This window comes from Hippopotamus amphibius, chromosome 1, assembly GCF_030028045.1.
Source record: "Hippopotamus amphibius kiboko isolate mHipAmp2 chromosome 1, mHipAmp2.hap2, whole genome shotgun sequence".
Taxonomy (NCBI): domain Eukaryota; kingdom Metazoa; phylum Chordata; class Mammalia; order Artiodactyla; family Hippopotamidae; genus Hippopotamus; species Hippopotamus amphibius.
In genome coordinates, this window is record NC_080186.1 from 121,250,281 (window position 1) to 121,394,459 (window position 144,179).

General features: G+C 38.6%; 7 protein-coding genes and 1 pseudogene across 9 annotated transcripts; 2 read left to right on the top strand and 6 right to left on the bottom strand.

The window, feature by feature from the left end:
* Positions 1 to 3,499: 3,499 nt before the first annotated feature.
* Positions 3,500 to 4,430, top strand: LOC130849342 (olfactory receptor 10Z1). The gene is given in 3 exon segments (XM_057728159.1): positions 3,500 to 3,677; positions 3,680 to 3,841; positions 3,844 to 4,430. Coding segments are annotated over 3 exon segments (927 nt in total).
* A 9,939-nt stretch (positions 4,431 to 14,369) lies between these two features.
* On the bottom strand, positions 14,370 to 78,137 carry SPTA1 (spectrin alpha, erythrocytic 1). 3 transcript variants are annotated; one of them, XM_057746800.1, is made up of 52 exons: positions 77,890 to 78,137; positions 76,470 to 76,709; positions 75,258 to 75,383; positions 71,948 to 72,088; positions 71,000 to 71,146; positions 68,433 to 68,566; positions 67,737 to 67,881; positions 65,780 to 65,934; positions 64,698 to 64,833; positions 64,495 to 64,596; positions 62,900 to 63,037; positions 62,196 to 62,306; positions 60,793 to 60,870; positions 60,498 to 60,653; positions 58,358 to 58,562; positions 56,783 to 56,964; positions 52,677 to 52,920; positions 51,108 to 51,230; positions 49,359 to 49,576; positions 48,400 to 48,492; positions 47,201 to 47,338; positions 45,825 to 45,976; positions 44,879 to 45,065; positions 43,577 to 43,678; positions 42,523 to 42,614; positions 41,491 to 41,635; positions 39,420 to 39,601; positions 37,366 to 37,465; positions 37,055 to 37,252; positions 35,817 to 35,960; positions 35,179 to 35,282; positions 34,567 to 34,729; positions 34,173 to 34,304; positions 33,513 to 33,650; positions 33,226 to 33,330; positions 31,964 to 32,172; positions 30,309 to 30,429; positions 29,591 to 29,712; positions 28,969 to 29,101; positions 28,343 to 28,441; positions 27,428 to 27,590; positions 26,735 to 26,811; positions 24,350 to 24,559; positions 22,048 to 22,344; positions 21,123 to 21,235; positions 19,925 to 19,942; positions 19,390 to 19,441; positions 18,044 to 18,231; positions 17,108 to 17,161; positions 16,585 to 16,731; positions 15,338 to 15,482; positions 14,370 to 14,829 (listed from the first exon to the last, which is right to left on the bottom strand). In XM_057746800.1, exons 2-52 carry the CDS (start codon positions 76,704 to 76,706, stop codon positions 14,704 to 14,706), a joined length of 7,227 nt encoding a protein of 2,408 aa, XP_057602783.1. In that variant the 5' UTR covers positions 76,707 to 76,709; positions 77,890 to 78,137; the 3' UTR covers positions 14,370 to 14,703. The 3 variants fall into 3 exon arrangements, with proteins under 3 accessions (XP_057602783.1, XP_057602802.1, XP_057602793.1); XM_057746819.1 differs by lacking the exon at positions 77,890 to 78,137 and having other exon boundaries at positions 14,704 to 14,829; positions 27,428 to 27,599; positions 76,470 to 76,706; XM_057746810.1 differs by lacking the exon at positions 77,890 to 78,137 and having other exon boundaries at positions 14,704 to 14,829; positions 27,428 to 27,595; positions 28,339 to 28,441; positions 76,470 to 76,706.
* A 13,076-nt stretch (positions 78,138 to 91,213) lies between these two features.
* On the bottom strand, positions 91,214 to 92,158 carry LOC130837980 (olfactory receptor 6K2). The gene has a single exon (XM_057710715.1). The coding sequence runs from the start codon at positions 92,156 to 92,158 to the stop codon at positions 91,214 to 91,216; it is 945 nt and encodes a 314-aa protein (XP_057566698.1).
* Positions 92,159 to 98,760: 6,602 nt separating this feature from the next.
* On the bottom strand, positions 98,761 to 99,714 carry LOC130837520 (olfactory receptor 6K3-like). Its single transcript, XM_057710538.1, has one exon. It carries the CDS (start codon positions 99,703 to 99,705, stop codon positions 98,761 to 98,763), a length of 945 nt encoding a protein of 314 aa, XP_057566521.1. The 5' UTR covers positions 99,706 to 99,714.
* Positions 99,715 to 103,129: 3,415 nt separating this feature from the next.
* LOC130838588 (E3 ubiquitin-protein ligase pellino homolog 1-like) lies at positions 103,130 to 104,104 on the top strand (annotated as a pseudogene).
* Positions 104,105 to 115,281: 11,177 nt separating this feature from the next.
* Positions 115,282 to 116,269, bottom strand: LOC130835626 (olfactory receptor 6K3-like). Its single transcript, XM_057707243.1, is given in 2 exon segments — positions 115,282 to 115,402; positions 115,404 to 116,269. Coding segments are annotated over 2 exon segments (942 nt in total). The 5' UTR covers positions 116,225 to 116,269.
* A 1,751-nt stretch (positions 116,270 to 118,020) lies between these two features.
* On the bottom strand, positions 118,021 to 134,045 carry LOC130838635 (olfactory receptor 6K3-like). Its single transcript, XM_057712081.1, has 4 exons — positions 134,007 to 134,045; positions 130,945 to 130,995; positions 130,021 to 130,887; positions 118,021 to 118,170 (listed from the first exon to the last, which is right to left on the bottom strand). Exons 1-4 carry the CDS (start codon positions 134,043 to 134,045, stop codon positions 118,021 to 118,023), a joined length of 1,107 nt encoding a protein of 368 aa, XP_057568064.1.
* Positions 134,046 to 142,040: 7,995 nt separating this feature from the next.
* LOC130838701 (olfactory receptor 6K3-like) lies at positions 142,041 to 142,991 on the bottom strand. The gene has a single exon (XM_057712203.1). It carries the CDS (start codon positions 142,989 to 142,991, stop codon positions 142,041 to 142,043), a length of 951 nt encoding a protein of 316 aa, XP_057568186.1.
* Positions 142,992 to 144,179: the final 1,188 nt, after the last annotated feature.

The window sequence follows — 144,179 nt, forward strand, 5'->3', positions numbered from 1 at the left end:
TATAGTGTGGATTTAAAAGCATCAATTTTAAGTTCTGTTATCTTGGACTGGTCACTTAAACTCTAGCAGGCTCATTTCTTTCTTCAATAATATGCAACTGCTAACAGTTTCTAAGTCCTTATAAGTTTTAAAATAGATTTAACATGAAAATGATATAATTTTCTTTTTGTGATATCTTTGTCTGGGTTTGATATCAGAGTGATGGTGGTCTCGTAGAATGAGTTTGGAAGCGTTCCTTCCTCTGCAATTTTTTGGAAAAGTTTGAGAAGGATGGGTGTTAGCTCTTCTCTAAATTTTTGATAGAATTTATCTGTGAAGCCATCTGGTCCTGGACTTTTTTTCATTGGAAGATTTTTAATCACAGTCTCAATTTCATTACATGATTGGTCTGTTCATATTTTCTATTTCTTCCTGATTCAGTCTTAGAAGGTTATACCTTTCTAAGAATTTGTCCATTTCTTTCAGGTTGTCCATTTTATTGGCATATAATTGCTTATAGTAGTCTCTTATGATGCTTTTTATTTCTACGGTGTCCATTGTAATTTCTCCTATTTCATTTTTTTTACTGATTTGAGTCCTCTCCCTCTTTTTCTTGATGAGTCTGGCTAAAGGTTTATCAATTTTGTTTATCTTCTCAAGGGACCAGCTTTCAGTTTTATTAATCTTTGCTATTGTTTTCTTTGTTTCTATTTCATTTATTTCTGCTCTGATCTTTATGATTTCTTTCCTTCTACTGATTTTGGGTTTTGTTTGTTCTTCTTTCTCCAGTTCTTTTAGGTAAAAGGTTAGATTGTTTATTTGAGATTTTTCTTGTTTCTTGAGGTAGGCTTATATTGTTATAAACTTTCCTCTTAGAACTGCTTTTGCTGCATCCTATAGGTTTTGGATTGTTGTATTTTTGTTGTCATTTGTCTCTAGGTATTTTTTGATTTCCTCTTTGATTTCTCAGTGATCTCTTGGTTATTTCTTTCTTTCTACTAACTTTGACATAAATCACAGCAGATCTTTTTCAAACTACCTCCTAGAGTAACGAAAATAAAAACAGAAATAAACAAATGGGACCTAATTAAGCTTAACAGCTTTTGCACAGCAAAGGAAACCATAAACAAAACAGAAAGATGACCTTCAGAATGGGAGAAAGTATCTACAAAGGAAGCAACCAACAAAAGATTAATCTCCAAAATATGCAAACAGCTCATGCAGCTCAATATCAAAACAAACAAACAAAACAACACAACCATCCAATCAAAAAATGGGCAGAAGATCTAAATAGACATTTCTCCAAAGACATACAGATGGCCAACAAACACATGAAAAGATGCTGAATATCACTAATTATTAGAGAAATGCAAATCAAAACTATAATGAGCTATCACCTCATACCAGTCAGAATGGCCATCAAAGAAAAAATCTACAAACAATAAATGCTGGAGAGGGTCTGGAGAAAAAGGAACCCCCCTACATTGTTGGTGGGAATGTAATTGGTAAAGCCATTATGGAGAACAGTATGGAGTTTCCTTAAAAAGCCAAAAATAGAACTACCATATGACCCAGCAATCCCACTCCTAAGCATATATCCATAGAAAACCATAATTTGAAAAGATACATGTACCCCAATGTTCATTGTGGCACTATTTACAATAGCCAGGACATGGAAGCAACATAAATGTCCATCAACAGAGAAATGGATAAAGAAGATGTGGTACGTATACACAATGGAATATTACTCAGCCATTAAAAGAACAAAATAACATCATTTGCAGCAGCAATGGATGGACCTAGAGATCATCATACTAAGTGAAGTAAGTCAGACAGAGAAAGACAAATATCATATAATATCACATTTGTGGAATCTAAAAAATAAAAGGGTACAAATGAACTTGTCTACAAAAAGAAATAGAGTTACAGATGTAGGAAACAAACTTGTGCCTACCAGAGGGTAAGTGGTGAGGGATAAACTGGGAGATTGAGTTTGACATATACACACTACTATGTATAAAATAGATAACTAAATAAGGACCTACTGTGTAGCACACGTCAATACTCTGTAATGACCTCTGTAGGGGAAGAAGCTAAAAAAAGTGTTGATATATGTATATGCATAATTGATTCACTTTACTGTACAGCAGAAATTAACACAATATTGTAAATCAATTATACTCCAATAAAATTATATAAAAAATAAAAATAAAAAATAAAATTACAAAAAGGTTTGATACATAAAGTGTATAAATTTGTTTCTGTTTCCTTTAAATAAAAATAACCTCTTTTGGGGAAAAAAAGGAAATATCATCTTTAGCACAAAATAGATATATAAATTATTGTTTGACTCACAATCTTAGCATCCCTTTGTTCACATTTTTTTTTTTGCTTTTCCTGGAAGAATATTTCCAGTTAATGACAAGCACAAATAGATGGCTTCCTGAAGCAGCACCCATTGGGACTGGGGAATCTTCAGAGAGAGAAGCTGTTTTGATGGAAGCAGATATGATTCACCATCTGGGGATAGGGGTTTGGGAGTTTCCCTGTTATCCTTTGGAAACATCTCTCTTTGTTTACAATAGGAGTTTCTGAGCTGGATCTCAGGTCCTTTCTCACTGTGAGACTCTTCAGGTGAGTGGAGAACCCCCATTTGTCTAATCTCTCAGAGACAGTGAAGCCAGACAGCTGATCTTTGGCTGAGGGATATGCAACTTGCCCTGAGCTCTGATTTTTCCTTCAGTGCTCTGCATAGACTCACATGAAAAAGGGCTTGTGAGAGGGGTGTTATAGATACAAGGGATTATTGTTGAGCAAACTGTTTCTGATTCTGTATTCATGTTAGTGAGTGTACTACAGTGTCTGAGGAGAGTTATCATTGTTTGGGGGAAATAACATTAGATTCGACTCAGGAACTTTTTCTCTGGTCTTGGCTTTTTGTAACTTCAAGGCGGTCACTTCACCCTCTAGGCCCTATTGCTTAGTCTATAAAATATTATCCATCAAGCCACCCAGCCTCAAGTTCTAACAGGCAATGTGTAAGTGTCCACTTGTGTATTGTGTGGCAGTGTCTAATGTTGGTATGCATGTATGTGTGGTGCACATATCTACACATGTATGTGCTGTCTGAATATACATGCATTTACGTGTGTGCGTGCCTGATATTAATGGTAAAATTGCAGTGCATAGCTTTGAATGTGTAAAATGTGCACAATTATGTGTGAGTGCTTTGCATGTCATATGCATGTATATATGTGCCTATATATGTGTAGCTGTGTATGTGTCTGCACACATGTGCATCTTGTGTATCTTTGTATTCATATATGCACAGATATGCATGTGAGAATGCATCTATACAGCCCTGTGTCTAATAAGTATATTTCTGAGGTTTATTGTTGTCTAAATAAGAGCTTTCTTTTTGAGTTACAATGGGTACAAGGAAATGAGAATCTACTTCAACTTGCCTTCTAAAGAAATGAGGCACTTACTGGCAAAGGGGAAGGAAGCAAATCTATCAGGGATGTCACTCAGAATGGAGCAGACCAGTGCGACCTCCTGTGTCTTCCCAGGCTTCTCCAGCTTTGGGGAACTGCAACTCCTGCTCTTTTCTTTGTTTCTCTCCCTGTATCTTGTCGCCCCAACCAGCAATGCCTTCATTATCGTCGTCATCAGGCTCGACAGCCATCTGCACACCCCATGTAGCTCTTCCTTTCCTCCTTATCTTTCTCTGAGACTTGCTTTATCTTGGGCATTATCCCTAGGATGCTTTCCGGCCTGGTCAGCGATGGGCAGGCCATCTCCTATGTGGGCTGTGCTGTCCAAATGTTCTTTTCTGCTTTGTGGGCCTGTACCAACTGCTTCCTCCTGGCTTTGACAGATATGTGGCCATCTGTGCCCCACTACACTATGCCAGCCGAAGGAATCCTATCGTCTGTGCCCAGCTGGTTGGCACCTCCTTCTTGAGTGGGTAACTCTTTGGGCTGGGAATGACACTGATCATTTTCCACCTTGCATTCTGCAGCTCCCATGAGATCCTGCACTTTTTCTGTAACGCGCCGCCAGTGCGGAGCCTGAGTGGAGACCCAGGCCTAAGTGAGCCAGGGATCCTTATCCGCAGCCTGCTGGCCCTCCTGGTCTCCTTCTTCTTCATCACCATCTCCTACTCCTACATCCTGGCAGTGATCCTGAGGACCCCCTCCACTGACGGGAGGAAGAAGGCCTTCTCCACCTGCGCCTTGCATCTCACGGTGGTCATTGCTCACTATGGCTGTGCCTCCTTCATGTACTTGAGACCCAAAGCTCGTTATTCTCCTGAGCAGGACCAGCTTATTGCTGTCACCTATACTGTGGTGACTCCTCTCCTCAATCCCATCGTTTATAGTCTAAGAAACCAGGCTGTGCAGGCAGCCCTGAGAAATGCTTCCTGAGGGAGATTGCTGGGTAAAGGATGACGGCTACCCTAATGAGACAGTCTCCTCTATGTAGGCTGGACATACACCAGAAATCCAGGCCAATGGGCCAGATATTCAGGGTCTTAGGCCAAAGCTACCCCAGTTCCCCGAGAGAGCCCCATCCTATCTCTTGCGTGTTCCCCAGGACTGCTGGGGAGTGCAGAGTCAGTGCTTCCTGCTCTGGTTACTGTGCTTAACTCACGCTGAGCTCAGAATCTGAAGTTTCACTTTCAGCCTCCCACATGCCAGCTTTAGTTCCTGAAACCCAGTTCATGAAGAATTTTCTAACTGAGCTGAACAAGATGAGGGGAGTTTCGAGTGCCAAGTTCAAAGCAGGGCTGGCTGGGGCCCTGCCAGGGATACTGTAGAGATTTCTGAAGTTGCTACATAATTAGACTACCCAACCAATATTGTTCTTCCAAGATCTGAAACTCAGTGACTCTCAGGTTGGCAGGTCAGTTTGACTGCTTTGCTAAATGAAAAGGTCAGCTATTATTATTATTTTTTCTCTCCCCCTGGGTGTCTTTTCTCATCTTGTGTAGTTGTCTTCTTTATCTTTGCCTCATTATTACTTTGCCCTTTGCTTTTTAATTGGCTCTCCTAGTTGGGTAGATTCTATTTCAGAAAGGATATTTATTTCCTGTTTTCCTCAATAATTGCTATTGCTCTCTAATGGCCTCCTAACATTGGATATAAACCCCTCCTCACTTGGGTCACTCCCTAGCATGGACACTACTCTTTAGCATCTGTGGTGGAACTCTCTATCTTGTGTGTTTTACTTTCCACCCACAGTATGTCATGCATGGAACCAGACATTTCTAGGGATACGTAAAGGTGGAATGAATTCACACAGCTCTCAGGTAGGAGTTCCAATACAGATTCTGCCACTTATGGTGTGATCCTGGGTAAGTGATTTAATCTTTCTCAGCTTCGAAGTCCTCGCCTGTAAAACGGTTGTAACTTCATAGTTTTCTGTTGCTGACTAAATAAGATCAGACATGTGAATAATTTAGTGCAATACCTGGATCATAATAATCATCCAATAAATGCCAGCTGCTACTATTAATAATGTGCTAAGCAAAGTGATTCTGTCTTTTAGCTTAGGGAGAGGTTATTCTCAGTGGAGGAACAGAGCAGCCTTCATGTCTAAGGTAGTACTTGAACTTGCTCCTAAAGAGTGGCTAAATGTTGAAAAAAACAGGAGTAAATTTTGAATGAGTAAATTTACTAGTAAGTAAATTCCACTTACTAGTGGAAATAAATTACATGTATTCTAAGAAAACAGAATAGAATAACTAAAGTCTCAGTGGCAAAACAATATAGGCCTATTACAGAGTGTGGTAAGTTGTCCAGAGGAACAAAAATATCTCACAAATGATAGATGAAGTTAACTTGGGTTAAGACTTCTTTGTGGACAGCATTGTGAATACTTTACTTCATACTTGATGCTTTTGGCAGTGGGAGATAGGACACAGTAAACCTTTGAGCAGAGAGTAGAGTCGAATCTGGAAGCGATTTAGGAAGATTATTCCAGCAGCAGAGAGGATGATAAATCTCAGCAGGCAGAAAACAGAGGCAAAGGGATCAGTATGAAATCCATTTCCATCATTTAAAGAAAGGCAAAAGGACATGAACAAGGATAGGGGCATTGGAAACCAAAGGAAATTGCAAACATAAGAGATTTTGAAAAAGTAGGAGTCATGTGATTCATCAATGAGTTAGAAGTGGGACAAGACTTAAGAGAGAGGGAAGAACTTATATTGGGAAAATATTTTTCAGGTAGGAATCCATATTTTTCCATGCTGTCAGGAAAAAAACACATCCTCTTGTGAGAATTTGGTGGAAATCAAATTTGGGAGGAAGAAAGCTATTCCAAGAGAAGAGAATAGGTTGTAGAGAAGTAGGAGAGTTAGTTAAATTGCAGAAAGGACTTGGGTCGGAGGAGAAAAGCCATGGCTTTTCTAGTCTCCTTCTCACTAGGTCTGGAAGAAATCTCCTCATTGCATTGAGGCTGTTTGAGCAAATTCATTTCCAAAATGTATGCAGTTCATCTAGCATAACATTCCCTAAATGCACACTCAGCAATGATGGGTAAACATATTCTAAAAATTGCTAAGTAATTTTTAGAATTTGTAATATTCAAAGGCCCATCTGCCTTCCAAATGTGGTAGTCTTAAATATGAAAGGGTATAAAAATCACATGAGGGATCTTTCAGTATATGTTCCTGTGACCTTGACACAACTGATCTGGGGTGACAGGCAGAAACAGTTTACAAAATCTCCCTAGGTGATTCAAATTTCCGCCCTTCATTACGAATATGGCCACGTGCTTAAAAAGAACAAATCCTCCTCCCAGGTACATACACACATATACACGTAGCAAAGCAGAGGTCCCTCTGATGTGAACATGACCATATATGCTCCACTCAGTTTCTTTAAAGAGCCAATTAATCCCACAAGGCTCTGGAGTCAGATTTCCTGAGTTTAAAGCCTAGCTTTGCCACTTTTTAGATGTGTGATCTAGAGGAAGTTTATTAACATTTCTGTGCCTCCATTTTCAATGGCAAAATGGAATTTTAACAGTATCTATTTTGTAGGGCTTTTTGTGGTGATTAAGATAAAATCTTTAGAACAGAGTCTGCCATACATGAAACACCCAATATGATCATCTATTATTATTTGGAGTTTCTAGGCACTTTAGGCTGACATATTTGTTACCTAGTTCATGCTGGCAGAAGCCAGTGCCAGCAGTGTCCAGCCTCTTATATTTTGTGATATAACCAGACAAAGAATAGAGTGCTGTTACCTGGCACAGTGTCTGACAGGAGAAGGTAGGAAGATGGACCTAGATCCAGAGACTTGAGACCGGTAGGTACTGAGAAATGGCTCAGGCTATAGGAAAAATGAATCAGATGGCTTCCAGGCAAATGTTTGGCATCAGGGAGGCCCATAAAATGTAAAAGGGGGAGCTCTGTTAAGAATGGAAGAGTTTTTGAGACCCAACCAAGCAGTAGGAATCATGAAAGAAAAATCAAGGATGTAGCCATAGGGCTGAGTCTCAGAGGCAGGCTCCATTCTATAAATTGTAAGGAAGAGAATTACCAAGAATAGAGCAGGGATTCCAGTTTAAAGTAAGCAAACCAGAAGGTCAAGAAAAGATAACTATGAAATATGAGGAACTTAACCCTGAGATCAAGTGTGGGAAGACATTCGGGAACCTTTTTGTAACCTTGAAAATGCTGAAGTATGTGGGCCGAGCGATGGGATTCAGGGTGTCCTGCTTGAGCGGTGGAGGAGCCGAGGGTGCGGGGCGTGGAGACTAATATCACCCTGTTTGGTCCTGAAGGATGGCTGGTTAGCCAAAGACGGGTAAGATTCCTCAGAGGAGGAACAACCTAAGACAGGCACAGCCGCAGAGGGGCCAACAGGGGTGGTGCATAGAACCTTCCTTATATCACCATGTTTGGCCCTGGAGGATGACTGGTTAGCCAGAGACGGGTAAGATTCCTCAAGGGAGGAACAACCTAAGACAGGCACAGTCGCAGAGGGGCCAACACGGGTGGGGCACAGACCCCCAATATCTGAGAGAGGTCTCCTGCCCCCAGGGCTGTTTTGCTCTCCACACCCAGCTCAAATCCACACCTGCTCAGCTCGGACCCAGGAGGCAAACAAGGATCATTGCCCCAGTCATGTGAGGCCTTTGATTGTTTATGAGTGTAACCTGAGAATGTTAGCCCACGAACTCAATAAAAGCAACCTGGGATGAGTCAGCAGGGCTCTTGATCCGAGAGGTCTTGAGCCCCCCGGTTCCACTTTTCTCTTCAGTCTGTGTCTGTGTCTTCTTCAAGCTTGCGGCACCCGTCACTCACCTCGAGTCGCCGAGCTGGTCTCGGCAAGTGGCGCCCAACGTGGGGCTCGAAAGGCTTGAGTGACGAAGGTTCAAGGAAAGTGAAATTGATAAAAGTAAAGAATTGGGAAGTGCCGTGAAGCCCCCAAGAGGAGAGTAAGAGGCCTCTGAAAAAATCCTGCCAGTAAGTAAATCTCTTGGGTAGTTTGTGTTCGGGGTAAAATATGGGAAATAAATAAAGTTTAGATTAATATCGACCAGATGTATGCCTGTTACGGCAGCTCCTAAGGGCAGGTGGAGTAAAAAGCAAGTGAAGGTCTTGTAAAAAGCAAGTGAAGGTCGATTGTTAAAAATTCTGTAAATAGTTGAGAATATTGTATATAGTTTCCTTCTTTAGGCTAACACTGGGTTTATGTACTTAGGGATAAGGTTGGGAACGAACTTAAAAAAACTGCATTCTAAAGGGACTCCCGTACCAGGTTCTGTTTGGTCAAATGTGGTCTCTGATTAAGTCAGTATTAAAGCCTTTATTAGAGCCTCTATGGGCTCCTGAAGGCTCAGATGATAGCTTTGATGAAGAAGCTGGTCCGTCAGAGGACCGATGGGCATGTGCGGTGCCAAACGAAACTGAAAAACAAAAAGGAATTAGAATTCATACTGAAGTGATTGATAATGATTATACTGGAGAAATTAAAGTGATGATATCAACTTCGGTTCCATGGAAAGCCCATCCAGGTGACAGAATAGCACAGTTGCTTATTCTGCCATATTATAAGATTGGCAATAGTACAAAAGTAAGGAGAACGAGAGGCTTTGGAAGCACAGGAGAGGCTGGAGTTTTCCTCTCTGAAAAAAATTTTAGAAACACGCCCGACGTGCTCAGTAACTATAAATGGAAAAGCTTTTAGAAGATTAATAGACACAGGTGCTGATGTTTCAATTATAAGCAGTAATCATTGGCCTTCTCGCTGGCCTACTTGTCCTGCAGACATTACAGTGGTAGGTTTAGGTAGAGCTCATGGCTTGCAGCAAAGTGCTAAAATATTGCCTTGTATTGGCCCAGATGGGCAGCCAGCCCACTTACAACCCTATATAGCAGACCTTCCAATTAATTTATGGGGAAGGGATTTATTGCAACAATGGAAGGCTGAAATCCACATTCCAACGATAGATACTTATAGTATGCAAAGTCAAGAAATGCTAATAAATCAAGGATATCAGCCAGGGTTAGGTTTTGGTAAATATCATGAAGGGAAACTATTTCCCATTCCAGCTGAAGGTAATGCAAATAGAGAAGGTCTTGGATATCAGTCTTTTCACTAGTGGCCACTGTTCGTAAAAGCTTACTGCTTCCCCCAGCACCAATCCCATTGACCTGGAAAACTGATACACCTGTATGGGTTGAGCAGTGGCCTTTAACCATAGAAAAGTTAGAAGCTCTAACAGAATTAGTGACTGAACAGTTAGAAAAAAGGATATATTGAAGAATCTTTTAGCCCATGGAACTCTCCAGTATTTCCAATAAAGAAAAAAACTGGTAAATGGCGTTTATTAACAGATCTCAGAGCAGTCAATGCAATTATACAATCAATGGGGGCCTTACAACCAGGCCTCCCATCACCTAATATGATCCCTGCTAATTGGCCTTTAATAGTTATTGATCTGAAAGACTGCTTTTTCACCATTCCATTACATCCCAAGGATAAAGAAAAATTTGCTTTTTCTGTGCCTGCACTAAATAATAAAGAACCTCGAAAAAGGTTTAACTCATGTAAATGCTAAAGGCTTAAAAATGAAGTTTGATATTACATGGAATCAAACCAAAGATATATTAAGAACGTGTCCATCATGCCAAATTATTAATAATCCTCAGCAATCTGAACCTGGTGTAAACCCACGGGGCTTGCGCCCTAATTCTTTATGGCAAATGGATGTTACTCACATCTCATCCTTTGGTAAGCTCTCCTATGTGCATGTAACCATTGATACATTTTCTCAATTTATATGGGCTACTGCCCAGTCTGGTGAAACTGCAAAGCATGTGCAAAAGCATTTATATGCATGCTTCGCAGTCATGGGGCTGCCACAAGCCATTAAAACAGATAATGGCCCTGCTTATATTAGTAAAGCATTTCAACAATTTCTTGATATGTGGTCTATATCACATTCTACAGGACTTCCTTACAACCCCCAGGGACAAGCAATAGTTGAAAGAGCAAACCAACTACTTAAAAACATGCTCCAAAAACAAAAAGGGGGAATCACCCAAGGGCAACAAACAATTTTAAATAAAGCCTTATTTACTATTAATTTTTTGAATGTATCTGCACAGGCTACAGATACAGCAGCTGAGAGGCATTTTCAAGCCTCGTCTAAGAATGTGACTCATTTTAATGATGCACAGCCGCTGATATGGTGGCAGGACCCATTGACTAATATCTGGTCATCAGGAAGGTTAATCACATGGGGAAGAGGGTTTGCTTGTGTGTCACCAGCACAAGGCCTGGAACCTGTGTGGATTCCATCTCGGAGAATTAAGCCATATCATGAGCGTTCCAAAGAAACGCCATCTTGAATGGGATGTAGAATCTCCGGAGATGAACTTTGTACATTTGTTTTCAGGTTTGAGCTTTGGATACTAAGTTTACTAATTATGCCATCCCTGATAGACCTTTGTGTAAAATAAAATGGATATGGGCTGACAGACAAGATCAGATTCTTTGGGATTTTTGCCGTGGGACGGAGGGTGTGATACTACTTAACGGTTCCTATGGAACAGGATGAAACTGGTCCCCTAAGGGGTATGCAGTCTCTAATGGTTTACACCAAAAAAACTCCTCCTGCAATCCCTATAAAAGGTTGTGATGGCATATACCAATATTGCCATGCACTCGCCCTATCCCATCTTATGGCTTAGGATTGGATTAATACTTCCTTGGCCTCAATTAGAGAATGGCAGAGCCCAAACAAAAATATGGAAACTTCCCTTAAGTTTAAGAACATTACAAATCTGGAATGGCCATGATGCCAGTGACACATCTGCTGGGATATGGAGCGGATGGTCTCACACTGGACATACAACAATTACAAACTAAAATAACTGGCATGCAATATGATTTTTGCAGTCTCTACACCAAAGTGCTACTTTACAAAGTATAGCTGATGGATTAAAAGCATTGCATCCATTGGATTGGATAAAAGGCATGAATAGCAGTCTCCTAAGCATTTTGATACTTTTTGTTGTCTTTTAATTATCCTATGTTTAAGTTCTCAGGTGCGCAGGAGGAACACTCCAAGGATTGACTGAAAAAGAAATAACTCAATAGGCTTATCTTCTCCTACAGGCTTATCTTCTCGGACGAAAACAAAAAGGGGGAGATGTGGGAAGACATTCGGGAACCTTTTTGTAACCTTGAAAATGCTGAAGTATGTGGGCCGAGCGATGGGATTCAGGGTGTCCTGCTTGAGCAGTGGAGGAGCCGAGGGTGCGGGGCGTGGAGACTAATATCACCCTGTTTGGTCCTGAAGGATGGCTGGTTAGCCAAAGACGGGTAAGATTCCTCAGAGGAGGAACAACCTAAGACAGGCACAGCCGCAGAGGGGCCAACAGGGGTGGTGCATAGAACCTTCCTTATATCACCATGTTTGGCCCTGGAGGATGACTGGTTAGCCAGAGACGGGTAAGATTCCTCAAGGGAGGAACAACCTAAGACAGGCACAGTCGCAGAGGGGCCAACACGGGTGGGGCACAGACCCCCAATATCTGAGAGAGGTCTCCTGCCCCCAGGGCTGTTTTGCTCTCCACACCCAGCTCAAATCCACACCTGCTCAGCTCGGACCCAGGAGGCAAACAAGGATCATTGCCCCAGTCATGTGAGGCCTTTGATTGTTTATGAGTGTAACCTGAGAATGTTAGCCCACGAACTCAATAAAAGCAACCTGGGATGAGTCAGCAGGGCTCTTGATCCGAGAGGTCTTGAGCCCCCCGGTTCCACTTTTCTCTTCAGTCTGTGTCTGTGTCTTCTTCAAGCTTGCGGCACCCGTCACTCACCTCGAGTCGCCGAGCTGGTCTCGGCAATCAAGAGGGAAATTTCATACAAATTCTAATTGTTTACAATATTATAAGCTGAATATTTATAGTCCCCAATTAAGTTATGTATGGTAATTCCCATATTGCCATTTTTTGCTTGAGTACATAGGTGGTCAGAATCTGATTTCAGAAGGTGCTCTACGTAACTCTGACAGTACCATCTTCTTAGGGCATTTTTGTTGATTCTTCATATAAATACTATCTTCTTTATCCTGTATATTATTAATTTCTTTTTGTGAGATGGTACTAATGGTCCTTTGCCTTAAAGACTCATCACATGCCTAAAAATCTGATTTAGGACTTACAGATACTTGGCAGGGATCAGGAGGAGAATGGAACTATACTCACCTTTGGCTTTGGTTATTACAAACATACATTTTTTAGACTTTTCCATAGTCGGTCAGTGTGATACTGTGATGCTGATTTTTGGTGGCCTACCATGTTATGAATATTTTCAACTGTAATCATATTTGGCAACTCATAATTTGGTAACACAATTTAGATAGTTATGAACATTTTTTGAAATACTTTTTTTTGATTGTCATATTTCATAGTATCCAATTGTTTAAGCAAAAATCAATAAAAACCCTTATACATTATTAGCAGCAAAGGTAGCTTTTTGGTTTTAACCAAAATTTCTTGAAATTGTTCCTGTGACAGGATTTGTCCCTTAGCAAGAACTAATTTCTATGCAAAGAATGGGACTGAGACTTGAAATGGTAATCAAGTGGCAGTATACGTGGATTGGGAGGTGGAGACCATTCCTGCAGGATACACAAACAGCTAGGCGGCTTCATACTGAGCAAAGACATGACATAAGCCTTCTCACAAGCAAAAGACACCATAAATTTGTACAAGTCAGGACAGACTGTTAGCATTCAAACCTGTTCAGATCAAACCTGGCTTGGAAATTATTTGGAAATAGCACCACTTGTTGCTTCTTTACTTTTTTTTTTTTTTTTTTGAGCTATTTTTTATCTGAGTATAATTGCTTTACAATGTTGTGTTAGTTTCTGCTGTACAATAAAGTGAATCAGCTATATGTATACATATATCCCCTCCCTCTAGGACGTCCCCCCCACCATCCCATCCTTCTAGGTCATCACAGAGCATCGAGCTGAGCTCCCTGTGCTATACAGTAGGTTCCCACTAGTTATCTATTTTACACATGACAGTGTAATTGTGTCACCTAATCTCACAATTCATCCCACCCTCTCCTTCCCCTCCTCTGTCCACATGTCTGTTCTCTGTGTCTGTGTCTCTATTCCTGCCCTGCAAATAGGTTCATCTGTACCATTTTTCTAGATCCCGCATATATGTGTTTATATATGATATTTGTTTTTCTGACTTACTTCACTCTGTGGAAACAACCTAAATGTCCATCAAAAGATGAATGGATAAAGAAGATGTGGTACATATACATAATGCAATATCACTCATCCATAAGAAGGAAAGAAATTGTGTCATTTGTTTTTTTTTTTTTTTCCCTAATTCTATAAAAATTCTACTGACTCTTACACTAATAGGAGAAAGAAGTAAATCAGACAGATTCTTCTTATCACATTAACATTTTGGAGAAAAATCAGGGACATACAAAACAAAAGGAAGCCCTACTATGCTCATAGTTTGCTCTTTTGAGAGTAGTAACATTTACTCTAATGGGGAAGTATGAAAAAAGGACAGATTAAGAAGAAAATGGGTGCTATGCTGGTCTTCTCTGTGTGGTTCCATTTCATAGACTAAAATATTGGGGTTTCCCAGAATATCAAATATCTCCATTTTCAAATGTAAGGATTTAAACACATTTGAAGCTCAAGAAACACTGTAAATTACTTTGGATCTTATATATCTACTACACCAAGGTCCTTATTTACAGTGTAATTAGCTGCCTATATTTAGATGACAGTACAATTCTCAGAAATATAGAAATCCAACTGAGTCAGGAACTATTTACTTCACATTGCCCGATCAAAAAGAAGAACTTCAAAAAATGCTTTTTTTCAAAAAAAAAAAATACTTTATTCTATAATCAGAACAAAACAAAATAATGATACACAGAACCCAACAAATGAAAAATAGAGATCTTGTTTAATACCCCTCAGCAGTGACCAGTTGCATATAAAATAAACCCATGGCCTCCTCTCCTCCAATTTTGTTAACGCCTTTATCTCCCAAGATTGAGGTTTTTTTTCAGGTCCTGCAATAAGTGTAACACACACACACACACACACACACACACACAGGACTATCTTCCCACCCTCCGTGTTTGCCTGTCTCATTCATCCCTCAATACTTCCCACAACACCAAGATTCTCTGACCCAAAAAAAGCTGCTTCTCAGTTGCCAAAGTAGGAATTGACGAAGCCAACGTAATCGTAGCCGGCAGGCGGGGTTCGGCCCCGTGGGTCCACGTATTGCTGCATGTGCGAGGCACAGAATGACACTTGTTCTGGGGTTAGAGCCTGAAACATTAAAAAGAAATTACAGTAATAAGAATTAAAAATAGCCGGCTCTTTGGGGCTTCTAATATGCCCTAAACTCAGGAAGTGGAGAGACTTTGGAAGAAGAACCAGCCCTGGTCCTATCACATGATTTTCTTATACAAAGAAATCTATAATTTCCAATGAATAAGACCAAGTCATCTCTTCAACTCAAAGAGTACCATCTCACTATGACTGTACTATTTACCCCATTCCCTGAATAAACAGGATAAAAACATAGCCTTAAAGATCAAGCAGCTTGTTTGGGATTGACACTGATAGTTATTAGAGATGGATTGTAGGTTTCTGAGTTGGGTCAAGACAACATGAGGTAGTGATAAAAGCACAAGACATCCAGTGCATGACAATAGCTGAGAAAAAACATGGGAGAGAGGAGTTGCCTGTAGTAAGTAGGCAGCCAGGTCTGAGATAAGCAAAACCTAGACTATGATGAGAGTGTGATGAGAGTGGATGCAAACTGGAATCTGACCTGGTTCATGTCGTCTTTGGTGATATAGGCCTTGCCCTCTGCCAGGGCTTGGAAAGCATCCTCTAGTTCATCGCTGGACTTGATGTTCTCTGACTCCTTGTAGATCAGGAAGTCGGTATAGTCACCTTGTGAGATATAGCCCTTTCTGTTGGAGAAATAGACCAGGAACTGTCCCCTCTCAAGATGGAGAGGGAGGCAGATCCCTTTCTCATCCTACTCAGTGTCTCAGAGTCAGAGAGAAGCTGGATTCTCCAAGTGCCATCCCATCTCAGCTCTCTGAGACTATGGGCTATGGTCTCTATTTGACCCCCGTCCTCATGCCCTTACAGCCAAATAAACAGTTTCTTAAGTTCCAGCCTCTGTTTCCACATGGGTCATTCAGCCTGACTCTCTAAGTAGAACTGGGGAATTTTTCACTAGCATTAGTCTCTAGGTATCTCACGCTCATCAAGTTGAGTTGAAGACCTCTATTTCTGATCTTCTTTGTTCCTTGGTATAAGAAAGAATTCATCCCTAGGGGCTTCCTAGGTGGCGCAGTGGTTAATAATCTGCCTGCCAATGCAGGGGACACGGGTTTAATCCCTGCTCCAGAAAGATCCCACATGCTGCGGAGCAATTAAGCCCGTGCGCCACAACTACTGAAGCCCACGTGCCTAGAGCCCGTGCTCCGCAACAAGAGAAGCCACGGCAATGAGGAGCCTGCGCACCACAACGGAGAGTAGCCCCCACTCACTGCAACTAAAGAAAGCCCTCGCACAGCAAAAGAGACCCAACACAGCCAATAAATAAATAAATAAATACTTTTTTTTTTTTTAAAAGAAAGAATTCATCCCTAACAGTAACGAATCCCTCTCTGACTCTGTTCTACCCTCACAAGCACACAACAACCCCATCTGCAGAAGTTGGCCTCTAAATAATTCATGTCTCCTTAAGACCTTACACAAGTGAAGGAGTTATTCTCTTAAGTACCTTTCTCAGAACCAGCTGAAGTTCATAGATCAAACATAAAGCAGGAATTGAACAAACTGCAGAGCTGGTGCCTGAGTTGGAGTTAGTGATGTGAACTTCTGAGCTAATCCTGAAAGGACACCAAAAGCTGCCCAATTCATTGATGGTAGTCTGTATCTTCCTACTCTCAAGATGAATTAATTTCATATTTTATGAACCATTTTACTTTCTGTGCTTGCCCTTCCCGCCCCCCCAAGCCCCATTCCCTGCTATTCCCTGGCCCTTGGTCTTCGTCCTACCTCCCTGGGTCAACGGCATCCAGGAATTTCTCAAACTTGGGCTCAGGTTCACCCTCCTCCACCATGGGCAAGTAGTAATTGAGCCCTCTTAGGCAGGACCGGAAATCTTTGTGACTCAAGCGGCCTGTCAAATTCTCATCAAAGTGCCTAGAGAATAAAACATTTTATTAAGTTCAAAAGGAATCAGATGAAAAAAGAAAATAACAGTTCTTGTGGTACCAGCTGGGGCTTTGGTAATATTTCATAAGGTTATCAGTTAAGTAGCGAGCTTGCCTGTGTTTCCACACTTTTTTTTTTAAACCTAATAGATGGAGGGAAATGAATAAAATGTTGAACATAAAATAAATGAAAGTCCAGGACTCTCACAGACATACTAAAAGCCATGACTTGAAGCTAAGTAGCATATCTAGATCTTCATGTAAGATCCCACTAAACCACACTGAGGGGGAAAAAACAGTTAATTGGAGATTCGTTCTGATTGTCTGGAAAATGGAGAACCAATCAACTATGAAGTTATACTCACCTAAAGGCTGTTTCAAACTCCTGTAGTGTCTCCTCACTCAGACCAGTGATGTCTCTGAAAGGAAAAACAAAAATTAACCCATGAAATACACAGAGAAGTAGAAAAAGACATGCCATAAGAATAAGAGAGGAATTTTAGTGAGTATTACACTAGTCAAGTGATCTAGTTCAGGGGTTGGCAAACTGTGGTCCATGGGTCAAATCCAGTTGGTCACTCACTTTTGTATAGTCAATGGACAGAGAATGGTTTTTACATGATTGAAAATAATCAAAAGAAGAAGTCTGTTTCCTTAAACATTAAAAATTATGAGAAATTCAAATTTCAGTGTCCATAAATACCATTTCATTGGAACATGTCCATGCTCATGCACACGTGATCAATAGCTGTTTTCTCTTCACAACAGCACAGATGAGTAGTTAAAACAGAGGCTACATGGCTCACAAAGTCTACAATATCTATTATCAAGATCTTTACAGAAAAAGTGTGCCAATCTCTGATCTAGATAACTAATGCTGCCAAAAAGGTATGGAGACCTAAGTCTACTTTGATACAATTAATTTATTTAGGAAAAAAATGAAATCTCTTCTGCTCTATAGTTTGAAACTTTCATTCTAGATATTTTAGTGGGAATTTTATAAAAGGGAGCACTTTCTGCAGAGGTCACATAAGATGGTGAATAGACTCTGAGAAATGGACAGTGAGTAGACCCGGGGGATGGGGGCACTGTGTTCCAGTTTGTAACAGGCACACATAAAAAGAGAAATGGTCATTCTGTGGGTCAGTAAAGAGAGAGAATATTGGTTCTGGAGATGGTAAGTATACTATCACTGAAGCAACTCTTGTATCCAGTACACCAAATTTTAGCTTTGGAGCTAAGTTTCTAATACCTAACACCACCCACACCACTGCCTAGCCCTGGCCACAGGTTCTCAGTACCTGGCTTGGATCTGTTGTTCCAGACTGTGTTGCCTCCTCATGCCAAGCTGGAAGAGCTGGTCCCACTGCTGAGCCAGCCCGATGGTGCTGTATTTAATGTCCAGGACCATAGCCTCTTCTAAGTTCTCCCCCAGGTCCTCAATCTTGGTCAGCTGACGCTTCATGGCCTGGATCTCCTTCTGCTTTCTCTGGAAAAAGGCAAAGAAGACAAAGTCACCCAGGGTACCAGATCCAAATCTAGGGATGACATAAAAGGTAAGAAGCTCATAAGTTTAGCTTTCCCTTCATGGCTCCTTTTCAGCTATCTTGAGGAATGTTCCTGTCCTCTGTAAAACATGAACTACTCAGGAAAACCACCTCACTTCTGTATTCCTCACTTATAAAGAGGTGGAAAGGTTGTGTGATATGACTTCTGTCATTCTGGTAATCTATAATATATAAATCTAAGGGTTAGCAGCTACACACTGTAGATAGAGAAGGGTAGGATTTCCAGGACCCATGCATTGTCAGCTCCCAGTGATCTGCATCATGAATTATTTGCACCATTGATGGTGGTTGAGCTCTGAGGCCCACTTAAACTTCCCAGTGTTTACACTTTAGTCTCCTTCATTGTCTTGGACAGACTTCCACAAGATGCTTCTGTTATTCAGGCACATTATATGCCAAATGTCTGCATTTAGGTCATGCCCTCTCAACAGGGGAATGTCTTCCTAAAGAGGGGAGAAGTGAATTGGTTGTGATGGGGGGGCTAGGTGTGAAAACATATTACATAGTACAATGGTTTGTGGCCCTCCAAAAATCAATCCTGCCTGGCAACATCTTTTTAGCATTAAGTTCTCTCATTAGGGATAAATTAGATTTAATTAGTTAAATTTTTCTTCTGGTTGGGGGGGGTGGGTATACAGCAATGAAGATAATGTTAAGGTTAAAAACACTGTTATAGCCCACTGCTTCCCTGAATTGTTAAGAGATAATCTAGATTCAATTTTATTGTCTTACCACAATCAAATAATAACAGAAATTTGTCAATGTTACAAGTTGTAGGCCAGGAGCTTTTTCATCTGTTCCCTTACTTAATCATTACAGTAAGTCTATAATGTAGATATTATTGACCCTGCTGTATAGATACAGAAATTGAAGTTGAGATTTCAGAAAACTGACATCCATGTCCATGAAGTGGTGGCCAGAATACAAATTGTTGGCAGGGTTGACACCAGAGCCTCAGGCTTTTTGACTTTTGGGCCAGGGGATTTACCTAAAAGAATCACCAATTTCCTCTGAGTAGCTTCTCTTGCACTCTTTGTACTTCCAGAAGTGTTTAGAGCTAATGAATAAACTTTACTTACTTTATTTGCTTCCAGCTGGGATTCCAGAGTTCCTGTTTCTTTCAGCAAAGATCTAGTTAAGAACCAGAGGAAAACATTGCTTATAATATCAGAGGTCAATATTTTACACAAACAGACAAACTCAAAGCCCCTACACTTCTACAGTTCTTCCAGGTTATATGGTCTTGCTGCAATGAATTTTCACAAAGCCAAATTTTAACAAAACCAAACTCTCACAAAACCAAACCCTCTGTGTTTATTGGCAACAGATGAATAGGAAAGCGAGGCTGTCCCGGTTCTTCTCTGCCTACAGGAAAGCTTTCATACTTCCCTCCTAGTTATTATTCTCAAATATACCCTTAACCTAATGTAGGTAAGATGCCAACTAGTGGGGTAGGGCCAGAATGATATACACTTTGCTTCTCCTTCTTACCCCACATTTTATTTAGGGACCATCATACTGCAATGGGATGAAGATGTTTTAGTAATAAGATCTCCTTAATTAATTCTTTCAGAATGATATAACAAAACAAACATGATAATAAAAAATACTGACCCGTCCAGAAAATAATCCCTGGATATGGGAGGTCCAGAACAGGAATCAGAAGAGAGAAAAGGAAAATCATACGTTAACATGGATTACTTCAATGAGCTTCTTTCTTCAGATTTATGATACATTCTAAATTCTTTGTACCTAGAGAGTTGAACCTGTTCCACCCATCGTCCCCAAAGTGTCCCCCATACTGAGAAGCTCAGAGCCTTCTATGCAGCTCTTCACTTTAGGATGAACAGCTCAGGTGTCAGGTGATATGCTCAGTGTTGAGCACCGGCTGCCAAGGGATGAGAGACCAAATTCAGAGGCAGAGGACGGTGAGCTGTGTATCCTCCGCTTTCTAGCATATATTTTTTTTAGCCATGATGCAGGATTTCTTTCTGTTCATTATCTGATTTATCCTTCCCAATGGGTTTGTAGAAACAGTAGCATGGATTGTCTAAACCAACACTCTAACTCTCAGAACTCCACAATTCTAACCACAGAATGGGTCAAAATTGTGAATACAGTCTACTAACTTTGACCATTTATTCATTTATTATACCCTCTAAGTCTCCTCTTTTCCAGGTCATTTGCCCCAGAAGATGTGACAAATGTTATTTTCAGGTATGGAACATTTGCATTTAATGAAAGCAATTAGCATGTATTATCGCACTTGATTCTCATCACAGCTTTAGTAGTCAAGCAACATAATAGTTTCCTGTGAGGTATTCACAGTATACTCTGCTCTGGTTGTGCCAATAAATACATTTGTAACCTTGAGCAAGTCAATTTATCTACTGAACTTCTTTCCACATTTGGAAACAGAGGTAATAAGATCAGCTCTGTACCCTTTTCAAGGTTGCTCTGAAGCTTAAGTGAAATAATGAATTATAGAAGTACTTTGTAAAGTGCAAAGGGGAAGGCAAGCATAAGGGACTATTATTTTTGGACTGTAATTATAAGCAAGAGGGAAAAAAGTGAGAGTATCAAGGAGAAAATACAGAATGGGCAACAAGATGAAAGTATCATTGCTCCATTTTGCAATGATTGATTTAGAACACAATCGATTCTAAATAAAAGCACAGACAGGACGTGGTGATTTTAGGAGAGCATAAATTCTGTAAGAGTTCCCCCTCCTTCCCTCGGAGATGAATTTCATCCCTATAGTGAATGGAAGGTGCAGCCTAGGGATCATGAGTTTGGGGGTATCACAGCACACCTGGTCTCCATGATCCAATTAAGGAAGGTACTGGCATTCTGTTCAAATTCCTGGCACATCTCAAAGTTCTTGACCTGTCTTGCCTCTTCATTTTCCAGCTCCTGCTCCCTTTCCTAAAACCCCAAATCACAGATAGTAGTGAGCACATTGCAGACCTTTCTTTGCAAGAAAATAAATGGTTCCAAGGCTCACCCACACATCTCCCCTCTTCCAGACCTCACTTATCTTCCAACACTATTGCATGTGTGGTCACATTTCTCCCAGCCCACCTCTTCTCATCTCAGAAATGTGAAAGAAGCCTATGCGACTTCCCATAAGACCTTGCAGGTGTTGCTAAGCCCAGTAACCAACAAACTAGTAATAAAGGCAAATCTTTCCTCGTCTCAATTTTTTTTTCCAGTTGAAATTTCGTTTAAATGAACATAAAAGTAGCTTTAAAGGAAAGGATAATAAGAGTTGCCATTTTAAAATTGGTGATTTTATAGTGAAGTTTTTCTTCGTAAACTTTTAAAATATTTTCTATAGCTTCAATAACGAGCATAACTCTAGAAAGACAAAAATTAAATACAAACACATTAAAAAGGCACTTTTGGAGGTGCAGAGAAAACAGAAAATGCCTTAGAGTATATAGACTGTAAAGATGTATACAAGCTTCATGAACTTTTCATAACCCATTTTTAGAGCCATCTCCCAGAGCTTGCGTTTGCTTCCCTGAATCCCCACTCAACACCCAGATGCTTGAGACCATCTAAACTGTAGGGCACAGGGCTATGCCTGTTATGAACATATTTCCAAAATTTTTCTTAGATTAACTCAGTTCATGACTGCTGTCCCAATATAATTATTAACAGTGTTCCCTTCTTTCTCAAAAATCCCCAAACTTGGATAATATATCAAGTACGCATGCTCACTGTAGCCAAGCTACCTTGATGGTGTCAGATAGGTGATTCCAGATTCTTTCTAGCACCTCTACTGTTAACCAGGTGTAGGGGCTAGAGGGCACATTTAAGGCCTTAATCTGCTGATCTAGCTCCAGCAAATAGTTGAAGTCTGCTCGGACCCCTCCCAAGGAGGCCAAGAAGTCCTCATGGTCCTTCTGCTGCTGCCGAATTGCATCCAGGGAGACAGAGCGCACAGGCTCTGACAGGTTCTCCTCAGCATTCTCACACCAGTTGTTGAAAGCTGAAGCCTTGTGTGCAAATTCCATGAACAGATCCTCAGCCTATAGAGGAAATAAAAGACACCTCCATCTTTTTCTGATAAAGCTCATCAGTAGAAAAGAAGACTGAGACCAAAAAAAAAAAAGAAACACTGTCTTCAAATACTTTCAGGGCCAACACTCTAGGAGGGCAGAACTAAAACCAATGAAGACCATGTGATCAGATGGATGGACATGAAAATTCAAGGTACAAGCCCTGATCCTAGCATTTTCTCTTTTTCTTCCAATACTTACAAATGAAGTCGGATGACTTCTAGGATTATTTTAGCTAAAAGATTCCAAAAGTGGCAAGGGTAGTTTTCAATGATAAGATTTCATGATTTCTTGTTCTGACATCTGTGTTCCAAGCCTACCTGGCACATAGTAAACATGCACAAGTAAGTGTCAAGTGAATGAATGGATAAATGATTGAATAAAAAATATCATTTTTGGGATAGGCACAATTACTTCTTTCTCTCCTGTGATCTTCCTCAGACCACACCTCTTTGATGTTTCTTTGTATATACTGAGTTCTCTTCCTACCTTCCTTCTAAACCTTGTTCAGGGCTCATCTCATGCCTGAATCCCCTGTTTAAACCCATTTCCTACCCTCTAACCTGTATCCTTATGCATGTAATACTCTCTGGAGTTATTCATATGCTCCGAATGACTCTGAACTTCTAAAGGAGAGAAATTATTCCAAACAGTAGGTACTAAAAAAAGTTTTGATTTAAAATACATCACATACTTTGGGTCAGCAGATTGTAGTTTCAAAGAGATCTATGTTATACAGATATGAAGATCAGTTTTCATCTCCACACATAAGGTTTACAAGGAGAAAACTGACCCAATGGAAGGGAGATTACAAACGTATTACATCATTACATCTTCTCTGTATTCATTTCAGCAGTCTATACACTAAAATAGACCAACACAGAGAAAATTAATACTGCCCCTACCCAGGAAGGACATGAAAACCAAAAAGTAATGTCATATTATTTTCATAATATCATGTGTCAACTGAATATTTCACAAACATTTAAAATCATAAAATAAAATAACAAAACTATTTGCAGTTTGAAAATTTAGTAAAATAGAATCAGAACATGAAGTATCTTCTTATGTAGGATGTGTGCATGTATATATATGTGTGTGTGTAGAGATATAGATATACAGTTGCCCATTGATTGCTTTAATTTTTCACTTAAGATTAATTTCTATAGGTTCCAAGTCCTTCAATAGAGTAGAAATTAATTAAGGGTTTGATTTTTATTTGTGTGTTTCCTGATTCCTCTAACTCCCTACCTTAACTTGTTGCCAGGTACAATACTTCTTGTGGTCTAAAGGTACTCAGTAATTTCACTGACCATCTTGACTTTCTTTTACTATTAATATTTTTATCATCAACATCCAATACCTTAGCAGTCACCACTAGAAAGAACATTTTAATAACTTATATCCATATAGAACATAGTGGTTTATATTGCATTTTCAGATCTATTATCTCTTTTAATAGTAATAACAGAGCAAGATATGATGGTGATATTACCCTATTTTACAAATAGAGAAATCAAGGTTCAGAGATATTAAGGGACATATGCAAGGTGTCCCAGCTAGGAAAGATAAGAACACAAGTTATACTTGTCTAATATTCCTCTTATTTGAGTTAGAAAAAAACACAAGGACAACCTTGATTCCTACATGCCAGTATTAGTTCTTTCATACATTAAGATCTTCTATCCCTTGTCTCACCTACCTGTTTCCATTATATGTGCCTGGCTTCCATCATAAGTTAGCTGGATAACTGATAAATCAGTCAAAAAAAAAAAAAAAAACTTCCTATCAATCTAAAAAACAATGAATTACTTCATGCCCATAAGAATGTCTTCCTGATTCTTTGTAATGTACTCATTCAAATGTCTACAGTATTCAAAAAATGATTTCCAGTATCTATTTCTGGATTTCATGGCTAAGGCACAGATAACCGAGGCCTGATGGTAGCTCATTGTTTGTTTGTTTGTTTTTTTACCTTCTGTAGGGGCAGCTGTTTCTCCAGCAATTCCTTTCTGTGGGCTTCAGAGGCTTCCAGCAGCTGTCCCCAGCGCCTCAGCAGGGCCGCGTGGCGCTCCTCAATGGCTTCGGTCTGGCTGTGCTCGGCAGCCACTAGTTGGTCCCTAAGGGCCGTTATCTCAGACAGTCTCTCTTGCTGGAAGCTCTGCAGACTGGCATGAAGTGTGTCCTGAGAAAGACCCATAGAAAAGCTGTGAGCAGAAAAATAATGCAGATTCCAAGGGGTCATTCACACCTGGGTTCCACCACACTGGACCTAGGCAAGAATTTAGAGTGATGGCCAAGGAAAAGGAATAGGACTTAGAGACTTTTGTAAACGTTTGAGATTAGAATTATAGCTAAATTCCAGTGTTTTAAAATTGGATTTTAGATTAGGTACAAAATTAATATTAAGGGAGTATTGGAACATATGTGATATTCCATTATTCCATTTTTTTTCCAAATCAAAACTAAATCCTTCTTAAGGCTCACATTCTAAGACTCTTTTACATCACTTACTAGATTTTGCATTCTAGTTAGCAGTAGTGCACTACTAGAAATCGTGGAAGTATGCAAACTAACAAAAGACATTTTACAGGTGCCAGTTATACAAATGATTGTGTGTGTGTGTGTGTGTGTGTGTGTAAACGATATCAGAATCACGAAATTCAGTATGATCTACTTCCAGCTTTAATAGGGTGGTGTGTATTTGACCAACTCATCCTTTGAGAACAACTTTAAGTGCTGGATAAAAGTACAAAAAATTAGCTGTTTGAAAGGGATCAGAATGCAACTCTGGTACCTATAACTTGAGGGATCTAAATTCCAGGGAGAAGGGAATAGTAGCAAACTAAGAGTAATACTCTCTGTCACTTTTCCCGTTGATGTACAAGCTGTACAGGGTGAAGGTGCAGAGAAAGCAGCTGCTCAGAGCCTTTGATCATCTCATGGAACTAAAGGGACAAAACTGGAGTTCTGGGAAACCGAGGCAACCACGATTTGAGGAAGCCATGAAAAGGGAACTGCAGAAAAAGAGGCTCAATGATCTCCCTGTACGTCCCCCTGAGGGCATTTATAGATTCCTAAACACAAGTGCTAGAAGTCCAGCAGAAATCAGTAGCTAAGAATCTAATGTCTAAAGAATATAAAGTCTAAAGAATCTAAGAATTTTCTGCCGTCACATAGTGCTGAGCTCAGGACACATTAAGTAGGAGCAGACTTAGTGAAAGAGGTTAGGCTAAAACCTCTAAAGGCCCTAGGTTTAAGAACAAACTGAAAAGGGCTAGCCCCCAGAAAAACTGAAATCACGTCTTGAATCATAACCAAGAAAAGTGGGGTTGGGTAGAGCATGGTGTGGGGGAGATGTTAAATTATAGCTTTAAATAAAACTCATGAATTAATTACTTTAAATGTAAATGGATTCACTACTCCATTAAAATCATCAAAGTAGATAATAAATCAATACTCAACTATATCATCTTTATAACAGACACATCTAAGACATATAGACATGCTGCATGTCTACCTATGTTCACTGTAGCATTATTCACAATAGCCAAGATATGGAAATAAACTAAGTGCCCTTCAACAGAACAATAGTTAAAGAAGATACATGATATACACATATGGAATATTATTCAGTCGTGAGGAAGAAGGAAATCTTGCTGTTTGCAACAGCTTGGATGAAGCTTGAGGGCATTATGCTAAGTGAAGTAAGTAAGAGAGAGAAACACAAATACTGTATAATGTTACTGACATGTGGAATCTAAAAAAGCCGAACTTAGAGATACGGCCAAATTTAGAGCACTTTGGTGGTTGCCAGGGGCTGGGAGGTGAGGGAAGTGGGAAGAAAATGGTCAAAGGGTATAAACTTCCATTTATAAGATTAACAAGTGCTAGAGATCTAAGGTACGTCATGGTGATTATAGCTAATATTTCTGTGTTATGTGCTTTAAAGTTGCTAAGAGAGTAAATCTTAGATGTTCTCACCTTAAAAAAGAAATGGTAATTATGTCACAGGATGATGGTGTTAGCTAATGCTATAGTGGTAATCATTTGCAATCTATAAATGTACAAAATCAACAATGACAAAAAAAAATAGAAATGTTTTAGAAAGGGATGGAAATAGATATACATTGCAAACAGCAAACAAAAGAAAATTGGTATAGTATACTAATATGCGAAAAAAATTGTGTTAAAAAAGATGTTATTGAAGATAAAGAGAAATTTTTCATAATTAAAAGAATCAATTCATAAAGATGATTTCATAATTCTAAATGGAATGAAATAATCCTATGTGAAGCTTCTGTGTGGTGTGGGTCTTGGACTTCACAGGCATCTATTAACAAGGCAACCCTGCTCTCACCTGCTTTGCCAGGAGAGTGAGGAAGGCAGCGAGGTCTTCACCATTGCCATTGGTCTTCAGGCTTACTTCTTTCTCAGCTGAAGAGCAAAGATAATTAATAAGAAGGGAAAGAGAGTTGGTCTTGTATTAGGCTTGGTAAAGAGAAAAGGAATATTTACTATAGGCCACAAGAGAACCTCCTGACTCTCAAGGTAGATGATTCATTGGAATATGGGGGCAGTGGGGTCCAGTGAGTTGCTCTTCTAGACTTATGCAGGATGAAACTGACTGAAACAGAGCTGGAGCCAAGAGGACTTCTGAATGTCTCATAGAACAAAGGAAAACTGCAGATTCGACATAAATTATAAGTAAATCAAATGGTTTATTTCCTAGAATGCTTTGCCATGGTCCTATTTTTCTGAATATCACACGTGAAATCACCAACTTCCAAAAAAGATGTTCTCTGAAATTATAGGACTCAGTTATCCCCTCAGCATGTGTCTCTGTGTGTTTGGGATATGTGTGTGTGTGTGTGTGTGTGTGTGTGTTTGCACATGCGTGAGTGTAACTGTAACTGTGTCCAGACAGGATAGGAGTAGGTGATGAGGGGAGCATGTTTCTTCCCATGGAAAGCAATGGAAGCCCAAGATCCATTCTATAAGTAGAATTATCAGCGTTTCTCAAACTCAAAACCCCAGCCCTCACATGTCATACCTATCCAAGCCTCAACCACATCAGCCTTCCAGTTGAACTGCTGAAAGGCATGATCATCTCCCAGTTGTAACTTCCAAGCAGCCATGGCCTTGGCCAGAGAAGGGGTCTTTTCATTTAGAGCCTCTGTCTTGGCAGAAATCATCTCTTTATACTGATTTTCCTCCTGTAACACGAAGGTTGAAAGGAAAAGAGACAGATATATGATGAGTGTCCAGGGCCAGAAATGTGAATTCTTTAGTACTATTAAAAAGCTTTCATCTCTCCCATTCCAAATATAAAGCTACTCTCTTCTAATCTAGTGAAATTGTTCTACTATTCATCTATAATAGAATAATATCTATTCTACCAAGATGATGATTTCTACCCCAGCACTTGGACAACTTTCTCATGTTTGTCTATATAAGTGTGATCTTCACTGGCATAATCATCTTGAAGGTACAGAGTCATCTCTGTTTAGGATTCCTTGTACAGCATTTAGATCACTGAGGCTTCATTAAGACAAGCATTTAAACAAAAGAATGATTCTCAAATTACAAAGACATTTCAAGCCTCATTTCTAGAGGCTTGCAAAGAAATTTCTTCACATTCTTGCAATACTCTATGACCAAAGCAAGTCATGTACAAGTCATGTAAATGCCATGCCATATTCTGCACAGGATAAGAGTAAGCGTGTCACCAAATGATATTTAAAGAATTTAAAAAGTGTACCTGTAAGAACTTGAAAAAAAAAACCTTCCAGAAATAGCAACTAAATAGATAATTATTTGCTGAAATAATAGCAACAATAACGAAAAGGCAGCTTAGAAGAGATGATCAAAGTTCTATGTATGATTTCGGCACTGCTCATGATTCTGCATTTGGGCCAATCCCTTTTTGAAAATCCATTTTTGACCTGGAACCCCTAGAGCAGCTCACCTTACTGAGGATGTCTCGTCCTTGAGCACACACGTTTTGCACTCGGATCTCGCGGACAGTGAAGTCATTCTCCAGAGCTTCGAGCTTCTTTAGCAAGCTCTGTGTAAAAGAGTGAGAATCAAAACTTCCAAGACCAGACAATCTCTCCCACTTATATTCTGATTCCCTTCGATGCCATTCACCAGGGATGATTCAACTAAATTGCAGACTAGATGAGTGTCCACTTATTCTTGCAAAGCTCCACTAAATTCCTCTCCCCAAACCCTCCATTTGCCAGAAAGGCAATCTTACCAGAAAAAGCACCAAAGGAATACAAGTGACATTGTTTCTAGCTTACCATGTGACCTTAGACTTCTATGGATTTGGGAATGGGTATTAATCAAGGTAATATATGAGGATTTCTCCATACTGAAATTTAGGGAATTCTGGGGAACATTCCACCTAGCAGAAAGATATTAAGTATCAAGAGCAACGTGTACTAAGAACTGACCTGAAACTTTTCTTCTTATTCTACCAAAAGAAAGATTCTAATTTTACAGATGAAAATGTTGACTACGTAAGAAAAGATTCCAATTAAAGATTCCAATTAAAGAGAAGAAAATGGATTCATTCAGCCTGTTCCTCACCTGAGTAGCAGCCAATGTGTCTCCAGAATCCCCTCGGGCAACCATAGCTTCCTTTTCACTGATCCAGGCTTCCTCCTCCTCAGCATTCTCCATGAATTCCAAGTATTCTAGGGACTCTCCCAACCGAATCCCTCTGTAACAGGAAAGCAAACCCCCAAAGATGAGAAAAAACTAATAAGCAGTGGGAGTGTAGCAGAGTGGCACAATCTTGTAAGATATGAATTGGCTCTATGGCTCTAAGGGAGAAAGATAGTCCTTCATTCTCTTATTACCAAGTACTGCATGTAATGCTAAAACTGGGGAGATGTGTAAAGTAAAACAAACAAGTGGGGGAATAACATGGCATGAAGGATAAAATGTAGGGCAACAATGATAAACGACAGCTGCAAGTAAGTGCAAGAGTAGAGGCGTAATCAGGACACAGAGGCAGTGTCATTTCTGCCTGGGGTACGTGGGGAAGTCTCCATGGAAGACTTGGCATTTGAACAGGGACTTACTCATAGAAGATAGATAGAGATTGCTAGCTGGGGAGAAATACTGAGCAAGCACTTGAGAATCTTCTCAACACCAACACAGTCCCTGCAATCCAAGAAGAGAATGGGGCCTCCTATCCCCAACTCACCGAGCCTTGGTCAACTCTTTGAGCTGGTCCCAGTGCTGAACAAACTGCTCCAGCCTCTCCTGGATCTCCTCTCGCCCCACAGCAGCCTTGTCTCCCAACCTCTCTGCCGTTCCCAGCACGTTCTGGAGAACACACCCCTTCCATGTCACATCACCCCACGACCTCTCCCCATTTATCCAGTTTCCTGGCAAACGTACCTAGCCCTGGCCCCTCTCTGGCTCATTTATAAACTGGAGGTACTCAAGGCGGTCCTGAGGATCCTGGGCGAATGAAGAAAGATCTAGCACACTAAACTTCACCAAGCATTGGAACAAATAGCCTGGTGTTTGTACTAGGCTACCTTCCAGGATCTGCTTTACGCTCTATTCATGGTCACAGGGTGACCCTGCTGCCAAGCCAAGACTCAGGGTTGCCCTCTTTCCATAACGGCTCAGCTCAGATGCAGCTTTCGCAGATGTCCCAACCTGAAACCTAATTGTCAGCGACTGTGCCCCGGACTGTTAACAGTGTTCCTTCCAGGAAAGAAAAAGCATGGGCTTCTAAGAGTCTTCTATTCACAGGAGACAAAATGTGAAGGAGAACACGTGTGAACTCTCTGACTAACTCTCTGTGTGACCTTGGCATGCCGCCTTCACATTTTATAGCCTCAACCTATTTATCCATAACACGAAGGACCACTAGTAGATCATCTCAGTCTCTTCAGGATTCACATTCCCACCTGGATGGCGGGTTCATGTGCCACCAACTCCCCTTCTAGGCGTTTGTGCTTCTTCATTAAGTTCCGAACACTCTGCAGATCCCTCCCGTAGTCCTGGGATTGCACTCGTAACAACTTCTCCCTGAGACCAAGGGAAAAACAAAACATGTAGGCTTTAGACATCTGAGGTCACCCTAAAAGGAAGGTTTTCTAAGAGTGTGTGTTTGGCAGGGGTGGGGTGGGGGTAAAATCCGTAACACTCTGGTGTCAGTAATCACAAAGTTAATTAGAGGGAGAGGCTTTGGGCAGAATATCTGACTTATGCCAATACAAATTGAAATAACATATTGATTTCTACCATAGGCCTAGATGTAACAGCCTTCCTATTATGTCCTTTGCCTGTCTGTATGTGTAGCTTCTCCTCTTTGTTTAAGAACTTACAGTAATGTTTCTCTTTCGGAAAAAGTGAAAATTAGAGACACACACCTATGTATATACATATACAAACATATATGCATATATGACCTTCATGGCCTTTGTTACTTTTGTCTATTAATATCAGTAGCTAATTTAGGTAAAACAGGTATAAAGAGCGACATTCACAGGAGTCATGACAGCTGGGTTGGTTCTGAGCGTAAAATGTTTGAACATTTTTAGACAAGATCATATTATCTTACTATTTCTAAAAAGGTTCAAGAATGTCCTATTACACCAAGTGGGGAAAGTGGGGAGGGTTGGGGGGGAATGAACTGGGAGATTGGGATACCAAATTGTACGCTCTAAATATATGCAGTTTCTTGTATGTTAACTGTACCTCAATAAAAGTTCTAAAAAAAAAAAAAAAAAGAATGTCTTACTAGTTGCCCTGTGCACATTTCTTTCCTCTAATTCAGGGATCCCCACCCCCAGGCCATGACAGCTGCCCATCTGCGGCCTGTTAGGAGCCGGGCACACAGCAGAGCGAAATTTCATCTGCCGCTCCCCGTCGCTCGTGTTACAGCCTGAACCAACCCCTGCCCTGCTCCGCCTCCAGCCAAGGAAAAATTGTCTTCCATGAAACTGGTCCCTGGTGCCAAAAAGGTGGAGACCGCTGCTCTAATTCATTGATTACAAGTAAGAATCAGCAGGTGTGTAGAAAGGAGCATGATGAGGCAGGGTGGAAATTGGGCAAATAATTTGATTTGCTAAGATTTTTCAACCATATTTTTTACAACAAAAGTAGAATTAGCAATAAAACCATAGCAGGTACTATGTAACATTTTCTGCCAGTGTCAAGTTCAGTGGCATATTACAATAGATACACAAGTGCAGAAAGAATCATGACAATGATCTCATCAGTCCGGTAAGTTGTAAATGTTCAGCTCTCACTCAGAATGAGCATCACACATTCTGTGAATTATCCAAAACAAACATATAAAGTTTCTTAATTTTCTTCCCAGAGTGTATGTGAACTGCTCCCAATTCCCTCCATGCCTGTCTCCCTCTGCCAGAATACAGTGAAAAACTCTGGGAAAAATAAAATCAGTGTTCATTTTAGGCTAAGACGGACATGATTAAGAAGTAATATGAACTGCAAGAAGCAGCTGCTTTTTTCATTTCAGCATCAAATAAGAACATGTTTGGTGAATTATCTATTTTCCTGGACTATCCATGCAATATGAGCTGGCATTACATACTCTATCCAGAATTCTTCATCATCTAGGTCCTGGAAGAACTGGAACAAGGCATAGGCCTCTTTCAGTTTCTCATGGTGTTCAGCTGCCAATGTCTGGACATTCAGGAAGCGCTCTGTGACATTATCCCTTTTCTCCACAATCTGATCAGTATTGAAAGTCCCACTGGAGATCAGATCTGTAGCCAATGTATTCAGGTTCTCGAGTGCATCCTAGAAAACCCAAGTGTCCTCAGTGAATAGTATAGTATAGGTATTAAATAGACCCTGAACTTTAACCACCACTAGTTCAAAGACTGGGTCAAATAGATCATTTTTGACGATAATAAATTTGACCTTACGCTCTTTTAACTCAGACTGGATAAGGGCAAGACCAGAGACAACATGGATAGCATGGCTACATTATTCAAATTATGCATTTGCCCTTGTGGTGTTTTCCCCTGTATTTTCTTCCTCTCCCTACATGGAAAATAAGACCTTGGTGAACAATCGCTGTGTCTCCAAACAGGACTATATTTTCACAATGCTGAATATGACACATTGATAGATTGAAATATTCAAGAAGATGCTACTTTACTGGTAACATTCTTATTGAAATATTCAAGAAGATGCTACTCTGTTTGTAACATTCTTAAGCTGGTCCCATCCAGAACACAGCCAGCCTCCTCTGTGTCTATTTGCATTCTAAGTCTGCCCCCTAGTGATGTCTCAGGGAATATCATCAAGTCCTGAAACTCAGAAGGCCTTTGACTTCTTGCCCTTTTTGTTACCCAATAAAACATAATATAAAATGCTCCAGTGTGAAATTAACACCTGTCTGAATGTTTATTACAGCTCCAGGACACATCTCTGCTTGATATTAGGATACAATTGGAATGCTTATACTAGTTCAACTCCATTGCATATGCCCCCATCTAATTTTTTTTCCCAGTGATCCTTGAAATATAGATTTCCATTTTCTCTCAAAGACAAGATCAAATATTCAGCTTCAGAAGAGAGTGAGTTTATACACATAGATCATTAAAAAGTAAAGAAGATCATTTTTAGGATCTACTTCTTGGAGTCTTAGAGTCTATTGTAATTTCATGAAAATAGGTTAACAGCTCTGAAGCCCATGGATTTGACCCAATTATAATGACTGATGGCTGAGAACACTAAGTTTAGTTTTGCAAGGCTGTGTTCTCAAATGTACTCCTAAGACAGGAGAGAGAAAAGTCACCAACATTTCCATTCTGGCCAGAGGAGGGGGATTCCAACACCACTTACCTTTCGGGCCAACATCTCTGTTTCCAGGAGCTGATGCTTCTTGAGCAAGTTTCCTGCCGAGGCCAAGTCCCTGGCCTGATCTTTCATGGACAGCAGTGTCTCTGCCTGGGAATGGAAGGTAAACAATAAAGCTGCCAAATGAAAACGGTTGTTAAGAAAACCAAGATTAGCAACTATGTCCTCCAACATTTCCCAAGAAGAGTCAACAAAATTGTTCATGCAAAGTCTGTTTATCTGACAAGTGTTCATTAAGCTTCCATGCCCACACCACTTCCAGGTATAATCACCTCTGAGAGCCAGAACTCAAAGTCCCGGATGCTTGTGTTGAACCTCTGCTGGCGGCTAGCTTCATTGAGCTTCTGTCCTTTGTCGACTGTTTTCTCAAACAAGTTGTCCCAGTTTTTCTGCAACTCTTCTACTTGATCCTAGTCCCCCCACCAAAAAAAAATTGAGGGGTAATTATGGTGTTTAGGGTCATGTGACAACTTGAAAGCATCATGTAGGGAGGCTCTGGAGTTAGGGTCTAGCCAAAACCTGTGAACAATTGAATGTTATATATTGACATTTTAAATCAGTTATGCTGGTTTAAATCTGGGAAAGCAACAGGAGGTGTTAGAAGAAATTTTGAAGAAAGGATCCTGGGCTGATTACCGGGACTGATGCCTAAATGTCAAAGCTCTTGGTAGCAGGGATAGAAAATATAAGGCAAGCATGATGACATGTAGGAATTAAGTCTAAAGCTTTCTTGGAGGTCAAGGTATTGAGCATGATGGGAGTGATAAGATCTGAGTGACACTATTTTCCTCCTCCTTTGTGCAAAAATCAAAGGGAAGACCATTAACTACAGAACATAATCCATATCCTTACACATGGAAACATTGAAAGACTATAAAAGATTTCTCTTCATATGCCTCTGTAGCCCGAAACCCATCGTGAGCAGAACCTACCTTCACCACCTCTTCCTTGCCATCACATGCCCTCCGCTCAACCAGCATGTGCCCCAAAGTGATGACTCCTTGCACCTGCTCAGCTCGGCCATAGACCTCCTCTTCAAAGCTCTTGTGCTTCAGATATTTTCTCTGAAGGGAAAGCAGAAACGAAATTACCATCTAATTCAGGAAGCAAGATAACATAAATTCTGTTTAAAAGGAAGAGTCAATGTTTCTATCATAACCAAGGTGATGATAACTTCTGAAGAACCCACTCCACAGTAGACTCAGAAGTCCCTGAAAGCAGGGACAGGACTCTGAACAGTAAGGGAGTGCTCAGGATTGGAAGATGACCATTCATCCAACAATCTGAGTATGTTGAAGTTTTCCAAGATTCTTATTTTGAACTTGCCTGAATGTTGGTGGGGTCTTTGTAGGATTCATCACAGGCTGTGGGCAGCATCTCACTGATCCATTCTTTTTGGTCCTCGAGGTCACGGTAGAATTGTTTTAGGTCAGCATAGTCTCCAAGTTTCGTCCACTCAGCAGTCAGCTGTTCTTTGAGAGCCTTCCATCTGGATATCAGGGCTAGATTACTCTCTGCCTCCTACCCCTCCACCAAGCCTGGATGCCATATCTGTGAATCCTCCTATTTGCTTCCCTGCCCTTTCTCCTCTCATTATTTTTATATTTATATGTCATATATATATAACAATTATATATTACTTATTCATATATTTCCTTATACATTACATAGTATATCATATTATTACATATTTATATGTTATATATAACACAATTTCATTATTTTCAAATATAAAAATAAAGTGATTAAGCCAGGTAATTTCTAAAGTACATTCTCTTTCATTCTGTGAGTCTAGATCAGAACATTTCCCCAATTTTCAAGATAGTTTTAGGCATTTAGAAATGAGAACTCAGAGTGTTACCACTGTCCTCAATGCTAGCAAAGAGGTCACTTTGCTACGTCTACCTACAGCTTACAAAACACTCGCTCAGGCCTGACCTGTCTAGCACCCGTTGGAGCCGAGCAGCAATCTCTTCCTTGGCATAGTGGTCATCAGCTATGAGCCGGTCAGCAAAAAGTTCTAGTTCAGTAATCTTCTGTTCCTAGAGAAAGGAAAGAGAAAAAGCCCAGATGCCTGGAAATTAGGCCCCTAGTTCAATTCCACACGAGGGCAGCAATAACTTTGTGGCTTCACAAAGGGGAACAAAACCAAGGACAAGAGGTAAAATGCCTTATGGGGAGGTGGATTTTAACTCAGCAAGAGGAGAAACATGAACAATTACACTGAGATGGGCTACTTCCCATCTCAGCATGGTGCTGAGTTTCCTATAGAACAGATGCCTCCCGTGGACACTGTAGAAGGTGAGTCTTGCACTGGATGGGATGTTGGACTGTATACAAAATAGCTTCCAATTCTAAAAGTCAAGTTTTAAAAAGCTGGGTTTAGAGTAAAAAAGTCCAATATCACGTGTGACTTGGCTAAGACTAAGCCACCGTGTGCCCTGCCTACCTCAGAGTTTTCTCTAAGAATCAGATGGGAATTAAAGTATGTATAAACCATAAAACCACAGACGTGTAGGATTTATGTTGTTATTACTAACAGTTATTATTGGAATTCTTATGTTAGTTGTTATTACCTGGGCAGTGATTGCTTTGTCCAAATCGTCACGTTTCTTCATCAAGGCCTCCAGACTGTCTAAGGAGCCCTTATCATCTGAACTTTGGTAATTCTCACGTGCCACCATCCAGCTCTCAGCCTGATCACAGTTGCCTCGGAACAACTATGGGGAATAAAGTTGGATGTATGTGGTGTGTTCATTCCAGGTGGACAGAGGAAATGATCTCCCCATTCTCCTGTGATACTGATATAAGGCACCTAGTAACGGTGCCAATATTCTTCAAGAAACATTCATACCATAAACCTTAGCTATGCTGGACCTTTGATTCTTCCCCGAAAACATGTTTTATGTTTGCATATAAGCTATACTCCATTCTTGGAGTACTATTTCCCATATCCTATACATAAAAACTGGCTGGTTATTTTTTTAAGACTCTAGTAAACACTATTTTTCAGAGTTGCCTGTGACACTCTTACTCCCTTCCCTCAAAAGCGTTAATCACTCCCTCTGCTATATCTCAAAACACTCCTACATTTTATCAGTAATTATCTTACTATACTGGAATGATGCCTACATGTCTAATTTCATTAGTTTTAGAAAAGGGACGCTGGCACTTCCCTGGTGGCGCAGTGGTTAAGAATCCAGCTGTCAATGCAGGGAACATGGATTTGAGCCAAGTCCAGGAGGATCCCACATGCCGCAGAGCAACTAAGTCCATGCACCACAACTACTGAAGCCTGCATGCCTAGAAGCCCATGCTCCACAACAAGAGAAGCCACCGCAATGAGAAGCCCGTGCACCGCAACAAAGAGTAGCCCTGGCTTGCTGCAACTAGAGAAAACCTGTGTGCAGCAATGAAGACCCAACACAGCCAAAAATAAAAAATAAAATTATAAAAAAAAAAGGGACACTATCTTATTAATCTTTGTGTTCCCAGGGCTGTGCACACAGTAGATTCTCAATTAAAATCAATCAAACCCTCAATCAATCAATAAAATATGATCACCCAATTTCATGCCCCTGTGCCTTGGGACTGACCCTCATTTTGTTTAGTTTTTTTTTAGCAGGAATAAGGAGCAAAGAACGTCACAATGAACAGTTTACGTTCCGGAAATACAATGTCAGGTAATCAAGAGATGCCCTTCTGCTTTCAGCATGGAAGTCCAGTGAAATAAGCCCCTGTATTAATGACGTAAAACTGCATAGAAGGAACAGACCGCAGCTAATCCTGCCTAGTGAGTGGGAATTTGCAATACCTGCAACTCCAGACACTGATCTAGCATCTTCTTGCGTTGTTCCCAAGCTTTCTCCAACTCATCTCTCTCTAGTCTGACAGCTTGAAGCTCTTTTTCAATTTCAGGGCTGGCACGGTGCCCACTGCTTATAAGATCTGTACCAAAGTCTTCTAAGGCTTGGAAGGCGGGAGCCTCAGCCTCCATGTCAGCACGATGCTCCTGTGGGAAAAAGTGGGAAGAGACTGGTGAGGTCAGGGACATCTCACCAAAGTTGTAAAATGAGGGAAGGTTGTGAGGTCGTGGAATGGGGGCTATGGCTTTTGTAACCATACCTGGTGTCTCTCTAGCATGATTTCTGTGCCAGTTAAATCTTCAGGCAGCTCCTGGGATGATACCATGCCACCAATGCCAATGAGCCAATTCTGAAGGTCCCTGGAGAAACAGACACATTGAGATTGACAAGAGAACTTTGCAACTTGCTATAGAACTGCCTGTTCTTAGGCTTTTCTCCTTCAGAAAGCATTTCCAGATCAATACCTTTCTATCTGGTTTGTATACTTCACAGATTCTAGGTTTGTTGTTCTCACTGTATAACTTAATAATAGCATTCCCTTGCAAATGAAATTTTCTTCACTTATTATCACTTTTGATTCTTGCAATAATTTTGTGTAGAATTCTGGGAATTCTTTTCTTTCCTCCATTTTAGAGATGAGGAAGTTGGCCTAGAGAATAAGCAATTTGCCCATGTGCTAAAACTAAAAGCAGACATCTGGAGTAGAACCCAAACACTGGAATCCTGGACTGGTACATATTCCATTTCTCTTAAAGGGGATAGATCTTGGGTTTAAAGATCTATCTTAGTATAGAATTTCAGGGAAGGCATGTCTTTCTTCTTACTGTTATTCCCAATAGAATCCAATACATGCTTCTACCCAACATACACACACACACACACACACACACACACACACACACATGCACACACACACAGTACCCCCCATCCCCTACTCCTGTGCTGTTGATTAAATCAGGGCAATTTCCCACTCTTCTAGTGGTCAAGAAATTAGACAAGGAAGGCTCAAGTCCACCCACTCCAGATGGTAAATGTCAAATAATAATACATTGACTTAAAAAATTATACACAATGGTCAAATTAAGCATCTTATGAAGAGTGCCTTAACTCTTGTTTGGTAAATAGGAATCAGTAGTGTTAGGGCAGAATGGTTTCTTCTTTTGTAAACTCATTTATTCACTTATTTAAACAACTAAGTTTCTCTGGGTGTTTACTAAGCATTGTGAAAGAGACATATTTGTGCCTTCCAGGAGCTCACACTTTATACTGAAAGAAGGAAAAAAAAAAGCAAACAAAACATAGACACTAATACATATTTTTTAAAAACGCTAAAAAGCAAGACTGTCCTAAAGAGATAAAATAAGGTGTTAGTGTTGCTCTGTGAGTGGGGATATTACTTCTGCAATACTGAAGAGTAAATCTTCATAAAGGGAAAGAGGCAGCATTTAACTTGAATCTGCATTACAGGTAGAACATGTATGTACAGAGATATATGAGCATACCTATGATTTGGCGGAATGAGTGTGAATGCTATTTATTTATACTATATGAAAAACTATAGGTTTCCAGAGACCCTGGATTGGGGACGGAGTTGTCAAGGGCAACTCCAATCATTTGCCAAAGCTGTCCCCTTTTTTCTTCAAAAGTATTACATTGCAAGCTATTACTTCCTGGACTCTCAATTCTAAATGATCCTCTCAGCAGATAGATACGGTGAGCGACTTGTTCCACAGATAAAGCGCATATTTGCTAAAACGTGATAATGTCTAAACTCTTTAGAAAGGCCACAAAACTTCTCCAGGATTTGATCTTAACATTTCCGAGTTTATCTCTTGTTACTTCTCTTTACCCCTGTGACATACAAAACCCAGGTTCTAGTTGTCCCACATCATGGACATTCTATAGCTTTCTTACTTTCATGCCTTTGTTTGTATAATTCCATCTATTTATTAGGATGTGTGTTTGGGGCTGTATTATGTTCTGCCATGGTTATCTGTATTCTTCTTTGCTTCTCCAATAGAATACCCCCTCCCATATCCTATAATTCCTGATATAGCACCCTATATATAGAATGCACTCTATAGAAACTTACTCATTTAGCCTAGATAACCTCACATTCCTTCAACTTCACTATTTCATGGCTTGAAATATTGAACCTGAGAATTTTGTGCCTTATTAGAGGTACAATCTGGACCTAGAGGTACCCTCCAAACCCAGCAGTGAAGAGACTGTTCCCAGAAGCTCCACTTATGGGCCAGACATGGAAATTGCCCACCCCACCTGTTGGAAGTCTGCCATTGGAGCTTTCTTTACCTGGCCTGGTTGAGGAACAGGTAGAATTTTAGGGTCTCCTGTAGATTCTCCTTACGATCTTTCTTTCGCCCCAGCAGGTCATCCCAGGCCTCATTCAGCTCCAATCGCTGCTTCTGCAGATCATCTGTGGCATCTGGGTGGGACTCACCAAGCCGATCTGCTGTCTCCTTCAATATGGTCACCTAGGTCAAGAGTTCAATCAGCTTGGAGTCACACCTGAATCCTAGCAAAGGAAGAGTTCCAAGCCCCAGTGATGCTCCTTCCACAAATAGACATCAATGAGCTACAAGAAGACTTTGCTAATTTATAAAATAATGGCAACCCTTTTGCTACACATGATAACTCCCCAAAGTAGTCAGACTTCACATGACCATGCTTCTTTTTAGGATGAGAAGTCTGCTTCCAGTTGCAGAGTCTGGGAAAAGGGTGGCAGGCGCCATGTCGGGCTGCAAATGTGGCAAGAAGAAGCCCCTGAAGCAGCCCAAGAAGCAAGCGGAGGAGATAGATGAGGAAGATAAGGCATACAAGCAGAAACAGAAGGAGAAGCAGAAGAAACTTGAGGAGCTAAAAGCGAAGGCCGCGGGGAAAGGCCTCCCTGGCCACAGCTGGAATTAAGAAATCTGGCAAAAAGTAAGTTCTTTATGCCTGAAGCAATGATGATTCTTAATTTCATTCCTGTTTAAACATCTGGATTCCTTACCATAACATCTGTTGCCATCTATAGATACTAGAATGAAGTATTGTCTTGGAACCAATTGTACATTTAAGAATAAATCTTTGTAAAAATAAACAAACAAACACACAAGCTATTGGGCAGAGTGGTTAAGTGACTTGGTTGGTGTAATTTTTAAGGTGAAGATCTTTTCAACGTAGACATTTTCTGTGCTTCTTTTTGCTTTTCATGATAATACAAGTTCTATGATGCCTATGATTTATTCCAGAGTGTATTTGGCAAGCTGTACAGTTCATTTTTTTGGTCAGAGTAGATCAAGCTCCTTCAAAGGAAACTCTGTACCATACTCAGGCATAGGCCTGGCCATTTCTTATTCATGTTAGGCTGCTGACCTCCAAATAACTTCTGTAAGTTCTGGTCTCTTAGAATTCACTAAAGAGGTACTTAGATAGTAAGAGGTTCATTTACAATATATTTTCCCTCAATGTACTTTGGTGCAGCCACTGTGGAAAAGAGTATGGAGGTTCCTCAAAAAACTAAAAATGGAATTACCATATGATCCAGCAATCCCACTCCTGGGCATATATCCAGACAAAACTATAATTCAAAAAGATACATGCACCCCAATGTTCACAGCAGCACTATTTACAATAGCCAAAGACACAAAAACAAACTAAATGTCCATCAACAGATGAATGGATTAAGAAGATGTGGTACATATATACAATGGAATATTACTCAGCCATGAAAAGCAATGACATAATGCCATTTGCAGCAACATGGATGCAACTAGAGATTATCATACTAAGTGGAGTAAGTCAGAAAGAGAAAGACAAATACCATATGAGATAACTTATACATGGAATCTAAAATATGCCACAAATGAACCTATCTATGAAACAGAAACAGAATCACAGACATAGAGAAGAGACTGGTGGCTGCCAATGGGGAGGGAGTTGGGGAGGAATGGAGGGGGAGGTTGGGGTTGGCAGATGTAAGCTTTTATAGAAGGTCCTGCTGTATAGCACTGAGAATCAATATCCTATGACAAACCGTAATAGACAAGAATATAGAAAAGAATGTGTATACACACACACACACACACACACACACACACACAACTGAATCACTTTGCTATACAGCAGTAATTAACACAACATTGTAAATCAACTATACTTCAATTTAAAAAAATTAAAAATAAATTTTCCCTCCATGTGAATGGCCCTGGGGCATGCCTTCTTAGTGGACTTGTCTTAAGGACAGGGCAAAATACAAATACGGAGTAGGATAGCAAGAACTATAAGAATAAGAGACCAGACAATAAAACCAAAGAAGAGGACATCAACACGTATACACATGAAGAGGAATGCGTTGGGAACGCTTGAAAGCACGTCTCACCTTCTCCTCCAGGGGTATGAGGTCTCTCTCAAAGCCCTCATGCTGTCGCTGAAGGGCCTGAACACTGAACAAGTCTGAGCCGGGGTCAGCAGCACTGAGCGCCTGGCGCTTCTTCTCAATCTGCTCCTTCGTGTCATCTGCTTCTCTGGTGCACGAGAGTAAAGAGTGTGAGAATAAGAAGGCCTGCCAGAGGCAGACTATCTGGGTTTGCAAAGAAGTCACCACTACCATCACCAGCATCCTTTTTATTGTGTTAGAACTTAGGCTCATTTAATCTTTACAACAATTATTTGAGGCCTAGTTACTATCACCAGTCCCATTTTACATATGAGAAAACTAAAACTTAGGAAGCTAAGTAGGAAAAAAAAAAAAGAGGCTAAGTATTTTCTCAACGTTATACCACTGCCAAATGATGAAGCCTAAATTTCAAGCAGGTAGCCTGATGGCAAAGCCACATGCTTAATTGTTACGTGTCGTGAGTATCCATCTTAAGCCATTCTAAACAAGACCTGTCTGCATTTCAGTTTTCCCTGCTCTGAATATTCAAAAATAAGTTTATACACAGTCAAGGTGTTTGGTTTTCATTGGGCTTGTTCATTTGTTTCTTTGTTTACTTAGTTGTGTATGTGTTTCTTAGTATAGACACAGATTTGGAAATCAGATATAAAAAATTATTGAATGAACAGTTAGAGTCAATGTGATGTTTCTTGCCCTCTACTGTCTACTTCTAGTTCAGAAATATAATTACTTAAACCTCTTGTTTCAACTTCAATTTTCATTCACTGTCATGAAAACATGCATAGACTGCTAATTACGTACCGGAGTCCAAGCCTAGGCACTGGAAAAGTGACGCTGGTTGTCTGGGAGTAGACTATGTGCCAAGAGAGGAGTCCAGTACTGAAGTACCTGACTTCCTATTTTCTCCTGGAAGAAGGGTTAAACTTATAGCTATGGCTCTACTATAGTAATTAGAATTGGCGGCTCTCGAGTGGGTTCTAGAGCAGCACTGCTTTTCAGGGTTAAAATTCTCACCTGTGAAACATTTCGACAGCGTGGGCACTGCCCAGCAGCTGGTGCTGTTCCTCTGCCAGCATCTGCAAGGACCTCCAGCGGGCATTCAACTCCTGAAAGAGGCAGACAGACTTTAGCGCGGGAGCTAACTCGGACAGCGCAGTGGTGTCTGACAACTAAACGGGGCTTAAATCCTCGTTGTTTTCTTGTTATCTCCTTTAGAAATTGCACAAGTTTCTTTCTTTCTTGGATAGCTTGAGTGTGGGCCTCATCTCTGCCAATGCAGTTAAGAAAGGAATTACTTTTCTTCCCAAATGGATGTTGCAGGGTGGAACCATCAGCCTCAGAGCAGCAATTGATGTTGGCTGTCACAGAGGCTACATTACCACCTCTGAAAAAAGAGTGTGGAAAGTGCTGCCTGGGTAGTTAAAAGGTATTACCTTTCTCTATGAGAAATATAATACCATTTTGTGTCCTGAAATGACTAGACCAGGTAGCCTCTTAGAGACCTGTTTTTATGCAGAGAGTAAGCACATTGTTCCTATGCACATTCCTTCTCACTCTCACCCCAGGTCAGTCACCACAAAAGAGGCAGAGAATTCATCTCAGAGATGACAACTCAGAGACCTGGACTAGACATTCCATTAACTCATTACATCTTTTATGGAACCACAAGTCCAACTCTGAATCAGGTCTAGAATGTCTTCTCCCCCATCTCTACCACCTATATTCTTCTTTCATCAGATTTTATCAGAACCTCTCTTCCAGTAAGTTTTCTTGATTAACCACTTCCCACTATCATAGCTCCTTTATCTGCATTTGCTTTGCATTTATCTGAGCACTGAATTTCTTGTGGCAATGGGGGGAAGCAAGGCAATTTAAGGATTTCAGATCAGTTAAAATGGCTGGACTATCTGCACGATTCCCCTTGGCCTTTCCTGTAGCTAGCTCCATACTGCCATTACCTTCTGCACGTTCTAGCTGATCTGCAGAATATGAAGTTAACTATTTTTAAGTGAAATGAAGACTCCCCAAACTCAACCTGGTAGTGAGAAGAAAGAAGAAGGCATAGTACCTGCTGTATTTGAGCTCCTTCTGGTGTCAGGAGCTTTTCAAATTGAAGATCATCAGCTACCTTGTTGATATCCCTCAGCCGAGGCTCGTTGGTCTTCAAATCCTAGGAGGGAAAATGTATCCAAAACAGTATAAGTCCCTTTCTCAAGAATCTCTCACACTTGCCTGCTCCTCTTTGCCTGGACTTGGCTACAGATTAAGATATATTGCTAACTACATTTGCAATACACAACAAGCCACCCTCCTTCAATCTGCCACAAAGAAGAGCACCTGTAAACTCCCTGACACCCAGAAGCTATCAAAAATGTGACAAGAGAACTATTACTTATATGGAGAATGGAGTACATTAATTTTCCTAGATTTCTTAAAAATCTCTCCCTGGATTAAATTATGCCATCAAAGGGGCCTATACCTGAGCCATATAATGTTCTTTGCTACCAATATAAATTTCTCCACCTTTTCTAGAATTTCAAGTGCCTGAGTTGCAATTTACTTATGTTAAGATACAATGTAAGCAACAGCCCTAGGGAACTCATTACCATGTCTTTGGTGATGATGTTTATTTCACTATACAATTGCTTATTAACCAGTTTCCCATGGAAGTCTCATTTTTGGTGTTCTTTTATAAATTGTACTATGTTTTTTTCCCTTCCCTTTCTTTCACTTCTTTCTCTCTCCCCCAAAAGTACATATTGTACTTTATCTATCTATCTATATCTATCTATCTATCAACCTATCTATCTTTTCTATAGCATTATATACTTTTGAATTCCTTGGGTAAGAAGAAATTATATGGAAAAGAAAGAAGGAAAGAGTTTATACTAATTGCTAGCTAAGATAATAGAATGTATCTGAGAGAATAAAGGAGAATGGAAAGGTTTTAGGTAGGTAGAAAATTAGAAATTGCCTGGTTTTAGTCAAGTTGTTCTTCCCACATTTCCATCCAAACTTCTGCCCCATAATTAGACCTTACAAGAGTCTCAGAACACCCTATCTCAACCTGGGTATCAGGAACACAAGACTTTATAGGACAAGTTGTTAGATTCTGGGAGACCAGCACTTCTAGTAGGATGTGGGAGTGGCAGGGACTGCAGGTCGCAAAGTCGAGGTGACTAGTTTCCTCTGTATTTTCCTTCCACTTGTAATAACAGAGAAATATTTGAAATATGGAAGTCTCAGTAGCTTTGGGAAGGATATTTAGCAAATATGAAATTAAGGAGTTACTTAGGAGGAGATATGGGGTAAAAGGAAATGATGATAACCCTCCAAAAACTGTCTAGAGGAGACGGTTCCTCTTTCTCACCATTTGAAACTCATCGAACTTTTTCTGCAGTTCCCAAACATCATCTAATTCTACCCCGGTGTTTTCTGCCTTTTTCTCTCGGATCCAGTCCAGCATGTCTCCTGCCTCATAGGCCAGCAAAAACTCATTGTAACGTTGCAGTAGACGACGCCTGCGTTCTTCTGCCCGATCCAGGAGGGAATGGTACCTGGGTGGAGAAATGGAGAGAATGGGAAATGTGGAATAAGAGATGGAGAAAATGCAGAAATGGAGAGGCAGGGTGAGAAAGAGAGAGAATGAAAGGGACAAAGATGGGAGGGAGGGAAAAAATCAAAAGAAAACAATAGAGAGAGGAGGAAATAAAGATGGAAGGAGAATAGCATTGAGAAGATAGAGACAAAAATGTTCCATTTAAAAGCAATAAAAATGTCATTGCTCCAATAGTGTCACCCCTTCCTCATTCTAAAGAAGAGAAAATTTCACATTCCTATTGACAACTGGGTTTGAAATAGCCTGGTATAGTAAACAAACTTTGCATGGAAGTCAGAAGACCTTTTGATAACCTTGAAAAGAGTAACAGAGTGCCAGGCAGGGAGTCAGAATATGTGACCCTAATATGTGTCTGACCTCAGGCAATTGACTTAATGGTTCTGGGGTTCCCTTTCATGGGATAGGGAGGGTGGGAGGGAGGCTCAAGAGGGAGGCGATATATGTGTAAATACAGCTGATTCACTTTGTTATACAGTGGAAACTGGCATGACATTGTAAAGCAATTATACCCCAATAAAGATCTGAAGAAAATAAATAAATAAATAGTTTGAATTACCCTAGTTTACTTTTAGCTCTTAAGATCTGTGAATTCGCAAAGCATTCCTAATCTAACAAATATAGAGCCATGAGACATGTCCTTGGCCAACTGGAAATCTTTGGCCAAACACTGTTCAGTTCTCCAGCTTCCAGAACTTACTGGTTCTCAATCTGTTCCTGACTCTGGGTGATATCGACTGGTTCTTCTCGCCTCCGTTGCGGGAGCATAGGAAACTCATCACGGGCAAGTTTCCTGACGTAGACAGCTGGCACAAAGCCCTGGTGATCATCAGCTTCCACTTTCCACCAGTCCTAAAGGGAGAGCAAATCCCCACTCCTTCCTTAGTTCTTGGAGAAGCCACATATAGGAGACATTTTAACCCTCATAACTAAGTCTCTAGACAAAGGGACAGGCTGATGGCTGGAAGGAGCAAACCACTGCTTACAGGTGGCATATAATTTTTATATCTTACAAAGAAGACAAATCAGGAGTTGCAGGAACTGCAGAGATAAGCCTCTGAAATCAAGGAATCTGATATTTGATGTTAGAGCCTTACTTAACTTTGATGAAGCTTCAAAAAACTGATGGCCATTCTCTTCATGGTGGGGTTTTTGTCCACTAGGAATTCACAAGAAACCCACAGGGCCAGAACTGAACTGGGCTTTTTGTGAGGAAGCATCTGTGTATGACAATGTTGTATAAGAAGTTCTCCCTGTCCCTCTCCCAGAGCCCCTAAAAATTGTGTGTTGCCCTGAAATTCACCTTTGTGAATGCTTTACGCTTAAGTATCACCTTGATCTCCACAGAGTATTTTAGGAGGGTTGCTATACTAACCGCTGTGGAGTTAGTTATCCTCAGAGAATAATGTAGTGAAATGGAGAAGACTGAGAGAAAAGGGGACTGGAACAAAGCTTATCTGATAATAAAAATCCCGCTTCTCTAAAAAAATTATTTGCCCTCAGAGTAACAAATCCCAACCTCTCTTTTTTCCTTCTCAATCAATTTTGGAGATTAATGAAGTATTAGAATATTAAAAAAATTACTTGCACTCTTATGATAAAGATATTTAAAATCCTAGACAATATTTTGTTACTGTTCTCACAGTCATAAGGGCTAAGGAAATTCCAAGTGGACAAAAGACTTCTCCTTGACCTGGCTCCTCTTAACCCCAGCCATTTTTGTTCCATTACTAGGAACACTGAGGCAGAAGAGGAACAAGCAAAGATGAGAGGGAAGAATTTTATCCTGTAAACATATCATGGATTGTCACTCATAGCTTAGGTGTCTTTGGGCTAATTACTTAAGCTCTTTGAGTCCTCACTTTGTTACCTGTAAAACTGGTGTTATAATTGCAAAAGATATGTACAGGATCCTACACAATAGCTGAGGGAAAGACACACCTGAATAAGTTATGGTTATTTAAGAGAGCAATAGAAAAATACAGGCTGTTTGAAATATGGGCATCTGGCCAGGCTGAAAGAGTCTACTACAAGAGCTGCCTTGTTGACAGGGAGAAAGGCAGGAGGGAAAGGCACCTTGTTGATGGAACTGAGAAGGGTTAAGACATCATCTTTCTTCATGGTGACTTCTCGGGGGCTGCGGGCCTGGAAGTCATATAAGGCCATAACCCTCTCTTCTCGAGCAGCTCCCTCCATGGGTGCGGCCTGTTGTTTCTGAACAAAAACAGGAAGCAGAACAAGCCAGTCACCCATAGGAAAGATTTCCCTGTACAGCCTAGCCATGGTGGGCTGTTCCTGTGCCTGGCAGGAGAGAGGAGCCCCTGGCTGGAACCTCTTACACGGCTGCCAGTAACAGCGCTATTGCAGTATGTCATCTTCAGAGATACTGCTCCATCCTAACACTTCTCAGGGGACAGGCAGGCTGGGTGAGCAAGTAAGAATGTAATTTGTCAAAAACATTAAATGCTCTAAGCCACCAGCTTAGAGACACCCATATCATTTAGCCGATTCCAGCTTCCCATCACGCTTCAGGACACTTATTTTCACCTTGTAGTCTAGCCAATGTCACCTTCTCCATCCTTTGAATTTCCTGTTGCCCAAATACACTTGATTATTTTGTGTTTGAGTGCATTTGCTCTCATAGCTTATTCACCAGAAGAGCCCTTCCCCTCCTCATGTGCATAGTAAACCACTCTTTAAAAAAAATAACTCAGATAAACTGGTTTGCCTCAGCTGTGAAGATTTTTCTATCTTCTAGCACTCATTTCAAGAGGATGAAATGCTCCTTTCTTTGAGGCTCTTTTTCTTCTCATATATCTATTGTGTGCAATCAATTGTTAAAATTTATGACCTGATAGACTGTAATTTTCCTTCAAGTCTGGATTATTTTTTATTTATGCTTGCACATGGTAGACATTTAATAAATGTCAGTATAAAAAATAAGAAAGGAAGGAAACAAATAAGGAAGGAATATAAGATGAGAGATGCAAATAAAAGAAGTAAGAAAAGAAAGAGAATGAAAATATAAAAGGAAAACAAACAAAATATACCAGTGAACAAATGATAACACTTACTAAGAAATTCTTATAAACTAAATCTCTGTAGATGCTGCAGAGGTGCTACAGTGCCTGCCTAAAGCTTGCAGGACTTAGTGTTTTCTATTTCAATTGCTTCCTGAACTATGTAAAGTAAAAACTGGTAACAAAGAGAATCCCCTAATTCCATTTCCTCTGTGGTGGGGAATGTGATTGCCATCATACCTAAGCCCTTCTTACCTGGCAGTGTTCAGCCTGCTCCCGAAGAGCTTGCATACTGTTTCCAAAAGCCTTCAAATCCACTAGAAAGGCCTCATGTTTCTTTAGAAGAGCCTGAATTTGTTGATGGGAAGATAATCAGAAGCAAATACAGGAAGAACACTAAGCATCCCTGGGGAGTGTTTCAACTATTGTTTTGTGTTATACTTATTGTCCTAATTCCTGGTAAGAGACATTCTCCATCTGTAATAAAAATTTTTACTCTAAATTTGCAAGTATCAAGAAAATAGGAGTTAAGTGAACATCGACGTCAATATATTTGCTTTAATCAAAATGAAGTCAGATTGCACAAGTGTTTTATCAATGCACATCACAGGTGAAAGAGGATGCTGCTAGCAACATTGCTTTGTAGGATTAAGTATTAGCATAACTTTAGACACCCATGTCAAGTATTGGTTGGCCAAAAAGTTTGTTTGGGTTTTTCCATAAGACATTATGGCCTACCAAATATTTCTAGTGCATAGAGTTTATGAAATACTACACCAGCTGTCCATAGGACAATGAACAAAAGAAAGAAATGGATATAAAGGGTAATTATGACATTGGAGGTTCTTCTTGCCCAAATGTGTCTGCCTGACTCTATTACAATAAAGTAATTAAGTATATGTTAAAACCATATTGGTTGTGAAATCCCAAGGTTAGTCTGAGAAGTTTGGGATGGGACCAAGACAGGCATAGATGTCTTGTCATGCCTTTTTGGGTTTAGAAAATCTCTAAGAAATATGGATCTCTGTGGGGTAAGGAAAATGTGGTATATCTTTTGGGATTTCCGTTAACTCGGGTTATCCCAGCAGATGAAGACCAAAGGTCATCACTCTGGAAACCCCAAATAAACTAAGAAAACCTGTAGCTGTCCCACACTCTAATTAGGTATTAATCTGATGAGTACTAGACAATACCCTTCCCTGTGCCCACCTTACCCCAGCTGCTTCTTCATCAGCCCCATAGTTAGTGTTGTCTACTATAGGTTCTTTCTCGCTAATCCATGCTTCTGCTTCATGCAGGTCAGCTAGGTACTGCTGGAGCTGGACAGTGGCTTCAAGATCATTCTGCCGTCTAGCAGCTCGAGCCTGGAGAGATTCCATATTCTCATTCAAACTCTTGACCCTAGAAGCCACATCTTCTGCAGCAAAGTGTCCTATGGAGTAGTTATAGAAAAGGAGAGTTTACCTTAATTAATGTCCACTATACTTTAATTTTTTTTGCTGACCTGGGAAAGAGAAAGAGAGCCATGAGGATGGTGCTGCCCGTAGTCAAGGTGACATTTTACCTAAGTTCCTGGGAACTGGAATGTCAGAAGTGAGATTAAGCATCAGTAGATGCTAATGGGGGATACCTATGTGTGGGTACCGCTCAGAGTCCCAAACACATGTATTCTCTAGCCTACGCAGAAAATTCAGCAGATATTCATTTCTTTTTTCCTTTAAATATCAGTGAATTAAAATTCATCCTTAGGATTCTGTTAAGTATGTTTTTAGAATTTGGTGAACACCCCCACAGATAAACCAAGAAGATACAGTGAAGTGTTGGCAAAAATCAACAAACAGACTTTCATTTGTGCCCCTAAAGGACTTATTACTACAGGAATTGTTCTCTCATCCTAAACAACTAGAAAACAGGGCAGACTGTAAGATACAATGATTTTCAGGCAACAGGCAGCGGAGGGTAACTCCTGGGAGAAAGGAAAGAAATGAACCACGCCTTATGATTGCCACAGCTTATGCCTGGGGCAGTTTGTAGACTGGAGTGCTGGGAGGGCTAGCCCAAAAAGAACTAGCAATCACACCATGCTGAGGAGACAGAGCTCAGGGTTCAGGGGAAGACAAGACAGCTAGAGCTTGTGGAGCAGAGTACTGAGAAGGGTGCTGCACCGGGGATGCTATGGCTTTGGAGCTACACAGAGAGGTCCCCTGGACGATTTGACTGGTTACTCCTTTGCACACGTGTCAGGAAACTCTTCAAAGGTAAGGAAAAGAAGACTGGAAAGCAGTAGGCCAAAAAATTCCTGAGGCTCACATAGGGCTGTGAATAATTAAAATTAGCTCCCACCAAAGTTGTAAGATATTGTAATGCATGAGTTCATGTCCTCAGAAGGTGTATGCCTTAGCAGTGGACCAATCTCTAAATTAGTTCCGGAATAAAAGCTTCCCTGGAAGAACCATAAGAAAGCAGACCCAAGAAGCTCAATGATTGCAAAGCTGAAGAAAACGACACCAAGCTATACTGTAATCAAATTGGTACAAATTGGTGAAAACCAGTGATAAAAAGCATAAAAGAGACAGAGGAAAAAAAGACATTACATACAAAGGAGCAAAGATAGTAATGAGAGCAGACTTCTCACCAGAAACTCTGCAAGTCAGAAGACAGTGTAGCAGCATCTTTAAAATACTTAAAGAAAGTCACTGTCAGCCAAGAATTTTATATCCAGTGAAAATGTGTTTCAAAAATGAAGGCAAGTGGAAATCTTTTAGACAAAAACAAAAGCGCAGAGAATTTATCATTGGCAGGCCTTCACTACAGGAAATGTTAGAGGAACTTCCTGTAGAAGGAAAATTATACAGGTAAAAGTATCAATGTAGACAAAGGAATGAAGCCCTAAAATTAAACAAAATTCTTCCCATAAATTTGGCACAGTGATGACAGGCCAATTCAATCTGAATCGCACGTACCTTCCTCTACCATTTTGTTTCCCCTCTCTGTTATCCCTTGTATGCGTGGCTCATGGCTGGCAATATTAGCTTGGATGACTTGGTGTCTGTTCAAAAGATTCTTGGAGGCAATCAGGTCCTTGCCTAGAGATAAAAATAATTTCAGGGTCATTGTTGTAGTGTGCAGACTGAGAAGAAGCTAATCTAATTCTTTTTAACTCTTGGACCTACAAGCTCTTCCCCTTGAAGTTCATTAAGCGGTCTTCCTAAAATTCATGCTGTTTGTCTGAATTAATTCTATTCAACTGTGTTCTTTCCCTTGCCTCTTTGTTCTAAGAAAATTCACCATTCTACAAAAGACAATAAATCAATCACTCTTCTCTTTGGATGGTAGGTAGGAAGGTAAGTAGCTCTTCAGCTCAAATTTCCAATAATATCATGTAACCAAGTTTCTTTCAAAATACTGTGGTATAAAAAGCAGGATCTTCCACTTACTTATTTCTAAGTGCCAGAAAGTTACTAAATCCTCTAAACTAAAAATAACTGCTTTGTAGCTTTCTTTGTAAGGATTAGAAATAACTTACAAAAAGTGCCTCAGAAATTGGTTAACATTAATAAATACACAATAAATACTAAGTACTGTCACTTTCTTCCTTCTTCTAGAGTCCCCAGTTCCAGCTGTCTACTTCACCCTCCCTGTCTCCCATCCACACTTCACCTTTCTTTCCCCCAAAATTTTCTTCCCTATACTTCACACTAAATGTCTCCAGAAACTCTCTATGCCCATCTCTCCTTCGAAGAGATCTTTTTTCTCTTCTCAAACGTTTTCCCAGACTAGCCCCTCTGTTGTCATCATGGTCCAGCCTCTCATAGATATACCCAATACATGTATATTAAGTTTGCATTGTATTTACGTGCACTTTCTTTTTTTTCTGTATTTCAATGGAAATGTCCTGGTGCTAATGATGGTGAACTGATAGATTCCAAAGGAAAGGAAAATATGTACTTTATCTGCTGCCTCAGCTCTTTTATCCTTGCAATAGCTCATATATATCCTTATGATAGCGCCCCTTATAAAAGGGAGCCACTGTTGTGGGGGGAATGAATTGGAAGATTGGGATTGCCATATATACATTACTGATAAGAAAAAAAAAAACAAATTGTACACTCTAAATATATGCAGTTTATTGTATGTTAACTGTACCTCAATAAAAGTTCTTTAAAAAAAGCGGGGGGGGAGCCACTGACAATATAGACAAAAACACCTGGTACCTCAAATACTATAACCATAACCGCTCTGCCAAGGACCTTGGCAATAAGTTAACTTAGAGGAAGTGGCAAAAATCTGGTCACTTTAGCTCTTCCCAGAGGCCTTAATTTCATGGCATTCTTCATGTGTGGTTTTAGGAGGTAAACTTCTCGGTATGAATTTTTAAAAAAATCTTGTTTTGGAAAGCTGGAAAAAATTTAAGTCTAAGCGGAAAGACCTGAGGGCAAACTTTGCTACCATATTCCAGATCTCTCAAACCATCTGCAGACCTTGGTCTTCTCCTTATGCTTCTGCCTGCTTGGGCTGTGGGCTGTACTAACCAAGGTAGGTGGAAGCTGCTGAGGGTTCCGTCTCTTGGATCCAGGCCTCCTCATCCTCTGTGTCTCTGCAGATCTGGTGCAAGTGCAAAAGGTCAATCAGCTTTTTCTTCCGGTAGCCTAGTGGCTCTTTCAGGTTTTCAAACCGTGACACCAGGGACTCCTGCCTTGTCCGTATGTCCCCAGCATCAGGATGGCCAGTTTCTTCAAAATATGTTGCCAGGTCTGTGAGGCTGTCCACCTGATCCTGAGGAAGAAATAGAATCGGTGTCAGAAAATCCCACCATTCGGTAAAAAAGGATGACAGTTTGGTGTCTGGCATGGGGGATGGAGCGGTGGGGGGGTGGTGAGGAGAATCAGCTCGCAAATGTACTTGTGTTTAAACTTCTAATCAAATCAGGGAAATGAGAGGTGGCTATGCTAAGAACCAATTCATCAAGTTAAAGCTCTTTATAGGAAAGTAGTTCTGAAACCACATGTTAGAAAGGAAAACATGTTTATAGAGTGTGCCAAAAAAATCAGGAGGAAACCAGAACTACAAATCCTTACTCATGTGGGAATGTTGATAAACTGAGGCCCCAAAGAAAACAGCAGGAGGCTTTTTCTATCTCAGTTCCCTTTCCAACCTCTTTCTTGCCCTTTTAAATGAGCTATAATTGTAAATAACAGAGAAACTTCTGAGGCTTAATTTTGTTGCATAGCAGGAACAATGCCTAAGAGATGAAATGTGACGTTACAAAAATAAATGTCAGAACCTCAGAAAGAGAAATTCAAAGGCCTTTCTTTGGCCACTACCTTGTTGTATGAATTTAAGTAAATAACTGTCCCTTCAGGTCGTATCTGAGAAAGGAGGAAAATAGAAACATAAGTTTGAAGGATCTTCCTAGAAATAAAATTTTAATTGTATTACAACATGGTAAAATAGTTACGAGAGATTCAGTTTATCTATTAATGAGGTCAACTATAACTGTCTAGCAGTAGCACAGCATACAAGAGCTCTGTTTGCTTGTTTCATTTTGTTGTTGGGGTGGGGGTTGGTGATAAGAGAAGTTCTTCAAAAAACTGGATGAACAGCAGGTATTGGTTTTACTTATTTTATTTTGCCATTCAGTGCTCAACCTACACAGCGTTTGGTCTATCTTTTCCCAGTTTCCAACAAACTACTGATCATCAAAAGCTTCTTAAAAGGTGTACTCGCTTCTCCATAAAGAATTAAAGGCTCCATAAAGAGTTAAAATTAAAATCTCCTACTAGCCAACTGTTTTCATCTTTTAGAATATTTTAACTTTGAAAAACATCACTGAGTAATAGAGTGATTTTAAGGCATCATAATTGTCATCATGGTTATGGTTCCACTGTACTGTTTGAATGCTAATGTAGTGCAAGATGCCTCAGACTAAAGAGATAGACTTGGCCCCTAGTCCATTGCCATTTTATCCAGCTCTTCATCTGTTTTGATATTCGTTCCCTCATCTATACAATAAGGACTTTGGGCTAGAGACTATCCATGATCTTTTCCAGCTTTAATAGTCTCTATCTAAAATTTCGTTTGCAAGCATATCTTAGGCACAGCTCCAACTAGGAGCGTAACCAAGCAGGACCCTAGGGGGCCTTCCCGGGACAGATCCCTCCCCCATACTCCCTGTTTTAGCTCCTTTCTGAAATTGCCAGGTAACAGTATCTGCTGCATATTTCCTGAGTTTTTCAGATGCTAAAACCACCACCAAAGGGAAGAAATTCACTAATACTTGACATTGGTGAGCCATAGCTCCCAGACCTCCTGGAGCCTAAGGACGAATAACGTTAACTGCCATGTTAGCTCAGCATCAACAGATCAGAGAGCTGTGCACGAGCTGATCACATACCCTGCAATCCCCTCTCCCGCTCCTGGCCTTTAAAAATGCTTTGCGGAAACCTTTCAGGGAGTTCTGGGTTTTTTGGGCTCAAGCAGAGGCAGGAGGTAGATGGGCCAGGCTGAACAGTTTCTCCCCTGTGGACAGATACTTCAAAATAGCAGGAGAGAGGAGCTGAGCCCTGCCCAGATAAGAGATTAAAAAAACCACGTATTCCTCATTCTCAAAGTCAAGGAGACCTTCCCAACTACACATGCGCAGAAAGCCTCCTTGAAGGTCAAAAAGGGAGGGGCGCCACCCCATAGTCGGTGATGTCAACCTACCCATAGGCCTCTTCGCTAGAATACATCTTGGCTAAGAGATGCATGCGCACACACAGGGAAGGACCCTGAGATAAACCAAATACGGACTCAGAACCAGGCAAAGCAAGATGATTGGCTAAAGGAAACCCTCAAGAAATGCCCCGCATAAGTGATTCAAACTACCAGGAGCGCACAACTCTCTCTGAGCCCACCCTTGTGTCTAGCCACACATACTCTTTTTCCTCCTAATAAACACTTTACTTGTTTCATTACTTTCTGTCTCTACATGAAAATTCATTTCTACACAACTGATGGGGCAGGGACTTGTCACTGGCCACTGGTCCCTGGTGGTCTGGTGGCCAGGATTCAGTGCTCTCACTGCTTCGGCCCGACCTCAGTCTCTGGCCCAGAACCAAAATCCTGCTTCAAGCTGCTGCAGGCCGAGGATATCCGAGATCAAAGCCTCCCATTCTTGCGTGGCCCTATAATCAACCTTTCTCTGCTCCAAACTCAGAAATTTCGGTTGGTTTGGCCTCACTGTGCGCTGGGCACACGAGCTTGTGTTCCACAACAGGGTCACATACTCCTATTTATTACATGTTTATACACGCTGTTCCTCTTCTTTGTATGCTTTCATTTACTTTTCACCAAATCTTATCTTTTTCCTTCTTTGAAAATCTATTCTAGGGACTTCCCTGGTGGTCCAGTGGGTAAGACTCTGCATTTCCAATGCAGGGGCCCCAGGTTCCATCCTTGGTCAGGGAACTAGATCCCACATGCATGCCGCAACTAAGAAGTCTGCATGCTGCAACTAAGAAGTCCACATCAGCAACTATGAGCCCTCATGCCACAATTGAAGATCCCATGTGCTGCAGCTAAGACCTGGCACAGCCAAAATAAATAAATAAATAAATAAAAAATAAATAAATGTTAAAAAAAAAGAAAGAAAATCTATTCCAAACTCTCTTCCTCCGTGTAGATTTCAAAGCTCTCTTTATATGGTTTTCCTAAGTCCAGCCTTTTACTTCAAGCTCCATCAAGCCGTACCTAGAGCTATGTAAATGACTGGGTTTGTTTTTTTCTGTTTTCTGAAGCTTATTCTGTCTTTTCCTTTTAACCAAGAGTAGCCAAAGAGGAGATACCATAAAAGTTTATTTTAACAGGACAAGTCAGTAGTGGGACTTTGTAGGGAACAGCAGCATAATTTTTAAACACAAGCTAGGATTCCTGGGATGAGAGACTGAGTCACTGGAAGTGGATTTCCACTGAGTTCTCCAGAAACTCACACACAGTATCTATACTCTAGAAACTTATTGGACAAATCTATTTAAAATAACAGTCTGGTGGGATTTCAGTGGGTAACTCTGAAACTAAGAGCTTAGACATCTGTTTCATAGTCCTGGCTCTGCTGTTAATTTTCTCTGTGACATTGGGGAAGTCACTTCACTTCTTTGGGTTTCAATTTTCTTAAGAAAAAAAAATATGGTACAATTAAAAATATTTTCAAACCTTGAATTGCAGGATGCCAGAACAGGAATAGGCAATTTTATCCACACTCTTATTTTATGGGTGAGGATACAGAGGTGTGAAAAAGTGAGAAGAAACACCAAAGATCACAGAACTAGTAAGTGATAAGGCTATATGTAAAACACAGGTTTTTCAATTTAGACTAAAGTGTTGTATTTAAAAGAGTCAGTAAAGTCCTCTATCAGCCATGGGGTGCTGACAAAAGACACCAGGCACCCAGGAGAAAGGCTAGATTAAAGGAGACATTGGAAAGAGGTAGCTGACCAACTAAAAGTCTTAAATTTTTACCTTTGATTTCCTGCGCACACGCTCTCTCCTCTGTCTCTCTCTATTTTTTTTTTTTTTAACAATAATCACTTGTGATGAATGTGCTCAGAGCATATCCAGGTGATTTGGGCTACAATTGGCCGAAAAGCTAGCAACAAACCTGCCGAGCAGCCACAGCTGACTCCAGGAGGCTGTGCTTCCTGAGCAGATTCTGCACATCTGCCAGGCCTTTCCCATAATCCTCAGACCTAGCCTGCCATCCAGTCTCCTCCAGCCAGTGCTGCAGGTCTTCCGCGTTATTTTGAAATTGCAGATACTTGTTAGCGTCTTCCAACTGGGTCCCTGGGGAAAGACATCAGGTGTAAGGCAGGTGTCACAACGGATGCTCATTACATGCTAATACACATTATATCAACTTAAGGAGCAATATAGTATTTCGATAGTCCAGTGGAAAAAAAATAACTGTCTCACATGTGATTATACAAGAAATTACTACCAATTTGTAGAATTCGGATGGTATTTGTTTTTGAAGATAGCAGTGTTCTCAAAACAAAGATAAACAATATGTTCATTTCTTGTTGAGGCATAGCACTGCTGTGTTAGATTTTAACCATCTTGGGTATTTTCACGTCACTTGTTACTCTCTTTGGAGACTTCCTTTTCAAAGGTATTCAGACACAAACACTGCATTTTCCAAGAGAAGTGTAAAACCTGGGTTTGGATCAGTTTGAAATTTTGAAGTGTCTTTTTCTAACTATCTTTCTCAGCACTTTGCTAGCCCCCACCCCCGCCGCCGTCTTAGTGTCTGTCCTTCATCACAAACCATGCCCTACAATTTTCTGTTTCAGAAAATACCCTGATTATCCACACTGTTCTCCGCTAAATTCTTTATTCTATGACCTTATAGCAATTATTTGCATTATTTCTGTGAAGCAATTACTATGACGTGGAATAGCAAAAACTTCTTACTGTTACAATCAAGTTGAATTTTCTTTTCCTAAATCAAAAATTAGGATGACATCTGACAAAATTAGTACAATGTATCTTTTCTATAATCAGGGCAGAGTCATATCTATAGAGCATGTTTATAACAAGGCGAATGTTGACAGAGAAACTTCGTTATTTGTGTTAATTATGACAGTTGATTAATTTTCCAAAGTAAGAGGTGAAGTAATATTTAAGTAGAGGCTAGTCAAGCAGACATGGGAACTTTTAAGAGCTTACAACAGAGCCTGAACATGCTCAGATAGGTGAAAAAAGCAACAAGTCATCAAGCCCTAGTCATAAGAATAAAACATCATGGGAACATCACATGTGGCACCAACAATATTTTAATGTCTAATTTAATAACCTGGGTCAGAATACCTTGTTTCATCTATAGAACCAAAATATGAATAATGTAAGGACACATTTTAAGTGCATAGCAGGTACTAAATTCATAGTATCTGAATATTTATTCAAGAAGAAAAAATTGGGGGCAAAAAGTGAAGAAAATAAATGTAATTTCAGTTGAAAAGACCTACATAGATGAAGAAAGGATAAAATTGTGTTAATATATAGTGTTATAAATTTAGGTTCGATTTTAAAATTTTCTTGACCAATAGAGGAAGACACAGGGAAGCAAATGAGTAGCATCACTTCTCAAAGAGGTCCCCAGATAAACTCAAGCTGGTACAGATGAAGAAGGTGGATTTCACACTTTAGGAATCATTTTCAACAAAACTCTGCTTCTAACCTTTCTGTGCTGTAGCCTCCAGCAATTCATCCCAGAGTTTGCCAATTTCACTCAAACGAACAGCCACTCTTTCAGAGGCATAGTGATCGCTCTCAATCATCTCCTGGCCAGTTTTCTGTAGGTTATTGAGCTGGATCTTGTTAGCTGCCAATTCCTCTTCAAAGACTTGCTGCTTTTGAACCTGGCTCTTCAAGTTCTGTGTATCCTGAGAAAAAATGAAAACAATGAAAGAAAACCATTTCTTGAAGAATAAGAGGCAGACATTTTGAAGACAGGAATTTCTTTTCATTATAAATCTGACTGAACTAAGAAAAGGACACAAGAGCCAGGACAGGGAAGCAACCTAAATGCCCATCAACGAATGAATGGATAAAGAAGATGTGGCATATATATACAATGGAATATTACTCAGCTATAAAAAGGGATGAGATGGAGCTATATGTCATGAGGTGGATAGAACTACAGTCTATCATACAGAATGAAGTAAGTCAGAAAGAGAAAGGCAAATATTGTATGCTAACTCACATATACGGAATCTAAAAATGGTACTGATGAACTCAGTGACAAGAACAAGGAAGCAGATACAGAGAGTGGACTGGAGAACTCGAGGCTTGGGAGGGGGCAGGGGGTGAAGGGGAAGCTGAGACGAAGCAAGAGAGTAGCACAGACATATATATACTACCAACTGTAAAATAGATAGTCAGTGGGAAGTTGTTGTATAACAAAGGGAGTCCAACTCGAGGATGGAAGATGCCTTAGAGGACTGGGGCGGGGAGGGTGGGGGGGACTCGAGATGGGGGGAGTCAAGGAAGGGAGGGAATACGGGGATATGTGTATAAAAACAGTTGATTGAACTTGGTGTACCCCCAAAAAATAATAAATAAATAAAATTTAAAAAAATAAAAAAAGGAAAGGAGACAAGGCTGTCCTAGTCCAAGTATAGAGCCAGAGGATACTTAGGAACCTGTGTGACCAATCCCGCCTCTATACAAATGGCAGACATAGTTAATCAACCCCTGAATCTATTTCTGTTGAGTCTGGATATAGCCTGAAGATCATTTTAAATATGACACCACATGCAAGCATTAACGATCGATCAGAGCTGTCATCAAAGACGGAGATTGTTTTCCATTCCTGTCCTAGTATATGAACCATCCATCCTTTTGTCCCATATAGAGGAGATCTGTTTACCCCACTCTACACTGGAACCATAACTCCTCTGGAGAACAGAAACATATAGTGCTGAGTTTTACAGAATGAAAGGTAAGATTAGATGCTAAGTTCTATAAGAAAAAGAATAAGAATAGAAGCATCACAGGTATACATTTAAGACTAAATGATATCTAGATAGTAAATACTGTGAATAGATATTGGCCTAGAAAGCAAGAGACTAATATTAGCCCTGATTGGAAATGTAAAACTTTGTGAGTATATATGTGTGTATGCATAAGAGTTTATATTGTGAGTGAAACATATGTGCTTTACACAACCCAAGGTAAAGAAGCCTATGTATGGCTCAGATAATTAAGGAATTTTTCAAAGTCACACAAACTAAAACAGGAGAGGGAGGGGATTCAGGCCCAGTTCTTACCTTCTCCAAAAAGAATTCATGCTTCTAACCCTTATGTTAAACTGCCTTCTAAGTAATTGGCTAACCTTGGGCAACTCACTTCACAATTCAGATCCCTGTAAAATAGGTTGGTCATCTGTAAAATAAGTTGTTCCTTTCCAGCTATAAAACTGTGTACATCTATATTACATCAAACCATTAGGTTACTTTTGAGTTCCAGGTGGCTTGAATGTACATTTTGATTAGACACAACACTTTCCTACTATAAGGGTACAGAGGGCAGCAGAAAAGGGGATAAGCAGCTACATAAGGAGAGTTCATCCCTTCCCTCATTCTGTTAAGGACCACTTGAAATTGTGCCAGAGAAAAGGACTGATGGGCAGCAGGGTATAGGAAAACTGGAACCTAGATGGATAGTCTTGGAGGAGTCATTGCCCTTCTCCGAGACTCTGTCTCTCCATCTATAAAATGAGGCTCACTAGCTGAACGCTATTGTCCTTCCAGTTCCAAGACTAATTCCATAAAATTAAGTCTTGATGAGTATGTCCAGGGTCTGAAAATCCTGCCTACCTTGTAATCTTCATCATCTGCCAACTTTTTCTTCTTGTTAATCCAGTTCTTTAGGTCATCTGAGTCCTGATACAGTCGCTGCAGAAGCAATGACTCCTCCAGCAATCTGCGTCGAGTGGCAGCCCTTTCACGCAAAGCATTCTGTCGGGCCAACAGCTGCAAAAACCATAAACAAACTCACTGTCAGTAAAATCAAATATGGGTACATGAGATTCACTGCGCCTATCATGCTCCAACACGTTCCCTGACCCCAGTGCACAGGCAGGCAGAGACACATCGGACACCTTGGACATACCCCATCCCGGATAGCAGCGATGTTCTCTGAATCATAGTGGTCATTACCAATCAGTTTGGTTGCAGTCTTGTCTAAGTTCTGAAAAAAAAAAAAAAAAAAGGAGTGGTTTTTCCCTTGGTGGCCACAGAGTAAGTGGCCACAGTTTGGCTAGGAAGGAGGAACGCTAGGAGGAAGAAAGACGATGTAGGAAGAGGACAAGTTTCAGGGTCAGAAAATCTAGATCCTACTTGTTTCCAAGTTGCATTTCAAAATGTAATAGGCAGGTTAATTACCTTCTCTATGCCACAATTTTTTTTTAATCTAGGTTATAGTAAATGAATCCTGATGTCACTATGAGGTCAATATCTGATCTATTCTTAAATTTTTAAGAGGAAGCTTTATTGATATAATAATATCCAATGCCCACCAGTCTCTATCTGTCTATATATCCACCCATCCATCCATCATATATCATATACACTTTTATCTACATCTATATCTCTAGCTGCATGGGGAATGGAGTCAGAAATTATAGACGTGAATTTCTACTCATATTCATTTATGAACTCCCAAAACTGCTAGTGCTCAGGATTAATTGATTGGGAATAGGAAAATGATCTAAAATAAACAGTAGCATTTTATAACAACAATTTATTTTACACTGTTAGCTTTTAGCAATGAAAATCAACTTAACAAGCATCCGGACTGGGGAGGACCATATTAAGCTCTGTATTGACTGAAGATTAGCGGGAAGACTTGGAATTCTGTTATTACTGTTGCTGCTGCTGCTGGTGGCATGCACACGTACACATTTAAAGCCAGCACTGCCCTGGGAGACGTGAAGTATGTGGGACAAATGAAGTCTTCCTCACACTTCTCTGAGACTTGCTTATGTACCGGCAAGTTTCTGTGACATTGTAATTTACAGTTCACAAGAAAACTATAGTAACATTAAATGAGAAACATGTAGATGAAGATATACAGGGAAAAATAGATACTACTTAGATAGCCAGATGGTAATAACCAAAACTAAATGGAGATATTACTGGAGAGGAAAAAACTAAAAAAGTAAATAATACATTCAAACTTTTAAGGTATGATTCTATATTAGATATGGATCCAATAGTTTCTATTTACACTGCAGAAAAAATAAGACAATCACACATTTCCTCAGAAAATATAAATGGCTCAAAAATCTTTAAAAAGTTTCTAAATATGCTTTGTGGAATAAAAAATGTGTTATAAAAACAGGTATGATTATTTTTCTAAAAAACGGGCATGATTATTTTTCTGGGTGCTTCTTCTTATAAGAATAAAAGAGAAATGTTATGTCTGATATTTATGAGTGATTCTAAGGATTAGTATTGTATGAGAGGATATATACAAACATGAAGGCAATGCCCAAACCAGGGCCCATTTCTTACTGTGATCTTCTCTTCCTGGGCTGTGAAGGCTTCCTCAAAGTCATCATGCTTCTGAAGAAGGGCTTCCACACTGCCCAAGGAGTTTCCCAAGTCCTCGTTTTCCAAGAAGGCCTACAGAAGACAGAAAGATACATCCCAGCTGTGCCTCACTGGTGAGAAACATTCCCTTTGGAATATCTCTGAGAAAAGGAGTGAGGAAGCAGGTGAGGGGAACGGAGAGCAAGGTGGGAATTAGCACAAAGTAGGAGAGGAGATAGAGACTAACCTTAAGCATCAGCAGCTTCAGAGTCCCTCCCCCATCTTCCCTTACATCTTGACCACCTTCGCTCTGTGTCTGAACCAACCAACCTAGGCCCTATTCTGAGATCTCTCATCCTCAAGAGGACCACTCCGCTCTGCCAGGAAATCTCTGGTTAACCTTGCCTGACTCGTCACATTGTCTCTCACGGATCCCTTGACAATCGGATATTCATTTTGCCTCATGTTCAGTGGAGCTTAAAGACTCTCTGCTTTGTACAGGGGTATCTTTCTGTGCCTTTGTCCACGAGGGAATGTCAAGAGCCTCACAGGGAGGGTCAATCTTCTCCTCCTTGTGGCTCACCCTCCAGATCCCAGGTGAACTGACGGGGGTGATAAGAGAGCTGAGAGTAGTAAATAAAGTGCAGGAGAAACGGTTTCTGGACACTCGCTGAGCCCTTCGTTACCTCTTGTCTACTCATCCAGCTGTCCACTTGCTCACTGTCGCGGTAGAAGAGGTGCAGGTCCAGGCACTGCTCGTACTGCTGCTGACGCTTCTCCCACAGTTCCAGCAGGGCGGCCCATTGGTGGGTGAGTGCCGTCATCTTTGGAAAGGAAGGGATGATGTGCCAGGAAGATATTAAATTAATTTACTTTATCCTGCACTCACTGAGCACCTAATAAAGGCAAGGCCTTTTGAAGGACACAGAAATGAAGAGGAAATGGGCTTTTCTCTTAAGGCTCCAACATGTAGTGTAGGAAAAATGGGATAAACACCATGACAGAGGTACATCACACTTAATATGTATAAATGAAGAAAAGATTAATTCTGATTGGAAGAACCAGGGAGTAGAAATATAGAAAGAATTGTATCAAAGATTTAAAGAGCAGTGAGGTGGGAATCAGGATTGTAGGAGGACATGATACTACAAGTAAGTAATTATTCTAAGTAATCATTAGATTATACAAAGTGTTTCAGAGAAAAAAATGCAGTGTCTAAAAAAGGTAGACATTTCATGAAATTCAAGTTCATAGGGTATTTAAATGATCAGATTGAGAAGTTTGCATTCTATTCCAAAAGCAAATAAGAACCATCACAGAGAAAGTGACATTCTCAAACTCATAAAAGCCTTTGTTTGTGCCCAAGCATCTGCCCAAGAAATTCCAGCTTATTAAAACAGCTGCTATGTTAACTCAAAAAGACAGTACAAATTTTCAGAATCCCAGAATAATAGGTAAGTTTTCAAGGATTTAGGGTCCCACTCTTCCTTTGGCAGAGAATAGTTAAAAATAAAAATCCATAGTATAATTTTCCCATAGAGTTCTTGATGAATTGAAAATATGGTCATCTCAACCTTTATCATATAGCACTGGGGTCTGTGCTTGGAATCTAAAGAGATGCAAAGAGCCTGCAAATCTTATTTCTGTTGTCATCCCAAGGAGTTCCTGTGACTCTGTGACTGGAACAAAATGTCTCAGGGATCAGGAGGTTTAGGTGAGCCCCTGGGATCTAGGCGGTTAGGTTGATGGCAAACCTGATTCTGCATTTAGTGGAATTCTGAGTGTTGAAAGCTTTCCTGCTGTTTAATGGAGATTTGAGAAACACAGATATAGGAAAATCAGTTTGATTTGAAGTTGTATAGAAGACAGAAGAAAGGGAGCCATGTGCCAGGAACCACGCTAGGTACCCAAAGATGAATAAGGTGCAATCTCAAGGAGTTCACAACCTAGAGATGAGTGTGGGAAAGTGATAGAACAGAGTACATGTGACAGGCAAGATGGTATGGAGGTTTCAGATTAGGTAGAAGGTAGGTGGTGAAATTAGGTATGTTGATGAAATAATGTCTCAGAGGTGAGGAAGCATACATCAAGTCCTGAGAATTTCAAATGCCTCAAATTAGCTAAAGCAACATACAAAGGAAGTGGTGTGATATTTGGGCCCTTATTAAAATGTTCATATGTCTTCTGTCTTCTTTCCTTTCAGAGATTATCACTTTAGTATGAGATTAAGTGAAGGCTAAATATGTAGCAAAATTTCATAAATTCTGTCAAACTAGATTACCTTAAGCAGAACTTCATCAGATTCTTCATGATGGGCATCCAGCAGGGCTTGACCAGTCTCATTAGCAGATAGAAATCGGTCATCATAAGAGTCAATCTCATTCTGTGGCCACAAGACAAAATGCCTTAAAATGCAGCAAGAAACCTTCTGGAGTTGTTGGCAATTTCCCTCTTCCATCTACTGGGGAGGCCTTTCCTCTCTACCTTATGCTGCTGATGCCTGTCCAGTAGGGCTTCCCCACCAGCCACATCTGTGGGCAGCTCATCAGCATTGATTAGAGCAGTCTTCTCCTCCATCCATCCTGAGAGCTCATCATAGTCAGATGAGAACCGCCGGTACCTGAGGGAAAGGTAAGGGAAAAGTCAGGGAAAAGGAACCAGATGCAAATGAACTTTGAACAAAGAGTCAGGGTTGGGTTGTGCTAAGATGTACAACATGAGCCTTGCCCTAATCCTACCCCTCCCATTCCTCTGATGTACTTCCTATTCCTTTAGTGGTGCAGGTTGTAAATCCTTCACTCCAGGTTGCATATTCCTAGGGCAGATGTGTCATTGTGTGATGGAGCACTTGGGCATGACATCTCCAAGGTCACAAAGTCACATCCCAGATGCACTTGAAGTAAAGAACTCACGAGGAGGCCAATAAATAAGTACAAAACATAAACAACAGGAAGCACCTTGTGATAAGGGACAGCTAGAGTTAGGGTTAGGAGTCCCCATGTATTTTAGTTCACGCTTCACCATGTCAGTAAAAACGAAAACTACAAACAAGTTTACCTATTCAAGAAATCAAAAGCTCACCAGTTCATTTTTAATCATATCAATAAGATAAACACTATCTCCTGGTGATTTAATAACTAATCAGAAAAATTAACTACTGAAATGATGTCCAGGTTTTTTTGTAAGCTGACCTACATTCAGGAAATAATTCTAGATTTATTTTGTGTTCTTCAGCTTGGGAAATTAATTCCTCAGCTAGCGCCAGGATTTTGACATGTTTCTTCAGCTACTTTTTCAGCTCCATGGACCACTTCACAGCTTCCTACAACTATACAGAGGAAGACAGAAAGGGTACAGGTGAAAGGAGGTGTCATGCTGAGGATTGTATCAGCCTGCAAAGGACTTCTCTTGGCAAATTAAAATTTCTTTTGCCTCTACGGAGTAGGCAGGAGGGCTGGGTCACTCAGTATTTTACTCCTTTCACTCTTTGATTTCTGCTTTTGATATTTTTTTATACTTTGACCCTGTAGAGATAGGTAAAGCAACAGAGAAGAAGGATTTCTCACCTATAAGAAGCCTGCAGCTTTTCATGTCTGCTGGTAGCCAAGGCGCGAATGTGCTCCCAGTTGGAGACCAGATCCTCCTTCATCTGCTGGATCTGAGCTGCATCTGAAGGATGGGAAAGCTTCAACTTGTCTGCTTTGGCACATAACTCCTTCACCTTTGGGATGAAAAAGAAACCTAGTATGTGAAGGTGGGTCACCTGTATGGTGATGGATGGCAACTTTGTAGTACATACGGATGTCTAATTATAATGCTGTACATCTGAAACTTATATAATTAAAAAAGAAAGAGAGAGAGAGAGAAAAGAAGAAAGAAAGAAAGAAAGAAAGAAAGAAAGAAAGAAAGAAAGAAAGAAAGAAAGAAAGAAAGAAAAAGAAAGAAAGAAAGAAAGAAAGAAAGAAAGAAAGAAAGAAAGAAAGAAAGAAGGAAGGAAGGAAGGAAGGAAGGAAGGAAGGAAGGAAGGAAGGAAGGAAGGAAGGAAGGAAAGAAAGAAAGAAAAATAGAAAGAAAGAAAGGAAGGAAGGAAGGAAAGAAGAAAAAGAAACCTAGGAGAAAGTCCAAGCATTCTGGTCATCCTGGCAAAGTTTTATAGGAGGGATGTAACATATGAATTAGAATAATTTATTTATTATTTATTTATTATAGAATAATTTATTTTACCATATGAATTAAAATAATTTATTAGTGCATTCATATTGATTTATTTATATTAATATACTCATGTAACTATATCAGCAGTAATAATTTACCAACCACTTTTTGTCTCTCTTTGTGCTAAGCACTTAAATATGCATTTTCTTGTTTTTTAGTCTTCCTTTAATAAAACTATGAGGCAGAAACTATTCTTGTTCCCCTTGTATGTGAAAACTGAGAGGTTGAGTATTTTATTTGCCCGAGCTCATTCAGCTAGTCAGTGTCAGAAGCAGTGTCTAGAAATACATCTGTCCTTCATTACCCTCTACACCAACTCCATAAATATTATTGTGGGAATCAGAAAAACATTTCTGCACAGGAAAATTTCTGCCAAGAAAATTCCAGGTATGCCATTTTGAGCACAATTCCTGAGGAGTAGGCTTACTAGGGCAAATTCCATGTGTTACCATTAGTCCTTCCACTGTACTCAGCTATAATTAGGTGTTGTCTAGGACTTGAGATTTCATTATCATTATTCATTAAATCATGGTATTTTATCATTTATAATTAGAAAAAAAAAAAGACCAAAGAGGAAAAATGAGGAAGAACAAAAGAAGTAGAATGGTGAAATCGTTTTTAGAAACTAGACCCAGGAACAGAGCTATGACTAAAGGATAGCAAGTAGGGATCTTCCTGTGGGCTGACTCCACTATAGAAGCTCAGGAGTAATTCGTTTAAGTCATGGTTAAAGTTGTAAGGGGAAGAAGTAAGAATGGGAGTCATTCAAGAATACAGGCTTGCTCCAAGTTCTAGTGTGCCTATGTCTCCTGTAGGTATAGGAACTGGGGTTTTCCAGCTTCCAGAAGAAAATCCAAAGATGGGTTTGGTGATGTGCTTTAAGTGTCTGAGTTTATTATGAAAGGGGAAGAAGAAATTTACTCCCTTTTCGACTAAGTGAAGGACAGAAAGAAAAGCAAGATTCAGCTCCAACAAGAGAAAGTATAGTTAGATAAAAGAAAAGACTCTCTGGCCACAGGGTACTGAGTGAGATTAGGAAACCATTCTTGAAGCTATCTATTTTGGTTTAAACTATGAAATATATTACAAAAGGTATTAGAGTATATAAAACATATATGTATATTTAAATAAAATAGGAGATAATCAAGATTCATGTACAAGTTATAAACTAGAATAAGGAGGTATATTCAAGTGGCCCAAAATTTCTCCGTCACTGAAATAATGAATTTACTGTGTCCTATGGAGATGAGATGAACACCAAATGCCTCTTCTAGCTCAAGGGATTAGCCATTTCTCCAACAGGCTTACCTTGTCATCCATGATTGCAAGACTCCTCTCAAGTGTCTTGTGAGCGTGAAACAGTGCCTCAGAGCTCACAAGGTCTTTGCCATAGTCATCAGAGGTGATCTGAGGCTCCTTCTCCTTTATCCACTGGATGGCTTCAGTCACATCCCTGCCAGACATCCCCATGAGCTCCAGCAAAGGAAGAAGGCAGGCATTCCAGGGCAAACAGCACAGCAAGGACCAGCCTAGCTCACCCAGTCAGAAATTACCCTATCTTCCCACACACTAGCAAAAAGAGTAATGTAAAGAGTTCTTGCTTTTAATGGTTTCCCTTGAGATATAGAGACCTGGGCATCCTGACAGCTGAGCCTCCAGATATACTTCCCATACCTGGGTCAGCTCTTCACGAATGTCCTTCTTCTTCCCAACTTCATTCTCCATTCCCTTCCGATTCTTAACATATTTTTGTCCCTGCATAGCTTCCATCACTAACTTATCAGTGCTATTTGTATTGCTTTAACTTCTATTCGACACATACTTGGCTATAGAGTGGTTCACAACTTTCTTAACTGCTCTCTCCCTTGCAGTCTTAAAGGCAAGCACATGATTTTCTTTGGTTCAAGGTATTGGCCACTAATCACTAACAGGAGACAGAGGCAAACACAAGTAACAAGTATGGTGTTATTGCAGTTTCCTACAGTTCAGTGGTGAGACTCCTACCTTTTGAATCGCTGGAGGTCTGCAGCACTGGACAGATTTTCCTGTCGTTGCAGAGCCAGACCGTGGAGGCGCTCCCAGGCTGCGTTCACCTCCTCCTGCTTTGACTGAATCAAGGGCAGCTCAGGATGATGTTCCTGTGGGAGAAAGTCAGTGCTGAACTAATGCAAAAAATTGTTTAAATGCTTCTTATTTCACACGGGTCCATACTTTGTCAGAAGTGGAGAGTGGCCATTTAGCCAGATATTGCACTTCACCTTAGCCCTTCTCCCTAACTCTTACTTGATCCACACCACCAAAATCTAGAACACCAAACCTCCAGATGTATCTTTTGCCCACAGCTCCAGATTAACCTACTAACACAGTGTGCCTAACTTCATTGTTTTCAAAACTCCATCATGTTGATGCCTGCTAACTCCCCTCAAGATCCTGGAAACCAAGGAAAAGAAGAGAAAATTCCCTTTGTGAAATCTGACATAATTTTTCAAAACTCTAATACTGTGGGTCTTGGCTCTTTTGGGATCCTGGCACCTTTGAGAATCTAATGAGAGCTATTCCCCTCTTCCCAGAATTATACAGACATACAGAGAAATTTAATTTTTCAGAAAGCTTCATATTTTTTTTGCAGACTAACTGAAGCAATGAGACTTATGAACACTAGATTAAGCTAGCAGCATCAGCCCATTTTGATACTTGGCAATTTTGAGTAGTTCCCAAATGCCCAAGTCTCCCTACTCCTCCTATCCCTGCTTATTCTCATTTCCATTTCTCTTTCGAAGCCTCTTCAGACAGAATTTCCTACTTCTCCTTCCTTGCTTACAAGTAGAAATGATATTCTATGAGCCCCAGCACTTAGGCCTCAAGAGGCCTTTCGGCTTCTGTCGTTACCTTCTTGGAACATGTAGAAAAAGCATGATCTACTGAAAGATGAGAGAGCGTATGGAGTAAACCTTCATTTTCTTTGCCAAATCCCCAGACATGGGAGTAAGGCCATTTTAGACCCTCCACTCCAACTGAGTCGCTGTATAACTGCAATTACTTAAGAATACCAGGTGAGACCAAGAGAACAGCCCAGCTGAGCAGCTGAATCACTGAATCATGAATCAGTGAATTATGAAAAAAATAGTTTGCTATTTTACGTTTTGTGGTAGTTTCGTAGATACTAATAGATAGTTAAAAAATTTCCACAATAAGAAAAAGGTGATAAAGGAGAAAATTTAGGGACTGCAGGAAATGTGGCCTGGAAAAAAATTTGAGAAATAGGTTATTTTCCCTACTCCACTACCCATTCATCCTGAAATCTTGGTTATATTAACACAGAAACATCATTCCCATTATAGAGTTTCAGTGATAATGAAACCTTAAATGGAAAAGCACGATAGCTAACTGTTGTAGTTTCTAATTCTTTCACGTACATATACGAGTGGGAGTCAAAAATTATCTGCACTCCGGTGGTAGAATTTATTTTAATAACTTTTAGAAAAGATAAGGACATTATTTTTTGACATAATCTCTTTGCTTTTCAATACACTTTGTCCATCTGTCAACAAGCTTTCGTATTCCCTTATTAAAAAATGTTTTAGGCTGAGCTTAGAGCAATGAATGCACCACTGCCTTCATTTCTTCATCAGAAGTGAATCTTCATCCTCGTAGGGCTGCTTTCAGGGGACCAAACAGGTGAAAGTCTGATGGAGCAAGATCAGGAAAATAGGGAGGATGCTTTAACACCTCAAAACAAAGTTTTTGCTGAGTGTCAACAGTGTGGGCAGAAGTGTGCAGATGTATACACCCTAACACCACAAAAAATGAATCAGTGCACACTGCTGTTCTTTTGTGCAGATCACAAGTGGGGCATCCATTTTTGCTCACACTGCAGTTACAAATGAACTGATGTAGCATGTTCACACCTGCACAGCAGTGACTGGGGAGACAGTAGCCTTGAACGGAAAGTGCTGATAAGACAGTGCAGCCAACAGAAGTTTTAATATACCCAGAGTGTGGATAATTTTTGACTCACCCTCGTAAAATAAGACTGATTTCCCAGTTCTTACATATGTTAGGGTAATTTATTCACACACCGAGTATCTGTATGCTCAGAAATTGAAAGCTTATTTAAGCACTTTCTTAAGTAAATGAAGGTAAATCTGCCTCCTTTTCCTTCCCCCACCACACACAAAAAATTAGTTTAATGATATTGTACATATTATGATAGCCCACCATTGTTTTATCTTCTTTGCCACATTATTCTGGTTCTTCTTCATGAAGAAAGAGTGCTTCGTAGACTTGAGAAATCGATGTCCTGCACAGTGCAGGAGTAACCCCATTGTGGATTGAATTCCTTTCCATAAACACACACACACTCACTCACTCACACCTCCATTTCTGAGGACAGGCAAGGGATATATTCAGAAAGAAGAGGAAACTGCCCTGGGCATGTTGCTCCAGGGACCAGCATACCTCTGGTTTCTCACAATGTCCTGTATCTTTCATGCCCCATCTACTAATGGCCAGACATTCTTCTTGAATATCAGTACCCTTTCCCTGATTGGCTCTGTTTTTCCCCACCTCACCTCTGCACACTCATTGGCATATTGGTTCACTCCATTCACTCTCTCCTCTCGAACTGTCAGATCCGCTTGGAACTCTTCAAACTTCTTATGCAGAATCTCTGTGCGCTCCCAGTCTTCACCCAGCTCCACTGATCTCACTATAGCCTCCTGTAGACACAGAAAAGCCTATTAAGTCACCCACCAATGTTTAGAAATTCCTGCAGGTCAAATACCCCAAACCTTTGCTTACATCCCAGGATAACTCAGAAGGAGGTACTGGTAGAACCTGGGAGAACTGCTTCAGGAAAGAGGCAGAAGCAGGAGTATATTTTCTGAGGTGGCATTATGGCCCAGGGGACCGTGGTCTTTAGGGTAATTCTTTGGAGAGATCAAGGACATTGTTGGCAAAAGTCCCCGGAACACCCTTTTTATGTTTTGGAACATGAAAAAAAAACTCATCTTGGTTCTACTCAATTCAACATACTGAGGATTTACAGAAGTATTGTAAGCAAGCTAAGCACGTGCTTGTGAAAATGTTCAGTCTTAATCATAGGATTATTCTTTAAGTATGTAGAAAATAGAAACCTCCCTAGTTATAGGTACTGAGAGACAGCGGATTAGGAAAAGAGCTGGCAATGCTCTCAGTTGGACCCAGAGTAAGAGCGAAAATCTAGGTGAAGGCTCATGGAAGGTAGAAGGGGGATACTCCTAGATCATCCTTCGATGCACAGTTTTTGTGGAAGTCTTGCCATCTTCATATTCAGATTCATGTCTTTTGACGTATCCCCCTACAATGTTAACTACCTACAGAATACCCCTAAATCTGTGCCAGCATTCCTCTTTCTTCCAAGGAGCTAAGCCCAGGAACAGACATCCTGGCTTCTTTATGAAAGGCCTGCATTAAATTGCTATGGGATGTCTGGGGCAGACAGATGGGACGTCCTATATGCCTACTGTTCGGTCCTATACCTTGTCTCCAATCCACTCCAAGATGTCATCACACTCCTGTAAGTACTGCTGGAGCTTCAGGGCCCGCAGCAGCAGGCCGCCCTTCTCCCGAGTCAGCTCCAGCAGCAGGTCCCACAGGCGTCTCAGTTCCTCCAGAAGGGCCTTTGGGAAAAGTAAAACCACTCAGGCACAGTACCTGCTGTGGAGCAGCGGGTATAGACCAGAGACCTGTGCAGAGAGGGACCTGGATAAAAATCCCTCCTGCCATTCACTTGGGCATTATTACTCAACAAATATTTAAAGGAGGCGATAGCACATGTATGGGAATAGCAATTAAACCATATGATCTTCCATAAGAGAAAAAAATTAATAATATTTTGGGGTTTTAGAGAAGGAAGTGATTACAAACAATAAGACAGGATAGAATAAGAATTCATGAAAGAGTGCTCATCTGAATTAGACCTTGAGGGATAGATACAATTTTGATAGGTAGACAATGGGCAGAGGGTGTTCAAAGTACTAACAAAGGCACAGAAGAAATTTAGCATGGACTGTTTGCCAGAAAGGATAAGAGTTACAATTTTTTTCTGACTTTTAAGGAAATAGTGGCACCAAAACAGCAAGAGAACTTAAGACTACGTAGTTGAGGGCTCTAATGCTAGGTTACTTTAGAAGACCAGGTTTTACATATATTGTAAAATTGAAGGCATCATCCATGTTACTTCTTCAAGAGTCTTGTATTTTCCACTGCTTCATGACTCTAAGGTAACATATAGCATGCAGACCACATTTATCCCTGAATCCTGCAGGATACAGACTGATATAGCCCCAGTGATTCTGATAGATGTGAAGATGTTTCAAACATTTCTCAAATATTTTAATTATGTGAGGGATTGTTTTTTGTGTAAATTACAGGAAATGATTTCTATCTTATAACAATAAATACATTTTGACATTTTCTTGTTACAGCATCTTCTTTCTATTAAGGTTTATTCTGGTTAATTTCTGTATCACCTGACCATGTTTTGTTGATAATAAAGTGAACTAGAATTTGTATGCTAAATGTAGAAAGACAGCACCAATTTTTATTTTTTATTTTTTTAATTTTTTTTATAACTTTTATTGATATACAGTTAACAGACAATAAATAGCATATATTTAGAGTGTACAATTTGGTATCCCAATCTCCCAGTCATCCCCCCCAGCCCTCCCCGCTTTCCCCACTTGGTGTCCATGTGTTTGTTCTCTACATCTGTGTCTCTATTTTGTCCTTTCTTGTCTCTTGTAACATTTTTTTATTTTAAAGTCTATTTTATCGGATATGAGTATTGCTACTCCAGCTTTCTTTTGATTTTCTTTTGCAAGGAATATCTTTTTCCATCCCCTCACTTTCAGTCTGTATGTTTCCCTAGGTCTGAAGTGGATCTCTTGTAGACAGCCTATATATGGGTCTTGTTTTTGTATCCATTCAGCCAGTCTGTGTCTTTTCGTTGGTGCATTTAGTCCATTTACATTCAAGGTAATTATCGATATGTATGTTCCTATTACCATTTTCTCAATTGTTTTGTTTTTGTTTTTGGAGGCCCTATCTTCTCTTATGTTTCCTGCTTAGAGAAGTTCCTTTAGCATTTGTTGTAGGGCTTGGTGGTGCTGAATTCTCTTAGCTGTTGCTTGTCTGTAAAGCTTTTGATTTCTCTGTCGAATCTGAATGAGATCCTTGCTGGGTAGAGTATTCTTGGTTGTGGGTTCTTTTCTTTCATCACCTGAAATATATAATGCCACTCCCTTCTGGCTTGCAGAGTTTCTGCTAAGAAATCATCTGTTACCCTTATGGGAGTTCCTTTGTATGTTATTTGTCGTTTTTCCCTTGCTGCTTTTAATAACTTTTCTCTGTCTTTAATTTTTGTCAATTTGACTACTATATGTCTTGGCGTGTTTCTCCTTGGGTTTATCCTGCCTGGGACTCTGTGCACTTCCTGAACTTGGGCAGCTATTTCCTTTCCCATGTTAGGGAAGCTTTCAGCTATAATCTCTTCCAAGATTGTCTCAGGTCCTTTCTCTCTCTCTTCTCCTTCTGGGACCCCTATAATGCGAATGTTGGTGCGTTTAACATTATTTCAGAGATCTCTTAGGCTGTCTTCAGCTCTTTTCATTCTTTTCTCTTTATTATTTTCTGCATCAATGATTATCACCATTCTGTCTTCTAGGTCACTTATTCGCCCTTCTGCCTCAGTTAATCTGCTATTTGTTTCTTCTAGTGTATTTTTCATTTCAGTTATTGTGTTGCATATCTCTGTTTGTTTGCTCTTTAATTCTTCTAGGTCTTTGGTAAACTTTTCGATCTTGGCATACAGTCTTTTTTTCAAAGTCCTGGATCATCTTCACCATTATTATTCTGAATTCTTTTTCTGGAAGGGTGCCTATCTCCTCTTCATTTAGTTGTTTTTCTTGGGTTTTATCCTGTCCCTTCATCTGGTATGAAGTTCTCTGCTTTTTCATTTTCTCTATCTTTCTGTGGCTGTGGTTTTCAGTTCCACAAGACGAAATACTGCTGACACTGCTTGATGCTGCTGTCTGCCCTCTTGTGGAGGAAGCTCACCAATTTTTAAATATAACACAAAGGTTTTTGACAATTTAAAAAATACTTAAACAGTAAAAAAAAAAACACTTATACAAAAAAGAACCTGAATTGACTCTATCAACACAAACATGTTGGAAGAGTATATGAATTAAATCAGAAAAAAGCTGATACAATAATAATGGGTTCCTTAGTGGTGATGACCTTCAGTATTCAGAGTTCAGGGAAGACAAGTGATTTTAGGAGGTTTTTCTTTTTTCCAAAAAGAACAGAAGAGAGGGTCTGGAGAACTACATTAGTAGTCATAGCATGTGGGCTCTGAAGAGAAAGAGGCATCATAGAGAAAGAGAGAAAGATTTCAGAGAAGATTCAAAGAAAGAGCATCCCTTGTTTAGAGAGTTTAAGGGACAAGGAATCTGAAGCTAGAAGAATTAATTAGAAAGGACATCTGGAAAAGCCAACATATCTGGGTTGAAGTGGGCTTGATCTTGAGGCAACTTATCCTGCCATGGCATAAGGAGGAATGTGACAGTATTCAGTGACAGCTTTGTAACAGAGCTGCTCTCCCCACTCCGAGGAACACTAGGGCATCCCATTATTTTTTCCTGTCCCAACCCAAGTAAAAGATAAAAGGCAGTGTCATGGTTCCAAGCCAGTTATATCAAGGTTTATACCTGTTGTAATCAATTAAAAACTCTGATAATATAATCAACAATTAGAAATATCTCTCACAGAGCCCTACCATACTTTTACCTTGGTGTCCTCATGGGCAAAATGTCCCTCAGGAAATCGATCTTTCCTCATTTCTTCCAGATCAGGAATGGCCCTTGATTTTGCTTGCATCTCTGCTTCCAGGGATGCATGCTTCTGATATTTCCCCTGAAGATTAGAAATCAGAGTTTATGGCTAACGCAGCCTAGTCTCCCTGGACCGAAAGGTCCTTTAATTCCTCTTCTTTCTTGCAGGCAGAATTACTTGTTTCCCCACCTAGATTAAGTGATAACCTATGACCATAGCTGGAGCAGTCCTATCCTAAAAGAAGTGGTCGTGGTACAACCAATGCACATAGGTTTTCAAAGAGTCCCAGACTCAATGTCCAGGACCATAGCGGAAGTTTTTTCCTAGTCCCCACTGCCTTTGGGGAATTTCCAGTAAATGTTATTTTAAAGTCTCAATTGCCTTCTGTGGAAATGAAACAATGTAACACAGAGTTTTTCCTCTTCAGAAAAGGGAACTAAATGCTACTGAAAGTAGTGAGCAATGAGGAAGAGAATAATGACAGCAATGGCTTTTTTTTTTAACTGAGAGATTTCTGCATGCCACGTTATGCTCTTGTCGTATATAAATTGACCCATTTAATAGATAACACTTTGTTCTTGTTTCAGGTGCTTCCTCTCCAATATCCATTGTACATTTTAGGCATGCAAGCCCTTCTTCTGATCCTGACTATGCCTCATTCCCTAATATTGTACAAGTAAGAGTGGGAGCTTCCACCAAACCTGTCCACCTGAGACCTTTCATTTGGACTTAAAAAGAGGCATGAACAACCATTTGGGAAAAAACTCGGATTAAATCATATCTTTTTGAGGAGAGCAAAGAGCAGTTATTTCAGAAACATTGATGTCTCTTCACCTCAATTCCATCCTTAAAGTCACCAAATATTGAAATCACATAGTGTACCACAAATTCTTTGAATTCTCAGTGTTTTGCCCATGGCTTAACTTCAGATCAATATTACATTTATAAAATATTATCTAGAATGAGTTTCCTTTGTAAATAAGACACTGAGGCTTAAGGAGTTGAAAGACATGGGCTATTTACAGACAGAATGACAGTCCCCAAAGTCTAATCTTTCCATTGCATCATTCCTCTACAGTTTACCAGATGTACGCCTAAATTATAAGAATGTTTCCCTCCCTAGAGATCTTAGAGTCTACTCTGAAGAAGTCAATGAAAGTGAATGACCTGTAAGTTAGTTGGGTCTTCATAGCTTTTATCCTCTGCAATCTTGATTTTCTCCATGATCCATTTCTCAAGGTCATCTGCATCTCGTATGAAAACCCGGTAGTAATAGGACTCTTGAAGCTTCTGACCCCTCTCAGCAACCAGTTCCTTGAACCTCTGGTACCGGGTCAGCACCTCCTGCCGCCTCTCCTGGATCTCTTCCGCTGTTTCCAGCACCTTTGGCCCACCACTCTCCATAGCCTGCAAGTTAAAAAGCTTCTACCTGTTGCTGGTTCTCAAGTCTCTTGTGTACTGCCCTTTTATGTATCTCAAGGCATTTACTCATGTTGGACTTAAGTTCAGATATCTTTAAGCCTATAAAAGCCCATTTTTAGAAAGGCTATAGTACACATATAATTTTAACCACATACAGCTACAACTTAGGCTAATAATTCTTGGTAATTCAGAACATTTTTCCAACTTTTCACACAAACATGTGCCAACATTAATAAACTTAATAAAGTTCTATAAACACTTATTATTGGACTGATAATCAAAGACAAGTTTAAATGAGCCAAATAACAGAGTTTCAGATAGATAAGAAAGAAATATAATTTTGTTGCCTTCAAAGGCTGACAAGGTGTTAACGTGTACTGATCACGATGTATTTAATTTAATGAATAAATAAAAATGGCTTGCAATTAATTTGATGAATGATATACCCCAATGTTTGAAAAGATTGTATTCCTCTTACAGAAAAATATAACAATATATTTTTTACTCTTTTCATTTGCTTTATTCTTAACACTACAGATCAAAAGTTTGGCACATTTGCAACCTAATTATCACAAATTTTCAAATTATTAGCATCTTAGTAATTGGCTTTTTCAATATAAAACATTGCATTATTACCAAACAACATAAAATATTATTTTCCTATAGTGGGATCCAACCTCTTTGTGACAACATCCAGCAAAATCTCCATAGGATCCACCTGTATTCACGTGGATATAAGCACAGTTTTTCCTGGCTTATTTCAGCTAAAACATTCAATATAAGGTTTAAATCATTGTCTCCTTTTCCTATACAGAATTGCTATTCTGTACTTGGCCTTTGCTAGTTTGGCTATAGAATTATATCCTTCTGTGGAGGCTCAGACCTTTATTATAGGTCATTTTGCTCCAAGCTGCTAGGTTGTTGTCCACATGAACCCACATAAACAGGACACTGCTGGATTTTGGTGCTGTCTCGTCAAAGCACAAGGTCATTGTTTAAAGTGAGATATTCATAAAAAGAAGAGTTAAAATTGAACTTATTTGCTTCCTAAGAATCAAGAAACAATTTTTGCTGATCCTGTCAAAGATAGTACAGAAAGGTCAAAGGAGACAGCTTTCGTAATTATATAGGTGACACATTGTAGTGTAAAGAATTCTGTACTCACGGTTTCCTTTGGAAAGTGTCACGCTTTTCCTAAAGGCCAAGAATCTGTCAAAATAAAATGTATTCAAAAGGCAGAGAGAGAGACAAAGATAGAGAAAGAAATAGAAACAATTCACATGTAATTGTCTAGTCTAATTCAGACAGAAATGAGAGAGATGTGACATATGTGGCAAGACAAAGAAAAAAAAATAGCCCCTTACTTAGGCCAGAATCCCGCCAGCTACAATCTACACTATCTTCAGGAGACAGGTTCAGCTGAGGCAGCTGGTAATGTTCACAGATGCTGGGTGACTCAGCGGTTTGGGGGGACTGTGGCTTTCAAAATTTTTCAACAGGATTTTATAAAAAATGAAAGCAAATTTTTTAGTTGAAAAATTAGAAATTATATCTGAGAATTATGTCAGGAAGGAATTATGGGTTGCCCATTCTTCATACTCTGTGAAGAACTACAAGAACTCAGGGCATATATAGGTTCTTGTTCCAACCTACCTCTAGGAAATACAAATAATAACTCCATCAAAACCCAACTACAGATTTTTAACAGGCTTTAAGCAACAAAACATCCTAATTCTTGCTGTAGATCCTTTGTCAAAAGAGGAAGAAAATTTTATTCCTGGCCTCACAGATTGGGTTTTTAAAAATCTGATTTAGCCTTACCCTTAATCATTTAAATAAAATGAACAAAGGAAGTAAGATATAGGCTTGTTTATTGTATTTTTGTGAAACAAAAATTAGGATACCTCATTTGACAAACTAATGAAGTCATAAAATATTTGAAAATGGGACAGAATTCAAAACTGTGAGATAAAATTCACCCTATTTTATGCATTATTTTTAATGGAGAGAAAAGAAAGCAGAAATTCTTCTCCAAACACATAGTTCTTTTAAGCAACTTTACAAAAATGAAACAAACCAAAAGAAAATAGTGGGATGGTTTCAGGCTTTCCTACAAAACATGGATCTATCCATGCCAAACTTCATTCCAATGTAAACCCAATTTGAATAATCTAGCTTTCATGGTCTATTAGGGTAGATCAAGGTTTTGCATTTCTAGTTTCCCTTCTTCCTAGATCATCTCACCCAAAAAGTTGAGAGAGCTTTAAATTCTTTTCTTGAAAGTACAATATTAACTTTACTTTTTTATATAGTTTCTTTATATTAAAATCAAATTTGGGTGCTAAAGGCACAAACACAGATCTTAGAGAATGCATTATAGCACATGTACCAGGGAGCTTCTGACTGAAGTTGGTTAGGGAGGGAGTATTTTTTTAATCTTTTTCCAAGACATAAGAATCAATTAGAATCTACCGTATCTTAATTTACATATTGACATGATTAGTTTGCATTAATTACTACTCTTTAGAAGATTCTGTGAAGCAGGTATTATCAACCTCATTTTTATATGAGAAAACAAAGGTAGTCTCTGAGAGGTAGTCTCATCCCAGGGTTGTTTGGTTTGTAAGTATTTAAACAAAGGGTAAAATCCAGGTAAGTGTGACCATCATGCCACTCATCTGTTTTAGTCAATCTTCTCTTAGTCCATCAATATTTCTGGTTGTCTTATTCCAGGATCTTCTCACCAAGAGTGTCAACCATGCGATAGCCTTGTAACCAAAGAAATAATAGGACCCAATTAGCAGGATTGGTGATCGTGAAATAGACTACAAGTGGACAAGAACAAGCGTCTTTAGAACAAGTAGCAATGTGAAAGTGCACAGGAGACAGGGAAGAGAATTTATGTATCAAGACAGACGCATTCTTTGAGTTTTCAGTCATTGCACCTAGGAGAGATTCATAGTAATAGTTTCTGTGCCAACACCCTGGCTGTCACTCTGGCCGCTGCTTACTTTAAATTCAGTCGCACCTTATCTTCTTGCTCCTTTTAGATTGACAGAGTTCCTCCAGTCTCTGAGCATGTTTACCGTTATTAGTACAAGTATCAGGGTGTCTCCTTGGCTTTGATGGAAGGGCATGATTGAAAAATCTTAAACCCTGGTAGCTTAACACTTGGACTGCTGACCTTCTTGCCGCTATTGTGGTTTTCCAAGAATGCTTATTGGTTCTGAGGACAGGGAGGCCCTGAGTACAGGAGACACAGGTCAAGAATGTGTGAGAGACACTGTGGAGGTTTAGAATCATGTACAATCTTTAAAATTGCATGTAGCCCTGTACATAAATGAGTGCCGAGAGATTACAGAGAAAGCGTGAGTTCATCACAGACAGCTTCATTGAAGAGAATTTGTACATTCAGTTTTACAGGGTGGGAGTAACTTGGAGAGCTGTTGTATTTGATCATGGTTATCAGCTCTGGGCAGAACTGTACTTCACACACTAGTTTAATCAGCACTGCCCAGCTTGCCTGAGTCTCTTCTCAGTTATCAGAGCTTCTTTTCCTGGACTCAGAAACTCCAAGTGATACTTTATATCCCCAAATTCTAAGGCCTCCCCAGTTTTCAACACTAAAATTCATATGCTTACCGTGGATTTTTGGAGTCCAACTTTATCAGTTCGTTTACCAACAAAGAAAAATATGTTAACTCTAACGTACAACTAAGTTTTCCCGTGGAATAAAGGTTATCATTATTTTATTCTTAAAATTTTATTTTTGTTTCTCCAGAGTTAGGTCTCATTTAAAAAGGTCTCCAATGTTTGTTTCCTGAATGGATTAAAATATTAAATACTGTCATTCAAAAAAAATAGAAAGACCTTTTTACAGTGAACTGTATCCTTTTTAACTCTTATCACTTCAGGGCCTCTAAAGTTACTTACCCCTTAACTCTATTAGGAAAAGTACATAACTAAAGTTTACTATCCTATAAGAAAAAATAAAACTATTTTTTCCCTGACCATTATTTTCTCTCACTCTCCCTTACTTACTTTATTATTTTTATGTTTTATTTATTTGGTATTACTGCATTGAACAAGAAAAAACAAAACCCATAATGTCTCCTTTATACCACAAACCATGTAATTAAAATTAAAAAAGAGCTGGGATAATGAAAAGTGCACTGGATTTGAAACTGAAACCATCTAATCTGAAGACGCAATTCTACTACTGAATAATTAGATGAGTATTGGAAATTTGCTTTGATTTTATGAAGTATATAGTCGAAATAGTAATGACTAGGACACCTATTCCAGAGAATTGTTATATGACTTCAATTAGATGGTTGATTAAAAAGCACTTTAAATATACACACAAAAAAGAATTGTTATTGTTATGAATAATGCCAAACACCTACATTTCAATTATTTCAAGTCATATATTTTGTTCTGAATCAGAAATTGGAAGTGCTTATCTTTTAGAGAATGATTTGCAGTGTATCATTAGAAAATCTTATAGAAAATTTCTGAATATTTCCATCCACTGATAATTATCTCTGACTACAGCAACCCTTACAGAAATGACATAAGCCTAAATCTTTACAAACTTTATAAAAACAGGATTTTTGGTGGCATAGTCCCTCTCAGGGAAGAAAGAACACAACTGAAAAAAAACTATTTCTTATTAGAATAAAGGAAAGGAGGAGCCAAGTGCCAGGACTAAACATTATTTCCTTTATAACCATGATTAAACTATGAAGTTTAGTTCTTATATTTAAGGGGTTAGATTCCAAAGATATCAAAAATGCCCTATTAAACACGCAAATAAAGGCCAGTAACAGAAATGTAATTGGATTATCTGTGACACTGCTTCATTGCACTATTAAAAGTTACTTTATATGCAAATACACGATGCATTAAATACATGATGCATCTTGCCTTCACTCATTATCTCTGGTCTCCCTGCCACCCTCTGTTGAATGTGAGAATAGTCTAATTTTTCTATATTCTAATTTCTAATTTTTAAAAAAAATATATTTTATTTATTTTTGTCTTTATTGGAGTATAGTTGCTTTACAGTATTGTGTCAGTTTCCACTGTACAACAAAGTGAATCAGCCACATGTATGCATCTATCCCTATATCCCCTCCCTCTTGAGCCTCCCTCCCAACCTCCCTATCCCACCTCTTTAAGTCATCACCAAGCATCAAGCTGATCTCCCTGTGCTCCATAGTAGCTTCCCACTAGCCATTTATGCTTTTTTATAGCTTATAATTTTGTCAGGAGACAAAGAATGCCTCTATTTCTTTACTCTTTTAGTGAACCATTATTGAGCATTTCTTTGGGCGAATTCTAATAGGCATGGGAAATATAGAGATGAACAAAATAAGATACCTACTTTCAAGGAGTTCACAAACTAGAGGGCCCACAGAAGACATGTAAACCACGACATAAGATAGAATAAAAATCATACTAAGCAGAAGCTCGAGAAATGTGATACAGAAACACAAAGCAAAGCATGTTTCTTTCTTGTTTCAGCCAAGTACAGCAGGAGATGTCAGGGCAGAGGTAGAATTTTATGAGTCCTTCTGGATTCAAAGAATAAATGATGGAACTGTGTGAGTCTTCACCCCATTTTCTTTGTATTCTATGATTAATCAACCTCTGAGGACATTTCCTAAATTAAGAGAGATTGGGTGGCTAAATGTCCCACTTAGAGTCAATGCACAGAAAAAATAAGCACAGCAGCAACACACTGAAGACATAAACACAGATATTAGAATAACTATACTTTGTTATTGGGTATGTCTTTTGTCTTATTTGATAGTAGATCAGCACGTGTGCATTTTTATAGCGTCCTTGATCTCTTTACTCCTTAGACTAGATAATTGAGTTAAAGGATGTCCATGACACTGCAAACATGGGGCTAATGGCTGTGTCCCAGGAAAAGGAATACTTAGTAAAGAAGCACAAGGACAAAGGCTACATTTCCAAAAAATTATCAAGAAAATAGGAAGGTAGGAAGCACATGTAGAAAAGGCCTTTTGGTTTTAGCCAACAGAGCAGATACGTAGGATTACTGCAATGATGCAAACATAACCAAAACCACAAGCAGTATAGCTGTGATGATCTCCACAGCATGTACAACTTCTACAACCTTGATTCAGGATGAGATCAAAGTTGCAGAAGATATTTTGAATTTGATTTGGACCACAAAATACTAGTGTAGATATTCAAGCAGTCTCAGGAAGTGGCATGAAGAAGCCACAGAAGCAACAGCTTACAGTCTGCTGAGTGTAGGGCTGAGGTGTTTTGACTGTGGGGTAATAGAAGGGATTGCAGATGGTCAGGTATCTGTCCATAGCCATGGTGGTGAGCTTATAAATTTCAGAAATGACAAGAGAGTGAAATAAATACATATGCAGGAGGCAGTCAGCCAGGGAAATGTTATTCCACTCACTGACTTGATTGAAAGTTATCTTGAGAATGATGGTTGTGGTGTACCAGATCTCCAGGAAGGAGAGGACATGGATGAAGAAATACATAGGAGTTGGAGGTGAGGATCCATTTTGATGAAAAAGAAGACCATAAGTGTCCCAGTGATGATGAACAGGTAAATTAGGAGCAAGAGATAAAAATAAGAGTTCATCTTCCTGCAAGTAAAAAAAAAAATCCAATGAATAGGAATTCAGTCACTGCTGTCTGATTCTTCCTTGAAATCTTCTCAATGTGGGGCAAAAAAAAAAAAAATAGAAAGAAAAAAGGAAATGGTAATTGGACGATCAATTCATTCATTTATGATATTTTTTATTTTTTCATTCCAGTATTTGGAGAGAGCTTACTATGTTCCATGTGCTGTGCAATGTGGTCGAATGAGAGGGATCACTAAAAATGATCCAACATTCCAAATGTGTAAATGGCTGTATTTCTCCTAGCTAGCCACACCGTAACATTCAGCTTATAAAGTCAATTGCCTCTGTTCCCCAAGAACACACCTTTATAATTAGCAGAATTTTCCGCTTTATATTTCTTTCACTGCTTTCCTCTATATCAGCCCCTCTCCTGCTCAGAATAAAGAATAAATCAGGGTTCAGCTCAAATAATACTTCCCATGAATGATTCTAGTTAGATTAATCTTTTCTGTCTGTGGCTCTCTCATAATGATTAATTTTGCACTCTCTATATCATGGCTAATAGTACAATATCATGTCTGCTTCTCCAATTACTTTTTTAAACTTTTTAAAATTAATGTATTTACTTATTGGCTGTGTTGGGTCTTCTCTAATTGCAGGGAGCAGGGCTGCTCTTTGTTGTGGTGGGTGGGCTCCTCATTGCCGTGGCTTCTCTTGTGACAGAGCATGCAGGCTTCAGTAGTTGTGGCACATGGGCTCAATCGTTGTGATTCACAGGCTCTAAAGCTAAGGCTCAATAGTTGTGGCACACGGGCTTAGAGTTGCTCCACGGCATGTGGGATCTTCCTGGCGCAGGGATCGAATCCCTGTCCCCTGCATTGACAGGCAGGTTCTTAACCGATGCACGACCTGGGAGGCCCCTCCAGTTACTTTTTATACTCTATTTTAATCAGATAATTTGCATTAATAAGTTCCCAGCAAACGTGCATTAATGTGGGGAGCCAGGTTTTCCCACCAGCACACTTAAGCAGTCATGGCTCCACCACAACAGAAGGGCACGCACAGCCCACCTAGAGGAGACATCCTCGTACACTGTTGGGTGAGCCTGCGAACTGGTGCAGCTACTGTGGAAAACAGTATGGCTGTTCCTCAAAAAATGAAGAATAAAACTAGTACATGATCCAGCTATTCCACTTCTGGATATGTATTGAAAGAACACAAAAACTCTAAAATATATCTGGGCCCCTACATTCATGTCAGCATTATCTACAATAGCCAAGATGTGGAAAAACCTATACCCATTGATGCATGAGTGGATAAAGATGATGTGAGATATACACACACACACAATGGATTATTACTCAGCCATAAAGAAAAAAAAAAAAAAAAAGAAATCCTGCCATTTGTAACAACATGGACCATGAAAGTGTTATGCTGAATGAAATGAGTCAGGTGGAGAAAGACAAATAATATAAGATTTCATTCATATATGGAATCAGAAAAACAAACAATACAGCAAAAACACAGATACAGAAAGCACATTGGTGGTTAGCAGAGGGGAAGGCAGTTGGGAAGCGGGTGAAATGGTGATGGACGGTAACTAGATTCGTTGTGGTGATCTATTTGTAGTGTGTACAGTTGTTGAATTGTAATGCTTTCCACCTGAACCTTATATTATAAACAATATATGAAAGGAAGTGAATTTTATGGAAAGTGGAGAGAGAAGTAGCATATGGATGAACAGTTTGAATTCTCAACTATGTCAACTCTGACCTGAATTTTGAAAAGTGAGAAAAAGTTTTTCATCTCCCTTTTTCCTGTAGAGGAGTGCAATAAGTTCAGTTCTTCTGATGAGCACGTCGATGTGGAGCAGGCAAGTGACATAGAGAAAGGAAAAGATAACATGTAACTGGAGGTGGAAAAAGGGCTTGACTACTTGATCTCCAGCACTTTTTGGAAGAAGATAGGGAGTAAATAAATATATAAATGAAACAAATGCCTTATCCCACTTAATGGAACCATCATTCTTCCAGTTCTTTAGGCCAAATTCTTTGGAGGCAAGCTCGTCTCCTCTCTCACACCCCATGTCCAATCAGTAAGCAAATCAACCAGTGCTACGTTTACAATATATCTAGAACCAACTACTTCTTAAAACATTCACACTGCAACCCTGGCCCAAGCCATCAACACTTGCCTGGATTTTACAGTAACCTCCAAAAGTGGCTGCTTTTGCTGTTGCCCACTTTCAATCTATCCTCAGCACCACAGTAAGAGAAATCCTATTAAAAGGTAAATGAAATACTTTTACTTCTTTGCCAAAAACCCTTCATTGGGTCCCACTTCACTCCAAATGAAAGGCAAAAGCCTTTACAATGGTCTTTTCGTTGTTTTCTTTTTTTTATAAATTTGTTTATTTATTTATTTATTGGCTGTGTTGGGTCTTCATTGCTGCACATGGGCTTTATCTATCTGTGGAGAGTGGGGGCTACTCTTTACTGTGGTGCGCGGACTCCTCATTGTAGTGGCTTCTCTTGTTGCGGAGCATGGGCACTGGGCGCTTGGGCTTAGTAGTTGTGGCACATGGGCTCAATAGTTGTGGCTCACAGGCTCTAGAGCACAGGATCAATAGTTGTGGCATGTGGGATCTTCCCAGAGCAGGGCTTGAACCCGTGTCCCCTGCATTGGCAGGAGGATTCTTAACCACTGACCCACCTAGGAAGTCCGGGCTTTTAGTTTTTATGTAATCTGGCCCAACAAAACTTTTTCTGACTTCATCATCTGTGTCTCCACACCCACCCTAATCACTCTATCCACACACCACCTGAAATGCTCCTACATCAGAGCCTTTGCACTTCCATTCCTTCTATCTAGAACATTCTTCCTTGAAATATTCACCTGTCTAGAACTTATTTTCTTGTACTTCTTTTGGCCATTATTCACATAATACTTGCTGAGGGGTGCCATTCCTAATTACCCTACTTAAAATTAATCACATTCCAGCCCCCAAATTCCCTATTCCATAACCATATCTTATTATCTTTTCCCCCTACCATCTCTTATTACCATTTAAAATTCAATTACTCTTTATTTAGGCTATTGTCCAGCATCTTTTCATATATAGACTCCTTGAATACAAGGATTTTTGTCTCTTTTTAAAATAGTTGTATATGTAATGTCTAGAACAGCATTTGGAATAGATTTGGCATGTAATTCCCTATTTAGAATTATATGATATATACCTTTTCTATTCCTCTCAGGTTGCTGTTGCATACACAGAAAGTTCTTTGAAATGCACTTAAGACAGGGATAGTTCAAAGTCCCTATGGCTGATGGAAAAATTATAATTAGGTAACCATACTCATATTACAGAGGAAAAGTGGTGAAAGTGTTAATTGCATCAGGCTACGAATATGTGCAAATGAATAGGTTAGAGTAGTGATGGGAGGAGAAATTCTGAGCTTAAAAGTAAAATATCTAAGAAATTGTTTAATTTCCTAGCTATATAATGACCACCATTTTAAAGCCTTCAGCGTGCAATGAAGCTTTAGATTGTTTACACCTACTTGCCCTAAGGTAAATGAATTTTAAAAAGTAACAACCTCTTTTTCTAGGAATCTAGACACTGTTTCAATAGCCAAGCCTCTGAAGATCTGTTATTCAAAGTGCAGAAAAGGTAAACAAGAACAAAATAATCTCCGAAATGGAGCGGTAACTCATAGCATCTCTTCCTTTTTGCACTCTTCATATATGTGACAGTACAGAAAATCAGAAGTCATTAAGCAATTCAATACTCATTTATTGAGGCCATGGTTATGTAAAGCCTACTGGGCACAGGGAGCAACACACGTATCAATGAACGACACAGTCCTTCAAGTCGAAAGTATTAATGATAATTCAAAGTAGAAGGCAAGCAGCGTCGTAAGAGCAGTGCAGATAAAGTGCAAGGAGATTTCAGAGAAGGTACTGCCCATTGTCTCTGGAATAAGTGCTGGGATTCCTGTCCTCGTTTGACTATTTTTATGGTTAAGTTATTTACCTGCTCTTTGTCTCAGTATTTTCAACTGCAAACTAGAAATGGTATTAAATAAAGTAATAAATGTGAAACACTATGTGCCTGGCACATAGAGAAGGTAAATGTTAGCTATAATCAAAATAATTACTTATTATCATTTTTAGAGGGATGAATAAGTTAAAAGATGCTTATTAGGAGAGTTTAAGCACAGCACAATCAGTAATGTTGAGACAATACTGTTAAGTGTTGCTGTGGTGAGAAAAGCACACAACGTCTGGACTCATTTTGTTACATGCTCTGTCATTAGGCAACTATGTGAACTTCACAAGTCTGTTTGCTTCAATTTTCTTTTTTTTTTGATCTGCACAATGGATGTGATAATATCAACCTCATGAGTCTTGAGAACTGAGTTAACCCAATGAAAACTTGGTTTATAGGCCACAGCTTTTTATTAAAACCAGCCTCAAGCCCTCAAGCTCATGTTGGTTCATACCAGACACTCTTCCTAAATTAAATGCCAGTAGAGTTCTAAAGGTATATAAATAAGGATTAAAAAATAAAGGTAAGTATATAGTAAACATTCTTCATGTCTCAGAACAAATACAATTTCTCTTCGCAGTTTTTCTTGATTCTCCAGCATAGTTACCACTTTTGCTATGATTTTATGAATTTTGTTCTTATTACTTTTTATATTGTACTTTTATGGGCCTCTCCAATTCTATAGTGGAAACTCTTTAAGGATAGAGGTTGTATATTTGTCCAGAACTTACCACACCACTTTACATGTAAAATTTGCTCCATAATTAATTATTCAATAAATTTATGCAGATAAGACTTGATATTTTTAAAAATGATGGAAAGTAGTTAACAGTGAGCAGAAATAGCCATCTTCAGATTACATGCTTCATTAGTCTGAAGGATATTCAGTAAGTGATTATATATTCATTCATTCATCTATGTGTTTAATGTAGTCTCCCCAAAATATCATAAAATATAATAAGGTGGTTGGTAAGTATGAGAGGACACATTGCTCCGCCCTCAGCAATGTGAATTCAAAAACATCACCGTAAGAAGTCCCACCAGTCAATTAGCACAGTGATCTGCCCTCTGAATGGCATCCTTACTTTTGACCATCAGGCACTGATATATGCCGCTTCTTTTCCTTTTTTTTTTCCTCTCAGTTTGGAATCTTCTTTATTCAACACACACGAACACACATACACTTGCACCCATATGCAGGTTAGGTAGGAAAACTACGTTCACAATTTGGAGTGACAGTGTATTTAATCTTAGAAGGTTTTTAAGCAGAGTAGTAAAGCAATAAGATCTAAGGTTTAAGAAATAGTCTCAGCTGGGAGAGCAGATAGAAGATGAGAGAGTATGGATGTAAAAAGGTAGTTTCAGCTATATTCATTTTTAGGGACAATGGGAAATTTTGAGGGACTAGAAAACTGATAAATAAAATGTATATTTTAAGGCAGGACAAGAACGTTTTAACATAAAATTCTCTCTGTGAGTCCATTTGGGCCTCCTCCCTCTCTTCCTAATGTGCCGTGTGCATCTGCGTTACACTTTAACCAGACCTTCTCAAAGATGGGAAGGTCTGCTGAACAGTAAAGATCTTTTTTTTTCCCCCTTTCTTCTGACCCTAGCAATGTAACTTCTTTTAAAAAAAATTGTTCTTTCTCAGCTCTGTAGGCAGTCATGATGACTTGCTGCTTGCTTTGTAAGTGCTTACCTGGACCATGTATGCTTGTTGAACTTTGTGTAAAATATCAGTATGTCATTTTGATGTGCAATCCTTTGCCTTGAAAATGTATCTGACTGTGCGTTTGACCTCTAACAGGTGGAAGAGTTCTCAGAGCTTTCTGAGAGCCTGTCTCCCTGGTTTTAATCCTTAATTTGGCTCAAAAATTCCCTTTATTCTTCTTAACTTGATTGTTAATTGAAGTTTTATTGAGAATGGATTATATAATACAAAATTTTAAAGCAGAGAGAACAGACAAGAAAACTGTGTAATCCTTTCATAGGCTGGAGATTTATGTATATCAATTCTGTAACAATATTGCACTTAGAAAAGTACAGTTAAAATGCTTAGTCAATAAACCAGTAATTTCATTCCTCATGTCTTCTGAAGAACATTAAAAATAGATACACAATTTAAACCCAGCAACACTTGTTGTGTTCCTATTTCTCTCTTCATTTTCCTACATCAAGTATATTCTCTGAAGACTTTGCTTTACCAAGACCTCTTTGCCCACAATCTATGACTTTTATCTTGTTTTCCCTTTCTTCTCCACCTGAGTTTTTCATTGGAGAGTAGTAGCCTCTTCTTATAAGACCTTTCCCTTTACTTCTGTCTTTCTTCTCACTTTTAAGTATCGTAAAATTTAGGGCCAAGGATGAGGGCATGGCTACAGCACGTTCATGGGGAAGTGAGGCTGACAGCCAGAGGATTCCTGCATGTGGGCTGGGAATAGTGAAAGTCTACTAACGTTTGCATAGTAATAAGCTTTATTGCATCCCAACTGAGGTGTGAGCCCTGGAGAAAAATCATCCTTTATGAAGCAAGTATAAAGAGAAAAGTCAGCAAGAGAAGGAGCCCTCAACAAAGTAAGATTAGAAAAGAGTCCAGCATCCTGAAATAGAAGGGAGAAGAGGTTGAAAGGGAAGCATCGCTGTGTCCAATATGGTTGATCAGCTGGCTGGAACAATCAGAAATGCAGTATGGTGATATTGGTTTATTCATTCAATGGGTATTTATTGATATTATTGCTTAATTAAGTACAATACATTTGATTACAGTGAAGACAAAGATTATGTTTTTCAACTTATCATGAAAAAATACTGATTAGTTAATGAATAGATTAGTTATATTACTTTACTTTCTTTAGAGCCAAGGTTTTTGTTTGTTCATTTATTGCATTTAAAATATTCTTCAAGGGCTTCCTAGGTGGCGCAGTGGTTAAGAATCCGCCTGCCAATGCAGAGGTCACGGGTTCGATCCCAGCTCCAGGAAGATCCCACATGCCGCGGAGCAACTAAGCCCGTGTGCCCAAAAAAAATAAATAAATAAAAATAAAATATTCTTCAATGACCTTCTTGGCCTGAAATTCTTTGCCGTAGTCCTTAACTACCACAGAACTACAACCATCCTTCTATGGGGTTTCCTTCTCTATCAATTTTAAAGAGGCTTATCCATTCTCCAAGTTTCTAGTGGTCATTGATTATTAATGATATTGATTTGGTGTTCAGCAAAACAGCCTCCACTAACTTGACACATACAGGCTCATTACATCTGGATGCAGGCCTTAGTGCCTGTTATTGACTCAGACATGGAATTAATATTGCATAATATTGCCAAGATATATATCATACAAGACATTTATAATAGAACCTACTGAAATACAGCTAGACTGCTATTTATCAACACATGAATACTCAATTAGAAATTAGGATTATTCTTCAGCTATATCTGTTGGTAATACCGCGGAGAGAACTTGGTCTTATAAAGATGATTTTTCAATTACCATATTTTACAAACAGTTATCTTGACTGTGTTAAAATTAAAGTAAATATTTACCCAGATTATTTCCAAAAATTAAATTTATATTGTGTAAATCGAGTGGCATAAAACTTAATCAACAAAGTCAGATCCAGAAATATGTCAAATTGGATAAAGGTTGAAAGAAACTATTGAATTCAGTTATTAGTGAATTTCATTTATCAAGGACCGTTAAGAGACGAGTTTTAGCAAAAGACTGATGGGAAAAGACAGATTGCAGAGAATTGAAGGTGAAAAGCACCAACAACTATATAGACTCCCAAACATTAGATCTTACTTGAGGTCCCTGGTCTTATGAAAAAAAGATTTTAGCTTGACCCATGTGCTTTTTTATAGCTTCCTTTATCTCTTTATTCCTCAGACTATAAATAATGGGGTTGAAAAAGGGGGACAAAACTGCAAAGGCCAGAGCAATGGCTGTATCCCAGAATAAGGAGTAGGTGGCAGAGAAGCGTAGGTACATGAGAGCCACGCTACCAAAGAAGAGCAGAAAGACAGTGAGGTGGGAGACGCATGTGGAAAATGCCTTGTGACGGCCTTCAGCTGAACGGATACGTAGAATTACAGCAACGATACCAACGTAGGACATGAAGATGAACATCACAGCTGTAATAATCTCCACCGCGTGGACAACATCCACTACCTGAATCATGACGATGGTTTGTGTGTCTGTGCAGGCCAGGCGTAGCACTGGGAGGAAGTCGCAAAAGATATGTTCAATGTGATTAGAGCCACAGAATGGCAGTGTGGAGATCCAAGCAATCTCAGGTAGGGGCGTGATAAAGCCACAGACACAACAACTTAAAGTCAACTGGGCACATAGCTTGGGGGTCATGATAGTGGGGTAATGAAGAGGGCTGCAGATGGCCAGGTAGCGGTCAAAGGCCATAGCTGTCAAGAGAAAAACCTCACTGATGCCTGTGGAATGGAAGAAATACATCTGCAGGAGACAACCAATTAAGGAAATTCTCTTCTCACTAAGCAGGCAAGAGAGCATCTTCGGTATGGTAGCTGTGGTATACCATATCTCCAGGAAAGAGAGGGTGCCAATAAAGAAGTACATGGGAGTGTGGAGGTGAGTATTCAGCTGGACCACTGTGATGATGACCAGGTTTCCAACAAGAATGAAAGCATAAATGAAGAGCAGTGGAACAAAACAGATGACAGAATCTCCCCAGGAATAAGGGAAAGCAGAGAAGATAAACTCCTGAGCAGTGGTTTGATTGGGGCTCTCCATCTCCAGGTTAGAAATGAGGATTTCAATTCCTACTGCGCTCAAGCCTTCTACGAGATGCCTACTGTTGGTCATAGAGTAAGTACACTTACCAAATGCCAGCATCTGGATAAATCCCTGTATTGGGGCTGTAGAAGAAGAAGGAGGAATATTCCATATTCCATAGATGCTTACAACTAAAATTGGAGTATGGAAAAAAAAAATCCAGTAAGAAAGCACGGCCAATATTTTAGACCAGTGATTCTCAAGATTTAGCATGCATCAGGAACACTTGAGGGGTTTGTTAAAACTGAGATTACTGGTCCCCATCCTGAGAGTTTCTAATTCAGTAGGTCTGGGGTAGGGCCAGAGTTTTCACTTCTAACAAATTTCCAGCCAATGCTAATCCTCGTGATCAGAGGACCATATTTTAAAACCACTGCATGTAGATAAAGAAAGATCTAGATGCGGTAGTGAAAGAATAGCAAGGTGTTCTTTCCCATATTCAGGTCTTACTGATTTTCTAGCAATCTCCCCATAACTTTTTCAGAATTCTCTCTTATAAGCTCTCAGTTTCTCATCTGATTCTTGGCATATGATTTAATTGAATATTTTAATGACAAAGACAGACCATCACTAAGGAATTCCACCCTCTTCCTCCCTTTCCTACCTCTGAATAACACATCCTCTCTTTCATCTCTCTTTTCCTTCTCCATCTTCTAGGAAAATGGATCTCAAATGTATTTTGTACCAGAAGCCTTTAGTCAAATGAAATAATTGAAGGAAACTGACCATGTCAAGCAATAAATGCAAAGCTTTTCTAGTATTGTGTTGGCCAAAATGTTCATTCTGTTTTTTCTGTAACATCTTATGGAAAAACCCAAAGGAACTTTTTGGCCAAACAAATATAATTATATGGGGTGGTCAGGTGGAGAGAGAGAGCTGTAGTGTTGTGTAGAATGCAATTTAAATATAACACATAGTAATATATTATCCTATTAATTTATTCCCTGTTCAGAATCATTTGTTTCACTTTCTTTAATGATTTCCTCTCTTCTGCTATCAACTACGCATGTCTTAACTTGAGAGGAAAGTCCTATCTCTACTCCTCTCCTTTGTATCAACATCATTATTTCCTATCATGTTAATACATATTTTTTGTCTTCATTTCCTCCTGAATCCCTTTGAATCATTATCTTTCAACTTTCCATATCTCTTTTCTTAAATTATACCAATGACTTTCTTTTTTTCAGATCTTTATTGGAGTATAATTGCTTTACAATGCTGTGTTAGTTTCTGCTGTACAACAAAGTAAGTCAGCTATATGTATACATATATCCCCATATCTGCTCCCTTTTGAGCCTCCCTCCCACCCTCCCTATCCCACCCCTCTAGGTTGTCACCAAACATTGAGTTGATCTCCCTGTGCTCTGCAGCAGCTTCCCACTAGCCATCCATTTTACATTTGGTCATGTATCTATGCCAATGCTACTCTCTCACTTTGTCCCAGTTTCCCCTCCCCCCACCCAGGTCTTCAACTCCATTCTCTACGTCTGCATCTTTATTCTTGCCCTGGAACTAGGTTCCTTAGTACCGTTTTTTTTAGATTCCATATATATGCGTTAGCATACATATCAATGACTTTCTGATTGAAAATTCAATGGCCTCCCTCTGTCTTTTTTGCCACTAACCTTTGAAGGTCAATCACCTAATCCTTGGAAGGCTTTCCTTCTTTTGCCTATTTCACACTACATTATCCTCCTTTACCTTGTTGGCTATTCTGTTTTCCACCTCCCAAGTATAGTAATAACACAAAATTCTATCTTCATTCTTTGTTTCTCATTGCATATTCCCTTCCTCACAGAAAACTCATTTATTCAAGATTATTGATCAGCTCCTTTGGTCTTCAAACTCTTAGTAACTAACGTGACTCCAGAATTCCTTGTTTTGTGTCTCAGTCCTGAGCCCCACATTTTCTTTATAACCCTCCCACTTAGACACCTCACCTTCACCCAAACTTACCATCTCCACATGTTATGGAGTGAATTGTATCCCTCCCCCAAAATTCATTTGTTGAAATTCTAACCTCGATACCTCAAAATGTGACTGTCTTTGGAGATAGGGTCCGTAAAGAGATAATTAAATCAAAATGAGGTTATTAGTTTCGGCCCTAATCTGATATGACCAGTGTTATAAGAAGAGAAAATCTGGACACAGATAGTTTCAGAAGGAGGCTCATAGGAAAATTCGAAGAAAAGCAACCATCCGCAAGCCAAGGAAAAAGGCCTTGGAAGAAATCAACTCTGCCAGAACCTTGATCTCAGACTTCTAGCTTCCAGAATGGTGAGAAAATAAATTCTTGTTGTTCAAGCCACTCAGTCTGATACTTTGCTATGGCACCCCTAGTAATTAATACAGCATCCACACCTCCAGCACTCAACCAATTTACCTTGCTGATTTTATTTGTGTTCTTCTAGATACCAACTTTACACATTTCTGCATCCATTGTCCCATCCTGTCTCAAACCTAATTAATCATCAAAGTCTGCTTAACTTTTTTTGCTGTATTACCAATGTCTTTTATTTCCATTTTCTTACCCCTAATTGGATGCCTAGGCATAATGTCTACACTATTGCAATAGGTTTCCAAATGTTTCTGCTTCCAGTCTTACTTTTCTCATGCCAGCCTCCATTCCCTCAAGGTTAATCTTGCTAGAGCATCAGTTCACTCATGTGACTCCCCTTCCCCACCTATACTTAAGTTTCACATTCTCACCATGTTCTTCCTCTAAATTGTCCCTTCTTTAAAAAGGAAACAATCTCAAATCCTCTAGCATAACACTTTCCTAATCACTGAGATTGGGAAAAACAAGCTCCCTTTGTTGTCTGTCATTGATTAATAATCTTGTTTTGTGTGTGCATTAGGAAAGGGCATGTTATTAATTAATGCTCTTCTATTTATATTAGATATAGGTGTATTTGTTCAATGATTTTGTGATTAATTCCCACCAAACTCCTAACCATATCATCTTTCTTTAATATTGTACTGAAATGATTTTTTATTTGATATTTCTGCAGAAAACAGAGACATGTACTATGGATGTGAAAAATTGTTCGTTACCAATCCAGTTTAGTAAACCTCTTATTAATCCAAACATGTCACTTTCATTTTCTGATCTCTGAACATTCCTGAAAGAAACCTCTCCTACCTGAAATATCCTCTTGTTCTTTCCAATCTCTGCCTCCTTTCTAAACTAACCAAATTCTACCTGTCTTTTCTACTTTTAACAAGTTAATCCCACAGGTCTCTAATCACTCTATTTCTATGTTCTGTAATATATGTATATCTATATATCTTTTTCTTTTAAAATATTTTTTTCTTTTTAAGTGTTCTTGATTTTTCATATGCATATCTGATCTTTCCCATAAGTCTTGATGTCACCAGTAGTAGTCACCATGTCTTGTGATGATGGCCTTTATAAAGGACAGGGTCCTACACACTGAAACAGTCTACTAGTTCAAGAAAGTGCCTCTGAGCAGACCCAAGCCCAATTCCCTCTTCTACGGAAGAGATGTGATTAAGCCAAAAAAGATAAAGGAGATCGAAATCAAAAAGAAAAACTATTAGACTCTCCCCAATGAACACTCCTCCATCTTTATCCAAAACTCAGTAAACTTAAGTCTAGTACAACTATCAATGATGTTAATGGACACCTCTCTTGATTCCTGAAATGCTGATTCCTGAAACATTTCAGAAATCAATCACAATGCTCATTTGTTGTTTTAAAACCATCCTGTGCGCTTTGGCCCCATTTGTATGCCCCATATGGCATGCATTTCTTGGGAAGTTTAGTAACTGAAACCTTTGTTCTTTGTGCTAACTTGCCTTATAACAATCTTTCCTGATTCCTCCTTGCCCAGTCTTCCCAACAGTTACTCACAGTATCTACATGCACACTACGGCTGTCTACTGTCATATGTGAGTATTTTTCCTTCTCTGGATATCTCCCATTCCCAAAAATTAGTTAATCTACTGACCTTGCTGCTGTTGGGTTCCAAAGGTGAGATAAACATGGATGAAGACTCTATCTCTCCCTGCCCTGATGTGGGCAACCATGTAGAGCTACTGAGATGTGTCCTTTGCTCTTCTGCTATGTTCCTACCCTGAGTTCTCCATCTAAACCAAATATTCTTCATCAGTCAGTGATAAAAAGATCTGACTCTCCCTGTACAGCTCTCTTCCTCTCCTCCTTTGTGTGTATGTGTATCTTTTCTTGAGCCTAACGAGAATGGGAAGATGGATTCTCTCGGGAATTCTACACAGGTGAATTAAGATAAGTAGGAAAACATCATTCTCATAATGGTTCCAATTAGGAAAAAAGTTCAGGCCGGTAATTAGTAGAACCCCAATCTGAGGTAACATCAATCCAGGACAAGTGAAATAATCCAGGAACTTGAGGCATTGAAATAAACGTTGTTGTTGTTTTAACATCTTTTTCTATGGCACTTCCGATTGGGTAAGCTTTTAAACAAATCAAAAGCTGAAATTCCAAGAGTCAGATTTGAAGAATGTTAATGCAGTAGAGGGGAGGAGATTGGTGGAACAATAAAAAGAAGATTCTGGGCTTACATCCTGCTTGTTTATTGCTAAGCTATTCAGCCAAATTTAGGAAAAATGCTTGACCTGCCATATGTTCCACCCACTAGTTCCATACTGAAATTTGTAGCCAGTGTTTTAGCTCTGAAACAGTGACTTTCAGAGACAGGGCTTCATGTGGGTCCAGTGATGAAAGGGAAGCAGCTATCTGAAGCAAACCTATATACAAAGGTACATATTCAATACTTGTAACATTCATTGATACCCAAATAGTCATTTAAAGGAAAAGTCCAGTCCAAATCTGTGAGGCAGGAAAGTATACGCTACCCGCCGTGAATCCATTCTTTGCAAACTTATGGATTTATAAATCTGTTACAGGGACGTGAAGAATTGGGACCAATGATTCAGTTTATCAAAGTTCTTTATTATAGTTGTACTGCAATTTCAGCTTGCCAGGGATAGAACTGATATGCTCCACAGAATGACTAGACTTTCATTTAATCTATACATCAGTTGCCACACTATTGAAGTTGTATCAAAAGTGTTACATTAATGCATTATTTGTGCAACTATTTACAAAAGCAATATTTTTACCAAGTGCTATACACATATTTTCACATTTGCTTTTAATAAATCAACTTCTTGAAATTTATCTTGAAACAGAAATTTTTGAAAATGGAAAGGACTTTATGCAAGAAAATGACCATTGCCAAATTTATAAGAATGGTGAGAGACAAAAAACAATATAGAGAAACAAATAATAGAGAAACAAAATGGAGAAACTATTTATATGTCCAATCAGTGAAATATTTTACCATAATTCAACTGATGGTTTTAAATACATTGTGGAAACATGAACAAATTTTAGTACATAATTTTTTAAATATTTATTACCAAATTGCATATGTATTATATTAAAATATACAAAGTATATGTTTTAGCACAACGTGGAAGAGAAAATAGACAATTTTTTAGAGAGGTGGATTAAATCACTAATAAATTTGATTGACTATAGATGTAAATACATGCATTTATTATGTTTTAACACTCTCCTGCCTTGATTCTAAATAAAATAGTAAGTTTCCATGGGTAAGAATCTAACCTTCCTAGTTGTTTGTTATAGTAGTTAATACAGTACCAAATGCAGTCCATATTCATGACAGCATCATATGCAGATCACATCAGTACATGCATTTTTTTTTCTTTTTTAAATTGAGGTATAGTTGATTTACAATATTGCATTAGTTTCAGATGTACGACAAAGTGATTCAAATATATATATTTATATATATACTCTTTTCTATTTACAATAGCCAAGACATGGAAGCAATCTAAATGTCCATCAAGAGATGAATACATAAATAAGATGTGATATATATTTATACAATGGAATGTTAGCCATAAAAAAGATGAAATAATGCTATTTGCAGCAACATGGTTGGACCTAGAGATTATCATACCAAGTGAAGTAAGTCATCTAGTACATGTATTTTTAAATGTTAGCAAAGCTGACTGGAAAAGAAACAAAGATGGGGGGCAAAGTCCACGGCCTGGGTGCCAGGAAATCTTGCTTCTTCTTAATGTCCAGTAACTTATTGAAAGGGCTTAGAGAAATCACCTTAGCAACATAGAAAGTTAGTAAGAGTTAGTACTCTCACTGAACTATATGGGCTTTGTAAGGAAACTTAGAGTATTGTAAAGACAGCTTAGAAGCCAAAAGAAGGCATTGAGTAGTTAAGGTAATACTTATGTGTATTATTAATATTTATACAATTAATTATTTGAAGTAACAGAGTAAGTTAAAATCAAATATGCAAGACTATAGATATAGAAAAAAATTACACTGACCCTAGAAAGTCAGAAGTAGAATTGTTGTCATCTCTGTAAATCCTTGGAGGACTTTCTTTAGCAGTCTATTCACCAGCTCATGGGGAAGAAAGTCGGGCTAACTGTATAATTATTTGAAATTCTAATCTCCTTGTGCTCAATATTTTGTGAAGTTCCATTTGTATAGAGGACTGCAGCCTAAATTACTTATCAGATATATTAAACACCTTTTGGGAGCAAAGGAGCTTCTTAATAGCATCTTTCATATCCTTATTTCTCAGGCTATATATAATGGGATTGAAAAAGGGAGCAAGCACAGAGAATGTTAGAGCAATGGTGGTGTCCCAGAATGGAGTATAAATAGCAGAGAATCTAAGATATATGAGGGCCACACTGCCAAAAAACAGCAGGAAGACAGCGATGTGCACAGCACAGGTGGAAAAGGCCTTTTTACGACCCTCAACTGAAGGGATGCCCTGGATAACAATGATAATTCTGATGTAAGAAAGAGAAATAATCAGACCTGTCATTAGAATAGCGAGAGCATGAATCACATCTTGCACCAAGATCACAGAGGCATCCGTGCAGGCTAAATTTAATAAAGGAGTGAAATCACAGAAGATCTGATGGATTTGGTTGGGACCACAGAAAGGTAGGGTAGAAATCCACACAATCTCGGGTAGAAGGATGAGGAAACCAAAGATACAAGAGCCTGCAGAGAGCTGAGCACATAGCTGGGGCATCAAGATGGTCGGGTAGCGGAGTGGGTTGCAGATGGCAACATACCTGTCAATGGCCATGACAGTCAGCAAGTTTCCTTCAGTGTTTCCTAGTGAATGGAAGAAGTACATCTGCAAGAGGCAGCCAATGAAAGAGATGGTCTTCTGATTGCTGATCAGATTGGAGAGCATCTTAGGAATGGTGGCTGTGGTGTACCACATCTCAAGAAATGAGAAGATACTGATGAAATTATACATGGGATTGTGAAGACGGGCATCCAGCCTTACAGCAAAGAAGATCATTAGGTTCCCAATGACAAAGGTATAGATGAAAAGCAAAGGAAAAAAGTACAGGAGGCCACCATCCTGGGGTTGGGGGAACCCAGTGAAGATGAACTCAGTCACTGCCGATAGGTTTCCACTCCCCATACCCCCAGAAGAACTACCTGTGAATGAGGAAAAGGGTACACCCAATTAACAGAGAAGAAACACGATGCAGTGTAAATGTAAATGGTATTTTGGTTACCTGGTATTTTTGTGTTTTGAAATTTCCCAGATTCAAAATAACTGATAACTTGTCTATATCGCTAATGTTTTTATTCGCGAGACAATATAGCATGATGATTAGTAGCATAGGTTCAAATCAAACATTCTTAACCTGAATTTTCATTCTGCCACTTATTAATTGGGTAAATAAGCAAGTTATGTAATCTCTCTGAGCCTCAGAGTTTTCTTCTGTAGTTGAAAAATATAACTACAGAATTATGAGTATTAAAGGAATTAATGTATCAAAGTCCCTCATATTAATATTGATCAATATCTGTTATCATTTCCTACCTTGAACAGTTTTCTTAAAGAATAATATTAACAATTTATTAGTTGTTAATTCTCATTAACAATTTATTAACTGTCATTTAGATCTTGTTCACTCTTCACTTGCTGTGTGACTGCTTTCTCTACTACTATACAGAAGCTATTCTGTCTTGTGTATCAGTGACATGGTAACTGCAAAACAATGAAAAAGTTTCAGTCACCACATTACAACTACACTTTGGCATCAGAAGCTACTGGTTACTACTACTTGAATGTTGTCTCCCTCGGCTCTCATGAAACCATCCTCTCCAGGTTTGCCTTCTTCCTCAATGGAAGCTTCCTCTCAGGTGTTTTGTTATAACACTGTTTCTTATTTTATATGCTATAAACTCATCTTCTTGACCCATTCTATAAGTGGCTCTGTGGTCCAACTTCCTGCTTTGGCCCCTAAAGTCATGTCCTTCCTTATTGTTGATGAACACAAACTCTCCATAGTTTTCAGTTTTTTCAAATCTCCATCTCCAGCCCAGATGTGTTCCCTGAACTTTAGACCTGCATATCCAAAATTCCCCATCTGCCACTCGCTTATGCTGCTCTATGGCAGTTTTCAGAATACACCTTGATTTCTCCTGGGTCATTGCTTATGTGAATGTTAACCCTCTTCTTAGAAGCCCTTCTTACTCACTTTTCTTTACTTGAATAACTCCTACGTTTTCCTCAAGTTTCAGCTCAGCCATTGCCTCCTATCAGAAGCTCTACAGCTGTTGCTGTGGTCTTATCTCCTTCCCTACATTCACACACACACACACACACACACACACACACACACACACACACACACAGGTTTATTCTTATCTATGTGTCCTACAGAGGGCTTTTACCATAATCCTTACTAAGTCTTATTGTAACTTATTTGTTTAACTTCAGTAGATTGTGAACTTCTATTAGAGCAGGATCTACCTTTTGTCTTTCACAACCCCTGACACGTATTAAGCACTTGAAAGTAGCTATTTTTTTTTAATGAATAGGTTTGGATCAGACTTACAAACATAATTAAAGCTAGAAAAATTCAGAAATAATACTAGTAGGAAGGAAACATATAAGCACATATCTTAGACAACTGAAAAGTCTGAATAACTAGATGCTATTTCTGATTGTAAGTATGTAGAGCCCAGAACTTCAAAGATAGAAATTTCTCATAAACCCTAGTCCAATGCCAAAATTCAATGCTGTCCAAATCTTCACAATTTGAATCTTTAGATTTTGTCTCATCCCAAACATACGAAATGAATACTTTCTTCCCCGACCACAGTGACCCTCAACTCACACCTGCCAGATACAGTAAGGGTCTTCCTTTTCCCTGGGTCTATGAATTCTTCAGTGTTCCTTCAACTTCTCTGAAAGGGTTGTTATAACCATCTTAAGAAAAATACAAAAGTGAAAATGAGTCCCACTGAGGCTTCACCCCTTGGTAATAAATAGAAAGCAATCTTTTTTCCCATGGGGCCAGTTATCAGAGTGCATCTGTACTTTTTTCTCATTAGCTTTCCAGATTAAAGGGGAATCAGTGCTCCAAGGAAGACTTACAGGTTCTGGGACCATGGTTAGCCCTTTGCTGGCCATCATTTTGATTAACCAGCCAATCTCCATTTAGGTATGGGATTGTAAGTGTACCGTATAAAGAAGAGCCTTGATTGGACCCCATTCTTTCAAAAACACAAGAAATAGGACAGTGTTGAAGGAGGTTTACTGGTATGTTAATTATTGTGAATAAATGAATTAATAGAAAATAGAACAATTTCTGTGAAAATGTGATTTGCAACTGTGCCATGCTAAAGGAGATGGTAGAATGCCAAGTTTTTTCTCCGACAGCATGCATAGTGTTTTCCTTCAAATTGTTTCTATTGATTCTGCTGAACTCTGTATAGTTCCCATTTTTCACCACAAAATATGTTAAAGATTTGTATGTGCTTCTTTTTTCTTTAATTGTTTATTTATTGGCTGCATTGGGTCTTCGTTGCCACGTGTGGGCTCTCTCTAGTTGCTGTGAGTGGGGGCTACTCTTCATTGCAGTGCACGGGCTTCTCAGTGCAGTGGCTTCTCTTGTTGTGGAGTAAGGACTCTAGGTATGTGGGCTTCAGTAATTGTGGCACACAGGCTCCAGAGTGCAGACTCAGTAGTTGTGGTGCATGGGCTTAGTTGATCCGAGGCATGTGGGATCCTCCCAGACCAGGGGTCGAACCCGTGTGCCCTGCATTGGCAGGTGAATTCTTAACCTCTGTGCCACCAGGGAAGTCCTGTATGTGCTTCTTGTATACCACTTCCTTCCACTTATTCTTTCTTAAATCCCTATAATTTCTTCTCACCTTCCTGCCATGAAGAAATAGCTCCAAAATCTTTATGAATTTATGAACAAAAATAAAAAATATCAGTTTGCTGTCAAAAATTGAATCTTCTGTGTGGCGGAAGACTTATTCCTTAAGACTGTATTTGTTCCAATGTAACAAAACATATCTTCCCATTTAAAAGCAAACTCAGTGGACTATGTTCATGGTAGGATGAATAACTATAAAAAATAATTTCAAATTTCATACATCAGAGCAAATGTTTGAAAATAACCATGAAAATTTGGGAAATGAAGGCTACTTAGAGAAATATTTAACTGCTAGATTCAAACTTATCATAAACCTACAATTATCTCATCAACATTGAACAGAGATTTGAAAAAGACTGCCAATATCATGCTTATCCTGACCAAAAAAAAAAAAAAATCATCCATCCAAAGCACCAGCAAAATATGGAGAATTCATTGTCTTAGGGTATAATGAGTGTCTCCCAAATGGTGATAAAGGAAGGAGAAAAAGTATATTTGCTTTGTTTTAAAGATCTAAGGCAAATGTGGTAAAGCTCAGCACTGTAGTTACCACTTGTTCTCCTTATGTTGCAAAGGCAATAAGCAACAAAGACCTGCATAACATAGCATATACTTTATCTAGGGTCCAGACAGCAGTGATTGAATATGCTCATGACAGCAGCACTGATGTTTCAGATTGGTCAGTTGACTGAAAGGCCCATTAATTTTGTAATAACTGATATAGTTCCAGAAGTCAAAGTAATTCTAATATACAGTCAGTGCAAAGCACTATGTCAAGATTTGCCTATAGAATCATATGTGAATGGAATTTCCCCTTTACATCACAGATTTATGCTGCAAGAGTTGACATCAAAAAAACATCTTTCTGGGAAAGAAGGCTTGCAAATGGAAGACATCAGATGAACAGACGAGTGACTTGACCACTAATGGCTTTCTTGTTATGCATCCACACAGTGGGTTCACATAAGACTCCCAGACTGAAATACGGAGAGAAGTATCAGTATGTTGAAATGTATTCAGCTTTGTATACAATCAGATTAGCTCAGCAGAGAGGAAAAGCGTGGAAATTGAAATCAATGTTATGTCTTCTTAATTGAACTCTGCAGTGTAATGTTGTTGTGGCATATTGCAGAAGGCCTTTTCCACACCCTTATAGTGGAAAATTCAGAAATTTTAAGACAGAAAATCAATGCAGTGTAAGTAACCTCAGAACCCTATAGAATTCAACACACTAGCATTTCCTGGTATGAAGAGGAAAGGTATGAAAACAACCATGGGTGTTTCTAAACTGGAGCCGTGTGCATTGTTATCATAATGGGAGAAACAAAAGAAGATGAGGGAAAATCATGAACGTCCGATGTGTAAGTCTGTTGGTCCCTACATCCTTCTGTGGCTTGGATGTGAAGCTGGATTTTATGTGGATACTGGTCCCCAACTCATGCATGTAGCACATGTGGTTATGGGAGTTCAGAAAAGACAACCTCCTACTGGCCCCAGATCCCACTTCCTCGTGGTTCTCATGTTTGTCATGCAGCCTGGCCCTTTTGTGCACATGAGTTTGTTGGTGAACAAGGCTACATTGTAATTATTCCCCCAGGACCTTTAACAGTTTTCCTCCAGGACTACTTTATAAGTATATAAGCTAAATCAGCTAGGTTTCCAATCTGTTGTCCATGTCATATTTTCTCTGCTCTACTTATTTGCATTAAGGTGAATAATTTTTAAAATTTATAATAAATAGTAACAATGTCTAAGCAAAAATATGAGAAATAGGAATAAATTTCTGAAAGTACCAGACTTCTGAATTCTGAGTTTTGAAAATACATTTTGAAGAGAAAATGAGAAAGTTAAATTGATGCCTTAATTTTAGTATTTTTTAATCGTACATCCTTAGTGTTGAAAAGTTGTTTTGTGTAACTGAAGGTATTATTGGTTCAAACTAAGTTAGTTTACAGTGTGTTGTAAACATTGTAAAATACAACAACATGTATATTAACTTTTTTTCCTATTTATCTTTATTATGGAAGATACCTTAGAATTTTCTTGACAAAGTAGCATAACAATGGTGCCACAAGCTTGACATATTCACAAATGGTGGTTTAGTGAGCATAGTTCAAGGATTTACAGTTTTAGGAAGGACAAAAGAGCCTCTCTCCTCAGTTCCATCTAACAATGGTATTTGGTAAATTAGAATACATTGTAAAGCCAAATGTATATTAACTACCATTGTATACAACATGTTTGTTTTTAACCATTGAAAATAATCAGGAAATATTTTTTTCCATGATGTTTCTGATGAATGTACTACTATAACAGAAATTTAAGGCTAGGACACATTCTATATGCTCCTTTGAATATGAAATTTGGTCTAGATTATCTAATTTTCTCCCATGATAACTAATCTGTTTTTAGGACCAGCAACATTTGGCAAGTTTATTTTTCAGACATTATCTGTGGTTCATCTGTTCACTGTTTTTAGAAACAAAATCATTTCTGTAAAAAAAGTATAAATTAACAAGAAAAGAGAGTGATAATTTGCTTTTAGAAAAAGAAATGCTTCATTAATTAGTCTGTATTTGTCCTCATCAAGGTGTTAGGAAATCTAGATATAAAGGGTCGAATGACAACAGTACCCCTTTTTGTTAACCTAGCAGACTAGCTTTAACTGTGGGCTTGAATCCTGAAGAGAGCTGTCACAGTGTAACTGAAGTAAATGGTTGACAAATGGGCATCAATGACAGTAGTGTGGAAGGACATACTTGTTCGGTCTGTTTATTCTCTAATTCCAATGAGTTCATTGCTTTCAGAGCAAAAAAATGTTTCTTCTCCCTGCTACTTTATTTTTTTAATGCACCACAATAAAAGTAGAAACAGTTGCATTATATCAAATCCTTTGTGACACTTGTAGAAATCAATACACTTTTAGATTAGACAGAATTACATTTAAATGTTTTGATTTGTTTCCTTTTAGTTTGAATAGTTGTATAATACTTAGTTGATAATAACAAATTTTTGGATGGGGTAGCATAGCTTTATGTATTACATGTACTCCCTGGTGTCTCACTGGATTCTTCTACACCTATGGTCAATTTTCCTTTCCAACATTTGCTGCTGCAAACAGGAATTAATGTATCAGCTTTGAATTCTGGTTGCCAGTGGAGCAAGAAGAAAGATATCCTAGGAAGGTTACCATTCAGCTGTGAAATGCAATCCTTGGTCAAGTAGAGATTTTGTTGACATAGTTTTTTGTTTGCCTATCTGTTTTGTCCTATTTATTTATGATCAATCTGATTCATGTTCAAAATCATTGGATACAGTAGCAAAGGCCATCTAGGATTGAAATTTGTAATTCTATCAAAAGGCCTCCTCTCCACTCTCAGATGCATTTACCAACAGCTCTTAATTTTAATGGTTTCCTTGTTTGGACTCCAAATTCTAGGTCTTTTCACAGATATGGGTGTAGCCAAAGTCTATTATGGGCAATCACAAATATGTACTTTTCCCTCTATTGGTTGCAGAATCCTAAATTCAGACTTGAAACTAGGAGGTCCCAATTTTACTTAGCATGCTATCCACCAAAGGAAGACTACGAAACAAGTATCTAAGCCAGCACTTTGATGAACAGAAACATTCCAGATATCCATTAATTAACCCTACCCCAACCTATATCTATCAAAATCCAAGTTATTCTGTTTGGAATTTCTAACAATTTTATCAAAAAGACTACTTCAAGATATTTCCCAAATAGATCCTTTTCATTCTTCTATTGAATTCTTTTGAATTTTATTTCATATACACTATGACTTTAATAAATTATTTAAATTTTGTCTATTGAAGTCACCATTCCTTGTTTCTCAGGACTTACACAGTTTTGTTTTGCTTTTAGAGGAATTAATGTGATATATGCTGAGAAGTGTTTTGTATTTTGTGTGCCTTTCTGGGCTTAGTGTCTCTAAAGAAACTAGTAGGAACTTGGCTTTGGTCATTTTATTGGACTTATGTGGAATGCATCCCTCTCAACAGATGCATCAGGAATACATCAAAATATGCAATAATTCCCACAGAGAACCAGCTGAACACCAGCAGAAGACCTCGGACACCAGAAAGGACTGCAAAGATCCCAACATAACTGGGTAGTACAGAGGGAAAAAAAAACAAAAAGGAGAAAGAGGAGGAGAAGAAAGGAAAGGGACAGGTCCCACACCCTGGGGAGGGGGGGATCTGAAACAGAGGGGAGATTGCCGATTTTGGGGAAACATCCCTTATCTGATGGAGAAACACCTCCAATGGGAAACTTCCTTGGGTCAGAAGGCAGGTATCTGGGACTGTTCAAAGAGGGTGAAGTGGCTGATCTCTGGCAGATGGGAAAGAGAGAAACATGAGGAGGATCCGCACAAGGGTCAGCATGTCTGGACTGAGACATTGGTTCACAGATGAACAGGGGATCTGGGAGCTGGAACGTGGGAACTGGAGACCTGGTTCAGGGTGAGAAACATTGTTGGCAGTGGGGAGACGGACTGAGAGGACAGGAGGGAAGAAATCCACAGCGGAGAGTGCCTGCCACGGAAAGCTGGGTGGCCATGGTGGCAACTGGATACTGCAGACTCACAACTGGGGGGAGGAGCTGCAGGTGTAGCCTCTCTCTTGGTGCCTGTGATGGACAAGGGAAGGACACCTCTGGGCCTGGCTATCCAGGTGGGGCAGGCCTAGAGTGCCTGCAGCTGAGATCCAAAAGTCCACAGAGTGGCCCAGAAGACATTCTCTGGAGACATTCTGTTTACACCTGAGCCTCCAGTGTCTCTCTGCAACAGGCATTGCCATGGCCGACTGAAACACTGCGACCCAGGCAGGGAGCCACTGCTCACTCACTCCCAGGGGAAGGAGCCACTATTGTACCCTCTCTCTCCCCACACACCAGCGCTTACAGATGAACAATAAAGGAAGCTCTGCTAGTCAAAGAGTAATACAAAAAGCCCAAGGTGGGTAGAAGGACACTTACAGCTGAGACCCCAAGGAAACAGAAATATTAGTATTAATTCTATTGATCTGGTCCATTCTGGGGTCAGTTCTAGCTTTTGTTTTGTTTTATTTTGTTAATTAATTACGATCTTAGTCCTAAGAGATCTACACGTTTTATATTTTTTATCCTATTTTTATTTTTAGACTTTTTATATATTTCTATTTCTAGCTAAGATTTTTGTAGTGCTGACTGTATCTCTCTTGCTTTCTTTTCATCTCAATCTTTTATACATTTCTATTTTTTTCTTTTTCTTTTCATATTTCCAGTCACACTATGCTCTTCTGTTGCCCTGTCTTCTATCCTTTTTCAGTTTCTTTTATCTTAATAAACTTACAATCAATATTATCATTCACCTCTTTTTCCTTGCTTTATTCTCCAGACGACACACTGCTTTGGTGTTTATTATTAGCTTTTGTCTTTACCTTAGTTCTGATTACAATTGTCTGATTTTGTTTTGGGAATCTTCAGTCTGTCTGATTGTACTCTCACTCTTTATTGTATTTGATCCTAGCTTTCAAAATTTCTCTGGATATGTGTTTGTGTGTGTGTGTCTATGGGTTTTTTTAATTAATTATGATCTTAGTCCTAAGGGATCTATATGTATTATAACATATTTTTTTTATTCTTTTATTCTATTTTTTCCTTCTATTTTTATTTTTAGACTTACATATTTCTATTTCTAGCTAAGATTTTATAGTGCTAACTTTATCCCTCCTACCTTCTTTCCTTCTCTATCTTTATATATTTCTATTTTTCTCTCTTTTCTTTTTCTTTTCATATTTCCAGTCACACTATGCTCTTCTGTTGCCCTGTCTTCTATCCTTTTTTAGTTTCTTTTATCATAATATACTTATAAGAAATATTATTGATCTGCTCTGTTTCCTTGCTTTATTCTCACGATGACACACTGCTTTGGTTTTTATGATTAGGTTTTCTCTTTATCTCAGTTCAAAGTATAATTGCCTGATTTCATTCTGAGAATCTTCAGTCTTTCTGGTGGTACTCTTGCTCTTTATTATATTTGATCCTAGCTCTCAAAATCTCCTTGGATTTGTGTTTGTGAGTGGTGTTTTCTTTCTTTCCTTTTTTTTTTTTTTTTTTGTTGTTTCTTTTGAGGTTTTTTTCTTTGTTTTTGGTTTTGAATTTCTGTTGGTTTTCACTTTGATTGTCTGATTACATACTGAGGTTCTTCTGTCAGGTCTTTCTAGTGCCTTATGTTCTATAGGATTCAGTATTTTTGTGTCTTATACAAGTATGTGTTTCCTTGATTTAGTATTTGTTTGACTGAACACTCTGCCATTAGTCTGGGGCTTGGACAGCCCTCTTTAATGGTTGCTTGTTTCTTTATTGCTGAAACAATCAACCTCTGAAGTCTGGACTGCTCCATCAAAAGTCAAGTAGGAGGCTCTTGGGAAGGAGCACTGAATCCAGGGTGCTAGACTACTAGGGAGTCCTCTGACACAGGGAAGATTAACTGCAGAGAACTCTCACGGAGCCCTGTATCAGAGTCTAACAGCTGGCTTCATCCAACTGTCTGCAACAGTCAGTGCTGGACACATCACACCAAAATACAAACAAGACAGGTACACAAACCCGCCCAGCAGCACACAGACTACCTAAAGCCATATTAACCTCATATATACCCTAAAACACACCACCTGACACAACCCTGCTCATCAGAGAGAAAAGAGAGCCACACACCAGAAAGCAGACACCAGATCCCACCACCAGGAAGCCTACTGAAGACACTGGACAAACACCACCACAGGGGTCAGAGAGCAGAAACAAGAGGAGATACTACTAGGCAACATAGGGAAAGGATACAGCAAATCCTATAAATTAGACAAAATGAGAAAGCAAAGAAACACCATGCAGGCAAAGGAGCAGGAAAAAAACCCACAAATCCAAATAAATGAAGAGGAAATAGGAAAATTGCCTGAAAAAGAATTCAGAGCAATGATAGTAAAGATGATCCAAAATCTCAACAACAAGAGAGAGAAAATACAAGAAACAGTTAATAAGGACTCAGAAGAACTAAAGAGCAAACAAACAATAATGGACAACAAAATAACTGAAATTAAAAATACTTTAGATGGTATAAATAGCAGAATAACTAAGGCAGAGGAATGAATAAGTGAGTTGGAAGATAGAATGGGGGAAATAACTGCCACAGAGCAGGAAAGAGAAAAAAGAACAAAAAGAATGGAAGACAGTCTCAGAGACCTTGGTGGCAACTTTAAGCATACCAACATTCGAATCACAGGGATTCCAGAAGATGAAGAAAAAAAGAAAGGGTCTGAGAAAATATTTGAAGAGGTTATACTGGAAAACTTCCCCAACATGGGAAAGGAAATAATTAACCAAGTCCAAGAAGCACAGAGAGTCCCATATAGAATAAGGAGAAATACACCAAGGCACATATTAATCAAACTAATGACAATTAAACACAAAGAAAAAATATTAAAAGCAGCAAGAGAAAAGCAACAAATAACATATAAGGGAAAATCCATAAGGATAACAGCTGATCTTTCTACAGAAACTCTGCAGGCTAAAAGGGAATGGCAGGATATACTGAAAGTCTTGAAAGAGAAAAACCTACAGCCAAGAATACTCTGTCCAGCAAGAATCTCATTCAGATTTGAGGGAGAAATGAAAAGCTTTACAGACAAGCAAAACTTAGGAGAATTTACCACCACCAAACCAGCCTTACAACAAGTGCTAAAGGAACTTCTCTAAGGAGGAAACACAAGAAAAGGAAAAGACCTACAAATACAAACCCAAAACAATTAAGAAAATGGTAATTGGAACACACATGTCAATAATCACTTTAAATGTAAATGGATTAAATGCTCCAACCAAAAGACACAGACTAGCTGAATGGATACAAAAACAAAACCCTTCTATATGTTGCCTACAAGAAACCCACTTCAGACCAAGGGATACATATAGACTGAAAGGAAAGGGATGGAAAAAGATATTCCATGCAAATGGAAGTCAAAAGAAAGCTGGAGTAGCAATACTCATATGAAACAAAATAGACTTTAAAGTAAAAATTATTACAAGAGACAAGGAAGGACACTACATAATGATCAAGGGATCCATCCAAGAAGAACATATCACAATGGTAAATATCGATACCCCCAACATAGGAGCACCTCAATACATAAGGTAAATGCTAACAGCCATAAAAGGGGAAATCGAAAGTAACACAATAATAGTAGGAGACTAACACTCCACTTACACCAAAGGACAGATCATCCAAACAGAAAATAAATAAAGACACACAAGCTTTAAATGACACATTAGACCATCTCGACTTAATTGATATTTATAGGACATTCCATCCAAAAACGACAGAATACACTTTCTTCTCAAGTGCATAGGGAACATTCTCCAGGATACAGCACATCTTGCTTCACAAATCAAGCCTTGGTAAATTAAGGAAAATTGATATCATATCAAGCATCTTCTTTGACCACAACGCCATAAGACTAGATATCAATTACCTGAAAAAAACTGTAAAAATTACAAACACATGGAGGCTAAACAATTCACTCTTAAACAACCAAGAAATCACTAAAGAAATCAAAAGGGAAATCAAAAAATATCTAGAAACAAATGACACCAGAAACACAACAATCCAAAACCTATGAGATGCAGCAAAAGCAGTTCAAAGAGGGAAGTTTATAGCAATAAAATCCTACCTCAAGAGACAAGAAAAATATTGAATAAACAACCTAACCTTACACCTAAGACAATTAGAGAAAGAAGAATGAAAAACCCAAAAGTCAGCAGAAGGAAAGAAATCATAAAGATCAGGTCAGAAATAAATGAAAAAGAAATGAAGGAAACAATAGCAAAGATCAATGAAACTAAAAGCTGGTTCTTTGAGAAGATTAACAAAATTGATAAACCATTAGCCAGACTCATCAGGAAAAAAACGGAGAAGACACAAATCAATAGAATTAGAAATGAAAAAGGAAAAGTAACAACTGACACCGCAAAAATACAAAAGATCATGAGAGACTACTGCAAACAACTATATGCCAATAAATTGGGAACCTGGAAGAAATGGATAAATTCTTAGAAAAGTACAATCTTCCAAGACTGAACCAGGAAGAAATGGAAACTATGAACAGACCAAACACAAGTATGGAAATTGAGACTGTGGTTAAAAATCTCCCAACAAACAAAAGCCCAGGGCCAGATGGGTTCACAGGTGAATTCTATCAAACACTTAGAGAAGAGTTAACACCTGTCCTTCTCAAACTCTTCCAAAATAGAGCAGAAGGAGGAATACACCCAAATTCATTCTATGAGGTCACCATCACCCTGATACCAAAACCAGGCAAAGATGTTACAAAAAAAGAAAATTACAGGCCAATATCACTGGTGAATATAGATGCAAAAATCCTCAACAAAACACTAGCTAACAGAATCCAACAGCACATTAAAAAGATCACACACCATGATCAAGTGGAGTTTACACCTGGGATGCAAGGATTCTTCAATATATGCAAATCAATCAATGTGATACATCATATCAACAGATTGAAGGACAAAAACCATATGATCATCTCAATAGACATGGGAAAAGCTTTTGACAAAGTCAACATCCATTTATGACAAAAACTCTCCAGAAAATGGGCATAGAAGGAAATTACCTCAACATAATAAAAGCCATCTATGACAAACCAAAAGCCAACATCGTTCTCAATGGGGAAAAACTGGAAGAATTCCCTCTAAGAACAGGAACAAGACAAGGGTGTCCACTCTCACCATTATTATTCAACATAATTTCAGCAGTTTTAGCCATAGCAATCAGAGAAGAAAATGAAATAAAAGGAATCCAAATTGGAAAAGAAGAAGTAAAATTGTCACTCTTTGCAGATGACATGATATTATACGTAGAAAATCCTAAAGACTCTATCAGAAAACTGCTAGCACTAATCAATGAATTTAGTAAAGTAGCACGATACAAAATTAATGTGCAGAAATCTTTTCCATTCCTATACACTAACAATGAAAAAGCAGTAAGAGAAATTAAGGAAACTCTCCCATTTACCATTGCAACAAAAAGGATAGAATACCTAGGAATAAACCTGCCTAAGGAGGCATAAGATCTGCATGCAGAAAACTATAAGACATTGATGAAAGAAATCAAAGACAATACAAACAGATGGAGAGACGTACCATGTTCTTGGATTGGAAGAATCAACAGTGTGAAAATGACTGGTACCCAAAGCAATTTACAGGTTCAACACAATCCCTATCAAATTACCAATGGTATTTTTCACAGAACTAGAACAAGAAATCTTATGATTTGTATGGAAATGTAAAAGTCCCCGAATAGCCAAAGCAATCTTGAGAAGGAAAGACAGAGTTGGTAGAATTAGGCTTCCTGATTTAAAACTATACTACAAGACCATAGTGATCAAGACAGTATGGTACTGGCACAAAAATAGAAAGGAAGATCAATGGAAGAGAATAGAGAAGCCAGAGGTAAACCCAAGCACATATGGTCACCTTATCTTTGAGAAAGGAGGCAAGAATATACAATGGAAAAAAGCCTCGTTAATAAATGGTTCTGGAAAAATTGGACAGCTACATGTAAAAGAATGAAATTAGAACACTTCCTAACACCATACACAAAAATAAACTCCAAATGGATTAAAGACCTACATGTAAGGTCAGACACTATCAAACTCCTAGAGGAAAACATAGGCAGAACACTCTATGACATACAACAAAGCAAGATCCTTTTGGACCCACCTCCTAGAATCATGGAAATAAAATCAAGAATAAACAAATGGGACCTCATGAAACTTAAAAGCTTTTGCACAGTGAAAGAAACCATAAACAAGACTAGAAGACAACCCTCAGAATGGGAGATAATACTTGCCAACGAAGCAACTGACAAAGGATTAATCTCCAAAATATAGAAGCAGCTCATGCAACTTAATACCAAAAAAGTAAATAACCCAATCCACAAATGGGCAGAAGAGCTAAATAGACATTTCTCCGAAGAAGACATACAGATGGCCAACAAAAACATGAAAAGATGCTCAACTTCACTGATCATTAGAGAAACACAAGTCAAAGCCACAATGAGGTATCACCTCACACCAGTCAGAATGTCCATCATCAAAAAATCTAGAAACATCAAATGTTGGAGAGGGTGTGGAGAAAAGAGAACTCTCCTGCACTGTTGGTGGGAATGTAAGTTGGTATAGCCACTATGGAAAACAGTTTAGAGGTTCCTTAAAAAACTAAAAATAGAACTACCATATGATCCAGTCATCCCACTACTGGGCATATACCCTGAGAAAACCATAATCCAAAAAGGAACATGTACCACAATGTTCATTGCAGCACTATTTACAATAGCCAGGACATGGAAGCAACCTAAATGCCCAACAGATGAATGGATAAAGAAGATGTGGCACATATATATGATGGAATATTACTCAACCATAAAAAGGAATGAAATGGAGCTATATGTCATGAGGTGGATAGAACTACAATCTGTCATACATAGTGAAGTAAGCCAGAAAGAGAAAAACAAATACTGTAGGCTAACTCATATACATGGAATTAAAAAAAAAAAATGGTACTGATGAACCCAGTGACAGGGTACGAATAAGGATGCAGATGCAGAGAATGGACTGGAGGACACGGGTTGGGGGGGACGGGGCCCAAAGGGGAAGCTGGGATGAAGTGAGAGAGTAACATAGACATATATACACTGCCAACTGTAAAATAGATAGCTAGTGGGAAGTTGCTGTATAACAAAGGGAGATCAACTCGATGATGAGTGATGCCTTAGAGGGCCAGGACAGGGAGGGTGTGAGGGAGTTGCGGGAGGGAGGGCATGTGGGGATATATGTATAAATACAGCTGAATCACCTTGGTGTATCTCAAAAGCTGGTACAAGAGTGTAAAGCCATTATAGCTCAATAAAGAGCTTAAAAATAAAAGGTTGTGCATAAATGATGATAGAAACTTAAATTAAGCCAATTGTCCTATGTATGGCAAGGAGAGGAAAGTTTTTCAAGTTATCTCGTTAGAAAGTTAAAATGAATCATATATATTTTTTTAAAACTGCCATTCAACAGATGCAAAAAAGACCTTTGAGTATAAATGTTAAAGAAAATGAGATGCTTAGCCCTGGAAAGGTAAACAACTAAAATGTGTATCTGTGTATATCTGTGTGTGCCAAAGTGTACTACTGTAAATACTATTCTACATTGCAGTTTTCTTATGAACACATCTGGCATTATTGATAATTTAGTCTTATTAAACATATATGCTTATTATTGTAATGAAGAGTTAATTACATAACTAAAAATAAAAGTATAATTTACTTCTATAAGTACCATTTTTGCTTTTTCTTTGCTGTCATTTTCTGGACAAACCTAATCAGATTATCCATGATCCATAATGAAATAGAAAATGTTCCCAAAGTCTATTACCTGAATAAAGATATAATAACTTGAAACACATGGGCAGCTTTTGAAGCGCTATTCTAACCCTCTAAAGTGGTGAGAATTTTTTCTTTTAATTATAACTTTTCAGAAGAAAGAAAAACTTTAACCACCATAATAAAATTCTTAATGAAATACCCATCAAGTTTCATAGTGATTACACAGAGTATGAACATGTTTTCCTACATATAGGGGAAATAATCAAGATAACAGACAGAAGTCTCCATGTGACAAATAACTAGGGAGAGAGTAATGTCATGTTTCACTCTGTTAGAGAAATATTAAAACAGTGAAAGGTAATCTGTGGCTCAGAATTAACCTCCAGACATGTTCAACACTTTTTTAATACAGAAGAGTTTTCTAATCGCATTCTTCATGTCCTTGTTTCTCAGACTATAGGTGATGGAGTTAAAAAATGGAGCAAGCACAGTAAACTGCAATGGTTGTGTCCACAACTGTTGGGCGAGTGGCACTGAAACGCAAGTACATGAGGGACACACTGCCAAAAAATATCAGAAAAAATGTAAGATGGCCTGCAGAAGTAGAAAAAGCCTTTTGCTGACCCTCAGCAGAAGGAATCCTCAGGATCACAGTGATGATTCTTATATAGGACAGGGCAATGATTGAGACAGTAACGATGATGGCCACGGCATGGGTCACATCCTCAATCAGAATCATGGATGTGTCTGTGCAGGCCAGGTTCGGTACTGGGACCAAGTCACAAAAGATTTGATGGATTTGGTTGGGACCACAGAAGGGCAATGTTGAAATCATTACAATCTCAGGAAGCAGAATGAGGAAGCCAAAGAGGCAGGAGCCTGCAGAGAGCTGAGCACACAGTCGGGGAGTCACGATCATTTGATAGCAAAGAGGGTTGCAGATTGCAACATATCTGTCAATGGCCATGGTGATTAGCAAGATCCCCTCCAAATTTCCAAGTGAATGGAAGAAATACATCTGAAGGAGGCAGCCAGTAACAGAGATAGTCTTCTTTTCACTGATGAGATTGGAGAGCATCTTGGGAATGGTGACTGTGGTGTACCAAATCTCCAGAAAGGAAAAGATACTGATGAAATTATACATGGGATTGTGGGGATGGGTATCCAGCCTTACAGCAAAGAAGATCAATAGATTCCCAATGACAATAAAGGTGTAGATGAAAAGTAAAGGAAAGAAGTATAGGAGACCACCATCCTGGATCTGGGGAAAGCCAGTGAAGATAAACTCAGTCACTGCTGATAGGTTTCCTCTCTCCATATCCCCAGCAGAAATACCTGTGAATAAAGGAAAAGGCACACACCAGTTTACAAGGAGGTGAAGAATATTAAGTGTATAGCTAAATAACTATGAATGAGTGAATGAATAAGAAGGAATAACTTGAAAGTTTCATGGTTTTTCCCTAATTTCATGCTGTTATAAAAAGCGACCAATATTCTATATTTTTTCCTCACTTACTCCTACAGAGTCACAATTGCAGAAATAGATGTCTCCAAACATTTTTAACGGTAAAAGAAAAATTAGTTGAGTATTTTTAGCTTAACCTCTAATATAAACATTTGCATAGAAGTTATGCACATGTACTATAATTTAATAATTCAGAAGTGTATTATATAACAATACATTTTAAAAGTAAGAAGCATGAATAAAAATAAACAGAAGTTTTCTTATTTTTTTTTCCACCCAGTTGGACCATCTTGCACACTCCTCTTTGCAGATCTCTGTTCTAGGGCATTAGAATGTAGACCTAGAGTCTACATTAAAATCCCAATTAAGCCTATTACTACCTATGTGTCTTTTGGCAAATTACCTAACCTTTCAGTCTCAAGTACTCACTTGCAAACTAAGATTAAAAATACTACCTATTCACAGGGATACAGTAGAATTAAGTAAATGTTTATGAAGGACATAAGCAGTGCTTAACAGGCAGCTTTGTGAAAGGGTAATAAAATCCAATTCACCACACCTCTCACTCTCCTTTAACACTTTGCTTTGTACTTCCTCCCTACTATTCCACTGAAGCTCTTCTGACCATGTGAAGTAACACCCTGTCTGCTAATTACTAATGGAAACTAGCTCATAAGGTTCTGAGAATGGTTAAATACTTTATAATGACAGTAAGAGAGAGCATAATGCAATTCACATTATATTATGAATTCAGTAGTACTGTATTACATAATATTATGAATATCTGTATACATAGTCAACAGTACATTATATTACATACTATTGTAACAGTATATTATATTACATAATATTGAATCGCTAACTGTAGCAAGCACAATCATATATTTCTCATTAAATGCTCATAATGCTTTAATGAGATAAGATCAAAAACCCCATTTTACAGATGAGAAAACTTAGGCATAGACAAAGTAAAGATTTTGCCCAGGGATTCTCAGCTGAAAAAGAGCAAACTCAGAATTTAAATCCGGGCGCTGTACCTCTAGTGACATACGCTGACCTACAGATGCTTGGCTGCCTCTACCAATATGTGTAAATATATTTTAAATGCTCAGATTATGTCAGAAATGTAACAAATGCCCCAAAATATTGGACACTATTGCACAGGATTTCTGTATTATATTTATTATGTTTCCTAGTAATCATCAACTCAGTTGTTTTAACTTCTCTAGACTGAGTTCCTCCTTTAGGGCACTAAATAGGTATTTTTTTTTTAATCTTTCACAGCAACTAGGACAGGGTTGGCAAGTAAAATATGGGTTCGTGTCAATTAAATTAACTTGGAACCAGGCCACCAGGTGCAATTATAATTGAACTCACAAGACAGCCATGGATAATCGAGCAAAGAAAACTGAGGACTGTTTGGAAAGTATGACAATTCAGCTTTGATGAGAGTCCTAATCAAGTCTGGACAAAATGACCTTTCAATGTATGGCACCATAAATAGAGTATCTTGTTTCATACACATCTCTGCCTAGTACCTCAACACATAGAGTTTCCTCCACAACTTTCCATTGCCTCTCACCAACATTCAAAGCCTCTAAATTTTTTCATAATGCAGTCTTCATGGTATAAGATTATTCTTATGCATGTTAAGTGAACACCTTCTCTTCAAGCCTTAGTCTCCTGCGCTTACCTCTACCAAAGACCACAGGAACTCTTCTGTTCATCCGGGTCTCTGCATCCTTGATATCCTTCAAGCCCCGCAAAAAGGCAGACTTAAAATTACCTTCACAGGTACCCTAGAGAATAAGAGAAAAAGGAAGTGGGCTCCATAGGGGGCTTCTCCCCTGCACAGCAGGGGAGAGCATCACTTTCCCTCATGGGGCTAATTACCAGAAAGCTCCCCACTGTGCTTTCCTTTTATTAGACTTCCCGGTCAGAGTTGTCAATGTTTATTTTCCTGATTGCACTCATCCTCCTCACCATTATAAGCTACTTTCTCCAGCACTATAGTCATTGCCTTAGCTATGCTATAGGGCACCTTGTAAAGAACAGTTTTGTCATGGTCCTTTTCTTCTTACATGAACACAGAGGTATAGAAAGTTTTGAATGAAATATACTAACACTAGAAAAACATGCTGAAAAATACATAATAGAAGATAAGACTATTTTATAAAAAACATGTCTTTGGGATTTTGTGCCAATACCAAAGTGAAGAAACAATATCATTCTTTCTCATGTTACAAATGCATGTGAAACTACCCTAAAGAATTCCCATCTGTCCTGCTGACCTCTCTATTAACAATCAATATTACCCTTTTCACAGTATTATACCATACTCAATCTACCGCTCTGTTGAAAACCCAAACATATTTTTTTTCCAAACCCAGTTGATTTTCTCACGTAATTTTCTTGAAAGATTACATGATATCAGGCTTCCCTGGTGGAGCAGTGGTTAAGAATCCACCTGCCAAGGCAGGGGACACAGGTTCAAGCCCTGGTCTGGGAAGATCCCACATGCCGCGGAGCAACTAAGCCTGTGTACCACAACAACTGAGCCCACGTGCCACAACTATTGAAGCCTGCACATCTAGAGCCTATGCTCCATAATGAGAAGCCACCGCAATGAGAAGCCAATGTGCCATAACTAAGAGTAGCCCCTACTCACCACAACTAGAGAAAGCCTGCGCAGAGCAACAAAGACCCAATGCAGCCAAAATAAGTAAAATAAAAGTAAAATAAAATAAAATAAGATTACATAATATCAGATTTTGAAAATATGTTTCAGATTTTGAGATAAGAAGACATTCTTTCTGAGTTTTGTCTAATAATTATTTGTATGACTTGGGTACTTATTTGCCTTTAATTTTGTATACATTTTTTTCTTAAAATTCAAAAATTTCAATGGGCAAAATTATACTTTTAATAATTTAGCATAGCATGAAAGTCTCTCTATTTTTAACAGCTTTATTGGGATATAATTTGTATACAAAGAACCACATATATTTTATGTGTACAACCTGATGAGTTTGAATAAATTGCAAACACTTGTCATACCATCACAATAAAGGTAATACATATCCAATAACTTTTACAGTTTCCTTGTACCCCCTTAGCTCATGGTTTATTTGCTTTTCTTTTCTGTGTGTGGGTTAAGTGTTAAGAATACTTAATATGAGATCAACATTCAACAAACTTTGAAGTACACAATGTTACATTCTTAACTGTAGACACTGTGTTATACAGCAGATCTCTAGAACTTATTCATCTATCATGACTGAAACTTTATATTCATTGAACAACTCCCCAATTTCCTCACCACTCAACTCCTGGCAACCATAATTGTATTCTCTGCACCTATGAGTTTGACTATTTTAGATACCTCATATAAGTGGAATCATATAGTGTTTGTCTTTCTGTGACTAGCTTGTTTCATTTAGCATAATGTCTTTCAGATTTATTCATTTATTAAAAGTGGCAGAATTTCCTTTTTTTAAAAGGCTGAATAACACTCCATTGTGTGAGTATACCACATTTTTTTATCAATTTATCTCACAATGGATTCATGGGTTTCCATGTTTCCATTTGTTGGCTACTGTGAATAGTGCTGCAATGAACATAGGAGTGCAGATATTTCTTTGAGATCCTGACTTCAATTCTTTCAGATATATGCCCTGAAGTGGGAATCCTGGGTCATATGGTACTTCTATTGTTAATTTTTTGAGGAATCTCCATACTGTTTTCCATAACTGCTGCATCATTTTACATTCCCACCATACAAGGGTTCCAATTTCTTTGCAATCTCACCAGCATTTGCTATCTTTTGTTTTTTGGTTAATGGTGTGAGGAGATATTTCACTGCAGTTTTGATTTGCATCTTCCTGATGATTAATAATGTTTTAATGTTGAACATCTTTTTACATACCTGTTGGCTAAGTGTATGTCTTATTGGAAGAAATGTCTGTTCAAGTCCTTTGCCCATTTTTCAATTGAGTTATTTGAGGTTTTCTGTTTGTTTTTGTTTTGGCTTTTGGCTATTGAGTTGTAGGAGTTCCTTGTATATTTTGGAAATTATCCACTTATATGGTTTGCAAATATTTCTCCCATTCTGTAGGTTGCATTTTTATTCTGTTGGTTGTTTCCTTTGCTGTGCAGCAGTTTTTAGTTTGTCTATTTTTTTTCCACTTGCCTATTTTTGCTTTTGTTGCCTGTGCTTTTGGTGTCACATGCAAGAAGTCATTGCCAAAACCAACATCAAGAAGATTTTCCTCTGCTTTCTTCTAGGAATTTTATAGTTTCAGGTTTTACGTGAAACAGTCTCTTCTGATCTGATGACTCAAGTATTCTTTAGGTCAGGAATAATTTCCTTTAATTTCAATTATTAGTTTTCTTCTGCTTTCTTTCTTTCTGGAATTTCTGTAACCTTGTTTCCATATGGTTTATAGAATGAGTGAATATAGTCCCTATATATTTCTTTCCTTGCATTTAGTCTTTGGTTTTCATGTGACTCCTTTTTTCTGGGATATTTGCTCCAGATTTTCTTCTAAGTCATTATTTTCATCTTGTGCAGTATTCAATCTATACTTCAATATTTCCACTATATTTTATTTTTGAATTTTTATTTGCCAGTATTTTTCACTAATAGATACTATCTTCACAAATCTCACTGAACATTTAAATAAAAATATTTTAATTATTTTTTTTACATTATTCTGTTTCATGAAAGAGCATTTGCTTCCAATCCTCAAATCTCTCTGTCTCTATCTGTCTCTCTAGTAATCCTTCAAGTAATCACTAGGCTATGCATTAAACACAGTCAATTGTCTTAAAGCACACAGTGTAGGGGAAGACTAAAGTGATTTTTTAAAAAAAGACAATCTGTGTATGTGTATATTTGTGTGTGTTTGTATGTGTGACTACATATAGGGATACAAAATCTAACTAGAGAAGAATGTGTCAATGATCTAATTGCTTATAGCAAATGTGGAAGCATCTGCCATGAAGTCTAATATCAGCTATAATGAAGTTGTACTTTTCTGGTTTTGTTTTAGCAGCCCAAGATTACCTAGGTATTTCATCACTTCTCTGGCTTATGTATTCCAGATTTACTTTTCATGCACTTCTCTGAACACAGCTCAAGGGACAGCTCCACTGTGATTCTATTTGATTCTATTTCCTCTAACCAGAGTTCCCAAATGGACCCTGGTTTCTCAGCATCTGATTTTCCAAGTTTTGATTATTTTTTTCCATATCTTATATGTAGAATTACATCCACTTAATCCTTAGCTTCTTTTATCCTATTTCCATGTTCAATATCTTGCAGATAAATATGGTCTTCTGTTGGATCTCACATTCACTCATAGTGGGAAAAGCATTCAAGTCTGGGGATCAATTGAAGCCACTCTTTGTCTTCCAGTGCTTATAATATTTTGGTTTTATTTTATCTTGTTTTTTGTATGTTCTGATTTGCTGCTAGTTTTTAAGTACACATCTTTGATCATTTCTGGACTACCCAATAGACAAACTCAGCTGGTTGTTTAGCTATTTTACATCAAATGCATTAATTATTTTTTTCTTGAAAGGAATGTGATATGTGGTATTTCAAGGTATAAAGACAGCTATCATGAATGTTCTTGGGAAATGTCTAGAATATATTTCAAAAGGAACAAAAATGAAAGCAAGGGAAGTAGCTCAAAAAGGTCTATATCTTTATCTACCTATATTTATCATCTATCTATCCATCATCTATCCATCTGTCTATCACTTCAGAGTATGTTTGGAACTACTTTAAACCAAATAGTTTAATTCAACAAAACTGGATGAATTTAACCAAAACAGTCGAAGTTAAACAAAGGTTGAATTCCACTTGGCCCCAGAAAAATAGTAGTAACAAAACACTATGAATAATAATTATAGATAAATATTCCTAAGTATGAGATTTTATTTTCAATACATCACTCTTTACTATAGCATTCTTTAAAACATCCATAATAAATGAAAGTAATTAGTGGCAAATAATATTAACAGCTAACACATTTTTGCACTTGCTCTATGTTATGCAACATTCTACATACTTGCATAGAGTAACTCACTTAATATTTATAATAACTATATGAAGTTCTACTTTTAATATATATTACTTTTACATCCATTTCCTACATGATGAAACTAAGATGCAGAGAGATTAATAATTTGTTCAAGGTCACAAAGCTGGTATGTGGTACCAGTCAGATATGAAACTCACACTCTTCTATAGATCTTTTGCTTTTAACCACTATATTTTATAATTTGCAGTTGTTACTCATGCTTATATAATAATAATAATAATAATTTGAAACATTAACAAAAAAATTGATGTCCATGAATAACAAAATAAATACTCAAGAAAATAAATAATAAAATTAATACTCAAATATATTTTAATGACTTAAACATCATATTTCCTTTCCATTATTTATATATCTGTGCAAGTATAAACAGGTAGTTATTGATATCTTAATTGAATACCTATGAGTGGAATAAACATGTATGTGAGAAGAATAACTGGGATAAATAAACAGAAAATATCAGTGTGCCAATAAACAAGTTACATGTTAGTTTTATGATCTTGCATGTTACAGTGACATTCAACGTGAAAGATACTTATGATCTAACATTAACTTGAAGATGCATAAAACACCTTCTGCAGGCAGAGAAGCTTCTTTTTTTTTTATTATTATTTTTTGGGGGATACACCAGGTTCAAGCATCTGTTTTTATACACATATCCCCATATTCCCTCCCTTCCTTGACTCCCTCCCCATCGAGTCCCCCCTACCCTCCCTGTCCCAGTCCTCTAAGGCATCTTCCATCCTCGAGTTGGACTCCCTTTGTTATACAACAACTTCCCACTGACTATTTTACACTTGGTAGTATATATATGTCTGTGCTACTCTCTCACTTCGTCTCAGTTTCCCCTTCACCCCACGCCCCCTCCCATACCTCGAGTTCTCCAGTCCATTCTCTGTATCTGCATCTTTGTCCTTGTCACTGAGTTCATCAGTACCATTTTTAGATTCCGTATATATGAGTTAGCACACAATATTTGTCCTTCTCTTTCTGACTTACTTCACTCTGTATGACAGATTGTAGTTCTATCCACCTCATTACATATAGCTCCATCTCATCCCTTTTTATAGCTGAGTAATATTCCATTGTATATATATGCCACATCTTCTGTATCCATTCATTTGTTGATGGGCATTTCGGTTGCTTCCATGTCCTGGCTATTGTAAATAGTGCTGCAATAAACATTATGATACAAGTTTCTTTGGGGATTATGGTTTTCTTTGGGTATATGCCCAGGAGTGGGATTACTGGATCATATGGTAGTTCTATTTGTAGTTTTTTAAGGAACCTCCAAATTGTTTTCCATAGTGGCTGTACCAACATACATTCCCACCAACAGTGCAAGAGATTTCCCTTTTCTCCACACCCTCTCCAACATTTGTGGTTTCCAGATTTTGTGATGATGGCCATTCTGACGGGTGTGAGGTGATATCTCATTGTGGCTTTGACTTGCATTTCTCTGATGATTAGTGATGTTGAGCATCTTTTCACGTGTGTGTTGGCCATCTGTATGTCTTCTTTGGAGAAATGTCTATTTAGGTCTTCCGCCCATTTGTGGATTGGGTTATTTGCTTTTTTGGTGTTAAGCTGCATGAGCTGCTTGTATATTTTGGAGGTTAATCCTTTGTCCGTTGTTTCATAGGCAATTATTTTTTCCCATTCTGAGGGTTGCCTTTTAGTCTTGTTTATGGTTTCTTTCACTGTGCAAAAGCTTTTAAGTTTCATGAGGTCCCATTTGTTTATTCTTGATTTTATTTCCATGATTCTAGGAGGTGGGTCCAAAAGGATCTTGCTTTGATGGATGTCATAGAGTGTTCTACCTATGTTTTCCTCTAGGAGTTTTATAGTGTCTGGCCTTACATGTAGGTCTTTAATCCATTTGGAGTTTATTTTTGTGTATGGTGTTAGGAAGTGTTCTAATTTCATTCTTTTACATGTAGCTGTCCAATTTTCCCAGCACCACTTATTGAAGAGGCTGTCTTTTTTCCATTGTATATTCGTGCCTCCTTTCTGAACGATAAGGTGCCCATATGTGTTTGGGCTTACTTCTGAGTTCTCTATTCTGTTCCATTGATCTTCCTTTCTGTTTTTGTGCCAGTACCATACTGTCTTGATCACTATGGCCTTGTAGTATAGTTTGAAGTCAGGAAGCCTGATTCCACCAACTCCATTTTTCCTTCTCAAGATTGCTTTGGCTATTCAGGGTCTTTTGCATTTCCATACAAATTGTAAGATTTCTTGCTCTAGTTCTATGAAAAATGCCATTGGTAATTTGATCGGGATTACATTGAATCTGTAAATTGCTTTGGGTAGTACAGTCATTTTCACGATGTTGATTCTTCCAATCCAGGAACATGGTATTTCCCTCCATCTGTTTGTGTCATCTTTGATTTCTTTCATCAATGTCTTAAAGTTTTCTGCATACAGATCTTTTGCCTCCTTAGGCAGGTTTATTCCTAGGTATTTTCTTCTTTTGGTTGCAATGGTGAATGGGAGAGTTTCCTTAATTTCTCTTTCTGCTCTTCCGTTGTTAGTGTATAGGAATGCAAGAGATTTCTGGGCATTACTTTTGTATCCTGCTACTTTACTAAACTCATCAATGAGTGCTAGCAGTTTTCTGGTAGAGTCTTTAGGGTTTTCTATATATAATATCATGTCATCTGCAAAGAGTGACAATTTTCCTTCTTCTTTTCCAATTTGGATTCCTTTAATTTCTTTTTCTTCTCTGATTGCTGTGGCTAACACTTCCAAAACTATGTTGAATAATAGTGGTGAGAGTGGACACCCTTGTCTTGTTCCTGTTCTTAGAGGGAATTCTTTCAGTTTTTCCCCATTGAGAACGATGTTGGCTTTTGGTTTTTCATATATGGCTTTTATTATGTTGAGGTAATTTCCTTCTATGCCCATTTTCTGGAGAGCTTTTATCATAAATGGATGTTGAACTTTGTCAAAAGCTTTTTCTGCATCTATTGAGATGATCATATGGTTTTTATCCTTCAATTTGTTGATATGATGTATCACGTTGATTGATTTGTGTATATTGAAGAATCCTTGCATCCCAGGGATAAACCCCACTTGATCATGGTGTATGATTTTTTTAATGTGCTGTTGCAGTCTGTTAGCTAGTATTTTGTTGAGGATTTTTGCATCTATGTTCATCAGTGATATTGGTCTGTAGTTTTCTTTTTTTGTGACATCTTTGCCTGGTTTTCGTATCAGAGTGATGGTAGCCTCGTAGAATGAGTTTGGGAGTGCTCCGCCTTCTGCCATATTTTGGAAGAGTTTGAGAAGGATAGGTGTTAGCTCTTCTCGAAATGTTTGATAGAATTCGCCTGTGAACCCATATGGTCCTGGGCTTTTGTGTGTTGGGAGATTTTTAATCACTGCCTCAATTTCTGTACTTGTGATTGGTCTGTTCATAGTTTCTATTTCTTCCTGGTTCAGTCTTGGAAGATTGTATTTTTCTAAGAATTTATCCATTTCTTCCAGGTTATCCAATTTATTGGCATATAGTTGCTTGTAGTAGTCTCTCATGATGTTTTGTATTTCTGAGGTGTCCGTTGTGACTTCTTATTCATTTCTAATTCTGTTGATTTGCATCTTCTCCCTTTTTTTCTTGATGAGTCTGGCTAATGGTTTACCAATTTTGTTAATCTTCTCAAAGAACCAGCTTTTAGTTTTATTTATTTTTCTTATGGTTTCTTTCCTTTCTTTTTCATTTATTTCTGCTCTGATCTTTATGATTTCTTTCCTTCTGCTCACTTTGGGGTTTCTTTGTTCTTCTTTCTCTAGTTGTTTGAGGTGTAAGGTTAGGTTGTTTATTTGATAATTGTCTTGTTTCTTAAGGTAGGAGTGTATTGCTATAAACTTCCCTCTTAGAACTGCTTTTGCTGTGTCCCATAGGTTTTGGGTTGTTGTGTTTTCATTGTCATTTGTTTCTAGATATTTTTTGATTTCCTCTTTGATTTCTTTAGTGATTTCTTGGTTGTTTAAGAGTGAAGTGGTTAGCCTCCATGTGTTTGTATTTTTTGCAGTTTTTTTCCTGTAATTTATATCTAGTCTCATGGCGTTGTGGTCTGAGAAGATGCTTGATATGATTTCAATTTTCTTGAATTTGCTGAGGTTTGATTTGTGACCCAAGATGTGATCTATCCTGGAAAATGTTCCGTGTGCACTTGAGAAGAAAGTGTAGTGTGTCATTTTTGGATGGAATGTCCTATAAATATCAATGAAGTTGAGATGGTCTAATGTGTCATTTAAAGCTTGTGTGTCTTTATTTATTTTCTGTTTGGATGATCTGTCCATTGATGGAAGTGGGGTGTTCAAGTCTCCCACTATTATTGTGTTCCTGTTGATGTCCCCTTTTATAGCTGTTAGCATTTGCCTTATGTATTGAGGTGCTCCTATATTGGGGGCATAGATATTTACCATTGTCATATGTTCTTCTTGAATGGATCCCTTGATCATTATGTAGTGTCCTTCCTTGTCTCTTTTAATAGTCTTTACTTTCAAGTCTAATTTGTCTGATATGAGTATTGCTACTCCAGCTTTCTTTTGACTTCCATTTGCATGGAATATCTTTTTCCATCCCTTTACTTTCAGTATATATGTATCCCCTGGTCTGAAGTGGGTTTCTTGTAAGCAGCATATAGAAGGGTCTTGTTTTTGTATCCATTCAGCCAGTCTGTGTCTTTTGGTTGGAGCATTTAATCCATTTACATTTAAGGTGATTATTGACATGTGTGTTCCAATTACCATTTTCTTAATTGTTTTGGGTTTGTATTTGTAGGTCTTTTCCTTTTCTTGTGTTTCCTCCTTAGAGAAGTTCCTTTAGCACTTGTTGTAAGGCTGGATTGGTGGTGCTGAATTCTCTTAAGTTTTGCTTGTATGGAAAGCTTTTCATTTCTCCCTCAAATCTGAATGAGATTCTTGCTGGGTAGAGTATTCTTGACTGTAGGTTTCTCTCTTTCAGGACTTTCAGTATATCCTGCCATTGCCTTCTGGCCTGCAGAGTTTCTGTAGAAAGGTCAGCTGTTATCCTGATGGGTTTTCCCTTATATGTTGTTTGTTGCTTTTCTCTTGCTGCTTTTAATATTTTTTCTTTGTGTTTAATTGTCGTTAGTTTGATTAATATGTGTCTTGGTGTATTTCTCCTTGGGTTTATTCTGTATGGGACTCTCTGTGCTTCTTGGACTTGGTTAATTATTTCCTTTCCCATGTTGGGGAAGTTTTCCACTATAACCTCTTCAAATATTTTCTCAGACCCTTTCTTCTTTTCTTCTTCTTCTGGGATGCCTATAATTCGAATGTTGGTACGTTTAAGGTTATCACTGAGGTCTCTGAGACTGTCTTCTATTCTTTTTATTCTTTTTTCTTTTTCCTGCTCTGTGGCAGTTATTTCCCCCATTCTATCTTCCAACTCACTTATTCGTTCTGCCTCAGTCATTCTGCTGGTTATAGCATCTAGAGTATTTTTAATTTCAGTTATTTTGTTATCCATTGCTGTTTGTTTTACTGAGTTCTTATGAACTGTTTCTTGTACTTTCTCTATTTTGTTATCGAGATTTTGTATCATTTTTACTATCATTACTCTAAATTCTTTTTCAGGCAATTTTCCTATTTCCTCCTCATTTATTTGGTCTTGTGGGTTTTTTTCCTGCTCCTTTGCCTGCATGGTGTTTCTTTGTTTCCTCATGGTTGTCCAACCTTTTGGGGTTGCTTGTCCTGGCGATAGAGGTGTTTATAGAAGACTGTCCAAGCCTCAGATTAATATCCAAGTATTGGTTTAAACAAATATTAAGTCTAGGAAACACATACATGTATAAGACACAATTACTGAATCCATTAGGACATAAGGCTCTAGAAAGACCTGACAGAATCCCAGTGTGCTATCAGATATTCAAAGAGAAACCCAACAGAAATTGACAACTGAAACAGAACAAATCAGAGACAAAAGCAAAAGCAAACAAACAAACAAATAACACCCTACACATACAAACATTAATCCAGGGAGATTTTGTAAGCTAGGATCAAATATAGAAAAGAGCCAGAGTACCACCAGAGAGAATGGAGATTCTCAGAATGTAATTAGACACTGTACTAAGAACTAAGATAAAGACAAAAGCCTAATATTAAATACCAAGGCAGTGCATCATCTGGAGAATAGAGCAAGGAGTCTGAGCAGACCGATAGTGTTGCTTATAAGTAAGTTAAGATAAAATAAATTTAAAATGGCTGGAAGAAAGGGGAACAGAAGAGTGTAATATGGTTGGAAATATGCAAATAAAAAGAAAGGAATAGAAATGTATAAAAGATAGGAATGAAAGGAAAGTATGAGAGATACATTGTCCGTACTACCAAAAACTTAGCTAGATATAGAAGTATATAAAAAGGCAAAAAAAAAAAAAAAGAATAAAAACTATCATTAAAAAATTATGTTATAAAACTTGTAGATCCCTTAGGGCTAAAATCGTATTTAATACAGAAAAAAAAAAAAAAAAGAGAGAGAGAGAAAAAGAAAAAAAAAAATCCAGAACTGATCCCAGAATGGACCAGTTCAATAGGTATTGATATTACTATTTCTGTTTCCTTAGCGTCTCAGCTGTAAGTGTCCTTCTCCTTGCCTTGGGTTTTCTTGCATTATTCTGTGACCAGCAGAGGTTCCTTTATTGTTAGTCTGTAAGCGTTGGTGTTTGGGAGGGAGAGGGTACAATAGTGGCTCCTTCTCCTGGGAGTGAGTGAGCAGTGGCGCACTGTTGTTTCAATTGGGCTTGGAGGTGCCTGTGGCAGAGGGCGCTGGTGGCTCAGGCATAAACAGAAAGTCTTAGAGTTGGGCCTCTCTCGGGTTTTTTTTTGTTGTTGCTGTTGTTTTTTTTTTTTTTTTCTCTCGGCAGCCTCCTGCTGCTGGTGTTGCAAGGGGTTTTAATCTAGCCCCGCCCGATTGCCTGAGGGTGCTTGTTATCCCTGAGTGCCTTAGGTGGCCCACGGGCGTCTCTCCACTGTCTGTTGCAGAGGGTGGAAAGAGAGAGAGAGGCTACGTGCATGGCTCCTCCCCCCCGCCTGTGAGCCTGCAGCCTCCAGCCGCCATCATGGCCGGGCAGCTCTCAGAGACGGGCACTCCTCTCCGCAGACCTCCTCCCTCCTGGCCTCTCGGTCCGTCACCCTACCGGCAACAATGTTTCTCACCCTGAACCAGCTCTCCAGTTCCCACGCTCCCGCTCCCGCTCCCGGACCCTCCGTTCAGCCGTGGATTGATGTCTCGGTCCAGGAACGCTGAGCTGTGCTGCGGACCCTCCGTATGTTTCTCACTCCCTCCCGTCTGCCACAGCTCTGCCACTTCACCCTCTTTGAGCCATCGTAGATGCCTCCCTACAGGCTATGTCAGGCTCCCCGCAGTCCTATCTGGTGTCCGAGGCCGTCTGCTGGTGTTCAGCTGGTTCTCTGTGGGAATTACTGCATCCTTCCATGCATTCCCAATGCATCTGTGGAGAGGGATGCACTCCACGTCTCTCTACTTCGCCGCCATCTTTTCTCCTCTCTGGCAGGCAGATTCCAGAGAAGCTTCTTAATCGCAATCTTCATATCCTTATTTCTCAAGCTATAGATAATAGGGTTGAAAAAGGGAGTAAGAACTGAGAACATCAGTGCAATGACTGTGTCCAAAATTAGTGGGAAAGTGGCAGTGAAACGCAGGTACATAAGGGATACACTTCCATAGAACATGAGAAAGACGCCAAGATGAGATGCACAGGTAGAAAAGGCCTTCTGGCGGCCTTCAACAGAGGGGAGCCTCAGGATCACAGTGATGATTCTGATGTATGAGAGGGCAATTATCAAGACAGAGGAGATGATGGCAATAGCGTGGATCACATCCTCAGCCAGAATCATGGACGTGTCCGTACAGGCCAAGCGTAGCACAGGTTCATAGTCGCAGAAGATCTGATGGATTTGGTTGGGCCCACAGAAAGGCAGTGTGGATATCCATGCAATCTCTGGGAGCAACACAAGAAAGCCAAAGATGCAGGAGCCTGCAGAGAGCTGAGCACACAGCCGGGGCGTCATAATGGTCGGGTAGTGGAGAGGGTTACAGATGGCAACATACCTGTCAATGGCCATGGTGGTCAACAAAATCCCCTCTGAATTTCCCAGTGAATGGAAGAAATACATCTGCAAGAGGCAGCCAGTTATGGAGATGGTCCTCTTCTTACTAATGAGATTGGAGAGCATTTTGGGAATGGTTGCTGTGGTGTACCAGATCTCCAGAAATGAGAAAATGCTGATGAATGTATACATGGGATTGTGCAGATGAGTATCCATCCTGACTGCAACAAATACAATGAGATTCCCAATAACAATGAACATGTAGATGATGAACAAAGGAATAAAAAAGAGGAGGCTACCATCTTCCAACTGGGGAAATCCAGAGAAGAGAAACTCTGTCACCATAGAAGTATGGTTACTTCTCACCATGGTCTCAGCAGCCTTAATTGTTATGCGTAGAAAGACACAGCCCACTGCCTAGATGAAATGTGAAGAGTCAGATCTATTGGCTTATATACATGTCAAAGGAAGAAACACTTTAGGGAGATGATTTACCTCTAACATTCTCAGATTCATTAAGCAAATATTTATTTAATACCTACTATGTGCCAAACACAACTGTAGGTTTGTTGAGTTCAGGAGTGAAGAAAATAGTCTCTACTTTCATGAAGCTTATGTTCTAATGAGGGAGACAAATAATAAGCAAATAAGGTATTAATAATGTCATGTTTATACACTATAGTAACTAAAATAAAGTAGGGTATTAGGGGCACTACTGATGATCCCCTTTTATAAGAACTCACAAAATCATTTTCAATCACATACCAGATAAATAATGATTCTTGGCTATGGATTAGAAAATCAAAACTTGCAGTTCTTTTTCTCTTGATATAATTATTATAAAGTTATATTTTGCATTTTCTGGAACATCTCCAGTTTCCAACATTCCGCTCCTTTATCAGACCACAGAGCAGCTTTGAGTGTAGTTAGAAAAGAATAAGGCTTTCAGACACATATATTAATGTGAAGCTTTGGTAGGAAACTCCAGCAGCAGCAAAAATAAAGCTAGCAGAAATTGGCCATCACAGAAGGAAAGGACTTGTGAAAAATTGAGCAACAGAACATTTTTAAATATGAAGAAGGCCCAGTAGGTGAATTATGAGCTCTGTCTTTGGAATCTGGTTCTCGAAATCTTTTTAATCAGGTTCCTAAAGTGTCAATCCATTAGAGATATTGAAAAGAAGCCGAGATTCTTAATGAATACCTGAGTCTCCCTATTCAATTTTCTCAATTGAATTATGGATGAAGAAATTTTCTGAGAATAAGAATTTTAAGGATAGGAAATTTGAGGAAAATGGCTGAAATGCCTCAGGGGAAAAATGAGCAAACTAATACATTCAATGTTTTCTGTGATATATTCACGACCTACCTGAGGTTGGAGATCATGCTTTTATTTTTCCCTTCAGCAGCAGTCAGAAATCTAGTTGTAGTGTCTAAAACATTAAATGGTGGCATTGACTAAAGGCACTTGATAGAAAAAGGTAGACTTTTGTCCCAGAGAGAAAAAAAACCAAAGATAATGGCATAGGGGCTTAGCTTTATGGACTTGGGGGGTTAAGATGGATGGATAAGAATGTAAAGACAATAAGGCATTGGTAATTGTGTAAAAATAAATAGAGGCATAGAGACTGAATATTTCAATGAGATTCAGTGTACTTGTAACAGAAATAATCTAATTAATGAGCTAAAAGGAAAAGACCATATTCTTAAACATGTTAGAGTTTAAAATATTTAAGATGAAATACTTATTATACATACAAAGTCCTAGACATAGGATAAAATAGATGATATAAATTTGAGGTCATTTAGTAAAAGTTTATGAGAAAAGTTGTTAGATGAGTCATTCCTGTGGACTTTAACTTCTTCAGATGACCCAACGAGGAGTGAAGGTATCAAACTATATGCCAAAGAAACAATCTTTAGTTAGCAGCCATGTAAGGAAAGAGAGAATACCAATAAAACATTTTCCCTGGAACTTTCCTCAGCCTAGAGGCACATGGGAAGTGGAAGAATAGGCAACTTTCATTTGAAAAAGGTATTGTTTTAAGAAAAGAGATTGATTTCAGTTAAGCAAGGAGGTTAATACACATTATAGACACAGAGAAGGTTATTTGCCAAGGGGAAAAGAGCTGTTGGAGATTCACAGGAAAGAATGGACAGGAATGATATTAGTTGGGATTAGTAAGAACAGAGCTATATCAGTATAAGACTCCTGGGCCAATGACAAAAGGCTATTATATTAGATAATGGCCAAATATGTTAGGATTGAAAAAGATGTCCAAATATGATCTGGAACCCTGGTTTAAAGATATTTCTATATTGGTTCAGACGGTAACTTTCCAGGCTAGAGGGTGTTTTTCATTGGTAGCTTAACTGACAAGTCTTTGCTCAAACTTTCAAGTACAACATTTAGGAGAAAGAATTTTGTGCCTAAGAAAATCTCAGCTCCAGGTAAATGAAATGTTGTAGTGCCCTACATCTTCAGAGAAATTAACAGCAGTAACTTTGACTCATCACTCTTGCAAACTCCAACACCAAGTACAAAAGGAGAGTCACACAAGCCTGTGGAAGTCCATTGAAATAGACTTGCCCTTCTTGTTCTTCTGGACCCTGCAAAGCTTAGAAGAGATGAATGAAGAGGCTTGGAGAAATCCAGGAAAGAAGGTAAGAAACAGGGTTGAATTCAAATTTGCAGAAATATTAGACCAGCCCAACATCCAAAGGAAAAAATTCAGAAAGGAAAGAATTATGGTTGATACTTGACAGAAAGATATTTCAATTATATAATACTTTTGAATAAAGGAAGTGGATTTATGAGTTTAATGCATAGCAACAAAATAATAAGAGAGTAGAAGATCCCTCCTACTCTACCCTCCACCTCAAAAATATATACACACTGAGGAATCGGGCTCCTGGTGATTTTTCAAACCTGACCATAGGCAGTAACAGAGGCTTTCCCAGGAAGGCCTCACAGGGCACAGCTGTCCTCTCCACTCCAAATTTGGTGCACAGACAGTGCTTTGCACTCTCTGAAGGGAGTTGCAGTCAAAGACCCAGTCTCCCCTGGCTAATCATGTTTTTTGTATGTTTACATTCACCCCAGTATCTTCATTCCTAGGTCTCTTAAGCTGAAGCCTAGGGTCAAGGGTTTCCTCAGGCACATCTGCTGAGGCCTCCTTATGGCAAGAGAAGGAAAAACCTTGAAGACACTTTCCCCCACTCTGACCTAGTTCACTCTGTGTCTTCCCCTCTATTTCAGGATCCATAAAATGTTAGAGCCTTTTGTTCAGAGCTCCTTCAGGACTGAAATGACCTCCATGTCTGCACTGATACACATGACCCCTGATTGGTACTCAGTTTCATGGAGGATATGAGATGGGGGTGGGGTGGGGGAGTTAGCACTTTCTGTAATCACACTATCACAGTACACGATTCAAAGCTTCACTGTTACTTTCACTTGTTTCCATTGTTGCTTTAATCCACTCTTCTGATACCTGATAGATAACGTCTCTTAGCTCAGCTGAGCCCTGACACATACACATGAAGAGATTAAGGGAAGGGGCAAAGAAGATTTATATTATCTCCATTTACAAATCAGTGAAGAGATGACTGTTACTAATTCCTTAGAACTGAGACATTTTTTTTTTACCTCTAAAGCAGTCACAGCTATTGTCTTCTGTTTCTAGCATCTCTATTTATTTCCCCTAAGTGACTGGTGTTAATAGAATCTAGGTGCTTATATTTTAGCAAAACCAATATTGTACTTTTAGAACTTAATATGAAATGTATCTTGGAGACTGGGAGAAAGAGAAATGAGCTGACCCAATCCCGCTAGAGAAAGGAAGATGGGCATAAAAAAATTGATCTGGAGTTAAAGGCTTAAATTTGAGTCAATATTCTGGGATATGATTCTCAGTAATAGACTACTGATATACTTAACCTCTCTTTATTCATGTTTTCATTTGGTTTATATTCAGTTCACTGGGAACAGAAACCGATGTGTAAAACGATGTCCTCCAGGATCAGAGTTACTTTAGAAAAACTCCAAAGGTGTGAAAGCAGAGGAATAATATCATTATTAGGGGAAAGTCTCAAATATTCAACCCGTCATGCCCCAGATAAAACATAACATCATCACTGATTTTTAATCTTATATCTCTTCTCCTCTGAACCTAATTCCCTTCAGCCATTCATGCAATGTCAAATATGTCCCCAAATATTGGGATTTAAGTCAACAGAAGGAGCACTAGCTAAGTGTTCCCTTTCCTTCTACCCAGCAGGAAATTTACTTTCTCATCAATACTGGACAAAGCTGCATCTTGGACCCGTGTGCATTCTCCTCTTACCTCTGGTAGAGACAATGAGGTCCCTTCCCTTTCCTGCGTTAAAGCAGTTCAAATCCCTTAAGTACATCAGGAAAGACTGTTATACCTGTTTCTAAAACCTTCTTGGGGAGATTTCTCTACTGGAAGATTTTCCCTGATGACTAGAGAAAAACAGCTATTCTATTTCCCCATGGGTTAATTAGTAGAAACTTTCTCCTCTGGTTTTTTCTCATTAGTTCTCCCTTGTGTTAAGAACTCCAAGAGTCTTCCTTAAGTATGGCCTCTTTTGATAGACTTGCTCAGAATCAACACACATGAATACACATTATTATGAATAATTGTTTTTAACAGGATTAGTGTTTTTTTTTTTTTTAACTTCCCTACCCTCAGAAAGGATAGTGGCATTTTTCAAGGCCTGTCGAATTTCTCTGAGGAAGATACAATATCTATTGCAATAACATTGTTTACTGTAACACACTATGCCATGATAAATTTGCTTACTTTGCTAAAGATACTCCTTTATCACAAGCTCTAAATATAGACCACTATCCCTCATTTTGAGCCCATACATACAAGATTAGTTCCAGTGGTTCCAAGAAAAGATTTTAGCATAATGCGGGGATACCAATCATCTCTATATGGCAAAGAAAATGGCACAATCTTAACTCTTCCCTGTATCCATGCCCTTTCAAGATGATTTGGCAGCTCTTTCTACCAAGAAGTGAAAGAGCTTTCCCTTCTTTCCCTCCTCTAAGTGCCCCTTGTGAACTGATTTGGCTATAGAATGCAACGGAAAACATCGTGTGTTCAGTTCTGGGCTGAGTCTCAAGAAGCCCGTTTACTCAGGCTCTATATAGACACTCCAACCAGCCTTTAAGTGAACGATAGGAACTAGCCTGCTGCAAGAGGAAAGACATAGGAGAGAGTACAACCATTTTAGCTAACACTGTCCTAGTTCCACCAGCTCTAGGCAAACAGTCGCTGACCCTCAATGCATGCGTGAACCAGGACTAGAAGAACCATCTATTTGATTCCAGCCAAAATTAAACCATAAATTATGAGATAAAGAGAGAGTTTCTATTTTAAGCTCTAATTCGGGGAGACAGTTTGCTTTATAGCAGAGAAGTATTACTATGTTCCCTTAAATCATCTTTTCCACCTCCTTATTTGTTCCACTCCAATTTGTATTCATACAACAAAAGAGATGCTGTTCTAAGAATCTAATGTCTTACTTCAATCTCTTCAGTGTCTTCACTGAATTCCAGTATCTCATAACATGGCCTACCTGTTTGCATATTTTGCTTCTAATCTTCATCTCATGACTCTTACTGTATTCTGTCTACACATACGCATTTGGTTCCTACAATGGTTTTCCTAGAAACCCAGATATTTCTAATCTCAGAACATTTGCACAATTGTTTTATCTTATATATTTTCCTGGCTGATTCTTTCTCAGTCTTCAAGTGTCCGCTTAAATGCTACTTTATCCAAAAAAGGGTTCTCTGCCCCTACTTCTAAATAGACATCCAGGCTTATTAGTTCTTCTGATGCATACTGCTCAATTGCTCTAGAAAGGATTATACCATTTTGGCATCCTGTCAGTACTGTCAGAGAGTGTATACTTATTTTCTTCATTACATTCAACTTATCATTTTTAAAAGTAAAACTTGTTTTTTAATAAAATGCAATAGTTTATTATAAATAAATTATAAAATTATAGATAAATACAAAGTTAAAAATAGAAACTTTGTATGATAGCCTCTAGGTCCATCCACATCTCTACAAATGACCCAATTTCATTGCTTTTCATGGATGAGTAATATTCCAGCGTATTATATGTACCACATCTTCTTTATCCATTCTTCTGTTGATGGATATTTAGGTTGCTTCCATGTCTTGGCTATTGTAAATAGTGCTGCAATGAACATTGAGTTGCATAAGATATCACCTTACACCTGTTAGAATGGTTATTATCAAAAAGATAAGAAACAACAAATGTTGTTGAGGGTGTGGAGCAAAGGGAACCCTTGTGCACGGTTGCTGAGAATGTAAATTGGTACAGCCACTATAGAAAACAGTACAGTGGTTCCCCAAAAAATTAAAAATAGAACTACAATATGATCCAGCAATTCTACTTCTGGTATTTATCTGAAGAAAATGAAACCACTATCTGAAAAAGACAAATGCACCCCCTTGTTAACTGCAGCATTATTTACAATAGCCAAGGTATGGAAACAAACTAAGTATCCGTTGATGGATAATGGATAAAGAAAATGTGGTGCATATATACAGTGGAATGTTATTTAACCATCAAAAAGAGTGAATCTTGCCATTTGTGACAACATGGATACACCTTGAGAGCATTATGCTAAGTAGAATAAATCACACAGAGAAAGACAAATACTGCATCATCACACTTATATGTGGACTCTAAAAAGCAAAACAAAATGAATAAACAAAATACCAAACTCATAGATACACAGAACAGCCTGATGTTTGGCAGAGGTGGGGTGGGGGGACAAAATGGGCAAAGAGGGTTAAAAGGTACAACTCCCAGCCATAAGGTAAACAAATCATAAGGATGTGATGTACAGCATGTGGATCAGGACTACAGTTAATAATACTCTGTTGTATATTTGAACATTTTCATCATAAGAAAAAAATTTTCTAACTGGTGATGGATGCTAACGAGACTTATTGTGGTGATCATTCCACAATATATACAAATATTGAATCATTATGTTGTACATCTGAAATTAATAAAATGTTGTATATTAATTATACCTAAATTTTTAAAAAGGTCTCACTAAACAAAAGGATAAAAAGTGGAATTATATAATACATTCCTCACCTGTACAATCTTGTGCAACATAGTTATTCCTTGTAAAAGAAAGAAGGAAAGAAAGAAAGGAAAAAAGAAAGAAAGAAGAAAGAAAGAAAGAAAAAAAGAAAGAAAAAAAGAAAGAAAGAAAGAAAGAAGGAAAGAAAGAAAGGAAGAATGAAAGAAAGAAAGAGAAAGAAAGAAGAAAGAAAGAAAGAAGGAAAGAAAGAAAGGAAGAATGAAAGAAAGAGCTTATTACATATGTATCCAAAGATAAGCAAAGTTAAAGACCTTAATTCATTTTTTTTCAAGCTTAGGGTCACAACCCATTAGCAAGTGATGATATCAGTTCCAAAAATGGTTTTAATAAAATAGAATGGGGGGAAAAACGAAGAGAAAAGATAAGAAGCACCGTATGGACTAAGCATAAATATTGTTTTGTAAAAATATTGGTTTTTTATAAATATGGATATGAATATGTAAATTTATGTATATATATATGTCCTATATTATGGTTTAAAATATACTGTGAATCACACTTAACAAAGTATTTTAGTGATCCCACTTGCTCCTTATTACCTCATTTCTCTGCTTTCAGTGGTAGTAAAACTCCATGAAAGAGCTGTCTGTACTTGAAATTTCCAATTTGTCTTTGATTCTTTTCTATTCAATTGCTCAAGTCAGGCTTTTACTTCCCCTATTTCATGCACACTTCTCTTATTAACAATGCTCTCCAAGTGTCTAAGTTCAAAGTCAACTTTCAGTCCTTATCTTACTTGACTATTTGCAGGATTTGACAAAGTCAATCACTTCTTCCTCCTTGATGTGTTTTGTTCACTTGACTTTTAGATCTTTGTTCTGTCTCACGGATTGTGCCTTCTGAGTCACGTTTCCACCGGCTTTTCCTGCTGCCTGGATCATTCATTACTCTCCCTCCACGTATTCGTGGGAATAACTCAATGTTCTCCAACTCTTTGTTCAAATGTGACCTTCTACTAAGGTCTAATTATGATCACTTTACTTAAAATCACAATCTCCCTACCCACACCAGATCCTCTTATCCTGCAATAGTTGTTTTTTCTATTTCATACAGACCACATGATTTCCATTTATTTTGCAATTTTTTTTCTTATTATATATGTGTGTGTGTGTGTGTATATATATATATATATATATATATATATAAATATCTCCCCTCATTTCTGTGTAAGCTACATAAAGGCAGGGGATTTATCTCAGTCATATCACACGCACCTAAAACAGTGCTTGGCATAGTGGCCTTAGGAAACATTGGCTGCATGAATAAAGAAATGGGTCATGTACAAGAACAAGGACTCAGACTCAGAGAATGGACTGGAGAACTCGAAGTTTGGGGGGGCTGGAGGTGAAGGGGAAGCCGAGATGAAGTGAGAGAGTAGCACAGACATATATATACTACCAATTGTAAAATAGATAGCCAGTGGGAAGTTGTTGTATAACAAAGGGAGTTCAACTGGAGGATGGAAGATGCCTTAGAGGAGTGGGATGGGGAGGGTGGGGGGGACTCGAGGGAGGGTGGGGGGGGAGTCGAGCGAGGGAGGGAAAACGGGGATATGTGTATAAAAACAGATGATTGAACTTGGTGTACCCCCAAAAAAATAATAAATAAGTAAATAAATAAATAAGAAATGGGTCATGTAATTATTTCCTTAGTGGGTTAGCATCTTTTAAACTCAGCAAGATTTTCGAGCTAACTATAGAAATGTTTAATAGACTCAAAACCTATTATTTATATTTTGCACTAAGGAATTTGTATATATTTAGTATTTTATGTATTTGCATTATTTAAGACAATTTGACATATTGGAATACCAAATCTACCTTGCAATTCTGATTTTAGATTTGTAATTGAGTAATTAATTTATAGTAGTTTTTTTAATCAATCTGATTGCGATAAAATTTTTTAAGAACTTTTATTGAGATACAATTGACATACAATAAACTGCATATATTTAAAGCGTACAATTTGATTTTTTTTTCTTATTAGTAATGTATGTATGGCAATCCCAATCTCCCAATTCATCCCACCCCAACCCGCCCAGCTTTCCCCACTTGGTGTCCATATGTTTGTTCTCTACATTTGTATCTATTTTTGCCTTGCAAGCTGGTTGATTTGTACCATTTTTCTATATTCTGCATATATGTGTCAATATACGAATATGATTTTGGTTTTTCTCTTTCTGACTCACTTCACTCTGTATGACACTCTCTAGGTCCATAAATGAACACATTAAATCAAGGTATTGAGCTTTTTTTATTTAAAATTGAAGTCTTACTACATTTGTCACAGTATTAAAATGTTTAAAAGGATTTAGGACTAGCCATATTTATAATTTTGTTTTTTGTTTTGGAGGGCTTTTTAAAGATTATAAAGGTTATTTTCAAAACTTGTTGAGGCTTTGTTTATTGAGTCAGAAAACTGAGGTACTTAAAAACAAAATAGTGTATATCATATTTAAATGTAATTTAAAATGATTTAATTGCCAAGTGTATAAATCAGACCAAATATTTATCAAAATGACTTTAATAGTGAATAGAAAAATTTGTTAGATTTAAAATGGAATACTAAGATTTTAAAGCAGGAGTTCAAAGATCAAAGAACTAGCTTTCTAAACATTTACCTCAAATAAATTTCACTTTAAGTTTATAACTGAGAAAAGTCTATATAGTTTTTTCATCCCCCCAAAAAATTGGTATCAAAAAGCTCACATTAGAGAGTAGCATAGACATATATACACTACCAGCTGTAAAACAGATAGCTAGTGGGAAGTTGCTGTGTAACAAAGGGAGATCAACTCGATGATGGGTGATGCTTTAGAGGGCCAGGACAGGGAGGGTGGGAGGGAGTTGCGGGAGGGAGGGGATATGGGGATATATGTATAAATAGAGCTGATTCACTTTGGTGTACCTCAAAAGCTGGTACAAGAGTGTAAAGCAATTATATTCCAATAAATAGCTTTAAAAAAAAAGCTCACATTAATATAGGAGAGGATTTGCATTTACTGGAGTGGGAAGGGATAACGTATAGAGCTGTTCCCTGAGGCATGAGAGGAAACAGGGTCTGGAGCTGATCCAAAGTTGAGAGCCAGCACTTTTTTCCGCCTTAACACTCCCAAATGGGTTTCAGGATTTATCTAGCTCCTTGACCGAAGCTGGTTGAAACTTTTTTCTTGTGTTCTAGACTACTGATATTTCCGTTTTTGACATCTCTCTTCTTCCCTCACCTTCTGGTCGGCTTCCTATTGTCTGTGATACCACAGACGATTGGTTTGCTTTACACAGGAGCTGGGAAAAAACTTCTTTTTCTAGACACAATTTACTCAACCCCTAAAACCACCAGTGCAGTTTTGTAGGAGGAAGGCACAGACCTTTATCCCAGAGGATAAAATGAGTGTGAATTTTTTAATGGTAAGTATAAGTGACAAGGCAGAGAAGAAGAAAGCGAGGGACATTCCAGAGGAGAAAAGCAATAAGAACAAAGACACTGAGGTATGAGGCTTGCACAGCACTTTAGTGTAATATAACATAACATGGAACAGTATTTATATAGTAATATTGATTTTTTAAATTAGCACATCAAGGTATAACTATATATATTTACATAATTTATGGGTTTTTTTTTTGTCTGTATATTTTGTCTATTTAATCTTCAAGCTTTCATGAGTGCTTTGTCTGGAAATTTCAAAACAATGTGAAACATAACCCACAAAGGCATTAATAAAAACAGCATGGCACAAACATCACAAGGTCAATGGCTCTATGAGCTGCACAATCATTGTTGTTTATCATAAGACAACCTATGGAGGGGTAAACATCTCTTAGATGAACATTAGGAGGCCAGGCTTCTTGTTCAGCCTTAAACCACCTCACTGCTACACAACCTGTTAGTCTTTTTTAAAGGAATCAATAATAACTGACATAAGAGTACTGTGAATATAAAGTGAAAGAGTAGGTAAGGGAAATTTTTAGATATGCAAGAAATAAATATGATTATTGTTTAGCCCAGTATCCTCATTGATTAGAAGTTACCAAGTGTAAAAAATATTCCATTATAATCTGTAAATACTATAAAGATAGATAAATCACAGAAGACTTCCTCTATCAGATTAAGCAATAGTTCTTATGTTAGGAAATTGGAAATCATACCCAAATGGCTACTTAAAAATAAAGCATACACAGTAGTTTTAAAAATAAAGCATGCACAGTAGTTTTAAAAACTGATTTGTTAGAATTTTAAACTGATGGATATAGTTCATTGAACGGATATGTGTGAACTCTCATTGGCTCCCAGAAACACTGAACGTGTTTTGAGAGCAGAGCATTTTCTTGATGGCATTTTTCATGTCTTTGTTCCTCAGACTGTAGATTATCGGGTTGAAAAGTGGGGCAAGGACAGTGAACATCAGCGCAATGGCCTTGTCCAGTAATGGTGGGAAAGTGACAGAGAAGCGCAGGTACATGAGGGTCACGCTGCCAAAAAACAGGAAGAAAATAGTAATGTGGGCGGCACAAGTGGAGAATGCCTTCCGACGGCTCTTAGCAGAGGGAATGCTCAGGATCACGGTGATGATTCTTAAATAAGAAAGGGTGATAATAGAGACAGAAATCATGATGGAAATAGCATGAATCACATCTTCAACCAGAATCACGGATGTGTTCGTACAGGCCAAGCTCAACACGGGTTCAGAGTCACAGAAGAGTTGATGAATTTGGCTGGGACCACAGAAGGGAAGGGTAGAAATCCACACAATCTCGGGCAGTAGCACAAGGAAGCCGAAGATTCCAGAGCCCGTGGAGAGCTGGAGGCATAATCGAGGGGTCATAACGGTTGCATAGCGGAGAGGCTGGCAGATGGCAACATACCTGTCAATGGCCATTGCTGTGAGGACCAGGCCTTCTGTGACCCCAAGAGAGTGGAAAAAATACACCTGCAGGAGGCAGCCAAGGAAAGAAATAGTCTTCTCATTACTGACAAGGTTGGAGAGCATCTTGGGGATGGTCGCCGTGGTATACCAAATCTCCAGGAAGGAGAAGATGCTGATGAAACTGTACATGGGATTGTGGAGACGGGTATCCAGCTGGACGGCAAGGAAGATCATGAAATTTCCGACAATAATGAACACATAAATAAAGAGCAAAGGAATGAAGAATAAGAGGCTGCCATTCTCAAACGGAGGGAAATCAGAGAAATAAAACTCAGTCACCACTGTCCAGTTCTCCTGATGCATAGTTTCAGGTGTTTCACCTGTTGGCTGATGGAATCAAATATAAAGAGTCAGAACTCCACCTACATCCAAATAACAGAAACTCTCTTTTCAAGCAGCTCAACAGCCTTGAAAAAGGGTTGATTAAATTAAATAAAATATAATATGAGTTGCTTTGCAAATTATAAAGTGATGTGTCTAACTTGAAAATACTTCTTTAGTAATGATAATACTTTGTGTTTTCAGTTATTCTGTTAGCTAAGCAAACAATTTTGCTATTTGAACATATACATTGGTACAAACTCTCCTGAATGGCAGTTTGGCAATTTTTATTGAGAGGCTTGAGGTTGTTTAGAGCCTCACCTCTCACCATACAGCCTAAGGAAAATATTTTAAATATTAAAAAATGCACAGATATTCATTGGAATATTTATTTTATTTTTAAGCTCTTTATTGGAAGGAATATTTATTATAATAGCAAATTAGAAACACCTTAAGTAGGTAGATAATTTTATTTTTAGACACAAAATATTGGAGACACAAAATGAGTTGTGACAAGATGATCCCATCTGTGGGTAAGAATAAGACCATTTTTAAGTAGATATCTTAAAAACCAAGTGCAGGTACTGTCTTCCTTTGCTGGCCTCATAATTAACAAAATAAAGTAAGTAGAAGAGCCAAATGTCATATTGAATGCAGTTTACTTTAAAGCACAACAGCTTAGACCCATGTGATATATCTCTGTGTGCAAGTTAATCTTATACTGGGTTAGTTAATAATCAATGGTAAAGAGGGTTAGTTAATAGCTGAAATACCCTAATCTAGAAGTCATACTCTAGGAGTGGTTTGGTAACATTTCAAAAACTTTAGTTAGTGGTCTACAGCCAGAGGCAGGTAGCTTCAAGTACCCAGAACTGCATCTTCACCATAGGGTTCATTTATTAGCAGGTTTTCACAACTTCAGCAGTGTTAATTAACATCACGCACCAGATAAGTTTTGCTAGGAAAGCTTTGTGGGGAAGTGAGAGGTTTCCCACGCATTGTAGGATGTTTGGCAGCAACCCTGCCCTCTACCTACTAGGTATCAATAGCACAGACCCTTTCCTTAGTCATAATAAACAAAATGTCTCTAGAAATCTAAAAATATTCCTGCAGAGCAGGGGTGGGAGTAAAACTGTCCCGGTTGAAAACCAGTGGCATACAGAACTTTAG

Excerpts from the sequence above, each read along its gene's own strand:
- LOC130838701 (XM_057712203.1), bottom strand. The coding sequence starts at position 142,991 with ATGCATCAGGAGAACTGGACAGTGGTGACTGAGTTTTATTTCTCTGAT.
- SPTA1 (XM_057746819.1), bottom strand. The coding sequence starts at position 76,706 with ATGGAGAGTGGTGGGCCAAAGGTGCTGGAAACAGCGGAAGAGATCCAG. Across the intron at positions 27,600-28,342 it reads GACGAGACATCCTCAGTAAG|GTGTTACAGGAGGAAAATCA; the intron begins GTGAGCTGCTCT and ends CTTTCAACCTTC. Across the intron at positions 22,345-24,349 it reads AACAGCTGCCCCTACAGAAG|GCTGAGGATCTGTTCATGGA; the intron begins GTAAAAAAACAA and ends TTTCCTCTATAG.
- LOC130837980 (XM_057710715.1), bottom strand. The coding sequence starts at position 92,158 with ATGGAGAGCCCCAATCAAACCACTGCTCAGGAGTTTATCTTCTCTGCT.
- LOC130837520 (XM_057710538.1), bottom strand. The coding sequence starts at position 99,705 with ATGGGGAGTGGAAACCTATCGGCAGTGACTGAGTTCATCTTCACTGGG.
- LOC130838635 (XM_057712081.1), bottom strand. The coding sequence starts at position 134,045 with ATGGAAACAAGTGAAAGTAACAGTGAAGCTTTGAATCGT. Across the intron at positions 130,996-134,006 it reads ACAGTGAAGCTTTGAATCGT|GCAGTGGGCTGTGTCTTTCT; the intron begins GTACTGTGATAG and ends CATTTCATCTAG. Across the intron at positions 130,888-130,944 it reads TTAAGGCTGCTGAGACCATG|TTGGAAGATGGTAGCCTCCT; the intron begins GTGAGAAGTAAC and ends GGATTTCCCCAG.